General features: G+C 40.8%; 3 protein-coding genes and 1 long non-coding RNA gene across 9 annotated transcripts in view; 2 read left to right on the top strand and 2 right to left on the bottom strand.

Annotated features, from left to right (window-relative positions):
- Window positions 1-11,384: 11,384 nt before the first annotated feature.
- On the top strand, window positions 11,385-94,816 carry pak5 (p21 protein (Cdc42/Rac)-activated kinase 5). 5 transcript variants are annotated; one of them, XM_074615526.1, is made up of 12 exons: window positions 11,385-11,768; window positions 50,874-51,097; window positions 53,208-53,252; window positions 77,936-78,775; window positions 84,582-84,791; window positions 85,382-85,523; window positions 85,635-85,789; window positions 86,895-87,028; window positions 91,657-91,783; window positions 92,286-92,411; window positions 92,543-92,677; window positions 92,921-94,816. In XM_074615526.1, exons 2-12 carry the CDS (start codon window positions 50,894-50,896, stop codon window positions 93,074-93,076), a joined length of 2,274 nt encoding a protein of 757 aa, XP_074471627.1. In that variant the 5' UTR covers window positions 11,385-11,768; window positions 50,874-50,893; the 3' UTR covers window positions 93,077-94,816. The 5 variants fall into 5 exon arrangements, with proteins under 5 accessions (XP_074471627.1, XP_074471628.1, XP_074471625.1 ...); XM_074615524.1 differs by lacking the exon at window positions 11,385-11,768 and adding an exon at window positions 40,832-41,472; XM_074615527.1 differs by lacking the exon at window positions 53,208-53,252 and having other exon boundaries at window positions 11,387-11,768.
- A 2,007-nt stretch (window positions 94,817-96,823) lies between these two features.
- On the top strand, window positions 96,824-124,853 carry LOC141756172 (uncharacterized). Its single transcript, XR_012591412.1, has 3 exons — window positions 96,824-96,928; window positions 124,547-124,599; window positions 124,716-124,853. It is a non-coding gene; the product is annotated as an uncharacterized LOC141756172 (long non-coding RNA).
- On the bottom strand, window positions 99,952-106,633 carry lamp5 (lysosomal associated membrane protein family member 5). Its single transcript, XM_074616027.1, has 6 exons — window positions 106,057-106,633; window positions 105,154-105,332; window positions 104,302-104,433; window positions 103,782-103,878; window positions 102,828-103,016; window positions 99,952-101,120 (listed from the first exon to the last, which is right to left on the bottom strand). The coding sequence occupies exons 1-6, from the start codon at window positions 106,106-106,108 to the stop codon at window positions 100,945-100,947; spliced, it is 825 nt and encodes a 274-aa protein (XP_074472128.1). The 5' UTR covers window positions 106,109-106,633; the 3' UTR covers window positions 99,952-100,944.
- plcb4b (phospholipase C, beta 4b) overlaps window positions 115,824-126,219 on the bottom strand; it is an 89,311-nt gene continuing 78,915 nt past the window's right edge. For both annotated transcript variants that reach the window (XM_074615712.1, XM_074615713.1), the window contains 13 exons: window positions 124,708-124,912; window positions 123,757-123,845; window positions 123,387-123,543; window positions 123,244-123,293; window positions 122,308-122,373; window positions 121,689-121,804; window positions 120,761-120,836; window positions 120,460-120,635; window positions 120,135-120,236; window positions 119,954-120,011; window positions 119,379-119,465; window positions 118,664-118,700; window positions 115,824-117,919 (listed from right to left, as the gene is read on the bottom strand). In XM_074615712.1, the coding sequence (XP_074471813.1) occupies window positions 117,843-117,919; window positions 118,664-118,700; window positions 119,379-119,465; window positions 119,954-120,011; window positions 120,135-120,236; window positions 120,460-120,635; window positions 120,761-120,836; window positions 121,689-121,804; window positions 122,308-122,373; window positions 123,244-123,293; window positions 123,387-123,543; window positions 123,757-123,845; window positions 124,708-124,912 (1,296 nt within the window). In that variant the 3' untranslated portion in view covers window positions 115,824-117,842. The remainder of the gene's footprint in view (window positions 117,920-118,663; window positions 118,701-119,378; window positions 119,466-119,953; window positions 120,012-120,134; window positions 120,237-120,459; window positions 120,636-120,760; window positions 120,837-121,688; window positions 121,805-122,307; window positions 122,374-123,243; window positions 123,294-123,386; window positions 123,544-123,756; window positions 123,846-124,707; window positions 124,913-126,219) is intronic.

Below are 126,219 nucleotides of genomic sequence, written 5' to 3'. Positions count from 1 at the left end.
AGCTGTAAGTGTCTCACCTCTTCTAATGTTAAATTAAGGTTCAAGATTCAAGGTTCTTTATTTATCATTTGTCAATTCCAGCAAAGAAGTCATTGGCCATGAAAATCGTTTGTCTCAGGTTCCTTTAACAATGCTTATAAAATATGTATATCATTTATATATATATATATATATATATATATATATATATTAAGGGGAAATCACACAAGCAAAATGATTATTTAAGGCATAAAATAGTGCAGTTAAAATAAATACAAACATAAGTAAGTATAAAATATTAATGTAAAATGAAATTTGTAATTTTGTTGACAGTATTTCAGATGGGAAAACTGAATTTAAATAGGATTAAGTATGTATATGCATGATGAGAAGTAATACTGTATATGTACATAGAGGTGTAAACAGGGATGTAGTATAGAGAAGTAATAAATATATATGTATATACACAGAGGTGTGACAGTTTGTAAAACAGTAAAGTGACAATGGTAAAGTAAAAAGTAATTGATTCTGGCACATTTTTGATAATGTTTAACAGGAGAGTTGTCAGGTTCAAACTCAGCCAAAAAGATCTTCACACAATCATCCAATAAATCTCCGGGGCAACCGCTTCAACAATGACAAAATATGAGGGACTCACACAGTTGCGCCGGTTGTCCTCACACCATCATTAGATTAGCAATCATCTGGGCTGAGAAATGTCAGAAATTGCAGAATTTCTTAGAATGCTAATACGTAATCCCCCGAGAATTCAGCGCCTGACGTTTATCCTACCGGGTCTTTAATTTTAAACTCCGTCTGGAGACAGAAAAGGAAAAGTATCTTTTATATAGTAAATAGTGTATGCAATTCATTTTAACTCTTGCTGACGAGTTTGACCCTTTCATTTCACTTAAGTGGCCACTTGTGGTTAAAACATTTCATCTACAAGTACTACTTATTGTTGTGAAATAGGCAGATCACCAGATCAGTCTTTGCTGTACTCAGGCAAAACTTTCATGCAAATGAGTGCAGCCAACAATACGGCTGTGTATGGCAAGAATCTGGTGATAAGATACATATCACGATACAGGGGTTATGATTCGGTATATTGCGATATATTGCAATACTGTAAGCAAGGCGATAAATAACGATTTATTAAATCTAATTTTAGGAAAACTGTCTATAACTACTGTATATATAATAAAGAACAGACCACCATATGCATGAAATCTGAGTAAAACAGTTTGCTTTTTTTATGCAATCAGAACAGTAGAATCTGCATTTATCACAGTTCCTGTAACATCTAACATCATGACACTATTTTGAGAGGACACACACACTGCGAGGGCGCATTGCTTTGCAAATAAAATAAAGTATTGACTGAGTTAATCTTTGTAAACTACTAATTAAAAATCAGTACCGTGTTTTTGTGAATAATATAACATAATATCACAATACTCTACACCCCTACCCATCAATGTGTTCTATTTAGTCCAGCTACAGACAATTTTATTTGTCACTAAGTGCATTTCTCAGAGCCAGTAGTTAGACAGCTTCCTGTTAGCAGGTTATTGCATCATAAACTGCTACCGCATACTGCTTCCAAGAGTACAAGTAAAAAAAAAATCATATTTGTCATTTGTATTCACCTCCACACTTTAGCAAACAGTGTTTTTAAATCTCTAAAATGTATGGGGAGACTGACACGACATAATCAGCTATTAAAAACAGTGGAATATTAGTCTACGTGTCTGCTTCCAGTAGGTATACGCAACACACTACCTGGCTAAAACTGTGTTATACTTTCATGTACAATACAGTACACATGTGCGCACACACACACACACACACACACACACACACACACACACACACACACACACACACACACACACACACACACACACACACTCAAAGTCATTAATTCTTCATGAGTGTATGAGAGCACCCTGCAGCCTGACCTCAGGAGGCCAGCTGTGGCTCACAGTGCCACATTAGGCAAGTGAAGGGTGCGGCCACGGTGCACAATTTGGGAAGTTGGAGCCTCTGGCTGTGTGTGTGTGTGGGTGTGCGCTCATGTTTGTGTGGCTGCACTCGAAATCTGTTGAACTGAGCATCTGTGCTGATTAGATCCTAATGTCTCATCATCTCCTATAAGCCGTTACGAGGCAAATTGTGTCGTTCTTTTATTGTTGTTTTTTTCAATTGATTTTCAAGTGTTTTCAGAATTAAATGATAAACAGACAACTGTTTGTCATTTGCTTATGCACAACAGAGACCGGTGTCTCTTACAGTAAACAATGAGATGTATAGGAAATGTTGCGGCAGTAATTGTATAGTTGTCAATATATTGAATCAATTATATATTTACCATTATATAAAGTAAGGCTGACATTTCACTCTTGACAATTAAAACAGCATTGAGTACAATTTAAAGCTGCACTAACTAATATTTTTATATGATATAGTATGTAAAAGAGGACCACGTAGTGACAAACCCAACTAAAAGCAGCCGTTTTCAGCAAAGATGGTCTGATAAATCTTACTATGCGCTGTCGGCCCAATGCTAAATGGCAAAAGTTAGCAACTAGCTGGTGAACATAATGGAACATTTAGCAGCTTGAGAGCCAGATATTTTCCTCAGTAGTAGGTGTAGACCAGCAGGCAACTCTGGGTCTGAAAAGTGAAGCCAATGTGAAAGTCCCTTAAAGTTGCATTCTTTCTAACGGCCAGCAGGGGGCGACTCCTCTGGTTGCAAAAAGAAGTCTGATTGTATAGAAGTCTATGAGAAAATGACTCTATTTCTCACTTGATTTATTACCTCAGTAAACATTGCTAGCATGAGTTTAAGATTTCAATCGCTAGTTTCAAGTCTTCTTCAATATAGCATGATGTTCATTTAGTAAATTATGGTCCCATTTAGAGTCAAATAGACCATAAAGCAGGGGATGCTTTAGGGCGTGGCTACCTTGTGATAGACAGGTTGCTACCACGGTTTCTACTGGCTCCTGTCTGGGAGTTGTCCGTGTTTTCGTCTTACAACTTTAACCCTTTCACAGTGTGTCTTCAGTTCATGAAAGTCAATTATAATCTTTTTGGTCGCCTAAAAATTTCTTATTAAGCGTTACGTTGTACTTACTGTAGCTCCACCCTCCCGTGTCACTTCTGGTTGCACATACAACGACCAAAAACTCTGATGGCGATTGCAAAAATGCCGAACTCAAGGTTTCAAAACGGCAGTCCACAAACCTAATGGTTGACGTCACAGTGACTGTGACCACTTCTTATATACAGTCTATGGTGGAGACCAAAACAGAGCTAGAAAAGAGTGAATATTTTAATTCTTCAGGTGACCAGAAACAACTCCAAGTGAATGCTAATGTTGCTCCGTATCTGCTGGATGCATAAGTAGGCAATTAATATTGTTTAAATAGTAGACCTCACATTGCAGTAATGCCTTTCATAGATCTAAAGGTAACACTTTACTGGAGAAATGTGTGTTTCTGCTTGCAAGGCATCAGATAAGCTACAACAACCTTGGATATGGTAATGAAACAGTGTCTCAAGGACACTTTAGTAGTGGTTGTTAAAAGTGAAGCTGAAACTCAGGCCTTGTGGTTGAAGGGTACGTCTCTTATACTTATTCACTACCTTTGTTGCACTAATGCAATACATTCCACATTGGAGAATCAAGGCCTCACCTCCCACGAGACTGGCATATTTGCTATTTAAAGAAATGTGAAGACATTTTCAAAATCGGTCAAACCATACCACCGTCTTATCATACCATATCTAGTCTTTGGGCACATGGGACTGGAAAAAACAGTAGTCCCATGTGCCCAAAGACTAGATATAGTAGGATAAGAAAATGGCTGTATCTAACACTGAACTCATAACAAGTTGAATATCAAAGATATGCACACATATGCAGTGCAAAAATATATTTCATATTGAAAAAATCGAATAAACACAATATTAGCATTTTTCCTCCTCATTTTTCAAAAATCCCGATTTTGACTATGAATAAAAGTGTGACATTTCATGTGTTCTAAATTTTTGGAAGTTGTACTGTTAGATACCTGCCCAAAGTATGTCCGTACCAAATTTCAAGACTTTTGACTAATCAGAACAAATGTTGTGGCATTTTTCCTTATCATACTAAATATACGTTTTGGGCACAAATGGGTTAATCAACTTACTATATTGACAAAAGTACTCATTCATGGAGAGACTGTTGGAGAAAATCAGCCTGCATTGTCATATTCTCCAGCACAGTAACCAGGCTTTAGGCAACCACAAAATGAAGCTTCATGTGAGGATGGTAGGGAATTGTTTTGCTTGGGATGCATTATTGTCAGAAGAGATTTCTTGCCAAGAAACAATCCAGAACATTTGGTCCATGGTTAGTCTCCTGGTTTGCCTGTCTGAACTGGAAACACTTGTTTCCACAACTCTTCTATGAACTCAACCCAATCTGTGCCTATTGAATGATGAGATAAATAAAAAAAAACTGCAATAAAAATGCCATGCATAACAAATATAGCTCAAGTAGTTATTTGAATTGGGGAACAAATTACAGTGCTTCATTTGAGTGGATGGTTGCCATGTGGTCATGACATATGCTGTCTGATGGGAGAGGGAGTAATGATGTCACTTGTAGGAGATCTCCTTTTGGAGTTTCAACCAATGGGGAAGCTTAGCAAAAAGGAGGCGACCGTGAGGCGTGCTGCTGTTAGGCAGAAGAGAGCGTTCTGGCAGGAGCAGGGTTTTCCAAAGCGACGGCGGTGGCATTAGCCTCTGATAAGCTCTGGGCCTCATTCCAACACTTCCAACCTGCATCCTCCTTACATCCCTTTTTCCCCTCCTCTTGACCACTTCTTTCCTATTAAAGGTGCAATAAAAGAGACAGTTCTACAAGTTAAACCCCACAATAGGTTAGAGGTCAAATTTGTGTTTTTCTATCCTGTGTGTCTAAAGATGCTTTGGTGCCTTCAATGAACGAGTGAACAAGAGAGATAAAATCAAAGAGTGTGTGAGAGCGAGTACGAGTGAGGGAGATGGTTTCAAAGAAAACTATATTGCTACAGTTGCCATGGGGACAGCAGCACGTTCTTGCAGGGACCTGAGTTTATGTTTACGTGTGTATCTTTGTTTGTGTGTAAAAAAATCATCATCCCGTCTGGACCACTATGAGATCAATTTAATATCACAAAGGATTACTCTGAGATGTCGTGGCTTATGTTTCAGACACAACCAGCAGCCACTGATACAAGTTACAGTTGGATGCACTATAGGAAACCATGTGCTCCCACAATCCACCACTAGATGGTGGTGTCAAATACTCACAGGGGGGGTGTAGCAGTCCTGTGGTGAGCACTAGTTGCTCCACGAAAGGCAATATGATTGTATGAGTCTGTAATCTATGGACTTATCTGGTCAGCTGACTCTTTCACAGCCAAATCATAGTGCATGACATGACCAGGCTAAAATGATCGGATGAAGCACTGTTAAGTGATATTCCACCCAAAATCGATCTTTTGAGCATAAAAAGCCAAAAACAAATGCAGTATAATCTACCTCAACCATCATCTTTATCATCCAAATATGGCTATTTCCACTGCTTCCATGTCGTGTTATGAACCTCCTCAAAGCTTTTAAAGGAACTATTTAATGACACCTTTCAGGAGGGTGACTCTTTTGTTTCTCAAAGATATATTTTTGGAGAAGTCAGTGAGCAACTCTGGGGTCTGAAAAGTGAAGCCAAGGCAGAAGTGCCTTAAACTAGAAGATATCCAAGAAGGTGACTATGGATGGGAGTGAGGGCTGGGTATCATTTTCAGTTTTAGGAGGGACAAAGGCATCGAACTCTGATCAATGAAACACACCGCCATATTACTGAGTGGTCTAAATGTAACTTTAGCTTTTTCCCTTAGACCACCAGGCAGCAATGTCTGGGTCTGAGAAGTGAAGCCAATGCAGAAGTGCCTTAAACTTGCATTCTTTCTAACAGCCAGCAGGGGGCGACTCCTCTGGTTGCAAAAAGAAGTCTGATTGTATAGAAGTCGTGTTACTTCTGGTTACAAAAAACTAACATGGTGACGGCCAAAAACCATGATGGGGACGGCCAAAATGCCGAACTTCAGGCTTCAAAATGAAACGATGTCCCAGTGACTAAGTCCACATCTTATATAGGCCTACAGTCTATGGGTGAAGTTCACAGCTCTTCACAATCCCAATATTTGCAGTATATTGAGCCCACTTACTAAAATGCATCACTAGGCTCCCCCATCTCCCCCCCAATGTGGCTAGTATAGATGTGGCTGTCCATAAAGCCCATAATAAGTGTAGCACAGCCTGGAATAGTCCTGAGCTGAAAGGGTGTTCCCACTGCACTGCACAGTCTTGGCTCTCATTTCCCAAAGGGATTTATGGGTGGTGGGTAGGGAGGCCGCATGGGAGACAGAGCAGGTGGGGACCGTATCATCACAAGAGGACAAATCACTGGAGCGAGGAAAAGATCTAGTCGTAAGGAAGAGTGTGTCAGTTTGCAAAGCGCATGCCTATTTTTGTGAGCATCCATCTACAGTGGTTACACATGTGTAGCACATGTGTGCAAGTGAGAGCAGGAATGCATTTCTGAGTCATTCAAAGTCTCCACCTGTATGACCAGCTGGTGAAAGAGAGAAGGGGAGATGTATCCTTGCGAGCAAGTCGACTGGTGAGATTTATCGGGCTGATGAGCGGAGAAAGGGAAGGACATGTGGTAACAGCTCCCTCATTGATCTCCATGTTTAACAACAACACAAAGAGCTAGACCTTGGCATGATAATGGATACTCAGCTCTCTGCCTCCTCTCTCATTCTCTCTCCCTCAGTTAACCAGACAGTCAGACATAAGGACTTTCCTGTCACAGCGGGAGAAATTGACTCGTGCCCTCGCACATTCACTTACTGTAGTCTGGGGAAGAGCCCTGCGCTACAAACGGCACGTCGGGAACAGAGATGGGAGATCAATGAGGGCTGCGACACTGTCAGAGCTGGCAGAGACTGTCACACTGCGTGGATCCCCAGTGCTCTGGGGCTACAGCATGTGTCTGGCTTCACTTGAGAAACACTTACATTTACACTCATGCTGAACATACTCTTTAGAAGCAGAACAATGATACAGCTTGATACAGTAATGCACTTAAAAGGATGTGTGGCAACAGATCAGTTAAGTATCAAGCCATAGTAAAATACCCAAATATCATTATGCTTTATCACCTAATCTTGAGACCCTGAGTCTCTGTGTCAACATGTTGTTGTAAAATATCTGTCCTTATATGTTGCAAATTCTTAAAATGTGTTTAATTAAATTCCCACAAAGCAGATATAGGTAGGCTACTATTCCAGCATAAAAAACTGTACACATTGCAAAGACACTGGAAGGAAAGAGGAGTTAATCGGCCTGCACACTGCAGATTTTATTTATGCCCCAGGGCCGCATATAGCAGCTCAATTCGACCATGTACAGTATAAATGAATAGCCGACATGATGAAATCATGACACAATCCTGTAGGCTATCATCTATCAGCCTTACCACCAAAGTCTAACTTTAAGATTAAAACAATAAAAATATATATGAATTGTTCCCGGTCTTTGCTGTCCCTCCTCCTGGACTTCCTTGAATGATCTCTGGGGATCCACAGGCCCCAGGTTAGTAAACAGGCCTATGAAGCAGTTTCCCTGATTTCCTATAAAGATAGTTTTTCCTGTTTAGTTAGGATTAACTGTCCACGAGCTTCTATGTCAGTGTTTCCTTTCTGATGATCTCAAGTAACCCTCATCAACACTTTTTAAACTGGAGGTTATATAACACTATTAAAGGTGCTCTATAGCCTCCAATATCCAAAGCATTAATATAGCAGCAAACAACTATTTGATATGTAAAGATATACAGTGTGTTCCAATTCACGTACTTCCGGAAGTACACTTCAATGTAGTGCACTGTGTGCACTCTGTACTTACTTGAGTAGTGCATGAATTTCAACGGGGTAGGGTCGTCTCAAATCGAATACTCTGCGGTGCACTAACCGGAAATGACGATCGCAACATTTCACCGCGGCTCGCTACCCGCCAAAATATCTTCTTCTTCTTCGGGGTTTTACGGCAGCTGGTATCCTTTGTGTTGCACTGCTGCCTCCTTCAGGTTTTACCCGTCCACTACCCGCCAAAAAATTTCTGCCTGCTTTGTTGATCAAGAATACACAAAAAATGAAAGCAAAGTGGAAATTACGTTTCCAACATCGTCGACTACGCTGACGATGTGTCCTCCTGTTGGCTTAAAATGCACCGGTATGTTTACGTATTGTATTGTTTTATTCTGTTATCTACGTAGCCCATAGACATCCATGAGGTACGTTGTTCAGCACCGCAAAAGCTCCTGCATCATCTGCCGCCATTTTCACATGTTTGAATAGTGGTCATGGTCCCGCCCCTTCCGCTACGTAGCCAAGATGGCGACAATTGAGTGTGAAAAGTGTCACACTCAACAATTTGACCGTTTTGAGTACAACATCCGGGTACTTCGCACTGCATTTTGCCGTACTTCAAAGTGTGAACGCACTTATGCACTCAAATTTGTAAGTGTAAGTATGGAAGTACGCAGATTGGAACTCACTGATAGTTCTATACTTCTTTCTTTGTTCACATTGTCCTGCCGGCCATGCTTGAGTGCATATTCGTGCATGTGAGCGTGCCCCGCTGGCTAGCTCACAGCCGCCACTCTGCATTGCTCTCATACGGCGGTTACAGCTGATAACACCGTCCCGACCAACGGCGTCATCGCGGAAGCGTAGCAGCCACCCTCCGGTTCACCCCAGGTAAACACTGTTGAGAGACAATAGAAATGTTCCCAATCCCATGTTTAGCACCTTTAATTATATAAAAGTGGATGTTGTTACAATATTTTTTTCATATAATTGAACTGTCAATGTTTGGGGCCAGTTTAGTTGAGTTTGCGGTCATACAACTAGGCTACTACCTGATGTGGGCTATGTGGAAGCTGGAAATGTATTTATTTACTACTTTTACCTATTTCAACTGTTTATCTTTAACTTTTAGCTAACTATAAATTTAAACCATTTATTTACTACTTAGCTAATCATATAAACTGTTTATCCATTAGGATACTAACAAGCAAATTTCCACCATTTACTCATCACTTTGAGCTAGGCTAACAGTAAGCTTACAGCAACTCTTTCAACTCTATCAACTCTATCAATTAAATAGGCTATAGGGCTACTTTTTGCAATCTATTTTATTGAAACATCCATTATTATAGCTAAAATGATAATTTTTAACCATTTTTCATTAAGCCTACATTTAGCTAGCTATCAATTTAAACCATTTATCCATTAGGCTACTTTAAGCTATTTCAACCATTTAGCTAACGTTACTCATCACTTTTATCTAGCCTAACAGTAAGCTAACGGCAACCTTATCTCTTTTAACTACTAGCTATATCCATCAATTAACTATGCTGTAGGGCTACTTTTAACTATCTTTCTATGGAACATCTGTAATTTTTAGCTAAAATTATCATCTCCAAACATTTTTCATAAGGCCTACATTTAGCTAGCTATCAATTTAAAACATTTATTCATTACTTTTAGCTATTTCAACCGTTTAACTAACGTTACTCATCACTTTGAGCTAGGCTAACAGTAAGCTAACGGCAACATTATCTCTTTCAACCCTATCAATTAACTAGGCTATAAGCCTACTTTTTGCTATTTATTTTATTTAAACATCCATTATTATAGCTAATATGATAATTTTTAACCATTTATTCATTACTTTTAGCTAAGCTAACAGTAGGCTACCTTATCACTTTTAACTACGAGCTATATCCATCAATTAACTACACTATAGGGATACTTTTTGCTATCTTTCTATGGAACATCCGTAATTTTTTGCTAAAATTATAATTTTAACCATTTTTTATTAGACCTACATTTAGCTAGCTATCAATTTAAACCATTTATTCACTGCTTGTAGCTAATCATTTCAAACGTTTATCCATTAGGCTACTTTAAGCTATTTCAACCATTTAGCTAACGTTACTCATCACTTTGAGCTAGGCTATCAGTAGGCAACCTTATCTCTTTTAACTACTAGCTATATCCATCAGTTAACTACACTATAGGGCTACTTTTAGCTATCTTTCTATGAAACATCCGTAATTTTTAGCTAAAATGATAATTTCCAAACATTTTTCATAAGGCCTACATTTAGCTAGCTATCAATTTAAAACATTTATTCATTACTTTTAGCTATTTCAACCGTTTAGCTAACGTTACTCATCACTTTTAGCCTAACAGTAGGCTACTTTATCTCTTTTAACTACTATCTATCAATTAACTACGCTATAGGCCTACTTTTTGCTATCTATTTTATTGAAACATCCATTATTATAGCTAAAATTATCATTTTTAATCATTTATTCATTACTTTTAGCTATTTCAACCGTTTAGCTAACGTTACTCATCACTTTGAGCTAGGCTAACAGTAAGCTAACGGCAACATTATCTCTTTCAACCCTATCAATTAACTAGACTATAAGCCTACTTTTTGCTATTTATTTTATTTAAACATCCATTATTATAGCTAATATGATCATTTTTAACCATTTATTCATTACTTTTAGCTAAGCTAACAGTAGGCTACCTTATCACTTTTAACTACTAGCTATATCCATCAATTAACTACACTATAGGGCTACTTTTAGCTATCTTTCTATGAAACATCCGTAATTTTTAGCTAAAATGATAATTTCCAAACATTTTTCATAAGGCCTACATTTAGCTAGCTATCAATTTAAACCATTTATTCATTGCTTTTAGCTATTTCAACCGTTTAGCTAACGTTACTCACACTTTGAGCTAGGCTAATAGTAAGCTAATAGCAACTATTTCAACCCTATCAATTAACTAGGTTATAGGCCTACTTTTAGCTATCTATTTTATTTAAACATCCATTATTATAGCTAAAATGATCATTTTTAACCATTTATTCATTACTTTTAGCTATTTCAACCATTTAACCAACGTTACTCTTTGAGCTAGCCTAACAGTAGGCTACCTTATCTCTTTTAACTACTAGCTATATCCATCAATTAACTACACAATAGGGCTACTTTTTGCTATCTATTTTATTGAAACATCCATTATTATAGCTAAAATGATAATTTTTAACCATTTATTCATTATTTTTTAGCTATTTACTTACTAACCACTTTACTTTTAACCTAGCTTAGCTAAGTGCTTGCTTACTAGATAGTTTTCACACACTCCCCATGGCAACACTATATTGGTCTCAGGTGTGTGTCAGGTGTTTAATATGACAGTTCTTGGACAGTGAACAGAAGACCTCCTCAGCTGGGAGCTCCACAGTAAAAGGTCTTTATAGTGAATGTAGGTGAGGGTCTAACTGAGGTAACGTCGACGTGAGACAGAGAGAGAGAGTCGTCCCTCTGCTCAGTACAGGTGCTCCTCTCTCTACATCTACATCTCCAGAGCTCTCTCCTCTCCTTCCTCTCCACCGCCTCAAACTGCGCTCATTCGCTCTCCTCCTCAACGAGCCCGGATGTAGCGCACAGTCAGGACCGCACAGTCCTCTCAGTGATAATAACATGGCGCTGGCAGACACATAACGGTGTCACACACACTGTAATAATAATAATATCCACTATAACAGACCAAAATAAGCGACGGGACATGTGAGCTCTTCAACCCCCCCGAGACAAGCAGGTAAGAGCATTTGTATTATTCGACAGACGCGCTTTGGACGATGGTTAAAAATGTGGCTGCTGCTTCTTCTTCTTGCAGGGGTGCAAAAGAAGCCGCTCTGCAAAGACGAAATGCATATCTAAGGGTTTAGTTTTTGTGTCTGCGGGTTTAATGCATCACACAGAAACAGCAGTGTCATTCAGGAGCAGGTTTGTGTCGCTGCTTGTGGTGCATCCGTGCAGAAATGAATCAGTCATTTTGTAGTGTGCATGTGTTGTCATGGCTGTCAGGCTCTCCGTGCGTCGACCGCTGTCCTTGGTATTGAACTGGGGTGGGCATCACACCTATAAGCATGTTGCTAAATAGATTGTGAAGGCCTGGTTTCTCTTGAATGCTGTCATTGTTTCTCAAATGAGGAGGAATTGTGGTCGATGGCTGGAAAATAATGCACCTATATCCTTATAATGTAGCTCACAGTAGGCTATGGTGAGTTTACAGCCTTAATGGACTCTCATGTTGTTATATCTCTTTGTTTTATTGCAGCACTACTCCTCATTTATGACAGTGATGATGTCAGTGCACATGTATTTTGCACTGCCCATGTTTTTTTTTTTTTTTTTTTGCTTGCAGCCCAGCCAGCCAGAGTGTGGAGTGTGTGTGCTGCTCAGGCTAATGTAGGCCAGGTATAAGGGCAGGAACAGATGGCTTGTTTTCAAGTTCAATGTGGCTTTCGGATTAGAATGTGTAGACGAAAATTAAAAGTGGTGGCTAGGCCCTCTGAGCTGGGGTTCCCCCCTCATAAGCTCATAATCGCCCTAACAGCAACACTCCTATTAATAGGGGCAATAATAACATGTAGCACAACACCTCTAAAGCTGTCAGGAGGCCTATATTTTGCCCTAGAAGATGGATCATATACCAATGTTGCTTACTCTCATGTCCTATAGGAGATACAGTGGATGCAGTATTTATCTATCTGGGAGGAATGTAAGTATAAAGGGAGCTAACTATGACCTACAGTCTACCATCCTAATGCAAAGTAATGGGGCTGAAACAGTCTATTAGTCAATCCGCAGAAAAGGAATCAACTATCTTTCATAGTTGATCAGTCTTTTTTTTGTAATTTTTCAAGCAAAAATATAAAACACTACCTAGATCTAGATCAAATGACCATTAATGGGGAGGGTATTGAAGTGATAGATGACTACAAATATTAAGGAACAATAATAGATGCCAAACTGTCATGGAATTTGAACACAGATGCTATCTATTAGAAAGGTCTGCAGCATCTATAATTAATGTTTAAACTGACATATATTGGTCCTCTTCTATCGCTCCTTTGTGGAGAGCATTTTAACCTTCTGTTCTATTGGCTGATACTTTTGATTGTCGGTGAATAATAAAAACAAACTGCTTAAGATAGTCAATTGCTGGACAACAGCATCATTTCATGACGATGACCTGTGAGTCCCAAGTGATGAGGAAAGGGCAGGCGATTATTAGAGAGGCATCACATACCCTATTTAGTTACCATCAGGTAGACGATATAGGGTGCCATCACTCCGAACCGATCGGGCTCGTAGATCATTTGTGACTACCAGTATTGCACTGTTGAACAAACTCTGAAACAAAAGAATGACTGAACCTCTGTGTGTGAGGATGCTGCACCTTATGACCTTATATGAAGAGCACTTTAATGATGTTGATATATTGTAATGATGATAATGATATGGTGAACAGGCCTATAGTAGGCTAATGTTGAGGTGTTCTGTTGTTGATGTCTGTTGTTGTAGTTATATAGTTTTATATACAGTATATAGTCTTGCTTCTCTAATGTGAGGAGGAGGATTTGCTGCTTTTCTCTCCCTTATGTGATAGTAGCTTTGGATTTGGGTTCAAACAATACCTTTGAGGATGTCACCTTGTGGTTGAGGAAATTGTGAGGGTTATTTGGCAATGATTAATCAGAATATGGCTGGATAATCATCATCTAGGGTCGTATTTCAGCAGTTTGCATTTATTCATCATTGGATTAATTAAGGCAGCAGTTGGCCATCTCGGTCTTCAGGGCTGTCACTGCTGAAAAATATGTGACATTTTACCTGCCGATGAATTACTCTATAGTCATACTATACCTTATAATATCAGTTTATATACAATAAATCTATCATATTCTTAGAACTGTACCGCAAGATTGCAATACCACACTATTGACAAGCCAACCGCAGGGGATGCCAATTAACCGCCACAGCTGCTATGTTCACATTTTTTCTTTTTAAATTCTTTGCAATGGGAGCGCCGCATATTTCGCATATATCCAGAGCAAGTACTCTACCTTGTGCGGACATTTTTACTTCTGCGGATATTCCATATCATGGCAACCAGATGCAATCAAAGCGTCTCAGCTGAAAAAACCCCCCACTGCCCCTCATTGCCCTTCTGTGTTCTGCATTTAACAACAAACAAGTATTTCATTAGTTTTAAAACTGTCATTTTTGTCATTTAAAAAGCAACAATATACCTAATAATGGCCTTACAATAAAGCTTATTTATACAGCACTAAAATCAGGATAAATGAGGTAATTTGCAAAAGAACATTTAATAATACCGCATATCGCACTGTTGAGCCAACCATTGTCACCGCAGGGGAAATTCCTTGACTACCACAGCCCTACATATTATTATATTCAGCAGAAAATTATGGTGGCTGAACTGACCTTAACAGGTCCTTTCACTAAACTGCTGCACTTTGACCTCTATTCTTATGCCACAAGTTTTTTTTTTGCAGTCTTTCTGTAATAAATTTGTCACCAAACCAAAGCAGAGATAACCTTGATGATATCATTATTCTCCCAGACTTAACAAAAAACTCCTCCAGAACCAAAATAGACATTATACAACTGTTCTCGCAGGCCGTGTGGTACTTCTTGTGACTAGTACACTGATCCTCACGTGTAAAATTGGTGGAGTGACCCTTTAAATATCATTGATGGTGGTGTACGATCTCTCAGACCATCTGCAGCTCCAGATCACACGTCATGGTGAAATCAGATAAACGGTTCTCTTTGTTTGTCCTTTACAGACGATGGGATGCGTGTTATTTTAAAATTGGAAGAAACTTAGCTGAGTCAATGTGTCGGTCCGTGTTCGTACTCCCTGGTTATCCACTCTGTAATGTATTCGGTGGCAGCACCGAGCACAACAGCTTTACATAATGATCAAAGCTTGAGGGATGCCAGAGCATGGCTTCAGCCTGCAGTAATAATAATAATAACCTTTGAAGTTATCACAATCCCACAACCTCACTGCCTTCTCTCTCTTTCTGGTTGTCATTCTCTCTCAACCTTGCACGCAGACACATGCACAGACCCACTCGAAGGTCCTCTCCTTTTTAATGTTTCTGGATACGGGGTGAGTACTTAAAAAAGAGGATAGCGATAATGACCACATGACTAACTATTTTAGTCCCTATGGCTCTGCACTAGACTGCTCTTGCTGTCTATGAGGAGGCAGTCGTCCTCGCTCGCACACATTCACAATTACATAAGAGTCAGGGGGAGTCGTACAATGAATAATTTGACCAGAAGAAGGAAATCTAGCACCCTTTTTGCTATGCACACTGTATTACGTCTCCTCTATTGGTCCTTCAAGACTGACCTCATGTGGCCAACATCTCTATCGCTCTCTCTGTGGTTAAATAGTGTTTGAAATGCAAAGGTGGGAATGTGTTATCTGTAATTGAAGCGTCTGATTCAGCCCTTTATTTATATATAGGAGCCCCCCTCGAAAAGACTCATTGGCCATTTTTAACCAAGTGTCTGGCGGACTTGCGCTGGTCGATCTCGCTAATCAAGGAGCGGAGTGAGGGAGCATGCAAACAAGGTTTCGGATAGAGGAGTGGAAGAGAAGAGAGAAGTACAGAGAGGGAGGAAGACGGCGGAATAGATAGAGACGTGAGAAGAAAGGTTATTATGAGAGGAGGGCAGAGAAGAGGAAGAGCAGGACAGGTGACCATAGGAGAGGGGGGGGGGATGAGGATAGAGAGATGAGCTGCATCCCAGAAGGAATATCCAGATGGGTAAAGTATTGGGATAAAATGGGGGAGTGAAGAATAAAGATGAGGGGAAAAAGAAGGGGGAGAATAAGAGGATCAGAAGGCCGGAGACGAGTACAAAGAGTCTATAAAAGGAGTGCCTGTCTGTCTGTCTGTGTAGGGGGTCTTGCCTCCTCTCAGTCTGTCGCTTCTGCTCATTTCAGCTGCAGCCGAGCAGCCCGTCTGAACGCCACGCTCATCTTCAGATGTCAGCACTTTTGTCCCAGGTTATTGCATTTTGCTGTTTTTTGTCCCGGGATTAAAAAAAAAAAGAAGCTTCCCTTGTGTTTTCTGATTGAGCGTATTAAAGAGACATTGTGACAGAGGAGGAGACATGAACAGGAAGCAATTTAGAGTGATATAGGAAGATATCATGTGTGTGCATATAGTAGGCTTCATGTTAGTGTCGTTACAGGCTGTAGAATGGATGTCACATATAGTAGTAAATGGTACAGGTTATGGGTGTAAGAAAATATCCATACACAATATTATATTGTACAATACTGTATTGATTCTCCAAAACACTGTATCAATTTTTAATTAACCTCTTAAAAACCCGACAGCCCGCCGTCGGGCCTGGTCGCTATTCGATCTTTGGGAGGTTGTAGCGGGCTCAGTTTTAAAGCCAGAGTGAAGATACTGGCATCATATGAAACGAGAAAACCTAAGGAATCCATTGGCGCCAACCATGTCGCGAAGGATGCTAAATAACACTCCACACTAATGCGAAATTCTGTGGAGGAAAAACTGGCATGACAATTTTCAAAGGTGTCCCTTGACCTCTGACCTCAAGATATATGAATGCAAATGGGTTCTATGACTACCCACGAGTCTCCCCTTAACAGACATGCTCACTTTATGATAATCACATGGACTTTGTGGCAAAACCCATATAGTTTACACACAGTATAAATGTGTTATTTTTGCCTATTCTAAAATTGTGCATTTCTGTCCTTTATGCTAAGATAGTTTTCCTAAAATTAAATAAAAAAAAATCACAATATATCTCCTTGCTTACAGTATGGCAATATATCGCTATATATTGAATTGTTACCCCTGTATCATGATGTGTATCGTATCGCCACATTCTTGCCAATACACAGCCCTAGTACAGGTGTTGCATCATGTCTTTATAATGTAAACTGGTGGTGAACTTACAATTAAGCTTTACAAATCAAAGTAGATCTTGCACAGCATCTGGTGTTATCTGACATTCAGCAGCCCACATAAAATGTCGTGGATCTAAAATGTTGTACTGCCTGTCTTTGAGCTGTGTCATGTCTGTGTCCTTTCTCAGACAGAGAACACACACGCACACACACACACACACACGCGCGCGCGCGCACGCGCACACGCACACACACACACACACACACACACACACACACACACTCACACTCACACTCACACACACACACTTAAAGAGTTAACCTAGATACTCCAATAGCATAGCAGAGGAGACACAGTCCACCATAACCTACATCCTCTACCGTTTTCTCAGTCTAACTTGTGTGTGTCTGCTCTCAATGAGGCTGTTCTACTTCTTTCCCGATTCCCCTCTTGTACGAAAGGCTGGAAAGGCCCGACTGGCTCTGTGCTGGCTCTGTGTGTGTGTGTGCCGTTGGTCATGGAGCTAAGGCATCAGAGGGCACCGATGAAGAGGCCCAGTGAAGCTTGAATACCCAGCGATGCCCTCAGGCCACCGAGCGCTGCATCTGCCTCTGTTGCTGCCCAGCACAGTGCTGGCCCTTCCAGCTCTGTCACCCGCCCTCCGGGCTGAGGGAGTTACGCTATTTCTGTGCGAGCGTGGTGGTGAACGTGTGTGTTTGTGAAGTGTTAACATGCCTGAATGTTGGCAAAAAGGGAGGGTGATTCTGCATGGTTGTACATGTGCAATAGAGGCCTTACATTTCCTGTTTCTGTGTGTGTTTGTGTGCACGAATTGTACTGGTAAACTGCTGTAGTAACCAGTTGGAGCCTAATTCCAGTTTAATCACTATTAAAGCGATACCTGTTTAGAATGGGAAGCCTTAGAAAGCCAATTGCTGTGTCTGCGCCTTTCCCCCAGAGTGCTTTTTGAGACTGCGGTTTTAGGACTATGAATGTGCAACGTTTTCTTCATCTGTATCGATGCAAAAGAAAACCAGCGTCGCTCTCATTTGTTTCATTTCCACCATATTACACAGGTCAGTTCTGCCCTTTCAGGACAGCCCATTAAGAATTAAAGAGGCAGACTGGGAGTACATTTAGTTTCTAAAACATATTAACTCTCAAATAAATGTATGTCAGTGATAAAGAATATGTTCTTAATATGAGAATTAATCTAAAATGTAGTTTGAATAAAAGCAGACACAAAAGCTGGTGCCTACCTTGTTATATTCATTGTTCTCAACTTGATTTTGACTTAATCGACTCTTCCTATGTTGGGACGGCTGTGGCTCAGGAGTTAAAGCAGGTCATCCACAAATTGGAAGATCGGTGGTTCGTTCCACGGCTGCTCCAGTCCACATGTTGAAGTGTCCTTGGGCAAGATGCTGAACTCCAAGTTGCTCCTGCAGGCTGTGCCATCGGTGTGTGAATGAGCTTTTATGTGTGAATTGTGACATGTAGTGTAAAGCGCATTCAGTGGTCGGAAGACTAGAAAGGCGCTATATAAATGCAAGTTCATTTACTATTTACCAGTTTGGTTGAACTCTTAATACCTCAATTCCACTGCGTGCTACAGCTTGATTTGACTTTAATCGAATCACTTTTGGTACCAGGTACATTTCTAGATTTTGTTGTCCATTGCACATAGTACCACGTCAATGTAGGTGTGATTCTTAGCTGATCGTCATAGCAACGCCACGTGAAACTGCCGTGACATCATCTTCAACGCGACAGCTGCACTTCATCCATTAACCACGTCATGGTAATGCGGTCTGCCATTTTTTAAAATCTCGATCAATCGATTGACGGTAGCTTGTAGGGGTGTCACGTTACCAGAAATGTAGTAGTCGATACCAATACCAGTGAAATTCCACGATTCTCGATACCAATTCGATACCGCGGAAAAAAAACTAAGTAAAACAATAAATCCCCTGTACTTCAACATACACTCCTTTATTACCGTTTGCATAAAACAGGTCATAATTCCCTCTCTATTATCTGTTTTATATTGCTGTGAAAATGTGTCCTTCAAACATGTATTTATTCAAGTTTCTTGCCAAAAACTACATTTACAAGATTACATTTGAACACATGATGTAGAATTTACCTTCGCCCAATACTGAATAGAGCCTGAACGCATCATAATGTAAATCAATGGCGTTACTGTAGACAAAAATTGGTTTTCGTGACAGCCTTGGTAATGTAGCATGGCTATTTAAAAAAGTGACGATTCTGGTGACGATTCTCTGACCAGGTCAATCAGTGGTCTGCGGTGTTTTGACTCCACCTTCTAGTATCGGTTCAGCTCGCTTGGAACCTCAACGGAGATGATACCAAAATAAGTAGCAGGTACTATCCACAACTTTTGTCAATAGAAAACCAAAAAAGAGTGAGTCGAGTTGAGTCGAGCCAGGGGAAAAGAGGCATACTGTAAGTGTAAACCTCACACAGACCTGGTTTTCACTGTTGTTTAAAATGCAATCTTTACTGCAGTATTACTTAAACACTAAAAGTTGCAAAGCGAACCGTCATAAACACAACTCATAACCTGGAGCAGCAGCAGCAGTTTCTGCTATGCGTGCACAGCTAAATGCCGTTGGCAGTCTATTGCTTTGTCTATGAGATCCCTCTATATAATTACTTACTTCTTTTGTTACTCCTGGCAGTCTCTTCTACCTATCGTGAATACCGCAGGCCTCCAGATGGGCCCCAGACTTCCACAAAGCATGTCGACAGTGCCGCCGCACCTCATCTCATACGAAGTGTGAAAAAAGCCATTTTGCTCATTTCTATGGCCTAATGCGGCACACTGACAGTGATTTTGCAATGAATTGTGAGACGAGTGAGATTGCAGCTCGTAATGTATTCATTATGTCAACTTTGTTAACAGGGTTATTGTTCTAGAGTGAAGATCAGTTCAGTGTATTTTATGACGTCTTAATGTGTTTGATGTATTTACACAATGGACAAGGCTCACACTGGGTAAATCACTCTATGGAGCTCATAAATCTTTATTGCTGCACATGTGCATATTTGTAACACCAGGTCCCAGTTCAGGATTACAACCATAAATTATGTCTCATTTGTTTCAATTCTCCTCTGGGTGTATTCTCTTCTTATAGAGATGCATTGTAGAGGTATGACGACCGTAAACATTAGTGCAAATGTAGACACTCATCAGATTTCATCCTACTCAGTGACTGATCACGGAGGAAGTAGGAAGGAAGTTAAGAAGCGGAGTAAAGTATCCTGAAGGGATCCTTGAAGTCGATCAACGCTCTCCCATCATATTGCCAGCCAGTATAGCTTTCATAACAGTTGTCAGCAAGCTCTCGCTGTTTTGTTCTGTGATTTGAGATCAGTCAGGTGGAATTTCATCAAAGCAGACTTGAATAAGGACATTCATTATGGCTCAGCTTGATTCATTACCAACCCCCAGCTCCCCGCACCCCCATGGGGAGACTTCAAAGGGAACTGAGAGGTTGGAGATGCGGGCTGCTATCGCACTGAGGCTTACATCATAGCATCCTATCCGCCATCCGCACGATGTATCCCCCATCTGAGGGGTAATTATGAGACGGCGTGCAACATTGGCCCAAACCTGACCGTTGTGTACTTTCACCAGTCTGACCTTTAGGACATTGTTTCATTTGAGTATGATTGACTGTTTGCCCTCCTTTAGTTACTTTTTGATACTTCTAGTTTCTTGCCCGCAACCGTTGATTTTGTTGGCTGAAATGACGACTGCCGCTGTCAGATTTGATCAGCTGTAATCCAGCTAGCTAGCTAGCAAATTAAGCTAACGTTAGCTCCTTTAGTAGGTTGAAAACGCTGTCTCTCGTGGAGAATGTTTCCTGCTGACTAATTTTAGAAGGAGAATCTTATAAGGGGTCTTGAACGCGAACTTGATGGTTATACATAGCTACATAATATTGACTTCCCATGTTGTAAACACGAGCTCACGAGTTTCATTTGAAGGCACCATAAGGACAAATGTAATATAACATAACCCTGTGTAGTTGCTTAGCTTAAATACTTGTTCATATTTTACTGTTAAAAGAGAAAATTAAGGGTTTTAGGATAAGACGTAACTATATGTTTGGCAAATGTAACGTTATCTCAGGTAATAAGTTTGGCTGGGGTTGCTTGAGTGTAAACTAATACAATAAGGAGCAGGACTGAACTGCTAACATTCGCCTAAACAGTGGGCAAATACCTCACAGTGGATGTGTGACCTGTAACCCCACAAACTAAAGTAGACCATTAACAATTTACTGTAAGGCTTGGATACTAGATTTTAAGCTTTTTAGCCGAACATGCAATATTTGCAGCTTTGGTTGGTTCCTTAAATTCTTTCTTTTATGTTTTTGGTGATTGTGTCTATGTACTAAGGTTAAGGCTAAGGTAACCGCCAAATTGCGAAAACTTACAAAAACTCTTGCGAAAACTTGCTGCCCGACAACCTAACCTTAACCATTCAAGGTCAATGCCTAACCTTGACCATCTCGCGAGAGTTTGCAATTTGTGCTTCACCTTTTAGACATGACCGTTTTTGGTTTTGGAAAGGCTAAAGAAGACACCACCCTCAAAACTCTTTGAATGCAATGTATCGCTCTTACTACAGCCCCGAGCACGCGACTTGAACATGTAGAGAAATCAATAGTTTGGTAAGCCTGTTGTGCCTAGTTATGGTTGCTGAGCAATGATTGGATAATCACTGTTCAGGGGAGAGATTTAGCAAATAGTCAACAGGACTAAATCCCTCTAATGTTAAGGTCTGATTTAACTAAACATCAATCCATAATTTGTCAAAGCGACTGAGCTTAAACTGGACAACTGCGTCCTCCTATTGACCAGCGAGTGCTTGGATCCCCATTCGTTCTGACCAAATGAGTGAAATTCATTCAATCAGCATTTCAGAAGACAAATAGCATCCTGTTTCTAAGCTAATTATACAGAATAGATGACTTTCTGATTGGACGCAGTCAGTTGACAATGATTTATATGAGCCAAGACAATCTAATCTATCCTAACATTTGGTTTGTGGCTCTATAAAAATCGACTCCGTTCAGTTCCCAGAGTCAATTTCGCAATCGAGATTCCTGCCATGCTTTTCGGTCAACGCGGTGGATGTGCTCATGTGTCAGCTGATGTGGCGTTGTAAACACAGACGTGTTTTTCTGGACAACAGTGTCGAAACTGTATTAGTACTCTGGGATGAGGATGAGGATGATGGCTTGTGGGGATCTCCTGTCGAGCTGCGCTTCTTCTCTCACCATCCCTCCTCTTTTCTGCGACTACGTAGAATTTCTCATCCCTTGTCAGTCAAAAAGCAGCGATCCGACCTAAATTTAGCACCGCTTGGAAACTTGACCATCACATAGATTAGCGTTCTGCGATGTGATGTCTTAATATGGCCAACGGCCCGGGAACCCAACACAACTTCGGGCATAAAAAAGTCCCTCATTATCCTCTCATGTCATCATCTGTGTGTGTGTTTGTCACTGTGTATATTTACTCTGATTCCCGCATGAGAGCACACACGGACATATGCAGCCGGACTCATGCATACTGTATGTGTGCATGACCGAATGCATATGCCCCTCACATGAATACTCACATAACCCTAACCAGCCACACACACACACACACACACACACAAATACACATTATGGCGGGCGGCTAATGACGTAGCGTAACACAGAGCACACAGATGCGCCGGCTGAATAGATTAAAGCGTTCATCCAGTGACACAGCTGTGCTCTCTTTGATGCCTGGGCATGAAACTGCAGGAAATTACAACAAAAGAGGGATGCAGAGACTTAGCTGATATAAAAAAAAGAGATCTGACGTGTATGGCATGTTAACGCTGTGTAACTTGTCAGAGCGGCAGCTGCAGGCAATGCTCTTGTAGTGCACCCATTAGATTGATTGATATACTTCTATATTTGTGGAGTGTAATGCTATAAGACCCATATCAAATCCTGAACTATTTGTTAGTATGTACCGGCCGACTATTCACAATTTACAACTACATCATGCACCTATTGTTTGCAGTCTTAATAGCATTTAAAAGCAGCATTGTGCAGATGAACCGGTGTCTATATGTACAGGAAGCAGCATGCGTTTGGACTGACTTGCTAATTCGTAGCTGGGTTAAATGTAGCTTTCTATTAGTGTAAGGGGAGGCTAAATGTGCAGCATATAGGCTTGTTAGCTGTATGTACTCCATGGGGGTTTGTTGTGCGCCTGCTTGCCGGGCTGTTTTTTTTTCTTCGGAGGAGCTCCAGCAGCCTCGCAGGGTTCTGGGTGTGCGGCGTTCACAGCGCTAGCTCTAATTAAGCCAGGCACGAGTTTCTTTTAAACCCCCCGTGTGTTTAGGAAAAAAGAAAAGACAACTCCCTAAGTCAGCCGTGAGATGCTGGAAGAAGAAGAGGAGGAGGAGGAGGAGGAGGAGGGGGAGGAGGAAGAGGAAGAGGAGGAGGAGGAAGCCGCATGCTGCTGAAATATAAATGGGCTGCACATCTTTGTTTGTTGTGAGTTTTACTGCAACAGAGCAAACAAAATGGTAGACCCCTCTAATGGCAACAGTTAATCCCAGATTTCTAATTGGTTAACAAAGGGATCATGTAATTCTAAAGTGATTATCCCTGAATCCATGTGGGTAGATTAGGTAATTGTCTTGTCACTCATGCGTTCCTCATGTAGCATCATATTCAGTCGCTTCCGTTTACAGTGTCTGGTTTAAAAATAGCATGACCTCCTTCACCTAAAAAGCCAGCAGCAGAAACTAGGTCCTTCACCTCTTTCAGCCCCGTAAGCATGCTGTCTCGTCTCTTTTGTAATGCTCCGGGAAAAAAAGGCAGTTCTCCTGATTGTGCAGTTATGCAGCATGCAACAATGCATTATGAATTATTTGGCTTTTGTTTTTCCCCCCGCCGTTCTATTATCCTTCCAGCTAAGCCTCTTCATTTCCTCTGCCTCGTACGGCGGTGCCACTGTGCATTTCCCTCCCTGTAATTTATCCATCTGCAGAAATGGACCATGAGTGAGCCTGTGTGTGTGTGTGTGTGTGTGTGTGTGCGTGTATTTGTGTGCGTGTGTGCGTGCGCGCTGAGTAATAGGAAACGTTGTGTTTAAAGGGTGATGATTGCTCTAGCCCTCGTGGTTTACAAGCAGACAAGGTAATGATGGCTGCTACTTTCTCAGCTAGCTCCAGTCAATCCCCCTGAAGTGAGTGTGTGTGTGTGCGTGTGTGTGTGTGTGTGAGTGTGTGTATTTGTGTGCTAGTAGTAGGAAATGGATCTAAGAGCTGTCATGGTTTACACACAGTAGCTCGGGGTATTGCTGGATATCTTCATGAGCAACACAGTTTCTGAATGTGTTTTTTTTCTGCTGACTGAAATGACAAAAGCCTCGAGCTGATTTTATCAGCTGAAGCAAGCTAAGCTAACGTTAGCTCCAGGAATCGGTTGAATATGCTGTCTCCAGCTGTTTGATATTTCTTAAGTACGTTAACGCCACTTGTATCCTGTAACCCCACAAACTATTGTAGCTGTTTATAATGTCTTCTTTGGTCTTGGAAGTAACGGTTACTACTGTAGGTTGTAAGCTATCCAGCCAGACATGCTAAGGATTGCAGCTTATGTTAGAGCAGATAAACACACTGTTTAATATAGCCTATTCCTTACATTTATGAGGAGTGGGAATCACCGATTCGATACGATATTATCAAGGTACTCAAAGCACGATACGATCTTGTTGCGATTTTAAACATTTTGCAATAAGCTATATTGTGATTTACTACCGTTTTCCAACTGCAAATTATGCAGTTTGTCAACATTTGTTTTATCTAATAAGATACCATTTTCACTCTGTTCATCTCATAGTTTTATACCTTGAGGCCAGAGGTCAAGGGACCCCTTTAAAAATGGCCATGCCAGTTTTTCCTCACCATAATTTAGTGTAACTTTGGAGCGTTATTTAGCATTTTTTCGCCGACAAGCTAACATGACGCGGTTTGTACCAATTATACTATCTATGATATCAGTATCTTCATGCTAGCTTTAAGACTGAGCCCGCTACATCCTCTGAAAGACGGAATAGTGGCCGGGCCAGCTGGCGGGCCACCGGATTGTTAAGAGATTAATAGTTTGATACTTGACTTGACTCGATACTTGACGTCCGTGTATCGATACACTATATTGCCACGCAAAATATCCCGATACTATGCTGTATACATTTTTTTCCCGACCCCTATCCTCTCGTATTTTATAGTTTTGGAAAGGCCAAACGAAATTCCCCACCCTCTAAAAACGGCCTCATGCACACTTCCTCAGTATGTGGAGAAATCAAAGCTTGACACCCCTGCCGTGCCAACTTGTCTCTCAGATCTCTCACATTATCAAGGATTTTAAGGATTTTTTTTTAAATAAGTGGCATTAGTTAAGCATATAATTCGACATCTCACAGGAAAATTAGATTCCAGTGATTTGTGATGCATTTTGATGACATTGACATGAAAAATCAGTACATTACTGCTGTTAGCTATCTTAGACTGTCCTTGAAAAAATAGACACGCATTATGCCTGCTACTTCACATCTTGCTCATGCCAATCATTGTCTTTGTCAGTACATCTGTGTGAAGTGTTTGTGTGGATGTGCTACAATGTATTTATAGCATTTATGTTGAAATATGTGATGGGCATATTCATTTGTGATCCTGTTTATGTAAAACATTACGTTGTAGTCAGAGATTATTGAGACTTTAGAGCAGAACGGTTTCATCAAATTATACTTTAAATGCTAAGATGAACTGATAAGATAGGACAGAGTGAAACAATGAGAGGAAAAGAAAAGACGAGTGAAGAGAAAGAGATGGGGGAAAAAATAAGCTTACTAGTTAAGCTGTGTGATATCTGAGACTAAGAACACGCCCAGTCTCACTTTGTATGAGTTGCACATCTGATTTTAGCTCTGACAGTATTATCTGCTCCTACTTCTTATTCTTCATGGGATACAATGAGTAAGGCAGGAGTAGTCAGAGAAAAATAGAGCCAAAGCAACCAGGGAAATACAGAAAAGGCTTTTGCTCCTTTTTACACTTCAATACCATTAAAGGGACTCTCTGTAAGAATCAGAAATTGCTTGTTAAAAGCGACACCTGTGGCTGATAAGTCAACAACAGCCAGCGTCCTGTTGCTAGCGCTCGTGAGCATAGGTCAAAACAGTGAGGCGACGCACATGTGATTGACAGCTAAAACCACAATATCACTATATATTTCACATGCTCGGCAGTAATGTTAGCTGACCAAAGGAAGGTCTCTCCATGAATCGAAGGCCAGGCCGATGTTGATTGTAGTGTTAGCTTTTCCTGCTTCAGCGTCCCGATCGTGGCCAGAAGGCAGAGGGGGGACACCGTAGTTTTGGTCGGAGACGATAATGTTACTCGCTCCGGAGCCCCCTCACTTCACTCAGCAGCAGGACACAAGACACGAGAAACCTCTTTTGGTTTTGAGAAGCTGCAGCATTTATTTCTGCACAAACGTCCACTGTACATTCACTTGATATTCTCAGAGCTAAACTAACTCTTGTGCTCCGCTGCTCGCTTGTTTCGCTGATGCTCGTGCACACACACTCCCACAACACTAGTTTTCCTCCGACGTCGGTCACATTCCTGTTTTGCAAGACGAGCTTCACTAGACATAACTTTGCTATAAATTATAAAATTGTGCTGTATCATTAAAAAGTGCAAATCTACAGATGGGAACTATTTGCACCAATAAAACAAACATATTGTGTCCATTACTCCCACCCATGTTAGTTTTGGGCCAATAGAAACTCTGATATGATTGTGTCACAGCAAGTTCATTATTTCTAAGGTGAAACACTTACTGAAAGTCAGCTTTAGACTCTGGATTTATTTGGACTATGCTAGTCTTGTTAATGTTCATTTTCTGAAAACTTTCAAGATCAATTACTTGAAATCTAGGCTAAAAATGGTGTCATGTTGAGTCCAATTGCAATTTGAATTCAATCACCCTCTGTTTAAAGGTATATAAGTGGTATTAACGTTCAATAACATCACTGTGGGACTAATAAAGTCATCTCATCTTATCTTACATGATTTCAATTTAAATATGTTTCTGTTTATCACTATGAAACAATTCTGAAGTATTTCGATTGAAAAGTTTTAGAATATAGTTCCAATGGCATCTAAGAGTACAAATAGTAGTAAGCATATGCTTAATTGGTGTTACGATTAAGAGGGGGTCGTTGGAAAATGTTCTCCCCTGTAAGGGGTCCCTGACCCCAAAAAGTTTGAGAACCCTACTTTAAAGTATTTCAAATGTTTATTTCTTGCCTACACAATTTTGTATTGTTAGCACTGATCAGTGACCTAGATATATATTTCATTTACCTGTTCATTTTTAGTTACTTTCCTCAGCGATTTAAAGCTTTTGGCCATTCTATTATCTCCAGCAAAAGTTGAATAGTCAAGCTTTTCAGTAGTCCATCCTTACTCTCTCCTATCCATAGTCCAGTGGTTTCTAAACACTTGGACTTGTGACCCTTAATACAAAAAAATGTCTACTTTTTGATTTGTTCTTGACAAAGAAAGGACTTTTTTCTTTTTTGGTCCATGGTAAACATCTTGTGACCCCTTAGATTCATGTTGCAACCCCCTAGGCATGTCCTGACCCCTAGATAGAGAACTAGGGCTTCAGACACTCACTGTTGTATTGCTGGTGGTTGCTGGCAGGAATCAGTGGCTATATGGGGTGTGCATATCTGTGGCTTTTCCACGGAGATTTGGCCTCACACTCACACACACACACACACACACACACACATTCATGTACTCGCTCACATATCGACACACGGTGGCCCTAATCCCGGCCCGTTATCAGCGAGCATCAGCGTGTGAAGTCATGTGGACTGGTATGAGTCAGGGGGCTGAGCCTCAAACTCTGTGCAGCTGAGATCCGCTGATGAGAGCATCTCCGCTGGACGCATGTCATCGTTTCACACCCCGAACCACCGCCGCCTAGCAGCCCACATTAGCTCCAAAGCTGTTTGGTGGAGAAAAGAGACCGGCTATATTTAGCCTTTCATGTAGACAAGGGACTCTGTAGTCAGGAGACCAGTCAAAAGTCATATGTAGTCACAATTCTCAGTGTTTATAGTTCTGACAGCTGCTGCACTACTACTAGATGTTTCATGGAACAAAAATTACGTCTGCCATTTGTTTTATCTTCCAGAAGACAAAGAGATGCTTTGTTTCTTGCCCCTGGAGACTCTGGATAGAGAACAGATTTTGTTAATCCACAAATGTTTGTTTCAGCTTTTACTATTGAACATTGTAGTATGTGTTGGCACAAACCAGAAAATGAGCCGGTCTCTGTATCAATTGATCATTTTGCCATCAATGGAGGAGGTCCGGGATCTGTTCCATGCTGATATTGACATTCAGGTGCATCAGCTCAGTTTATACTAAGTGAATTAGAGAGTGTTTAGTCGCTCAATAGATCAATCTGAACTCATTACATATCTGTATTTGTTTGTTTTTCTGGAACATGACTCACTTTGTGCGCTCCACAAACTCGAGCAATATAGTACTGTCACCCTGTAGGTCAGTTCATGATGATGATTTTTAACCTTTGACCTCTGTGTTGATTATCTCATGCAGATTTACCTTTTAAAAGTATTGATTAGTGACATCATACAAATACATTTTAGATTTGCAATTCTATAATGCTGCTTTATATAACATAATAATAATGTGTCAACACAAACTGAAAAATTCCAGAGACAAAGGGCTGAAGCAAGGCTGCTGAAATGAAAGGGAATATTTCAAAGACAACAGTAAAGTGAACATCAGCGTTACCTTTCCGAGATGAAAGGGGGCCGAGGGGGGAGTGATGCAGATGTGTCTTATTGAGCGTTGCTGAATCTGTTGCTGCTTTTCTGGAACTGGTTGAGTTTGCTACTTCGTTGTTAGTCTGCACTGAGTGACTGTATTATTATTTTGGACCGGTGCCTGAATTGAATTACGGCTTGTTAGATCAATAGAGCTGATACTTTTAGCCACTGACTGTCTTTTCTCTGTGGCTATGTTTTTCCGTGGCTTTTTCAGTATTTGCTTTCACAGAATCCACTGAACTATATTACACATTATGTTTGATACACAGTATCTATGTAATGTAGATATTACAGTCTCCGTAGACGTAGTTTTATACTATTTCCAGACCTGCATTCTGAATCTTTACACTGTATTTGCACTGTGCCAGCAATGAGGAATTGTCTCGCAGAACCCAATATCATTCTGATGTAGTTATGTTGGACAACAGAGCCTGTTGGGGACATGGTTTATAACAAACTGAAACCATTGAGCATTGACTTTCTGTCCATAATCTTGTTTTCACATAGTTCCAGGACATAGCTTCTCCCCTTATGAAAGTCAGTGATATATAGGTCAATATTTTTATGCTGCTGATCAATGTTTGTTGCCCTAACAACATGAATACGTGGCTAACTGGTCTGACTGTCTATTACCTTTCAATCAGGTCAAGTATAAACATAACAAAATCATATGAATCTATAATAGCTACTCCAGATGCTGTTGGCTGAATCTTTGACTCTTGTTGATGAAAACCATCTGGCCATTGATTTGGTTATCCTGCTTGGCTCTCACTCTATCAGGGCTGTACCGAATAGTTCGAAGCTTCAAACAAAGTGACAAAGCAGTGTCCAAATCAGTTATTAATAACTTACAGAAACATTGTGTGCAATAGTCCACCTTCTCTTCTCCTCTCTCTGTCACTCTCTCAAACACATACAGCGAGCGCTACAGCGTTCAGTCCTCAGTCCGCACCTACATGTATCTATGTTGACGAAACTGACGAGTTACATTTATTAAAGAAAGTTGACTTAAAAAAAAAAAAAAGACTAACTCGTTTAATCCGATGAATCACCTTATTCAAATTGAGGATTTAGTTTTTTTTTTCCCAGGGTGATGACGTCATAAAATATGACAACAGACATTTAAAGCTTCATTCGAAAACCTCAATAGAAGCTTTAAATGTAAAAAAAATGACATTCGGTACATACCTGCACTCTAGATTCATTCATCTCCTGCAATCCCTATTTTACCTTCGAGGACAAAGGTAACAGTTTAATAACAGCCTTTTCTCTTTGCTTAGTCATATTATTTGCTGGGGGGGCACGTAATAGTGGTGCATTCATAGCTAACTGTACAGTCTTGATAATCAGTCAGCAAGCATGCAAAAAATGTAATTACATTTTGGGTTTTATTTTTTTGAAAAAGTGACTTAATATCATAAAAAGTAACCCACAAAATGAACCCAGCAGGCCTGAGTAAATGTTTTTGGCAAAGTTTTCCATCATGTGCATCAACTTGTTAGCTTGAGTGTGTGCGGTTTAATGTTTCAGACGATGATTGGCTTTAAAAATGGCAACAGAAAGGAGAGCAGAAGGAACTAGAACGCATAAGCGACCAATAGGAAGCTTGTATCCCAATGGTCTTTATGAGCAGCACCTGGAATTCTGTTAAAGTTGCTTCTTGCCTCTAAGAACAAAAGCACAACTATCATACAGGATGTGTTTGAGTGAACCCAAGTAGTCCAGTCAAAGGCCTGTCTCCTATATATTACTGTGCTCTCAATAGAATAGAAGAAGCTCACTCCGTTCAAGCCTGGCAAGACAGCGATAATGTAGGTCAACAGGTATAAATCCTCCATTTACCATTTGCAGCTAAAGACAAGTGGGGTGGAAGAGGAGGCAGTGGGACGTAAGCATCATACAGAGAGAATGGATAGTGGAGGGGGAAGAGATAGAGAGGGCAGGAAGGCGCATGATTGGTCCACAGACTATAGTGGCGGCCTGATTAATGTTTTATAAGTATCACTACTCCGTTTGTAGGTTAGACTTATCTTTCCTCTCCCATGTGTGGGCTAATGGTGGAGATGTGAGTCATACTGGGCTGTGTCGTTAAGATAACTCCCTGTATTGTGTGTGTGTGTGTGTGTGTGTGTGTGTGTGTGTGTGTGTGTCCAATACAATTAACCAGCAATACAATTAAGCAACATTACATTTAATTTAGAGAGAATGAAAACATTTAATTTATAAAATTTGAGGTTGAACAGCAATCTTGTCAGATTTGTTTACGTTGCTATGGTTGCAGTTGTGCTGTGATGTAGAGCAGATACAGATGTGTTTACAGATGCCTTCCTGCTGAATTTTTTTTTTTTATTGTTTTAGCATTAGGTTGCAAATTACTTAAGCTTATATTTAAATCATATTATAGTGAAATTTCACCTCAAATGGTAGATAAGTAGAAGTATAATAAGTCAAATACTGCACATGGAGCTGTTCATTGTTCTAAAATCCAGATCAAGATGTCCTGAGTCACCCGCATGCTGAACATCTATCTCCTCATTATTCCCCCTGTTTGCTCATGTTCTTTATCTTTTCCTTTCTGTCCACAAATACGTGGTCATATGACCTTTTGCTCTTTGAAACGAGGTCACGCTGGTGCCTCTCCGCTGCATGTGTGTGTGGCTTTCTGAGGATTAATAGTCATACTAGAAGTGGCTCGAAGCGGTGGTGTTAACTGGATAGTCCTCCGCTGTTATGGTGAAAATCCCGGGCTGCATCATCTGTCAAAGCTGACGTTTTTCTTGGTGTCCTTGGCTGAAATGTGAGGGATTGATACCCTGTCGGAGCCATGTTATCCAGCTCATAAACAGCTTGCCACAGCTTTTACGGAGGCGTGACCCCTAATATACCAGCCCCACACATACTGTTGAACCTGTCCTGCGTTTTCACGTCTCAGTTAGAAAGAAAAGCTGTCGTTGAATGAAGAGATTTCTTGCTTATCAGTTGACCATTTGAAAAACCCTTTCCCCAAATTTTCAGATCATAGCTTTAGCAACTGTAACTATACACAGCAGGCCTGTCAAGTTTTGGACTTCCTCACATGCTGGAGTGATGCATGTGGCCGTTTGTAAGAGCGAGTTTGGAGTGAGGCTTGCTACATACAGTGGTAACCTAGCCTTACTTCCAAGGTCAGCAGCATTTCATTAGCTTAGTACATTTTATTAAGTTATGTTAAAAAACATAAATCTAACCTCTGTCTTGCTTGTCCTACTGAGCTAAGCAGCTAACAGGGATACCAGACTAATTAGCTCTACACTGCAGTACAAGAATGTGTTTTTTATTTATTTCCATGTCTTCTACATGGATCATGGTGAGGACGCTGACTTTTTGTCTGGGACATGCAGCTAGCCTCAGTCTGTTTGCACAGTATCATGCATGTAGCCAACAAGTGTATATTTACGATCCCTTTAAAGGTGCAGTGTGTAGGATTTGGCAATATCTAGCAGGGACGGGTCATGATTTTAGATTTTAAATTATAAAAAATCAAATAGTGTATGTGACTAGGGCGAGGCTGCCACGCCGCACTTGGTTTAAGGTTCCGAATGGCAGGCGGGGCCCGTTGGCACCGGACCACCCTCCCCGGGCCTCCCTGTGTCCGTGTGCAAGCGGCGCCGCGCCCTTCGTAGTTTCAGCAAGTAGAACAGCTGTTCCAGCAGCGGAGCATATCGTTTCAAAACCGACAGAAACAATTACGGCGATTATTCGAATAATAATCAACTATTTCCCTGTGATTTTCGAATAGTATTTTTGCTTGAAATGCACATCCCTAGTATCTAGTAGTGTGGTTGCAGATTGCAACCTACTGAATACCCCTCTGCTCACCCCTCCCTTTTCAAGTGTGTCGGAGAACTACGCTGGCCTTCAGGTAACGTAAAAACGTGAAAGGCTCTCTCTAGAGCCACAGTTTGTTTTTTTCGTTCTGGGTTACTGTAGAAACATGGCGGAACAACATGGCGGACTCCGTGAAGAGGACGCACTCCCTATGTAGATATGAAGGGCTCATTCTAAGCTAAAACACGATTCTCAGTTCCAGGTGATTATACACTAAAGAAAACATAGTTATGAATATTATATTTTATTTCTGCTAATAAATCTTACACACCGTTCCTTTAAAGGGTTCTTGTTTTAAGACGAGTCAGCTTGAAACATTAACAAGTCAGCCTGAGAAGGCGTTTTCATGCAAAGCATGAAGGTAACGTTGGCTTACTTAGCTAGCTACCTACAGCTGTCATTTCAGCTGAAATTAGAAGCCTGAGAGCCTGTCTGAAATCAAGGATGAAGTATTTCCAGTGGTAAATGTGCCACCATGATCACTGTAAACTGCATTATGTGCCGTGGGAGAATGGAAAGCTTGACAAGCGTAGCAACATTAACTAAGGGTGGGGGGGCTTAGCGAATGGTCAGATATAAAAGATAATTTTGTTCATATAGCAAAGGCTCATTCTTTTGCTCTCATGATAGATGTCTTACTCCTGCTCTGTAAGCACGTTGGCCATTGCCACTGTAAAACACACATATATGCACTTCCTTATCCACACACTCACATACATGCAGGAAACCTGCTGGGTGGTTGACTTTAATGCAAACCTTTCATCACCTTTTTAGCTGGAGAACATTCATAAACAACAATACACGTAAACACGGCTCACACAGCTCTTCCCAGTGAAACGCTGCCATGCCGTGCAGTGGCTGGCTCCACAAAGCCTTAACCTACATCTTTTACATCTCAGCTTTAACCATTTTCACATAACACCAGGAGGGAAGGCTTCTTGCCGAGCCATCAATAATAAACGATTAAGTTGAGGGTTTAACATGCTTGTGTAGATAATGGGGTGGAAAGGAGGAGGCTTTCAAAGAACAGAGGGCTTTCAGCCCAGAAAACCAGCAGCAGGAAAAGCAAGAGTTTTTAATGGTCAGGACCTGAAGGCTGTGGGTTACTTTTCAAGCATCATCCGTCACAGATGGTTAATGACTTATTGAAAATTGTAATCCTCAATGCTAATGTACAGAATGTTATATATACAGTATATATTCTATAAAACGAAAAATGTATTATCATTTTGTGTCATTTAAAAAATGGTGATCTATTTATTGATTACAAGTTAGGACAATGGTACACATTAAGGAATGCATTCACAAAGAGGTTAGTCAATCAATAATCTGCCCCAAAACGGGACAGTTTTTTTTCAGATCTTCATGATGATGACAGGAATAGCTCCTTTTCTTCTTTTGGTAGTTCAGGTTTCCCTCAGTAGAGGGTGGGAATCACCAGAGGCCCCACAATACCATATTATCGCGATACGATATTATTGCGATTTTAAACATTTTGCATTATGCCGAGTATTGCGATAAGATATATTGCGATATATTGCAATTCATTATCTTTTTTCAACTGCAAATTATGCAGTTTTTTCAACATCTGTTTTATTTCACTCTGTTCATCTCAGAGTTTTCATTCAGATATCTTGAGGTCAGAGGTCAAGGAACCCCTGTGAAAATGGCAATGACAGTTTTTCCTCGCCAAAATAACATTTGAGTGTTGTTTACATGGCAAAGACAGAAAATATTTGGTTTGGTACCAGAGGTTGCATCAACCAAATATTTTCCGTCAAAATGATGGACAACGAGAAAGCCTAACGCAACTACTGGTTGGTACCAATGGATTCCTTAGGTTTCCAGTAGGTTTCGAGTATCTTCACTCTAGATTAATAGTTTACATGATAAAAGATGGATACTTGACGTCAGCGCATCAATACAGTTTTGCCACGCAAAATATTGCGATACTATGTAGGGATGGGTCATGATTTTAGATTTTTCGAAGTCATTAAATTATAAAAAATCAACTAGTTTATGCAACTACAGTCCTGTCTTAAAAAATGCGGGGATTTTTGAAAACGAATCAAGTATTTCCCAGTGATTATCGAATAGTATTTTTGCTTGGAATGCACATCCCTAATACTATTACTATATTATACTATACTATACTATTTTTTTACCCCCACCCCGACTATGGATGCAATTTATGAAGCAAACCCGGGGAGGATTTTGTAATTACCAGATAAAAAGTGTCTTGGTAGATTGAAACTAGACTTAATTTGGTTTGAAATTAAAGTATTTTATACATCTAGGTGGTATATAACCGTTGTTTTAATGACTTCATTTCAATGTGTCACCTGCTACATGTTAAAATATAGTCATTATAGCCCAACTATTGAACTCAGGAGTATAGCTAGATGTAGTTTATTGCTCTCAACACCATTTAAATACTTGATAACAACACTGGAGCAAATCAGCAATAGCAGTAAAACGTAACGAAGGGCTCTGGATACTTTTGCACTGTGAGTAAATATGTACAGTGCAGGTAGGTAATAACGGCGTAATGTGTGTCGCACATATTAATATATTTAATAGACACTATAGACATTTATCCACTATGGCTGTGGCTCACTGGGCATCAATAGCTGACCATCACAAAAATCCACATAGACACATGCACACACACACTCACCCAGATGCTACATAAACAAATAGTCACAGAGCGCCCTGCAGCGTTGCCAGTCATTCTCTTTATGTCTGACTGCTTCTCATTGAAACGGCAAGTCTATGAAAAGACTGCTCTCAGTTTTGAAAAAAAGCAACATTTGTCTGTGCAGTCTGGATGTGGATGGTGTCTGAATACAGATGTTAGCCCTGGGGCTCTGAAACTAACACCATATGGCAGGACCCTCTTTTCACGTGCTTGATCGTGTTGATAGCAGGACTGAATAATGGTTATTCCTTCTTTCTTTATCAGTGTAAAGGTACTGTTGTGCAGATGGAAACATGGCTTTATCTACGTTTGCCTGTTGGCTAAGGCATACAGCATGGTGGTGGACTTCCACTGTATTATTTTACATGCTGTGTTTGAACAACTAACAGCCACAAGAAACAGCAGGTCTCACAACAGGTGCCAAGGCAAGATAAGAATTGCTTGTACTGACTTTTATAAAAGTCTTTCTTGCTGTTTTATTTATTCATTGTTTCTCATTTTGGTTCCACTGTGAAGGTTATTATTTCTGTTGTGTTATTATGCCACATTTCAAACCCTGCAAATTCTTTCTGAATGGATGTTTGAATGGGAAAGCTGCATTTTTCAAAGTCTGGGCAGGAGGTGGACTGCAGGGAAACAATGCATCATGGAAGAGTTGAACAACTTAATCTGTCACTAATAGATGCCTTTGGCTGTGTTGGCAGCAGAAAACATTGGCAATAGGTAAATTAGCCTACTACTTGTTTTGAAATATTGAAATGTTCCCCAAGACTCTTTGGATTTATGGAGTGTATGTAAAAATCATGCCGGATTGAACCTTCAGGGTCTGTGTGAGTCATTGAAACATATACAGACGTATTTATCTTTCCAAGGGTTATGGCTACTAAAGATTGTATTTCATTTCATTTTTATTTCCAAAGCACAATAGATATATCCAGAGGTTTTCAAACTGGGAGGTGGCTTCCCCCGGAGGGTTGCAGGATAGTCGGTGTGGAGGGAGAGACATGAGGCAAAGATACTATGTCAGCTGCACCAGTTCAATATTGGAGATTCAATATTTTTTACCATGTCAATGAAACATTGATTGGAATTTGTCTTGGTGTGTACCAGTGTATGTGGAGAACAGCTCATGGAGGCAATTAAGGTACTTTAAAACCATTAGCGCCCGATAGCCACAATTTACGTCTAAAATCATGCTCCTTCTTGGAGTCACAACTCAATCAAATCTGAACACATAGACATGATGCACATATTTTTAAGTTATATATATACATTTCCATAAATCCACTTGATAATCATAGAATAATTACACTCCTTATGAATCCAGGACTTGCCTGAGAATCATCAAGTTTTTAGGTTTTCTTCTGTATCAAAGTATTGTAGTGATAGTTGTCTGTACATGCATGGGTGCATTGTAAAGGAACTGCTGATAGCTAATTCAGCATACTTTTAATGTTGCCAATTTGCCAAAAATGTAATCAATTATTTACTAAAGATATACAATTATACTTTGTCTGATGGGGGGCCCACACTGTCGCACTTTGAAAACCTCTATTCTAAACTGATCCGAACTTTCCACTGAAGTAATTTTGAATGCATTCAACTGTGCAGTTAAACTTCTAGTAGAAAATTAAACGGACATTAATAATTTGAAGGACTGACATTGAAGCAGGGATTAATAACTTTTTGTTTATATAGGCTACTTGTTCAGGCGTAAGATGAAGTGTGAGATCAACAGGTGGATTTGGTATGTGGGTGTCATGGTGAAGTGGGCCAACATCCAAAGGCGAGGATTCTTCACTTGACAATCTATATTCCAACCTTTACCTACAGTATGGTTATGAACTTCATGTAGTAGCCAAAGAGAGATTGTCCATACAAGCAGCCGGAATGCTTTGCTTAACCTCAGTGAAAGGGTTAGGAGATTGGATATCTGAGAATGAACGTGTTGCTCCTTGGCGTTGAAAGGAGACAGGGAGGCCCGTGATGGTATTTCAGGCACTATTAACTGGAAGCAGACCCAGAACAAGCTGGAGGGATAACATATTCCATCTAGCCTGGGAACGCCTCAGGAGGAGCTGGAGGATGTGGCTGGGGAAAAGGATGTCTGGGCTAATCTAGTAAGTGTCCAGCAGAAGACCAGGACCAGGATAAGTGGCGTAAAAGCATTGGTCACAGCCATTCCCAATTTAACAAAATCCCGGTCTCTCAAATGATATGTGAAAGCACCAGCATCTCGGCTTTTGTGCCTTGCATGGTTCCTTGTAAGGCAGAAATAGTAGACACCAGAGACACTATCAGAGACGTAGTTTCAGTGCGCTTTAGTTTGACATTAATGTGCTTTTAAAGTCGGGACGCACAGCTGCACACATGGTCACACGTGCACACACTCTTCGTCAGACAGTGACACACACTCTCCTGTCCTCAGGACGGCACAGATCTCATTTAGATAACTCTCCTGATCTCTCAGTACCTCCCAGAGTCGCCCTCTCCTGCTATATTCATCCATTATGTCGCCACATGAGGAGATAGCAACAACTTTAGCTGATCCTTTCACCCGATAGTGAAAGATCAACGGGAGACTTAAAGACGGTGTCTGAACTAGATACCTCAAATTCTCTTTACTTGTCTTTTGCAGTGATTTTGATGTTGCTAAACATTACGCCGCCAAAGAATCACAGCCTGTACTTTGCACTAAAACGCTTTGCAGGAATTACCATTTATCTCCCTAACAAGCATTCGTCTTGTGACAGTTATGATGTAGCCGCCCATTAGCCATGTGGAGGCTGCTATAGTGATGCTGTTAAAGAGTGGGGTACTTAGTATAGCCAAATCAGCCTCAACTGCCATAATTCTAGTTGTCTCTTTCTCTATTTAGTCTGCAGCTGCCCCTGCAGCTCCCCACCTCCAGAGCACTTACTGCATGTGTGTTTGTGCCGGGATAAGACCCTTGAAGGTGGCATGTGTATTTATATCCAGCAGTACTCGTGGAGGGGTGTGTCTGCTGCTCAAGTCTTTTAACCATCAAAAACATTCTCTCTTCCCATAATGCTAAAGCAGCTTTGCGGGCAAGTGGGCTGATATCAAAACCTCACGAGATACAGTTGTCAGCCACAGGCGACCTCCAGATTCGGATAATAAAAATAATTGCAAGTTGCACGCCCAACCATCTGACTCGTGTGTGAAAGGATGTCCCACGTCTTGGATTGGAGAATGTAATCCACACTGTAAAAGATGAACAAAGGTCTGTCCCTGCTAGGTGTTAATGGCCAACTGGGGTACTTCAGATATCCTGAAATATTCATGTGATGTCTTCACTTAACTATGCCGTAGGAATGTCATGAATAACAATGTGTTTTGCTAGTAAGTCATTCATGAACATTATGAAAGTACTGAAACTGTCTACTTGTTTTTTTTTTTTTAAAAGAGACTTTCCTCTTCCCTGTAATGCCAGATCCAGAGTGTTTAGGTGTTTTGATTTCACAGAGGAAGTCGTTTTCTGCCTTGAATTTCTCATACAAATGTTTCACAGCCCATTTGTGCTGCTATTTGTGGTGGAAAGACAATCTCTCGTTTGAACCTTCAAAGTGGTTCATTTTGAAACATATAACAGCCCAAACCTGTTGAAAAATGGAAATTCTGTGGACTGGAAGTTCATAATTCATACGATATGAGCTGTACGATAAATGATTCAATGTAAGAGCTGCATAAACTCTATGAAGCTATGGAACCTGGTTTCTGTACACTGCATTTAAGGGAATACTTCACCCACAAAATAACCATTTGTACAGCAATTAGTCCCCCCATGTTACCTTGAATTCATGAAGAAAACATAGTTTTTCTTGCACGCCTCCATGACAAACAAAGAAAACAAAGAAAAGTCTTGATAAATTGGAAGTAAGTGGGGGCAAAACTATATAAAAAAACATCTGTTTACAAACTCTCACACAATTCATGCAGAATAATCTAGTCATATTACTTCCCAAACACATGCATCTTTGCTAAAACCTTACTATTTAAAACACTTCTGCATAATCATTCTCACGCTAGCGCAGGGGCGCTAAGTCCAAAGTGATTTAAATAGTAAGATTGTTAAACGCAGCCCCCATTTACTTCAATTCATCAAGACTTTTCTCTGTTTTTTGAATCTCCGTTCACAGTGGAGACTATAGGGCTGCCCCCTCGTAGTCGATTAGTTGACTAATTGGTCATTTTGGTCTTAGTTGACTAAGATTTCTTTAGTTGATTAGTTGTTTTTTATGCTTTTTCATGGTGAATGACTTATTTTCAAGAAACTTATGAGCACATGTGATTCTTGGTGGAGAAACTCAGTTTTACAGATCTGTCGATTAAACTAACTAATTGATTAGTCTCTGGTCGAGGATTGCCCTAATACAAATGGTCATTTTGTATTTTTAAGACAAAAAAAACATTGTGCTTCTCTGTCAGGTTTCATTCAGAAAAACAGATGAACAGCAATGTCAGCTCTTTGCTTTTATCAGTGCCTCTTCCACTAAAAGTTTTAAAGGTGCAGTGTGTAGGATTGAGTGGCGTCTAGTGGCGAGGTAGCAGATTTCAACCAACTGAAACTTCTCCCATGTGCCAAGCGTGTAGAAGAACTATGGTGGCTAACATGAAAGTGGCCCTATCTAGAGCCAGTGTTTGGTCTGTCCGTTCTGGGCTACTATAGAAAGATGGCAGGTGGTTTCGTGAAGAGGACCCGCTCCCTATGTAGATATAAATGACTTATTCTAAGGTAGTGAAAACACATTGATTCTTATTTTCAGGTGATTATACACTAAAGAAAGCATAGTTATGAATATTGTATTCCATTTCTGCCAGTAAATCCCCCTAAATGCTACACACTGGTCCTTTAAACCATGAAAATACTGACACTGATTGGCTGTAATGAAGGTCAGATGTTCTTTCTTTTAGTCTCTCGAAATGAATGTTTTATTAAATTGCCTTACAGAGGTGCACCGTGTAATTACCCATGCACCCTCTACTCACTAACACACACCTCTCTCTCCCTCTGTGACAGCCTCGCACTGCCTGTGTGATAGTGTGTGTTTGCCCTCAGCACAGCGCCCGTCCCTGGCTGCCACAGCTAAACGTCCCCTCGGCGTCGGCAAATGGCCAGACTCTGTCACAGCCGCTGACTGGACCAGCTGTTTCTTTCTCTTTCTTCCATCTTATCTCCTCCGTCACACGATCTGTCTTCCTTTCTGTGAAAGAGGCAGTGATAGGGCGCCTGGTGGTGCAGCACTTGACACTAAAAGTTGATATCCACACATGCTGGCATCAGTGGGAGACAGTTTTGAGCGTGTTTGTGTGTATGTGTGTGTGTGTGTGTGTTTGACAGGGCAGCCGGGACACAAACACCATCCTGTGGATTGTGGGAACACAGAGGACACTTACACTCTCTGTTGTTTTTGCGGTGCTGGTGACAGACCGACAAGCGGGAGGAGGACAGTGAAGGTCAGATGGGTGCTCGGTTTGGGACGTGGCTGGTCAAACCCAGTTAGACAAACAATGAAAGTGAAATGGGATGGGTCCGGGCTTAAGCTGTCTGGCCGTGCCTTGGCCCAGGCTGCTGGCGTAGGCACTTTTTGGTGCCCTGTGCATCTCACATGGGGAGTTATCAGAGCGTGCAGGCAGAGAGAGTCATACTGTAGCGGCAGCTAGCAGTAGTAGTAGTAGTAGCAGCTCGCTAGGGGCTGCACAGGGTCCTGGATCTGACCTGATTTGTCTATTCGATAACTTCACTGAAGTGTCGCTCCTCCGGGGAATCATTTGCTTCTAATTCAGCAATTATTGCCCAGGCTGGGGACTCGCTGTTTCATGTTTTGTTGAGAGAAAATTGAGGTGCATGATGGATTTATCAGGAGGGCAATTTGACATCAAAGTGTAACATCAGAGGATTGTCCTGGACTGTCTCACCATGGCTTACCCAGAGCACTTTGATTGGCTGAAAGAAACCGTCAGTTTTTGGCCAGGTAAGAGCAGTGATTTAATGAGTTTACATATGGGTTGAAATAAAAAATTTAAGATGAGATCATCAGAGCCATAATTTAACACGCCGCAGCTTCCTGATCAGTCTTTAAACGTGATGTGAATGAGGGATGTTACACACTCCTCAGCGTGTTGTAAACACTGTGCGAATGATATAAAGCGTCTTCTTCTTCAGCTGAAGTTGTTTACTGCTCTACAGATACATCTACGGGGAACGAGGGGGGGTGAAAACGCATGTCTGTGTAAACAGTTTTTGAGCCAATTAAATCATCTGAAGGAACAAGGTCTGGAGAGAACAAGTGAATGCAAATGGGACAGAACTGAACAGCGCACAACAAAGCGGGGCAGGACAAAAGAGGCGAGGGATAACAGAACCTAGACACCGCTGATGAGGAACACATTTTGCCTCACTTCTGTCACTCAAAACCAAGTAAAGCTGCATTTAAGAACACTGGGAAACACCTTGAACAAAAATGTAGCATCAGGTTTTGGTTTTCCTGAAACATTTGACCTTTTAATTAAATCAGGCATTCCACCTCTTCCCTTTAGCGGCAAATGAAGCAGAGAACTTTGCCCCTCCCTCAACTTGTTTATCAGAAGGAACTTGTGTCCTTTTTCATGTTGCATTTTAAATTATGTATGAAATGTATTTGCATACTTGTGCATGAGTGAATGCTCTGCATCTCAATACCAAATGATGCTTCTAAATTACAATCTAAAGGACACAGAATTAATGTGGTGTTTTGGAAAACACATGAATACGTCACGCTGCCGCAGAGCGCTTAGGAACCAAAAATAGACACGGTATATTTACACACAACACCAACACACACACATGCATGAAGCCATGTTTTGCTGTAGCGTGAGGCAGGTCCCAGTGAAAGTGTGTGTGTGTGTGTGTTGAGGTGTTGTACAAAAGGGGAAATGCCTGTGGCGGCTCAGATGGTGACAGATGGTTTGAAGACAAATCAGCCTGGGAGTCAGGATCTCTGATCTGGGACTAGTCGCCCCTTTAAGTATGTTTGTGTCAATGTGTCAGTGTGTGTGTGGAGCGTGTGAGCTCTTATAAATGCTCTGCGTGGCTGAGCGTCTCTGTGTTTTGTGTGTACAGTTTTTTAAATTCACAGTTTGTGTAACGACACCCTGAATGTGACATTAGCAATAAAGTAGATTTCTTCTAGGGCTGTCAAAGTTAACACGACAATAATGGAAATTTGTTCTAACACCACTAATTTCTTTTACGCATAACTTGAGATTTTTAGGTTGTAATGGGCTCAGTTTAAAGCTAGATTGAAGATACTAGTATCATATGAAACTAGAAAACCTAAGAAATCCGTGTCATACTAGCTTGTCGCCAAGGAGGTTAAATAACACTCCAAATGTACGCTAGATTTTGGCAAAGAAAAACTGTCATGGCCACATTCAAAGGGGTCCCTTGACCTCTGACCTCAAGATATGTGAATGAAAATGGTTCTATGGGTACCCACGAGTCTCCCCTTTACAGACATGCCCACTTTATGATAATCACATGCAGTTTTAGGCAACACTGACACACTGACAGCTGTTGTTGCCTGTTGGGCTTGAGTTTGTCATGTTATGATTTGAGCATATTTTTTATGCTAAATGCAGTACCTGTGAGGGTTTCTGGACAATATTTGTCATTGTTTTATTAATTGATTTCCAATAATAAATATATAAATATATTTACATAAATCATCATATTTGTCCACTCCCATGTTATTAAGAGCATTAAATACATGACAAATCTCCCTTTAAGGTACACTTTGAAGAGATAAAAAATGTGCGATTAATTTGCGATTAATCGCGATTAACTATGGACAATCATGCGATTAATCGTGATTAAATATTTTAATTGATTGACAGCCCTAATTGTTTCATATTGATATTGATTCATGGCAGAAGAATATGCATTTTCAGTTATAGCTTCACTCAGCTCTAGAGCCCTCAGAGCTGTGGTTCATGAGTGAACACATACAACACAGCTCACTCCAGTCACGCCTAGAATAATGGAGTTTCATAATCTCTGCCATATATTACCAGGCGCAATACCTCATCGGAGTGACATTGTTACTCTTTGGCAGAATAACCTTGCAGGCATTAGTCGGAAACTTCACAAAGTGCTTTACAATCCGCCCGTAAATTACAGCTCAAGAGGTGCTTATGTTGCAGCCAAGAGGAGTTGTATAGCAAGTCGTTCCTCGGGCCTATGCACGGAGGCAATTCCCAGAGGCCTCTACACTTAAAGTAGTCCAAACCTGCTTCAACTGTTGTGAGCTGCTAAAAGCTCTGTAACAGTAAGTTTGTGCCCGAACATGCACCTCCATCTGCTGTCTTACATGCACTCGACGGTGTGTATGTGTGCACGCATGTGTTGTTGTGTCTCCTGGCAGTTGAGCCTGGCCTAGACGACTTTAAGCCCCGCTAGCCTTTAATAATCTCATTCTCAAGACGTACCATCTAGGTCAGGGGTTTCCATCGTCACTGTGGCTTCTTACAGACCACAGAGACGGTGAGGGATGGTGTCCCAAAAACATTTTTGTCTGTCTTAAAATGAAAGTTTAATAAACCTCTTGTCAAGCCAGCTGATTAGACTGTTGTCAGGCTATTAGGCATTATCGGTCACTATAAGCACCATAGATGTGGGTCAATAGGGGCCTACTACACCCACTAGTAGGTTTTATCATCTATTCACAAAGAAGGTTAAAAGAACACGATAGTGACCTCTAGCGACTGTAGTAATTATGACAGGAGCAGATGCAGAAGTGAGGTGCTGTATAGACCGTGTGAAACCAACAATGTGTAGTTGTCTTTGTGTTCACAAGCGTTAAGTTTCATTTTTGAAATGTAGAAATCTTAAGCCAAAACACAATGTTTTTCCTAAACTTAACCAAGTGATTTTGTTGCCTAAACCTAAACAAGTTGTAGTTTTATTGCTTAAACCTAAAGAAGCCTTTTTGTTTGTGTTCATATCATGACGTTTCATTCAGTTTTACGTGTTAAAACGTGTTGCTTTTAAGTTTCGCTTTCACTTTTACAACATAGTAGGCCCCGGATGCACCGATCCGACTTTTTCTGTCCCGATACCGATAGCAATACCTGGGCTTTGGGTATCGGCCGATACCGAGTACCAATCCGATACCAGTGTTTAATTAATAAGCTGTAATGCTCACTGTGTGGAAGTGACTGGGATCATTCTTTTATGTATAAGGCAACATCAGGCTTGACTTAATCATTGCTTTCCTAACTTTGGAAAACAAAATGTGACCAATAAATATATAGATATATATTTATGTAATTGTTTTTTATTATTAAAATAATAACTCATACACCAGCAACTTGGTAAAAAATTGTCAAAATTAACAATTCAAGTGTAAACCTTTTTAATGCAACAACAAATTGCACAACCCATTTGACAGGAAACCATACCTCCCTTAGTTACTGTTGCCATTATAACACGGCACAAAGTGATAACAGTGGCAGATTTACCACACAAAGTTTTTAGACCCAGTCTAATTATCGCTTCATCTACACTTCAAATCTGATTCGTAGTTGGATGTGACATTATGGGATGTGTTTTTGTTCGCACATTGCTCCAAGGTAAAAAGGGCTTCAGCTACCGCATGTGTCAGCTGATGATTCAGCGCAAGGCTGCGATCAGGCCCAGTTTTAGTCACTGTGTGTTTCAGAGCGGCGACTGCAGACGGCAACTTTGTAGTCGATATTTACTAAATATTTGAGTGTTGCCTTCTGTCAGACTGATCCTCTCCCAGGAGCTGTTGTTCAGCCTCATCCTTGACGTTGTCTTTATCGACTTTGTTTTTGGGAATGTCATTTCCAATCAGCACAATGTCTACATGTCCCAGTATTTTCATCTCGCAGGAGCCACTTTGTGTACATGCTCTAAAAATAGCAACAAGGTCAGAAACCTTGGGTCGATTTGTGGAGGTTTAGCTGGACATCGGCCAGAAAGTGGAAAGGGTTGCTGACACGTCCGCATTGCATAAGAGATTTGTAGCTCAGCACAAAAAGGAAACGATTAGAGCTAAGGATTGTTAGGCTTTTGTTTTTTGCTGGTTATCTAAGGGGGATACCTATGGAGAGTATTTGAGTCATGTGTTTTTCAGATTATGTGATGAACCAGGAGAAAGAGCAATCATGTGTTTCTTTAATGACCTACCTCTCCCTTAGATGTTTATACTAGTTTGTTTTTGTTAAAGGACCAAACCAGTAGTTTTGCATGTTTAAGTCAAATATGTATTATCTGCTTTACACCTTTCATTAGTGGCAGCTATTTACTTTGTGTTTACGAACTACTCTGAGGGTCGTCACCATCATCCAATGGTATCACTAACCTGAGTTCGACTTAGAGTAATGCTGCGTTTTTGTGTTGTTGTGTAGCTAAAACTGTCTTCTACTCTGAAGTCGACACAATAATATTCGTAGACCATTCAATGCAAATAACTGTCAAACTGAGTTTACCAAACATTGTAGTTTATGAATGCAATGCTAAGTGGCAGCTGAATGATGGAGCTCGGTTGTCAGACCTTCACTTGAATGCACCACCAGGAAGGATTGACTTGACAATTGGGAAATGGTTATCAGTTGTAAGTTGTAAGTTGTTCTCATAGGATTCACTGGGCTGATGGTGCAAAACCACTGGTGTGGTCCTTTAAATACGCAATTCAGTGGATGGTGTCATATGATATATAATAGTTGCATAAAAAGTTCTCTATAAGCTATATATATATAAATATATATATATTAGTGCTGTCAATTGATTAAATATTTAATTGCTATTAATAACAAATTAATCAGACATTTTTTAGATTTATCAAGTTATTATTACTCTTATCAACATGGGAGTGGACAAATATGCTGCTTTATGCAAATATATGTATATAGTTATTATTGGAAATCAATTAACAACACAGAACAATGACAAATATTGTCCAGAAACCCTCACAGGTACTGCATTTAGCATAAGAAAATATGCTCAAATCATAACATGGCAAACTGCAGCCCAACAGGCAACAACAGCTGTCAGTGTGTCAGTGTGCTGACTTGACTATGACTTGCCCCAAACATGTGATTATCATAAAGTGGGCATGTCTGTAAAGGGGAGACCTGTGGGTACCCATAGAACCCATTTTCATTCACATATCTTGAGGTCAGAGGTCAAGGGACTTTCTCGCCAAAATTTAGCTTACTTTTGAAGCATTTACATAGCCTCCTTCAGGACATGCTAGTATGACCAATGGATTCCTCAGGTTTTCTAATTTCATATGATGCCAGTATCTTCACTCTAGCTTTAAAACTGAACCCGCTACAACCTTCGAAATATTGATGCGTTATAGAAATTAGCGGCGTTTAAACAAATTTGCGTTAACGCTTTATAATCACGTTAACTTTGACAGCCCTAATATATACCGTATATATATATATATATATATATTAATATTATAGCCAATAATATATAATACTATAGTTAATATTTTGCACATTTAAATTTAAATGATTTGATTTATACATAACCTTGTCTATCTTTCCCTTTTTTCTAAAAACTATATTTTTACTCACATTGGTGCAATACGTCCTTGAGTCTTCACAGTGTAAACCGAGGCTGACAGTGAATGCAGCATAGAAAGCAGAATTGTGTAAACATGCCTGTGGCATACGGTTTCTATCTATGACTTAACACCTTTTTGATCCAGTATTGAGCTTTCTAAGGGCAGCAGTGTGCTGCATAATAATCTCTTGTGCTGTGATTGTGCTGCTGTACGCATCACAAAAGCCTTAAGCCTTCTCAGCTTCCATCCTCTCACCATGACTCTTTACATGTTTGTCTCTCCTCTTCCTGTTGTTCCCTCCATCCGTTCATTTCTCTATCTCTCTCTAACTTCCCCACTGTTCCCTGCTTCTGTTCTCATCTTCTGCCTCCACCACCCCCCCCCCTCCTTCCTCTCGCTCTCCCATCAATCTATCTCTCCATCTTTCCTGTTTGAGGCCACTAATTTGGTCTGTCTGGCTCTCCTGCAGGGCACCAAAGGAAATGATTGAGAGAGATTTCCATGATTACATTTTTTGCTTTGTCTGTTTGAAGTTGCATTTAGAAATAGACTCTTTGGTGATTTCTGTCATTGCATCTACTCAGGAGGTACTGCCAAGTCAAAAGAGTTAATCATTTTTCACAACTCAAACTGATTGAGCACACTGACTTCATTAGCACTTTTTAATAACTTACCAGCATGTTTTTTAATATCTTATTCAACAATTGACCAGTCACTAAATCTCCTGCTAATTCTCACATACACATATTGAAGCAGTGTGCATGGGGCTCTAATAAACTCTGAATCCTAGAATATTTGAGAGGGGTGACTTTTTTTAGGCTTTTCCAAAATCAAAAAAATACAAGAAAAACGTGTAAGAATTAAGGAATGAATTAAACGGTGTGTATATCTACTCTAGCATAAATGTTAGCACGCCCGGATACTAGATAGAGTTATTAGCTTACTACTCACAGTAGTAACCTGTTACTTCCAAAGACAAGGAGCATATTGTTGGCTAATATTATTTTGTGAGGTTACAGTTACATTACAAAAATACCTGTTCAGGACTGGAACATCCGCTGTGTGGGAGTCAAGATGCTCCAGTAGTACAATGACAGCCAGTGCAAATATAAAATGTATATATATTTTCATATTAACAGGGGAACCATGTGCTTTTTATTCCTTAAGACAATCTAGACAGTAAATCCCCAAGTGGCTTCGCTGAAACCTTATGTGTTTGCTTAAAGTGAAGGTTTGTTGCTTATTTTGTGCACAATGCACATGTACTACACACATAAATAAATAAATGAATGAATGTTTGGTATGGACTGGCACAGCAGACGTTATCTGTGCAAAAGCCATAACAGCGGAGGGGGGAGAGAGAAAATAAGAAAGGGGAGGGAAGAAGAAGGATGACTTTGTTTTTCTCTGAGGACAATGCCTCCTAGAAGGGACTGACACAATAGACTCCATTCACAGCTACAACGACAACATCATGACATTTTGTTCCTATGACTGGACATCGTGCATCCGCCCATACCACCACTACCACAATGGGATTTCCAAACAGTTCCTCTTGGTGGTGGAGTAAAAGCACAGTGGCTACGTATCTAAATCACTATCAAAACCTTACATAACCCCCCCACCCCCCCCCACAATCCTAACTTGGCATCATTTTTCTTCTTTTTGTCTTCGCTTCAGTGCATCCGTTTTTTTTCTTTTGATGTTTATGTTACGTAACCAAAGTGGACACTTGTTTTTTTTTGCATGTTTGGACATTTTTGCTTGTTCTTTCCTTGTTTGTATCCTGCAGCATTAGAAGGCTGTGAACTTAGCATGCTACAGAGCAGAAGAGCAGCACAATACGTATAAAACATCAGTTTAAACCTGGCACTTACAGCCAATCAGTGTGTCACTATGTGGGATACTTCAACTGTGCCGCTGGCAGGCATGGCAAGTAAAACGTAGACTTTATAATAACCAGGGTGATTATCAGTTCAGTTGTCTTTCTTATTCTTATTGCCTGCTTTTAAATGCGATGTTCTCTATCATATAGTGCACCAGTGAGCCATCTGTAAGGCTCAGTATTGGATTGAAAGGCTGGTGAGGGATAGTTGGTAAGATGTTGAGAGATCCTCAGGCATATTTAGACAACTTCAAGTGTTGCTGCGCACCAAATCTCTACTAATTATTCTTTACTTTTACACAAGACAAACAAGTTTTATGGAGCTTTTTCAGGTTTGCTCGTTAACTCAAGCAGGAGGGTACAGCTGCATTCACCATATAAAACTCATGGAAGGAGCTCCTTGAACAGTACCTGCTAATTAATTGTCAGAACTTACTATTTACTTGTATTTACTTATATTTAATGTATTTACTCGTGCTCTGGTGTTTGCAACCAAACATATAATGCATGCCTTATGTTGTGTTGTATTTTCAGAGGAAAAGTGAACATTTGATAATGCTGTGATGCAAACGAGATTAAAAACACACTCGTCTGCATCGGGATGTTCCCAGGGTCCTATGTTCCCCAGCTCAATATCCTCTTAATATGGTACATTAAGGAGACCCTTCAAAGATTTTGTGTTCTCAGGGCTGTCAATCGATTCAAATATTTAATCATGATTAATCGCATGAATGTCCATAGTTAATCGCGATTCATCACCAGTTAATCACACATTTTTTATCTGTTCAACACGTACCTTAAAGGGAGATTTGTCAAGTATTTAATACTCATATCAACATGGGAGTGGGCAAATATGCCTGCTTTATGCAAATGTATATATTTATTATTGGAAATCCATTAACAACACAAAACAATGACAAATATTGTCCATAAACCCTCACAGGTACTGCATTTAGCATAAAAATATGCTCAAATCATAACATGCAAACTGCAGCCCAACAGGCAACAACAGCTGTCAGTGTGTCAGTGTGCTGACTTGACTATGACTTGTCCTAAACTGCATGTGATTATCATAAAGTGGGCATGTCTGTAAAGGGGAGACTCGTGGGTACCCATAGAACCCATTTTCATTCACATATCTAGAGGTCAGAGGTCAAAGGACCCCTTTGAAAATGGCCATGCCAGTTTTCCTCACCAAAATTTAGCATAAGTTTGGAGCATTATTTAGCCTCCTTTGCAACAAGCTAGTATGACATGGTTGGTACCAATGGATTCCTTATGTTTTCTAGGTTCATATGATACCAGCATTAGCTTTAAAACTGAGTGGTGATTAATGGCATTAAAACACATTTTGAATGTGTTATTATTGCGTTAACTTTGACAGCCCTGGTTCTCAGCAATGTTTTTTCTCTCCGGGTAAAATGTTCAATGTATGTTTCCCTGGGTCAATATAGCCTACTCTTATACAGTACTCCTTAATACACCCTCAAATTTTTCAGGAAAGACAGTTTCTTGACTTTTGATATTTATATCTCCACAGTAGCTGAACAGATTTTTACCATTCAAACTGCATTTGAAACGTCTGTGTTCCTTTGTTCTTTGCAATTTGAACTCCTTAGATGGCCCTCACCAATCCTTTCATGTTAGTTTATATCAAGAGACACACAACCGGATGTAGTGTCACACCTCCCATATACAGTTAGATATAAATAAATGCATTCAAGGCCATAGTGCTGAAAGCTCTGAAAAGGCAAGAACCTGCACTGACCTTCAAAATACTGTAGTAGAGTATTCAGCCTATAGTCCATATTACAGACAGTATGCAGTCATGGGTTTCCTCTCTGTATTTATTTCATTAAAGTCAACCAATCAGTGTACTAATCTAAAGCTATCTTCTTCTTTGTTTCGTCAGGTTTGCCAGGGTTTTCCAGCATGTTTGGGAAGAAGAAGAAACGGCTGGAGATCTCCGCTCCGTCTAACTTTGAGCACCGGGTCCACACGGGCTTCGACCAGCGGGAGCAGAAGTTCACCGGGCTGCCGCAGCAATGGCAGAGCCTCCTGGCGGACACTGCCAACCGGCCCAAGCCCATGGTGGACCCCTCCTACATCACCCCCATCCAGCTGGCACCAATGAAGGTAGAGTGTGTATGGACAGAGGGCGTCAAGCCTGAGCACTGGGGACAAATCATTATCATTTTCTGTCTTGCTCACCTCTCTTGCTCTTCATCCTTCTGTTTCTCACCCAGGCCCCTGCCCTCTCTGTCTATATGAATTTTCCTTTTCCCCCACCATTTTTACTTTTACTTTTCTATCTTTGCCTTCTCACTCTGTATAGCTATGTTTCACTTCAATATCGCTGTGTCTCACCACTCCATCCTCCACTTGTTATACTCTGTTTTTCTTCTGAGGCAAAATAGATCATTCTGCAGTGCCATCTGGCCACTTTACACTATTCAAATTGCCCTAGTATATGAAGTTATAGTCCTATTGTTGTACATTATGTTGCTTTAAACCTGCATTAAGCAATTTTGTGATATTAAAGTAGCATTGAATGACTCCCTCATAGTGAAAAACTCTCTGAGAATTAACACCAGACCATTTAACTTTGAATTCATAAGCAATCAAATTAACTCATGCTCCAGTTTCACTTGGTCTGATGCTGTATGACCAGTAGCTTTTGGTGGCTATTGTTGGCTTCAGTGGTTTTATCACAAAAGTAAAGTAGCAAAGGTTATACCGTAGATATCCACATTTTAACCAACAACTCAGTCAGTTTTCTGTTGCTTCTAGCAAGAGTTCAGTCATGTGGTTCTACTGTAATTCCCCTACACCACTATACTAACTATTCTTACTACTCTTACTTTATTTAACTCCAACTAGTACATCACAATTGTACAGGATGCATATATTTACCTTTTTCAGCTGAGATGTAACAACATTTTTCCAGCTGTCTAACTCTGTCTTGTGTGAAAGTTTAGTTTGTGAACATGCCCAAGGGTGTTAAATATCAGTAATCTATATTCGTATCCTGGTACAGGGATATTTGCAACCAGAGGCTGCTACAAAAACACAGAACATCGCTATGAATAAAACAAAACAAAAACAACATATGTCGATTATAATGTAGTCACCAGGTATATGTACACAGATAGTGTCGAGGCAAAAAGCCCTCCCAAAATGATACAAAAATAAAAACCTGCATAATTTTTTGAGCAGTTAAGCTCAAACCATAGGCCAGAGAATATGACCTAGATATGTTTTTAACAGACCTATGACACACTCCATTCTCCAGGAGGACAGCAACATGACTTCAGTGGGATGCTCATGTTGTGTATGTAAGTAGACAAATGTTTGCTAACAGTTAATAAACCCATAGACTTTCTGCCCCCTGCTGGTCAACAATTGCTTAATGCAGCTTTAAAGACAACACCTCGTTTGACTCTTCCATTAGGTAATGTCACAATCTCAGGAACCCTAATGCAAACTGATGTTTCTCTTTCATTCGGCTGTGTGATCTCTCTTTCTTACCTCCCCTGTGACTGTCTCCCCTTGTCTCTGAACCTTCTGAGTGTCTCCTCTGATGTGTTGTTGTTCATTGGTTCTTCTTAACGTATCACATCGACACATTTGATCTACTGAAAAATAGCTAATTATAGTCACTTACACACCAGACTGTTTGATAAAAATGCTCCTTAGTATTTCTGTGCACCTTTCTCTGGGTTGTAGCAGAACATATGAGAGCTTGGAGGCTTTTCTCTTGCAAACTGGAGGTATTGGAGGTTGTTTTAGGCCTCACAGGGGCACTGCTTAAAATGTGGTGTTGTATATCTTCAATTGTGCCGTCTGTGGTCCCATCATACTGCATGTGTGACCCACTGCCCTTCAGCTTTGAAATCTAGGAGCCTTTCCTGTGTGTGTTACAACACCTGCTTACACCATTTTGTTGACCTTGATAATACACTTGCCTCATAAACATGTCGATTTTAAACTCATGTTTTGATGTTGACATAAAGCACTGCAGCACTTTAACACATCTAAAACAATAAGACTAAAAGCACCATTGTGAGCATTAATCATCAAGCGAACTTGTGCATTAGTCTCTGAGGAACCACTTACAGGTCCTGCTGACAGGAAAATACATGATCAGACATCCACATAAGTCCTGTAAGAGAGAACAGCAATATGCCACAGGAGATATCTCTGAAGAGGGGGAAACAAGAAAATAATTCTCTTGCTCTCTTCACAGATATCTCCCAAGAAAGTCCGGTCATCCGAAACGCCGTTGCCCAAAGTATGACTTCCTCTTCCCTTCTGTTTTTAACCCCCCTCTCTTCTTCTTTTTTTTTTTTTTGTTGGTCGCTCTCACACAGTCACAACTTTTGTTTCCACATCTCTCCTCCGCTGCCTGCTGCCATGCATTCAGGTGGAGGTGGTGTGTCAGCAGGAGCAGGGAGAAACACTGAGAATGACTCCACACATGACATAACTACATTGCTCTGCCAAGTCTTTTCTTAGGCCTCATCTCCACTCTCCCTTTGTTTCATTCGCATGAGCCTCCCCAGAAATGAGGAGATTAACTGTAGCGGCATGCTCCCTTGTTTCTCCCCCCCCTTGCTGCTATGGAGCGCCATTGATAATGATGATGATAATCATAATGATGATAATGATGATGGTGATGATGATGGGTGCTGAGATGTGAAGTGCATGTTGCCATGACAGCTGATTCTGCTCTGCCGTAGGCCACCACTCTGTAGAAAATAGGTCAGAAAGGGTTTGCATGTGTTAGAAGAACCCTTTCTATGATCCACCTCTTGATCCGACCCAAACCAGCCTAGTCGGGCTCTCCTCTCCTCTCCTCTCCTCTCCTCTCCTCTCCTCTCCTCTCCGCTCCTCTCCTCTCCTCTCCTCTCCTCTCCTCTCCTCTCCTCTCCTCTCCTCTCCTCTCCTCTCCTCTCCTCTCCTCTCCTCTCCTCTCTTCTCCTCTCCTCTCCTTCTCTCTTCTCCTTCTATCTCCTCTCCTCTCCGCTGCTCTCCTCTCCTCTCCTTCTATCTCCTCTCCTCTCCTCCTCCTCTCCTCTCCTCTCCTCTCCTCTCCTCTCCTCTCCTCTCCTCTCCTCTCCTCTCCTCTCCTCTCCTCTCGAGAACACACATGATTTGGTGTGGATGGTTTGCAAGCTCTACATTTCTTTTCAGATAAAAAAGAGCATTTATAAATGTACGTACATCTGGAATCTTTATAATGAAAAAAAATACATTTAAAAAATATTAAATAAAAACTATTGACTGAGCAATGCACAAAACAGGTCACTCAAGGCAATTGCAAAACAAGTTTTGAGAGTAAAATTCATTTTTTTCCTCCAGCTGTTTTGGCAGTTACTGAGCACTTGAGAAGGTGCCTGCCAACAGTTTTTAATCAAAAGGCTTAAACAGGGCATGCCCACACCTGTCAATATGTTTTTATAGCTCAATATAAAAAGAACTAATAGTGGAGGAGGTGGAATTGTAAAATATGTGTCATGCTCCTCAATAACCAAAGTCACTGCCCCAGACAACTTTTGAACCAATGCCAAATTTCAGGAGGTAATTCATAATAGACGAGAAAATTTCAAAGGGACAAAAGAAGTGATGAAACCCAATAAGAGGAAACAAAAGTCTTTATGTGTAAAAATTAGGGCTGTCAAAGTTAACACGATAAAAACGGCACTAATTTATTTAACGCATGAACGCAACTTGCAATTTTTAAGGTTGTAGCAGGTTCAGTTTTAAGGCTAAAGTAAAGATACTGGCATCATATGAAACTATAAAACCTGAGGAATCCATTGGTACCAACCATGTCATACTAGCTTGTCACAAAGGAGGGACATTTCCAAAGGGGTCCGTTGACCTCTGACCTCAAGATATATGACTGAAAATGGGTTCTATGGGTACCCACGAGTCTCCCCTTTACAGACATGCCCACTTTATGATAATCACATGCAGTTTGGGGCAAGTCATAGTCAAGTCAGCACACTGACACACTGACAGCTGTTGTTGCCTGTTGGGCTGCAGTTTGCCATGTTATGATTTGAGCATATTTTTTATGCTAAATGCAGTACCTGTGAGGGTTTCTGGACAATATTTGTCATTGTGTGTTGTTAATTGATTTCCAATAATAAATATATACATACATGTGCATTAAGCAAGCATATTTGCCCACTCCCATGTTGATAAGAGTATTAAATACTTAATTAATCTTCCTTTAAGGTACAATTTCAACAGATAAAAAATGTGTGATTAATTTGGAATTAATAGCGGTTAACTATGGACAATCATGTGATTAATCATGATTAGTTATTTGAATCAATTGACAGCTCTAGTAAAAACGTAGAGATCATTTTTAAAACACAAGGAGGACCAGCAGTTTTGCTGAAAAACAGTAGTTATTTGGGACTGTAGTTACTACTTGGGTAGGATGTGGGAATCACAAACATACTGTATGATCTGATTAAAATCACTGATCAGCACATGTGAATTTAAAATCACCCAGCCTCCCCTCGAGGAAAAAAATCCCATGTGAACGGGGCTCTAGTTGAAGTCTGATCACAGAAACGCTGTGGAAAGTAGTTTGATGTTAACTTAGAAGTCGGGGTCACTTCACTCCCACGTCAAATCCAAAGGATTTTGCATCGCTCTCACTCGCAGTGTGCATGCAAAGAATACAAACGAACACATTTGTGTGTAAGCCGTGTGTGAGCGCGCTAGTTTGAGGAAGCAAATGAAGGAAGTCTCGTTGCTCTGCTCAAAGTTAGTGACACTGATGAAACTATTCAGACCTGTTCTGTGCTTGCAAATCTGTCTCTTGACACTACAATAAATTTGACTTTCAGATTGTTTTCGTTGATTTTCTTGGTATTTAATTGCTTCTCTGTCACGCATTTGTGTATATGCTAGTCTGTGTGTGTGTGTGTGTGTGTGTGTGTGTGTGTGTGTGTGTGTGTGTGTGTGTGACCCTGACTCCCAAGGTAGGCCGGGTTATTTATAGTGTCTCACCCATGGCCTGATATCTTTCTCCCCTGGTTGCCCTGACACTTGATTGACATAAGGCTTCCTCTGCTTGGCAGACTCCCCCAGCTCTGTCTACTAAGTGTGTGTGTGTGTATGTATCTGTGCATACACCAGGTGGGCATGGATGAAGCGGTCTCCAGGCTGGCAGACCTCCAGTGCTGTCCTCACCAAACAGTACAGAGGGACAGAGTACAGTAAAAGGTCAACATGGCGTGTGTGTGTGCATGCGTGAACATATATTCTTCTGTGTGTGTGTGTGTGTGTGTGTGTGCACGTAGAGCAGTTAGAGAGGTCATGATGCTGAAATAACTACTACCTCTGCCCTCTGGCGTGTGCACTCATCGTTTATTCACAAGGCTTGCAGCCTTGTTGTCAGACTGCTCATCTCGGCTGAGCATTAGTATTGCTTAAAGCCTTGGCTCTCATCTCTTTTCTCCCCCCGTCCTCCCCCACCAGCCTTCAGCACACATGCTAATCCAGAAGTATAGGCTAACACCATGCCCTAACAGCATTTCCATGTTTTAAACATTGTGCTCTTAAAGCTTCTGCAGTCTGACAATTTGAAGTGTGTGGTGGTGCATGAGTAAGTGCGCTATAACTACGTCTGTGCAAAAAAAAGTCTACATTTTTGTGTGCTCTTGTTTTGATGTTGACGTAGATGGTTTGTGTGTGTATTTGGGTGGCTTGTTGTGTGACACACGAGGTCACGTGTGTGTTAATGTGTTGCATTCATTAGCGCCAGCAGGGGCAGCGCGGTGGCTATTATTAATGGCGGTCTCATGTTGCACCTTGACTTTGACACCCTCAAATTGCCGACTCCGGGTGGAGCTGAGGAGGTAATTTACCATGATGGCGTGTGTGTGTGTTTGTAGATCGGTGTGTGTGAGTACGGTGTGTGTTGGCATGCACGTATGTGGTTTGTGCTCGTGAGTGCCTGGGCCTGCTAATGCTATCTCCTTGTTCCTATTTTCTCATGTTTCCTCAACTGTGGGCCAGCATTAGCTGTTCTTGTAAGTGAGAAAGGGAACGACCTGTGTAGGAAAGGTGACACACGTAAAAGTAAAGAAGTTTAGTGCGAGCCGATTCTTCTGTTAGTGGTTTCTACTCTATTTCCTGCTACCTCTGTTTACAGGATACCGCTTTCCTCTGCTTGTGTCATTTGCATTATTTTGCATTCGGGGCTTTTGGAAGGTGCAGAGAAACTAAAATAGAATAAGATTTCCTACATAGTCAATACTGCAATCGATTAGTAGTATTTTTAGTAGGGAGGCCCCACGATACGATATTATCACGATACTTAAGTCATGATATGATCTTATTGTGATTTTAAACATTTTGTGATACGCTGAGCATTGCCATAAGATGTATTGCGATTTGTTGCCTTTTTTCCAACTGCAAATTGTGCAGTTTGTCAACATGTTTTGTTATCTAATAAGATACAGTTTTCCCTCTGTTCATGTCAGAGTTTTCATTCACATATTTTGAGGTCAGAGGTCAAGGGTCCCCTTTGAAAAAATGGCCATGCCAGTTTTTCTGGTTTCATATGACACCAGTATCTTCACTCTAGCTTCAAGACTGAGCCTGCTATGACGTTTTGAAAGACAGAATAGCAGCCGTAGGATTGTTAAAAGGTTAATAATATGATAAAAGATCAATACTTGACGAATATTGACACGCAAAATATGGCAATACTATGCTATGTCGTGGTTCCCCCCACCCCTAGTGCCAAAATAGAGTTCTACAGGAATGCATCCTAAAACCTGGAAATGAGTTAGCATTTTAGCACTTCCTGTTCCCTCGTCTGGAAGTCAATGGGTTTTTTGAATGGGTTTTTAGTTAGATGCTTGAAATAAGATCTGTGATTAACACAAGCATGTTTTTTTCTATGATATAAGATACATCAATGAATAAATAAAATCTCATGAATTTTTAAGCCTTTATGTGTCTTAAAAAAGGCAGTTGCTAACAAGTGGCTAAATGAGACTACTAAACATCATCACGCCGACACGTCCGCCTTTACAGCCTCTTTGTTTATACTCGTGCTCATGCGACCTAGGTGTAGTTCCTTTATAGCCTAACGTTAGCTTTTTACTTCTGCTGATTGCATTTAAGCCTCAAAAATCATAAAAGTAGTGTTCATTTGTGAAGATTATCCTGCTGAACAAAACCTGTAAGTATCATAAATGTTCATTATAGCTTATTTTCTGCACTAATACAAAAACCCAGTGGAAAAATCCCATTGGCTTTTTGTCGAGGGGAACCAGGGCGATGCTAACTTCCTGGTTGGCCTACAAGAATATGTAATTTCTGGAGCAGTCTATAACTTGACAATATAACTGTGACAAGATAAAGTGCTTAAAAGAGAAGCAGGAAGATGTGCCTGCAGTGAATTAATAACATCATTGTTATAATGGGATTCTATTAAACAACAGCAGTAAAGTTTATATCCCTTACACAAGGTCAGGGCAATGGCAGACAGTGCCAACTCACACAGAGAATAATATACTGAGTAGTAGTGGCCGATGAAGATAAAGCCAAATTCCACCTTTTTATCAGTGTGCTGAAGAAAGAGTAAGGCTAAATGAGGAATGCTCATTTCCACTTTTACCCCATAGCGTGTTTTATTCGAAAGCAATTTAAATTCTTTGTCTTGATCCCAGGGTTATCAAACAGCCCTCAAGGCATGGACATCAGCATCAGTAAGCCCGTTAGAGAGAAAAGAGAAAAAAAAGAACTTTGGTTTTTAAGACAAACCCATCATGATTCCTGAGACCAACTTAAAAAAGCTTATTCCTCGTAATTCTAGCCGTAGAAGAGTGTTCACAGATAATAAGTGAGCCTGGAGAGCTCACAAGGATAATATATGCGCATCACGTTTTAAAGGTGGATATTTCACCTCTTCTTCAAATCACACGCTCCTCTCCTTGATGAAGATCAAATCCGTTGTATCCTAATATCTGAATTCCTCTTATTATTCCTCCTGTCTGTGACAGCGAATACAGCAGAGCACTGACTGCTTATTTTCTAAAAATAAAATGAACATTAGAGCGCTTTTGTATTACCACCTAAGGTAGTTCGTTTTCAGATTGAATTATGTGTCGTTTGACACTTACAGCAGGGCTTCGTAATAATATCAATTTCAGTCTGGCGGGCGTGTGGGAGGGAAGTTAATGTGATAGCGGTTTAATGGCTTGAGTTGATCCACAGGTTTTCCTCACATGAATCAGATAAGGAGCAGTGAGGAACGGAGACATTTGAAGAAAATCAGACGTGAGAGATTAATATTATAGACCGAATGGATACAGGCAAATTAAAGCTGCATTTAGATAATTACATCTTCAAAGTAACAGACTGGTTTCGGATTCTTAGTGTAGATGACATTAAAGGGGAACAACGGGCATTTTTAAAACATTGATATTATTCTGGAGGCTATATAACATGATGGAAAAAAGACTGCAACTTGCTCATGTCCGTATGCGCATATTGCGAGGCAACTAAACAGCAACTAGCTGTCAGTGGCGATTTGAATGGAGTATAGAATTACAACAACATTTGCAATATAAATAAATATGATGTCACTTTCTAAATCTATTTTATGTTAACAATACACACTACATAAGACATGGAAACTGTGTCAGAATTTACTGACTTCTTTCATTTTCCAGTATTTATGGTTTATGCAAGTGCTGTCCATTGGAACAGAGAAATCCACTGGAGCGTAGAGAACCATGACAGGATTTGGGGCAGCAGCTAGCTTGTAGCAGCTAGCTTGTAGCAGTCATGGATGTATTAAGAGAACTGGATACAGCGTTGGAGGCGGGGCTCCCGTTCATTCCTATGAAAGGTGCTCAGTGGCGCATGATGCCAAAATGGCTCGACTTCCGACTGGAAAAGAACCCGGATCTTCTGGCAATCTTCCGCATCCATTATGCCCGTGGAGCAGGCGCAGTAGCGTCCGCTCAGTCACATGGCTCGGTCACGGGGGTCACAACGTCACGCTATCGTCACGGCTTGCCAACTCCCCCTCCCAGCCCTCTCTCTAGCCTCGGTCTGGGGCTCATTCACATGAACGGAGGAAGAGATATAACTCTGGATGAGTTACAGACGTCTCTTTCCCAATGTAAGTCTATGGGGAAAAGTATTTTTTGGCCCAATGGCATCACGTGACGACACGGAAGTTGCAGTAGACTATTCCCACCCACGCTCTACTTGGTCAACAAAAGTCTAGTACTGTATTAATGGAATTAGCTATAGCTAACGATATTTAACTATCTAACTAGCTAGCTACCGATGTGCCGTGCCTGTCGCTAGCGTGGTCGCTAGCCGCGGGATGACCGTCACAACGTGCGCTGAGATCCTGTCATGGATTTCTCTGTTTCAGTGGATTTCCCCATTCCAGTGGACAACACTTGCCCTCGCAATATGTGCGTGCATGAGCAAGTTGCAGGATTTTTTCCATCATGTTATAAAGCCTCCAGAAAAATATCAATGTTTTAAAAATGTCCGTTGTTCCCCTTTAAAGACGATGTTGGTGCTAAATCTGTATTCGAGTCAGGATGGTGTTGTTTGTTGTTGCTGCTGCAGGGCCTGCAGGGAGGGAACCATGTGGCAGGTGACAGTACGACATGTACATTACACATGTTGAAAGCCAGTGGAGGTCCATGCACATGAATCAGATATGTGCATAATAAAGACTTAGAGGTAAAATCCACCCTAGGATAGACACACATATATATATATAAATCCTTGAGGAGTTATTATGCAATGAAGATGTACTTCTTCCCTCCAGCCTGGCTTGTCTTTCTCTTCTCCTGTTTGTGATTTCACTTCATTGCATTTCCAAAAAAAATGACTGCTGACAACCTCCAGAGTACATGCCTAAACTTCTTGCATTGAGCTGTGGGTTACATGTACTGTAGGTAGCGTAGGTGGAGAGAGCTCGCTGGTATTTTTGGGTAGCTGAACATCTCGGTGCTGTCAAACCCATTATAGCTGCACTGAAAATATCTCATCCTTACATCACATTGGGAGGAGAAATAATGCAACACTATGTGCCCAGAACTGTGAGGTACGCTGCCAGTAGCTGCTATTTAAGAATGTGTAGTGTTGATTTAGGGTTTAGGCTTGATTTGTTCATTTTGGTTTTGTTTGAGGAACAGTAAAGCATTGCAGACTTTTTAGTGTTGCAGCTTTGGTGAAAATCAAACTGTGACAGTTTGTCTGTCAGATAACATGAAATGCAGCCTTCTTTACAGCAATTCATCCACAAGAGTCTTCCACTCCTTGAGGGCGCGGGCGCCCTCGGCTGACTTTACTTTCTTTCAAAGGTTGTAGCAGGCTCAGTTTTAGAGCTAGAGTGAAGGCACTGGTATCACATGAAACTAGAAAACTTAAGGAATCCATTGGTACATGTCGTGAAGAAGGCTAAATAACATTTGGCTAAATTTTAGTGAGGAAAAACGGGCATTGGCAATTTTCAAAGGGGTCCCTTGACCTCTGACCTCAAGATATCCAAATGCAATGACCATGCAGTTTTTTGCATGCAGTATAAATGTGTTATTTTTGCCTTTTCTAAAAAAGGTTTCTGCATACAGGGGTCCCTACATAGTCTTGGAATTACATAACATGGGTATGACTGTAAAGCTGAGACTCTTGTGGATCCAATGAGCCCAACTGTATTCATATGTGATGATGTTAGTTCCCATAGTAGCCATTTTTATTGTATTGAGATCATTTTTTAAAACTTGGCCTCACTGTATAAAGTACCTGTGGTGACCTCTAGGATAATCGCAGCCTCATGAAACTTTACAGCCACAAACTACAGACCTAGGGCATTCAGAGGATGGATGGCTTTCCTAGGTATATTGACAAAAAGGGGGTTTCTGAGAAGTTTCCAGAACTGAAGTGCTCCCCATCAAATCACCGCGAAATGCAATTCTTGCAGAAATCTCCAAATGTGAAAAGTTTTTGATACCAAATCACAGCATGGCTTTTTCTATGGTGTTCCTCAAAGTCTTGGTGTCTTCATTTTGTATTTTGGAGGGATTATCAATCATTTTTATCAATTCTCAAGTGGTAAAAAATGGTTAAATGTAGCACCAAATCTGTGTAGCAAATGGTATCGACCCAAAAATTGCTGCAACAACTTATAAGACAAAATAGAGCATGGGAATGACCATCATATACTTCTATCATAATGTTCTAAACCCTATACACTTTCACAATTTATGTTGATTAATGAATTCATGTTTATTTCTTCTTTATGACTGTAAAAACTTGACATACAAATTAATCTTGAGGTTCCCAGCTTTCAGATGATGTATACCACTTCTATGTGACATCTACTGTTGACCTGCTATCTCCCCTTAAAACCCCCCCTGTACCACTCTAAAAAAGACCAAAATGGCTCGGCAGTAAAAAGAGGAGAGGAGTAGAAAAGGTTAAATGACACTGAATTTTCACATTTTTTGACATTGGACATTTAGTCCAGGTCAGACAGTCCAGGTCGCGGTGTGTGTGACAGTGAGACTGGCACAGCGAGGGTAAAGTATAAGGCACGTGACAATGGGCATGACTCGCAGGGTGATAACTGGTACAGCGTTACTGTAAATGTCAGTGGGTCAGTGATGGCAGAACACAGCCGCCCACCTTCCCCCCACCAGCTCTCTGGCAGGTGACGGAGGAGGAAACTCGATCATCGGGTCTCTCAGAGGGTAGCTGCTGCGGGCGCAGAGGGCCAGACTTCCAGACTTCCAGTCAAGCCGCGTCTGGATGCAGCTGCTGCCGGGCAGAGCGACTTATCATGGCGGGGGGGAGAGGAGCGGTGGTGGAGATCGGGGCCGGAGCGAGCAGGAGAGAGACGAGGAGGCCGAGGCAGCTGAGGCAGCCGGTGGGAGCGATGAAGGCTGAGGAGGCGGTGGTGTTTAAAACCCAGGCACAGACGATTCATAAACAGTCACAGGTGGGGTTGTTCGACTGTTTCTGTTTTGTGGTGTGCCAAGACTGCATGCTGGTATGCTGGCTATGCAGATTTGTCTGTGCAACAGGTCTCAGCTCTCACTGCCAGCAGTTCTCAGCACTTAGTGTAAACATATTAGACCAAACAGTGATGATGCAGGTAAGGCAGTAGTTGTTCCATTCAGCATTTATTCTGCCGTTTTGTGCTGACTTTGCAGAGATCTGGAGTTTAAAGGGTCACATGTTTCTATTTCTGTTGCATTCTTTACCCTGAAGTGTGACACACCGTGAATTATAGCTGTGCAGGTTGTTTTACTCATGTTTCTGGAGAGGGCAGGTTTGTGCTCCGAGCACTGTGCATGGCAGGAGTTATTTTTGTAGCTTTGCTGGGTTTGCTGTACGTATACATATGGAAACGGAGCTTAGAGAGATAGTGTTTCTGATTGAACAGGGTCACCCAGTCCTTGCTTCAGGGGGCAGAAATGCAATCCTGCGTCTTTATTGAATAGGGAGAAGTGGGCTATTATGGATCTTACATGTGCAGGCAGGGAGACGCTAATTCGAGGAGGATTTTTTATTGCAGTGTGTATTAATGATATTGGGCGAGCTCCAAGGCAAGTGGAGTGTCCAGACTGAGAATGAATGAGGTCTAGACAAGTGTTCGGATGTGGAGCAGCTCCAGAATCTCTAACACGGCCACTCATTACGAGTTGTCGTAACCCAAAAGCCTTTCACAGTTTATTTTCTGGATGGCCGTTTTTGAAATGCGACAGTTGAATGCCTCCTCCATCACCATATAGATACAGACACACACATGAATACAGTATTTCTTTGCTCCAAATATGCCAAACTGCGCTTGCTGCTCATGCACAACGACCGTGGCATTCATTCAACTTCTTAATGGACAGAAAAGAAAGTGGGACGCTGTGATCGATATACGCGTTTAATTTCAAGTTTGATTTTGGCTCAGTATCTATGTATTGCACTCCATCTTGCATTGATTTAGGATTAAATTGGTCAAAGCAGAAATAGACTTGAGGGAAAATAACTCCTGATTGATGCGTGTCTGCGCAGGCCTGCACCCTCATGCACACACAAACAGATAGAGAGAGCATCTGTCTTTCTTGGCACCGAGCTGAAGTGGATGGCATTGATTTAGACCCCTCTCATTCCTTCCTCCGCTCCGCTCCTCCTCCCTTGCTTTCTCACTTTGTCTTCTCTCGCGGCTGCCATTCACAGTCACACTCCGCAAATCACCTCTCACGGAGGCTTCGGAGCCACAGTCAGCGGGGGAATTTTGGCTTTTCTGCGACGTGGGTTTGCCAGGGCAGCTCAAAAATGTCCTGGCTAACAACCATCCTTCAGTGTCTGAATGTGGGTTGTTTTGGAAGGACATTTAGGCTGTGAATTTTAAATAGGGAAGGATTGTTGCAGGAAAAACTGATTTGAGATGCTGCAAGTTTGTAATGGATTTTAAGTGCTTTCCAACTTTAGGGTGATTTTTCAAAATCCAGATCTTCTTGAACTTCGTGTCTTGTCAAGTTAGAATAAATGTGCTTATTCCTTTTATCCACAACTCTAACGTGGATATTTTAAGTGAACCACATTATTTGAAAACCAGCATCATCACTGTTTACGAGCAAGTGTGTCTCAAAATGAAATAACAAAGGCTCTATAAACATTATTTGCTTTCTTTGTTTCTCACTCGGTGGTGTGAGGTGATTTCATGACTGGACCTGCAGTATCCTCGTGTGGACAGATAGAAAACTACAGCCACACAATTCAGTTTTTTTTTCAAATCATACACTTCCTTTATCCCCGTGGAAGGATATTGAATGAAAATTGTTATCCATCCATCAGCATTTCAGGGGCAGATTAGAGAGAGCATCATTTTTATTGTTTCATAAGCCTCATCTGTGCTATTATTAGATCTATTTTAATGCCAGAAAATTCCTGACAAAATGAGTTTCATACACTTATACATGTACAAAAAATACAATTTAACAGTTTTCTTTTAAGGTAAATTATATATATTACCCCTGTATTGAATGCTATATTGTTTTCTATACTCTGTTAAATGCCAGAAGACAAGGATATCCATGCTGTAGAAATAGAAATATTACTGTAGCTTACTCTCAGCTAACATCTAGTTATTGATTTTGATGCTTACCGCAGGACCTTTACTGTTTTCACTTTTATTTTTCCAAAATATCAAGCTGTGAGTCAGTGACAGACTAAGCTGTGTCTCAATTCAGATACTTCCGTTAGTACACTTCCATGTAGTACACACTGTGCACACTATGTACTTACTTGCGTGGTGTGTGAATTTCAACAGGGTAGTGTTATCTCAAATCTCACTTGGCTGTTGTGCACTCACCGGAAGCTCGGTAGATCAGCTGGTGATGCCACGGACATCACGCCGTATCGCCATTAATTCAATTCAGACGGGTAAATTAACCCAATAATGGCTTCTATCCGACTACAGTACAGTGGTAATATAAAAAAAAAAACACATGTATAAATTAAATTTGTATAGTTCGTTGTTCGCCGTTTCAATCACAACGGCTACAGCTTCCTCGCCCGCCATTTTCACAAGTTTGAAATAGGGTGGTGGCCCATCCCCTTCCGCTGCGTAGCAAAGATGGCAACCATTGAGGGTGAGAAGTGTCCATTTGGCCATACCTCTCAGTGTGAACGCCCTTATGCACTCAGAATAGCAAGTGTAAGTACGGAAGTATCCAAATTGAGACTCATATGCATAAGAATGCTACAGCCATGCTGGCAGCTCTGTGAGGCTGTACGTGCATGGTACTCAGCCAACTGGGGTGCTTCGAGCTGAATGCTTACGCCAGCATGCTAACATGCTGATGTTTAACAGGTATGATGTTTACCATGTTCACCATTTTAGTTTAGTGTGTTTGCATCATACTATAAAAAGGCTTCAATCTATCTTTTGATAGTAACCTTGACAATTGCAAATGTAACATAGGAAGAAAGCGTGTGTGTGTGTGTGTGTGTGTGTGTGTGCGACAGCAGTGGAATAGAAAACGAGAGCAGAGACGACAACAGGAGAGCGGTCTAATGAGTGGAAAAAGGAGTAGAAAGTGAGCGCTGAATGAGGATAGAAGGGGGTGGAGATGTGATGTAGAGGCTGACGGGGCTCAGATTAATGAGCGCCGGTGTGTAATTAATCTATAGCGGGCAGCTGTCTGTTTATCTGTCTCAGAGTTGACAAGAAGATAACTGAGGGACATCTAATTGATCCCCCCCTCTTCTTCTTCTTCTTCTCCATGCTCTCCGTCTCCGTCTCCTCTCTCCTCCTTTAGATCAGAAAGTTTCCTTGACAGTGACAGACTCACTTGGAAACTCCTTCGAAAAAGAGATCATGTAATTGATCACACTGGCAAAGGCACAGCAGTTTCTTTTATTCCACTTATTCTTGTTATATTTTCTAGCAATTTTTTCCGGCTACGTTTCTGAATCAACCTAAATCTGCCAGTGCTTAGAGGGATGGAAAAAAAGAATGGTGTCCAGGCTTTACTGCGCTAATATGCTTAAGGTCGGGGATTTGGTCTGATTGTATGTTTGTATTTCATTATGCTTCCGCCACTAATCCATTTTGCTGGAAATCATCCCTCATTCCATGCGTTGAACCCTGTGTGACTCATGGATCCCGGAGCTTGTAGCTGAGGCTCTACCCAGCTGAGGTCAAAGGTGACTGGGTCACACTGGTTTGAGCTGCCGGCTCGGGAGCTGTGGGGGTCGGAGGCATCTCGCCAAGAGGAGGAAAACATAGTCTCAAATACTCAGCAGCTCGTGTAAGAGGCTCCGCAGACTGCCTTCAGCAGCATGATACGCATAAACACGCATAGACACGATACATTAATCCTACTGAGCACCACCAGAGGCTTCCTCTAGTTCTGTGTGGGCAAAAATGTACACAAATGCACATGTGACAAAAAGGGAAACCCCTTACCCTGTAGAAATATACTACTGAGATTTAAGCAGTTATTTAAGTAGTTCCCAACCTTTTTTGCTTTTGAGCCCTTAAAATAATGCAATGTCTACTTGTCATCCCTCATTGCGGAAGCCCTGAACAAACATGATTCAAACATTCAACAGTTTTCTTGTTTTAAAACAAAAAGTTTTTTTTTTTTATTACTCATAATATTTGGGTCAGCTGACGGTAAATGCATTCAAACGGCCCAGATTGAGCTGACAGCATGGACGTATACATCCATGGCTTACAGTGATGGACTTGGTGAAGTTAGCGGAAGGATACGCATCTGATTATGTCTGGTTTTCAAAATAAGGGTACATACAAAATACATATATGTAAATAAGATTAAATGGATTTTATTCACGAGCAGTATAAAACATGTCACCTATGTCCCTTATGTATTAAAAATAAAATACCACTAAATTGTGAGGGAAATGTTTTATTCTTTGATTTTTGTTTGCTGAAAAACAATTAAATGATGTTTCTTGACAATGACTGATACATTTGAGTTGAAGACATATCTGACGACATACAGACACAAAATCCTTCCGCCAACTTCACAAAGTCCATCACTGTCAGCCATGGATGTATAGACCTCCATCACTGTCAGTTCACGCTGGGCCGTTGGAATGCATTTACCATTGGCTGCAATAAAAGTAATAAAAGAAAACAACTGGCTTCCGTACCTCACATCTATGAGTTCTATGAGCAGGTCAGTTACAGACAGATTTTCTGTTTTCAGACTGTTTCATTTGAATAGTTTTTAGTGGCATGAAGAGGTCAAACTAAATAGTATTTCAAAAGAAAGAAAGATGAGATTAAAGAAAATTAACTTAATTTTTAAGCAGAATTTTGTTTTTTTCTTTTGTTTCCTACCCTGATAATTATCTCATAACATCTTTTCTTATGTTCATCTTGTGACCAGGGCCTGTATGTATAAAGCTGCTCAGAGTAATTTTAAATGTGTCAAAATTATGTAATTTTGTCGTTATTGTCACAATTAAGAATAGGTGTCATGCATTAAAGCTAACAAGCATTCAGCTTCCAAATTATTTAAGAGGTCTATTAAGTCAGTTTGGAGTGACTAGCAAAGGTGATTAAATGATGTATTGAGCAATTATTAATTATGCAATTATAATATTCCGTTATTTATTATTAGTTAAATAAATACAAGAATTTTGATGAGTTTTAAAGCCGATGAATATCAAAACATAGAAACTACAGATTAAACAGGTTAACTTGCTGATAAACCTTTTACGGTAATGTTTAATGTTTAGGTTGACCCTTATGTTCTCTCTTTTGCAAAACAGAAACTATTAAAAATGGATTTGTATTACATTCAAATATTTTATAAGCCCTTCATAGATGAATATCACTTAAAATGGTTCATACAGCTTTCTTTCGGGATCGTCTTAGTTAGAACAAGGTGTGCATAAAGCTGTGATGATGGATGTGACATGTCAGCGACTGTATGGAAGCCTGCTATTGGCTGTGCTGGAAGGTGGGCATTTTGGATAGTCATAATTGTAGTCCTTATTTTATTAAGGTTAGGAGTCACTGCAGTCAGCACAGGGATGTTACAACAATTTAGTTTTAGCTTCTTTATATAAAGCTTCTCAGTCACTTTATACTAAGGTTTTTTTTTTATACACACCAGCTGTGTTGTTGCCGTCCCCCAGGTATAGAATCATTGCATCACTTAACAGTAACAGTAAACCCTCTTGATCTCTCTTTATATTCCTTGTTTTAAATGTTTTGTTAGAAGCAAAGGCTTCTATGCTTCCTTTCTCCTTATACAAAAACACAGAAGCATTTGCTGTAAGACAGAATCATTTTCAAGTCAACTTTCATTATTATGTATCGTACTGTATGATGGTATCCACCTATTCAATGAGCAGCCTCTCCTCCTCCTCCGTGTTGAGATGATAGTTATTAACTAACAGGCAGCAGGATGGCCTGAGGAAACAGGTCAGCTCACAGCCTATTAATCATGGAAATGCTCCAAAATCCGCTCCTTGAATAATCCTGTTCATGTTTGCTGAGACCTCATCTGTAGTTTCACTAATAACATGTCAAGAAATCAGTGAAACTGCTCCGTGAAATCCTCCACTAAGTAATACAGGTGGGTCAACCTGTCAGCTTGCGTACTGATCTGAGGTCACATTCGGCTGGGTTTTGAGGTCAGGATTAGTCGTTCTAATTAATAACTGAGATGGGAGATATGTGCCCCCGGGGGAATCTTATTACCAGAAGCCTCGCTGTACTTTGTCCCTTAATCAGTGAAATTAACATCCACATCATTTTAATTCACGGTTATTTAATTCACAATGAGTGTGTGGTGGTTCAGATGTGAACTACTGAGTCAGTCCAGTAGAGAGCAGCAGAGCACTTCATGCTTCTCCCACGTTTCTACATACAAAACATTGCTTTCAAGGGAAAAACTGACTGACTGCTCATTTTGACATTGCTTGACACTAAAATTAAAGTTATTACTTTAGATACAATTAAATTTATGCCTGGCTTTATGATGATCTTTTCTTACAAGGCGTGACTACTGTTCTGATCAAATAATATTGACTTTCTAGAGATTAGTATGAGAATACTGAACTCACCTCAGGAACTGTGTCTTGACTTCAGTCCCTCTCCCATTAAATCAATTAACACTTAATATTTAAAGGACAAGGTTGGTAATATTCAATATTGTTTTTACTGTCAACAAACCCCATGTTAAGACCAAACAATACATTGGTACTATTAAGTATTATCTGTGTAGCCAAAGCCTGATATATCTTATTAGCTTATTAGCTAATTAAATAATAAACTTAACAAGTTTATTAGCTCATTCCTCTGTGCCATAGAGATCCATTGTTGTCCAAAAACACATTATTGAGCTGCACCTTTGCACTGACCAACATTCATTATCATAAACGTGGGCACTGTAGTTTATTTTTGAGTCAATCATACACCGTTCTGCTGCCGTAGATACTAGTACACCAAATGTGTATTAAGCCACAGCTGAAAATAGTCCCAAACAAATGAATCATTTGCTCATGTTTGAGTAATGATTGCTAAAAACTACAGTGCCCGGCTGTTTTAGGAAAATAATGAGCCCTTTAAAAAAAAAAAAAAAAATAGAACTATACATTTCTGAGCCATATTTAAAGATCTATCTTAAGTAGGAACTAATGGACTTGGAGAAAAACAGGCATGGCAGAGAAGTCAGACAATATTGAAACTAACGCATCGTTGGTTTTGGTCTTTTTGACTGATTTATTGACAATAGGAAAAATATAGAATAAAACTAGCATTATCATTTAATGTTTATTTCTTGTTTCCCACCACTATGTTACTTGGTATGTGGTTAGAGTCTCCGCTGAGGTATTTTATGTGTGTTTGTGCAGAAACATTCTTGAAAACTCAAGAATAACAAACATTTCCACCATGGTTGTTTTATACAGAACCATCTCCTTCTAAAACCTGATTAGGGCTGCCTCCAAAATCACCACGGTATCCCATGCCAACCTCATGTGACCAAAACGACAATTTGTGAGAATCAAAGTCTGAATTATTTTTTAAAATATATTACACCTAGCAAAGTGAAATCTTATACTTACACTTAAATTGAAGCGTTATTGATAATGACGAGTTTACAGAGCTCTCCGTCAACGTCTGTTATGAACGCCGTCATCACTACCGCATTGCATTGTGGGATATTTATGCCTCCGTAGTGTTCAGCGTTGTCTACTGTAATATTTCACTGGAAATAAATTAGTATGCAATTCACGTACTATTGGTCTCATACTAAGGTTTCGGACATACTAAACAATCTCACATACTGTTTTAGGTACTAAATAGCATGTTAGTATGGAATTTTGGACGCAACCTAGATTTAGGAGCACCTTGCTGTTATTTACATATTAACAAACAATTTCATTCAAATTGTTGCATATAATATATCCTAATTAGAAGTATGAGTAATATGTTGAAAAAAGTAATAATAACTTTATTTATATAGCACCTATCAAAACAAGGTTACAAAGTGCTTTACAATAAAAGCATGATAAAAGTAATTAATACAATAATAAAATAATAATAAATAAAATAAAATCATAAAATAGTGCACCATCAGTCAAGAAAAAGCCATAATATAAAAGTGAGTCTTAAAAAGAGATTTAAAGGAATATACTGAGTTTGCCTGTCTGAGATGAATGAATATATAAATTAATTTGATCAATTGCTTTACTTAAAAATAATATTTTGAATGTATTCTGCTATTCAGTGATGACATTAGGCTTCCTCTTTTTAGTATTGTACACTTACCCTGAAATATTTTATTAAATAAACAATAGAAGTGGACAGTGGAGCATTTCATCTAAAGCAGTTTGTTGCTTTTACCACTAATATCCACCAGAGAGAGCTAGAGGATAAGAACACTTTAATTCTGCTGCTCACCTGAATCGTGTGAGATTATCTATTTAAATGCTTGCTGTGAATTCGTGCATTGTTCTTAAAGATATGAGCCCTTGTCTTGTACAGTATCACCTACATCAAAGTAGAGGATGGTACACCTCGCTGTTTTTTATCACTCTGTGAATGATGGATGTTTACAAACAATATCTTCCCTCTTTGTTTATGCATCGGCTGTGGTAGCTGCTTATTAATCAGCACTGCAGGTCATGTTCGGCCCTCAGCCAGACACTCAAAGGAGAGTCGTGAGTAGTCTCTTTGTCTGCCGTCTCAAGGGCTCTCTGATATTATCTTCCTCAGACGGCCGTGAATACGCTACTGTTCACAAATTGGTCACTGATGCAAAGGGATACTGCACTTCAGGAGCAGCGGTGGGCTTTTTGATATAGAACGAGGGAGATAGAGAGAGAGAGAGAGAACGGTGCGATGTGGACGGAGGAAGAGAAGTATTTCTGTTGTAAGACATGCACAATAGTGTATTACAGCATGTCAGCAAACAGACAAAAAAACATAATTTCTATGTGGTCGTGTTCTGGCAGGAGTTGAGAGTGGGTGTGTGGCGTAGGCGATGTTCTGCAGTGTGTGTGTGTGTGAGAGAGAGAGAGAGAGAGAGAGAGAGAGAGAGACAGAGAGTGGGGGTGTGGTAGGTGATGAGCTTTCATGTGTGACTAAAGACTCACGACTGGGAGGAGTTACACATCTGCCTCTGTTGTCGCGCATGTGTGTATTTCTCTAAATCTGCCAGGCTGTGTACTGTATGTATCTCTGTGTGTGTGTGTGGATACAGAAAGGTAGTTCCCATCCTATGTTTAGTCAGGCTGTTCTCATACACCGTTCGTAGCTATACCTACAAAAAAGTAATGCACTGTAATCTGTATATACCCCACAAAATCAATTTGTATGTAATCCGAGTAATCGCGGAGCAGGAAGTATGAAGAGTGAGTCTCTGCATAGTTGTCGAGGGAGGAAGTAGGGGTGGGTGGCTAGGTCAAAAAACATCGGACTTTCGCCTAGGAGACCGTTGCAAAGGAACGTATAATTGACTTTCACTTCTTAGCAATACAAGTTCTTTGCATAAACCTAATTAAGTAGTTTTATTTTGAATAGGCTGGAGTGGAAATTGACACGTGCATCACGTCTTTCTGGACATTTGTAGGAAAACGTGCAAAAAATGAGGAATAATTTTTCTTAAGAAATCACAAGAACTGTTGTATGAGACCATCCATGTACAGGTTAGCAAATTCAGTGAAGGAAAAGGTAGAAAATATTCAGATACCAAACATTAACTGGACTGAAATAGGCAACGTTTCAACAAGGGCTGAAACGATTGGCTGATTAATCAATTAGTGGATAAGCAGAAAGACATTTGATGCCGTGATTGGTCAGCTGTGCAGAGGAGAGACTGTCTGAAAACGCGTTATCTCCCGTATTTAAACAATACCGCATCTCCTTCCTTTATGACAGCAAGCTTTTTTCACTTTGCCTTCCAGTGTGGTCGTTCGGATCACCTATAAACAACACAAACTAGTTCTGAAAGAGGATATACAAACTTTTTCAACCCATAATGGAGGGTTTCAGTTAAAACAGTTAAAAGGGTGGAGAAGTTGTTTAATTTGTGTCAGATTCATGACCAAAATCAAATGAAACAGCAGTGCAGAGGAGCGATGCAGAGTCGCAGAGTCGCCGCTCCTCCTCCTCCCCCTCCTCTTCCTCCGGCCCCTCAGCGGTCCCGGGACCCTGCTGGCCAGTGAAGCGCAGCCTCCAAACCAGGGTTCTAGCTAGGAGTCACAGGAAGGGCAAGCTCATTAATTATCTCTCCCTCTCTTCCTCCCTCCATCCTCCCATCACACCCTCCCTTCATTACCAGCAAGGTTAATCCCCCCTTATCTCCCAATGAGCCTCATTTTTCATGGCTCCCTTTCTACGACACTTCCTCCCTCCCCTCCCTCGTCACCCTTTCTCCATCCCTTTCCATCTGTGGTTCCTCTTTCTCTTCCTTCTCAGCTGCTTTTCAGAGTTTCTTCTTCTGCTTCTCTATTGCTAGTTTTGCATCATCCCACTTAGTTTGTTTTTTGTCACTCCTCCCACACATACTTTGTATTTCATCTGCTCTTCTCCCACCCATTTCCCTCTTTCCTCCTCTTTCCTCCTCTTTCCTCCTCTCCTCTTTCCTCCTCTCTCCTCTCCTCTCCTCTCCTCTCCTCTCCTCTCCTCTCCTCTCCTCTCCTCTCCTCTCCTCTCCTCTCCTCTCCTCTCCTCTCCTCTCCTCTCCTCTCCTCTCCTCTCCTCTCCTCTCCTCAGCATCTCCTCTCCTCTCCTCTCCTCTCCTCTCCTCTCCTCTCCTCTCCTCTCCTCTCCTCTCCTCTCCTCTCCTCTCCTCTCCTCATCCCCCCTTCTCCTCTCCTCTCCTCTCGCCACTGTGCTTACCTTGAACAGGCCGTAGTGAGTGGAGAGAGTAGATCTATTACAGCTTATCACTAAAGGACAGGCCAACGCCGCACGCCGGTGAAATATGGCTGCTGTCACAGCCGCCGCCGAACACGACCCGTGCACAGAGCTCGCAGAGCTGTAAGGACAGGGGGGAAGAGGGGAGAGGAGAAGGGGGGAAGGAGAGGGGGTGTACGGGAGCCAGTATCAGCCCCCTAATTCAAATTAATGGAAAGATTTTCAGTCTTGATGCCGACCGTTTGACAGTGATTTGGCACACAATTAACCTTGTCTCCCTCTCCCCTCTGCACTCTCATCACCTCCTCGCTTTCCTCCGCCGCCGTGTTTTCTCCGACTCTCTCTATCCGCTGTACCTGTCACGCTCCCTGACACAGTCTTATTGATTATGAACCAAATGGAGATGACGATGTTTTATTAGATAACTGACACTCCCTACTGTTGTACGCCAATTGAATTAGCTCTCGACATCCGCGCAGCGTAACACGATGTGACTCTTCCTCATTTTAGGTTTCACACAAAGCACGCCATTCACAAATTCGTAGCACAGTTCAGAGGATGTGTGAGGATAATTTTCATGACAATACCAGCAGCAATGATCATTTGTAGCAGTTTTATTTGCATCGGTTAACAACATTGAGCATTATTTATAAGGAAAATGCAGCTTAACATGAAGAGCAGAGTGTACGACCAAGCCTGCTCTATGCACCGCAAAACATCTGTCCAAGGCGTGATAGATTTCCACTCACCGACCTGTTTAAAAGACCATCCGTCCTGCAGCCTCCGCCTCTCAGCTAGTCTTTACTCGCTGCTTTTATAGGCCATTTCACCTTGGGTTCCAGGTCACGGCACCAAACAGCCTATAGCTCTCAAACAGAGGAGAACAACTGGAGTGTTAAAGAAGGAGACGGGGGGGGAGGTGGACCAAGTAACAAAATAGAAGGAAGAGATGATGTGTGAAAGAAACAGCCTTAGTAATGAGTAAAGTCAGAAATAACCCCAACGAAAAGTTGTGTCAGATTGGTTTAGGTTCAAGAACCTAAACCAAGTCCAGTTGCTGCTGATTTAACCCTTCCTCGGTCAGATTGTAAGCTAAAACAGGAAGAGAAAGGTTAGTTACTATAGCAACCCCCATAAATTGCTATCGTGAGCTTGTTCTGTAGGACTTATTGTATGGCTAGTTTTCCGTATTCTTTTCACAGAGTGATAAGTCACGTTCATGTTGTATTGTGGGAACCGTAATAACAAGGAGCTGAGTTATAGGCGTTACCGTTTATACTGCTTGTATCTGTTTCACTCATAGACTATATATAAAGACGGACGACGCGTCTCCACTTCCTCCCACTGTACAGAAGTGAAGCCAAGATATTCCGGATAGGGGAGCTGCCATCATATTTTGACGTCATTTGGAGCCAGAGTCTGCGCAGTAGTGATCGGGGGGCTGGAGCAGTAGTATCGAGGTCACCCGAATCAACTGAGAGCCGAGCACGGCCGCAGCTTGCTAGCGAGAGAGAATCACAGCTGTCAATCATGACGTCACACCCACCTTTTTATAGCATCAAATAACTCATTAAAATCAAACTTGGAAACATCTTTGGGAAAAAACTATTTGACGTGTACTTTGACTTTTTATTTTATGTCCCATCCGCTAACATGGAGGGGACGGGATTTATGACCTATACTGCAGCCAGCCACCGGGGATCCAGATGTTTTGGCTTCACTTTTGGGGAGCTGTCATGTCGTCCATCTTTATATACAGTCTATGGTTTCACTTGGTAACAAACTACTAGTGTGACTTCAAGGTTAGCACTATAGGGCTAACAACCTTGGAATAATCCACCCAGTATTTGTTGAGATGTTTCAGTCTTGACTAAAAAGGTGGACAAACAGACAAACATTTCCATCCCCAGAGCCACGCAGCTAGCTTGGCTGAAAATGTGAAACAATGTGGAACCAATCGGCATCAAGGGAGATTGATTGATTTAACTAAAGAGCTCAGTCAACAGCTCTGTCAGACATTCTTGTATATGTGAAAGGGAAAGAGAGTCCTTAACACTAAGCAATAATACTACTTTTAATAACTGTGGTAGCCCGTTGAGCCACAATCTCAGAGATAGATGAGATGAGAGGAAGGGAGTGTGTTTGCAGTGACAGTTTGCAGGTAGCTAAGTGAAGGCGTCTAGATGCATCCTTGTGTCAGCACAATGTTGCTGAGAGTCGATGATTATCCCCGCTTTTCTGAGTCTCTGCCTCAGCACATGTGACATGGACAAAGTACAGCGGAGACGTGTATGACAGTTATGTGACAGACAGCGAGGCGTGAGCGCTGTCAAAGGGTGTCAAAGGACTTGCTGATGTGACATTTGTTGGGTATAAGAGCGAGGTTCAGCAAACACCTTCAGACACCTCAGACTAACAAGAATACATGCGAGTAATACAGCGGCTATATCGTAAGCCAAAATTAATAATATGAGAGTTTTATCTCTAAAGTGTAATAGAAAATACTCATGAATTGTGGTTATTTTAAGTCATCACATACCATATACCTTCTGTATCCAAAGTGCCTCACATTATGATGAGTGTGTGTGGTACATTTCTAGCAGTGGGAATTAAAAAGGTTACAGCTAGCTAATTTAGCTACTTGAATTCAGTTCAGTTTTATTGTACTGCATGGTATTTGCAGCTTTGACAAACCCATTAATTTTATGATATTCTGGGAAATATATATAGTTTTAGTTTTGAGGGATTTCTGCAGGCTTGTGAAAGCCATACGAGTTAGCATTGACAGGTGGGCGGGTAATTTGTGTGGATAGGGAGCTGAAAACTGACTGAGACCATAAAAACATCAAGGTGCAAATACACTAAATGCCTAAAGTATGATGGGCACTTTCATGACCAAGAATGTTAATCCTGAATGGAAAGTAGTGATGTAAAAGCAACACAAGGATTTGTAAAACAACCGAGATTGTGCAAAATATAACAAATCACAAGATAGATTTGATACTTGAGGTACTTTAGAGGCTCCGAAACACAGTCAGATATACAAAAATACAATTTTGCAGTTTTTTTTTTTATCATCACAAAAAGCTCTCGGATAGATTATGTAAGAAATTCAAACAATAATCCCCACAGCTCAGCCTCCTCTCAGCACTCAGCAGTCACGCAACATGTTTCCATTGTTCTAATGCAGCGTTTCCTGCAATGTCCAAATAGAGACACAGGTACATACAAGCTGTGTGTGTCTCTCATGATGTTCACTGTCTGGAGGTGGTGATCCTCACAGTCCACACCACAAAAACAGTATACGCGCACGCACATCATGCGTGAGTTTAGTTCAGAGAGTCCCGCTGTAGCACCAGTTCCCCATGACTCACGACACATCCGTGTAAAGGGCTTAACACAAGGTAGGAGGGGATAAGCAGCACCCCTGATGTTTAAGCTGCCTTTGCTTTGAAGCAGATGTGAGCATGTGTGTTCGGTCTCTCTCTCCTCCTCACTCTCTTTTTCGTTTGTGTGTGCGAGCGCATGCTGGTGTGTTCATGCACCTCACGAGCGCTAAACCACGCGTCACGACTATTAATGTATCCCGATCAGCCCACTGAAAAATGAAGCTAATCTGTTGCGAGGGAAATGGGGCAGGAATTAGCTCCTCCAATCCGACACCGGTTTTCCTTTTAGCATCTGAGGTACCCCGCCATTTATCTCCATGCATTTTCTAGCTGCATCCCAACTCACAACAACTAGTGGTTGTGTAGACTGATGCCTGCCGTTCTTTCAGATGACAAATACCGGCGTTCATTTATTTGCAAGTGATGATTAATTTCATACTTGTCACGAAGCCCTGATACACATGAATTGAAATTCCAGCCTGAAAATTGTTTTTTAGTTGACTGAAGTTGATTAAATGGGAATTTCAATTCATCTCATTCAGTTTTCAGCCAGGAATGATTTAACTGAAATTGAATGTACTGCAACCCAAAGTATCAGGGCTACCTCCATCAGACTCTCAGGCAGCAGACTCTCTTGTATGTTAAGTGTAAATGTGTTTGCTCTTCTCGTAGACCATTGTTCGAGGGAACCGGCCACCCAAAGATGCTTCCATCAACGGCCTGCTGGAGGATTTTGACAACATCTCAGTAACGCGCTCCAACTCCCTGCGTAAAGAGAGCCCGCCAGGCCCCCACCAGGCTGGGAGCAGCTCCAAACCTTCCGGGAGTGGTCACCCCAACGCCCCAGAGGAGAATGGATTCAACCATTACTATTCCCGCTACTCCTGTGACCTAGACACCTCCAGCAGGGACTTCTCTCTTGATCCCAACAAGCCAAGCTTCTCTATAGATGGAGACTGGGCAGTTGGGAGGCACTATCGATTCACTAAGCAGAATGGTCACTCGTACCCCATACGCAGCCCCTTCTACCCGGACGCCATGCCCCAAAAATCAGACTATGGCAAGCTTCCCCCGGACTACCACACCTACTTGGAGAGCAAAGGTCGCTCAGCCGATGAGGTGGCCTCCACGGTGGGGAGTGGTGTGGGCTCCAGCGGCTACTACCGGGCGTCTGTGGGTGGCTCGTCCAGCCAGGACTACCGGGACACTTCAGTAGGCACGCCTTCTCGTGCCTCGCTACACAGCGAGCAGATCAACTACCCGGACAGTGAGTGGAGCTACGGCGGCCTGCGGGACGAATACGAAAAGCGACCCAAGAGCTCCTATGTGACGCAGACTAGCCCCACGCCGGCTATAAGGCAGCGGTCTCGGTCAGGCTCTGGGCTGCAGGAGCCGAATGTCCCCTATGCGGCCAGCGGGGCTTTCAAGAACCCTCCACAGGCCCACCCATACAGCTCCTACACCTACCCTCGCCTCTCGGAGAGTCTCGGTAACTCACAGACCCTAACCAAGGTAACTACACCATCACAAAGACTAAGCATTCTAGTAATTTCTTATATATGAAAATTAGGGGTGTCAATCGATTAGAATATTTATAATTTGATTAATCGCGTGATTGTCCATAGTTAATAGCGATTAATCGCAAATTAATCGCACATTTTTTATGCTCAAAATGTACCTTAAAGGGAGATTTGTCAAATATTTAATACTCTTATCAACATGGGAGTGGACAAATATACTGGCTTTATGTAAATGTATGTATATATTTATTATTGGAAATCAATTAACACAAAACAATGACAAATTTTGTCCAGAAACCCTCATAGGTACTGCATTTAGCATAAAAAAGTATGCTCAAATCATAACATGGCAAACTGCAGCCCAACAGGCAACAACAGCTGTCAGTGTGTCAGTGTGCTGACTTGACTATGACTTGCCCCAAACTGCATGTGATTATCATAAAGTGGGCATGTCTGTAAAGGGGAGCCTCGTGGGTACCCATAGAACCCATTTTCATTCACATATCTTGAGGTCAGAGGTCAACGGACCCCTGTGAAAATGACTATAACAGTTTTTCCTCGACAAAATTTAGCGTAAGTGAGATGTAGAGCGTTATTTAGCCTCCTTCGCGACAAGCCAGTATGACATGGATGGTACCAATGGATTCTTTAGGTTTTCTAGTTTCATATGATGCCAGTATCTGCACTCTAGCTTTAAAACTGAGCCCGCTGAGCTCGCTATTGCAAGTTGCGTTGATGCATTAAAGAAATTAGTGGCGTTAAAACAAATTTTCGTCAACGCGTTATTATCGCATTAACTTTGTCAGCTCTAATGAAAATAGTTGTGACAGAAACTTTGACAGTGTTTACTTTCAACTGCTGAGCATATTGTATAAGCAACCAAATGGCTACAGTGGCTGTCCAGGAAGCATGTTTCAACACAGCACTCCACACATCCCTGACAAGCCTGTAGAAACATTTCAGAGAAAATTACACAGATGTGTCCCCACATTTAGTCCCACCTCCCGTCCACCTGCAGTCTCTTTCAAATATTCAGTCTTTTTTTTCTTTCTCTGTATCTCTCTCTCTCCCTATGTTTCTAGTTCTCTCTCATTCTCACTCTATACATTTTTTCTGGCCTTCCTGCCAGATAGATGGTGTCAGCTGTTAATCTACTCTTCCCCGAAGGAGGCAGGCGCCGCCACATACAGAATTACCCCTCTTCTAGTCACTGTCTCTGCACACAGATCAATTAATGCTCATGCTGACCATCGACCAGAAGGCTCTGAATCACAGAAAGAGTTACAGAGACTAGACAAAGAGAGGCACAAAGGGATGTAGAGAACAAAAGAAAGAAGTGAAAGGCAGCGACATGGCAGGAAAATGAGAATACCAGAACAAGAGAAAGTAAAAGTAGACAAAAACTGTGTAATAATCTGCCACGTTTTGATAGTAATTGTGTGGTTTTACTATGATAAAAAGATACGAAACTTAAAAGTATTAAAACAAAGAAAGAGTCCAGACAATCAATAGAACATTATACAAAAATATGGACACAAATGTACACTTTTAGTAGTAATTTGCAAGAGAATATGGATTTAGCTATCTTAAGCCTCTGGGACACAATGTTCCTAAGGTGTCATGAGAAGCTTAAATTGGAGTAACGTGTCTTGCTCTTCAGATATCTGCAGATTTCTGTTTTTTCTTTTTTTTTTACATTTTCATCAAATAAAGGCAAACATTTAAGAATAAAAGAGGATATATTGTGATGATAATTACAACCACAACAGATAACAGGCAAACTTAAGGTCGGATCAAATTTGTTAGAAAGGTTACATTTACACAGCTGCGCGTCATCTGCAAAGAAGGGTTTTCTTATGCAAATTCAAATTATGCCGAGAGGCCACTTATAGTGTTCTGTGTGTGGAGAACAAAACTACACACAGATATGAATCTTAAACAGTTCCATACATCATCGTATTGTCAGTACTCTTAACCAAAGATGTCACCAAAAACGAACCAACAGATATCACAGATTAACACCTCAAAATGATGAATGTGCAAATTTTGAGGTTAGATTATATTATTAGATTATTAGAGTGCTGCAGGAATGAGTCCCAAAATCCGGAAATGAGTTAGAATTTCATCACTTCTGGTTCCCTCGTCTCGAAGTCAGTGTTTTTTTTAATGGGTTTTTAGTTAGATAATAGATAGATAATAATAATGTCTGTGGATAACACAAGCGTAAGAGATTTTAACGTTTTGTCCAATTACATAAAATATATGAATAAATAACCCACTTAATTTTGAAGCCTTTACATATCTTAAAAAAGGTGGTTGCTAACAAGCGGCTAAATGAGACTATAAAACAACATCATGAAGACACGTCCTCCTCTACAGCTTTGTTGTGTATACTCACGCTCATGCGACCGTGGTGCAGTTCGTTTATAGCCTAACGTTAGCTTTTTACTTCTGGCGATTGCATTCATACATCAAAAATCATAAAAATGGTGTTCATTTGTGAAGATTATGTTGCTGAACAAAACATGTAAGTATCCTAAACATTTGTTTGCTACAGAGCTTTTTTCTGCAATAATCTAAAATCCAATGAAAAAAATCTCATTGACTTTTTGTCGAGGGAACCCGTGCGATTCTAACTTCTGGGCTGGCCAACAAAAATACGTCATCCCTGCACCACTCTATACTCAGCAGATAGCCAGTAAAATATTACTCACATGACAAAAAATGCATAGTCAATATAAAATTTGATTGTTGGTAAAATTGCCCAGCAACATGACTTGCTATTAATGGCATGTTTCATAGCTTATAGCTTCCCATTGTGTATGAAACACCTGCACTGTAAGTATGTTGGCACTGGGAGAGCGTGGTGCAGCCTGTGATGTGCTCCAGTGGAGCAGTGGGAGAGACTGACATACCCAAGAGATTCTTCCACACAGAGACTCCACAGACAAGAACAAACAAACCCTCCATGCATTAGTGGCGGTGTAATGTAACCATGTGTTTCCAATATAATATATTATTATACAGAACGTTATACAGTAGTAGGGGGCAAAAGATGCTGCTAGTCATTGTAACAGCAGGGGTAAAACAGTGGTCATTATATGAGGTGCTCTTCATATCATTTCTTTATATATTCTTTAAATCATTCTCCAAAGCTTTCAGTGCCCCATTAGGCCCGTTACAGAGGTGTGTGTACCGCTATCACAGCTCGCCACCATACCGCCGTCACACGCAGCGAGACCAGTAGCTGAGAGGAAAACTGGGTTTGCTGATGTAGATCCCAGGGTGCCTTGATGAAAAACCATTTAACCTGCATGCTTCAGTAAATAGCTACTCACAGAAAAAAAACAGCCACGGAGAATGCAAGAGTAGCAGGATTGGAAGTGATGCAGGGGGAAGGTCATTTTTCTTACATATTGTTTATTATTACCACTCGGAGTCGTCGTGCTTGAGGAGGCACATTTGCTTCCCTGAAAACGTACAGCGTGTGTCGGGAATGTAAAGATTTGACAAGATGCAGTCTCACGCAGAGCTTGTATATTGATCCAAAAAGATGTCAGACTATATTAGGTGTGTTTTTAATATTTGATTTGATGTTCTATGTAGTGTTTAAATCAAATTAAATATAGGCCATAGTAAAGAGTGGGCTGAGGAATCAATGCGCCCTAATTTGGCTTGTGATGTTTGGAGATTTTGCAGCAGTGGTATGAAAAAAACAAAACAAGGAGTCATCTGGCAGCTTAAGAATCACTATTCTTCTCGGCTCATGGACCTTGTAACAAACCCACCCCGCTCTCTCCGCTCTCATTCTCCTCCTTTTCTTCTCTTTCCCTCATTCAGCCCACTCACACCACTGAAGTAAATCCTTCTTTTTCCCTGCTGTTGTTGGGAGCCGGTGGGGATGTAACACTAGACAGCACGGAGACTTGGCCACACACAGACACACACTCCCTCTCGATCGTCCTCCCTCTCTCTTTCCTCTCTCTCTCTCTCTCTCTCTCTCTCTCTCTCTGTGTTTTGTGGCAAGTGCGAGCTCAGTGCCGCAGCTCTCGGTGACAAATTGATGTTGCGGCACTTTCCCTTTCTGCAGCCTTAGCATAAAACTGGCCGAACGATGTTCCACCGCGGAATTCAATTTCACAGTTGAGTTAGGTTGTTGATTACCCTGCCAAACTCAGATTAATGCGCGTTTAACCAACATGGATCAGGAGACCCCTGGCTGACAGCCAGCCAGCGGTGCCGGCCAACGATAGGGGGGCGCGAGACTGGGCCGTCCCAGCAGCACCTCCCCCCCCCCTACACCTGCCTGAGAGTGATTGATTAAAAGAGTTCACACCATGTAATTATACACCATCCCAACACATCAGGGCTCCTCCTCCCGCCCTGTCTAGGCGTGTGTGTGTGTGTGTGTGTGTGTGTGTGTGTGTGTCTCTTTGTGTAATAGTAAAGAGAAAGAGTGATAGGCACAGAGAGATAGAAATAAAAGGAAAGAGAAAGAGGGAGTTTCTTTTATTATCCCCTCAGTCCTGCTGGTTGAAGAACAGTTTTTGGAGGAGTGGAAAAGGTAATTTAATTTAATCTCCGCAGGGCGGATGGAGTTTGATCTACTACTGTCTGTCTGTGTATTTTGTATTGTCCACCCACACTATACTTTTTTGTATTAGTAGATAAAGTTACACAAAGTAGCATACTTTCTACACCCTTTCATTCCTCTGCTAGTGTAAGAGGAACAGTGTGTAACATTTCAGGGGATCTATTAGTAGAAATAGAATATAATATTTATAACTATCTTTTCATTAGTGTACTATCACCTGAAACTAAGAATCGTGTGTTTTCTTTGGCTTAGAATGAGCGCTTCATATCTACATAGGGAGCGGATCCTCAAAATAAACCTTTGAGCAGCAGCTCTCACTTGTTTTCCTGAGGTAGACCATTAAATTAGCAAAATTAAAATGACAAAAATCGCTCAGAAATATCGCCTGAGGAAAAAAAAACTGACGATATACTATATAAAATTGCCGAAAGCCGATACATTTGTCCAATCGCCCAACCCTAGTACATAGATGGTGACTATAAAGCACTGAGTCACCACTACTCATTTGTAGTCAGAGATACTCCTCAAGGTTTTTGTGTATGTGTGTGCGTGCATTCGTTTGTGTGTACATCAGGCCCTTTTATGAGTCAGACCAGTTTAGCTGAGTCATACAACTGAGCTTTTAATAGTTCTCTCTACATTCTCACTGTGTGCGTGCGTGTGTGTGTGTGTGTGTGTGTGTGTGTGTGCGTGTGTGTGTGTGTGTGTGTGTGTGTGTGTGTGTGTGTGTGTGTGTGTGCGTGCGTGCGTGCGTGCGTGCGTGCGTGCGTGCGTGCGTGCGTGCGTGCGTGTGTGTACCTGTATTCATTCTCCAGTACTGCTTTAAAGGAGACTCAGGTGTTTCCAGGATCTTAAGGACGAGGTGTGTCCCAGATCCAGATGCTCCCTGGGCTCCTGGTTGATGAATGGAGTAGTTGAGGAGCATTGTGGGGTGCTGATGATAATGTATGGTCCCTGTCCTGTGGACTAAATGTCCTCTGTTAGGTCTGTCGGGGGCTAATGTACCTGCAGACATGCGTGGAAGTAGAGCTTGTGTGGTCATGCATTTACATCGATGCATCCAATACATCTTTCAGTAATTTACGCTATGCCAAATGCATACATTATACACAAGTCTCAGAGCAAAAGTCTAACTGCACAGGGCTGTTTCTTTACATTTTGATCCATCAATCAAATAACCTCAACCTTGTGCTCTCTTCTCCAGGGTGACTACGAGCGTCCTGCACGTGACGGCAGTCCCCAGGTTACGGGTGGTGAAACCTACCCCCGAGGCCCCCTCAAGCAGCCTCAGAGCCACATCAAGCCGCCTGGCTACCCGCCAGTACACCTGCCCTACCCTCCTGTCTTTCACCATTACAAACCTTCACCCTACCATCACCCGCCCTCCCAGCCCAGCCCACCGTACACCCCTCAGGTACAGTATGTTCACCATGTTCACCCATACAAGTGATGACAAACATTTGAGAGATGCTCCCGTCAGGGTTTTTGGGGACGATACAGATACAATTATAATTCATTTAAATAAGTTAAGATAAGTTCATGTTAAACTGCTTTTCTCCTGTTTGTAAAGATGTGACCAGAGAGATCTTGCGTAAGACATTCAAAGTATTGTCAATGTCCATGTATCTCCAAATTTGTGTGTGTTTATTTTGAAAATATTCTGCTTCTGAAGCCAAATAAATCATTTAAAAAACATTTAATTGTCTGAAAACTGCATTGTAGCAAAGCTGAAAACAAGCCTGAAAAGCTGACATTTTGGAGATGCATGATTTTCACACTGACGATTGCGCTATAGATCAGGGTAGAATAATGCATTTTATGTTGTTTTGGTCACTGTAGTTTAGTTAAATGGATGTTTCAGGATTAATTCCAGTTTTTGGACTGTCGACAGCTCAAAAGTCCCTTTTTTAAAACAGAGGGAATTTCACCAAATACAATTCATGAATGAAAATATCAATACTATTTTATAGCCTTTCTCTGTTTCTCTTTCACTCTTAAACACAGGGGGCCTACTCACAGCCTTCATCACCTTACATCCCCCCGGGGGCCTACCCGCCTCCTTCCTGGGGGTCCAGCTCCGACACTCAACCCTCCAGAGTCTCTCATGAGCAATTCAGAGCTGCACTTCAACTGGTGGTCAACCCAGGTGAGAAATGGAAAATGAATAAGACACTTACATATGTTTACATAAACATTTCTGTTTTATTTTTCGGTCGTTGCATTTTAAAGCTGAGCTAATGTTTGTGTTTGACGACAGGCGACCCTCGGGAATACCTGGACAGCTTTATCAAAATCGGCGAGGGCTCCACGGGTATCGTGTGCATCGCCAGCGAGAAACACAGCGGCAAGCAGGTGGCTGTGAAGAAGATGGACCTCAGGAAACAGCAGAGGAGAGAGCTGCTCTTTAATGAGGTGTGAAACACTGACAGAGACGGGGCGTAACTGCACCACACTTATCACCAGCATGCTCACACCTAAAGCGACACATTTTAACACTGATCCCTGGGTGTTATTAGTTTATACAACAACACATGTACTGTAGGTAAAGTATAGAGTTTTTATTGTTGACGTTGGATGTTATACTGCAACTGTAGGTCAGCTTGACCCACACAAATAAAGAGCGTGACGCCCACTCCTCACATGTGAGATCAGAGCTAACGTTTGTCTGATTGCTGACTGCTCAAACAGGCAGCAGCAGAGATGAAACTGCTGTAAATAGCATCATTAAATATGGCTCATTTTGTGCCAAATAGATACAAATAAATCTCATATTCCCACAGCAAAACAGTAGCTTGCTTACTAATGAAAAAATATTTCCCTTTGCCTCCTATTTCCCTGACATATATCCACGGCAATCAAACCACTGGCACATTTTTTTTCATCTGTAATTGCATTCATCTGCTAAAAATTAAGTAGTGTTCATCTGAAAACCCTAGGCAAGGGAATTATTCATAGCTGTCTCTGTTCACGTTATGCTAACTATTGAAAAATGAGCTCCATATCGTTTGCACTTGAAATGAATTATATTTGCAGACAAACTTCATGATTGCTTGTTTAGCAGAAAAATATGAATTGATTGAAGGGCGGACCTTGGATTTATTTCATCAAGCAATATTGCACTGTGTGTGTGTGTGTGTGTGTGTGTGTGTGTGTGTGTGTGGGAGGGAGCATGCATGTATGGTAGCATGTATGTACAGTGAACACAGATGTGAAGCAGTTGGGAACTAATTTGCTTTGTGTAATCCTATTAATTTCTGAATGTAATCCTTTTATAGTTAAGCCCCCAGAACGTGTTCACATTAAACAAAGGAAAGTTAAATTAATAAATAATTGAAATTACATGACTAAATTTAATAAATGATTGAAATAGTTTGATTTCTTCGTAACACATTTAATATATGTACACAGGAATGTTTTTCAAATCAAAATATATAATTTATAGGCCAAGGTTTGTGATAGCTCTGTATCATGTGCCATTCCAATAACAACATAACATCCTCTTCTCTGTGTGTTTTAGGTGGTGATCATGAGGGACTACCATCACGAGAACGTGGTCGACATGTACAACAGCTATCTGGTGGGAGACGAGCTGTGGGTTGTCATGGAGTTTCTCGAGGGCGGGGCACTCACTGACATTGTGACTCACACCAGGTAACCTCTCTTGAATATAGAAATACAGTTGTGTGTTCAACTTGTGATTGACAGGTCGCTACCACGGCGTTGTCCGGTCTGGGTGTTGTCCATGTCGTCGTCGTCTTACAACTTTAACCCTTTCACAGTGTGTTTTCAGTTCATGAAAGTTAATAATAACCTTTTTGGTCGACTAAAAATGTCTTATTCAGGGTTTGGTTGTACTTAGCTCCACCCTCTCGTGTCACTTCTGGTTGCAAAAAAAACAAGATGTTGAACTTGAGGCTCCAAAACAGCAGTCCACAAACCAATGGGTGACGTCACAGTGACTACGTCCTCTTCTTATATAGAGTCTATGGACGAGACTGAGCGGGTGGGTGGGTGACAGCTCTGTGCAGAGCACCGGAACAAAAACACAGACACTTCACTGACAGTATGGAGGATAATAATGCACTTCCCGTGCCTAGTCTGATAGTCTGTAGATAGGTAGCCTCTCTCTCTGCCCGCTGAGCAGCGTCTGAGCGGCTCTCGTTCTTCAGAGGCAGAGCAATTAATTAGCAAAATAAAATGACAAACATCGCCCAAAAAAAACAACCGGCGATGTACTCAGCCAATCGCTGATATCTGATATATTCGTTCAATTGCACAACCCTAATCAGTACCACTCTCATATCTATCTGTTAAATATGAAGCTACAGCCAAGAGACAGTTATTTTAGCTTGGCATAAAGACTTGAAACAACGAAAAACAGCTAGTCTGGCTCTGTCTAAACGTAACCAGCACCTCTAGAACTCAAAAACAAGAGTGTAAAAATGTTTTTTTTCATGAGGTTGCCAGACTACACTACGGATTAAACAAACATGATGTAACTGATGTTAATTATTGAGCTTGAGAGGTGCTGGTAGGTGGTTTTTGTTTCCCCTGTTTCCAGTCTTTGTGCCAAGCTAAGCCAACCGGCTGCTGGCTATTTATCAGACAGACATGAGAGCGGTATTAGGTCTTCTCATCTAACTCTTGGCAACAAAGAGCATAAGCACATTTCCCAAAATGACGAAGTATTCCTTTAAAACCCCTAACCTGTTTCGGACAGACTGTATTCAGGAGGATTGAAAAGGGAGATAAGAGCTCAAATAAATGAAATAAAATAAAAATAAACTGATAAGATATATTTCTGCTGCCAAGATATAAGGCCACGGCTTTCATGTGTGTCGTTTGTGTGTGTGTGTGTTATTGTCAGTTGGGTTGAACGACTTGGCCTTGAGTGTGTATTTAAATGCCGAGACAGGAAGGCTCACGTCATTATGACTGACCGGATGCATGTGATGTTCTGGGGATGGTGGTGACATCAAAAGGGTTTACCTGGTAACCAGCAAGCAAAGCTGTGTTGTTAAGGATCACGAGGTCATTTTAATTTACCCCACTCATCAGAACTTCATAATGCTGGATGATTTCACAAGACAACGCAGAGAAACAAGCAGATGGGGGCTGTAATCCAGCCGTGCGTTTGATAGTGTTTAGGATTATTGTTCTCCAACTTTTCCCTAATTGCTTCTCTGTTGTTGAGTCGTGTATCTGAGCCGCCGCCTCATTGTTTTAAGCTTACTTCGTGCTTGGTGTTTAATTACAGTCATTTGCGTTGGAGTGTCAGCATTAGCGCTGTGCGGTGTCGGATGCTAATAACACGCTTTGGTGAGGCTGAGCACCGCTGCTGCCGTGAAGTATCTCGAGCAGTCTCCCACACAGATGTTTGTGTGTTCAGTGTGTGTGTGTGTGTGTGAGAGCTTCAGTATACACACGAGTGCTTTTATAAGTACTAATGGAAATCTCAGTAAAGAGGATATTATTGGGCACACATGCTCTCTCTTTAACTCTCCCTTTTCTGTTTTTCAGTTTGTGGAATTTCAAGTGGAAGTAAATGTATGTTTTTGTGTATTATTTCAATATTCAAAGAAAAGAAAAACAGGTTTGTGAAATTGAACTTAGTAGCTAGATGTTTAGAAATCTCACTAAATTTAGTTTGGTCAGTAACCATAGAAACTGACCCTTTGATTTGATTATAATGATAATATAATGATAATATAAGGAATATGGCAGTGTGTTTTTTTTTTCCTTGGTAATTGCAGCCATATTTGTCCAGGTGAAAGCTTTGTGCTATTTCTGTTAAGCCTTTTGTTGTGGAAATAACTGCTGCCTGCCTCGCGTCGTGCAAGCCTCATCAGCTCGCTGGGTTGTTGGCAGCAAACACACACACGCCTGACAGACACACAGGCGAGTCAGCAGTGGCAGAACGAGCGTCCGTCTTCCTGAACTATTTCAATCACGTTCAGATTTCAATTATACTTTAGAGTTTGTTAATGAGCTGCACTTCACAGGGATTTTAACCAGTATAAGTGCAAAAGCATACAGTATGTGTGTGTGTGTGTGTGTGTGTGGACGGATGCCTGTACGTTTGTGTGTGCGACGGTGCGTGTGTACGTCTCCTCCCCATGACAACCTCTTCAGGCTCATTAAAACTGTTTTTCACTTTGTGTTTGAAACAATTTTCTATTTCAGCGATCCTGTTTTCCGTTTAATTTCTGTGTGTGTGTGTGTGTGTGTGTGTGTGAGGGATGTAGGGGGGGTAGCAGTATGAGGTGAATTGTTTTTGCGTACACGTCTCCATCCCATTCACTTTGAGTTAGCCAGTTGTTTTTCCATTAGCAGAAGGCCCATTTATATCTTGTGATTGTAAATGCATACATGTGTGACAATAAAATCTGCTGCAATCTGCAGTATGACGTGTGCATATCTATATATATGTGTGTGTGTGTGTGTGTGTGTGTGGCCTGGGGGTTGTTTATTCATATTGCAAGTTTATAAGTGACTACTCCAACAGTGGGATCTGTTAGACTGAGAGATGAGATGAAGAGAGAGGTGTGTGTGTGAGTGTTGAGTGAGTTAACAATGTATGGCCGTGTGTGTGTGTGTGTGTGTGTGTACTCTATATGCATGTACTATATATTTGTATGTTTCCTCGGTCTATGCATGCAAATGAGCGTGTCTCTATTTCCGTACATGTATGTGAAGGCAGCTCAGAGCACACACTCACTCATAAACACACGGCATGGCCTGGCCAGCTGGGTCTAGATGTTAATGTTCAGTGGAGCTGTGAGTTTCTGTGTGAGCTCAGTCAGACGCACTGCATCGCCCTGTCTCTCCATATGGGACCCTCCTGCCTGCTCTGCCCATCACAGCTCCAGTCGCTGCAGGCTACAGGGGGGGGGGGTGTTTTCAGAACTGATTTCTGCTCCATCTTAGTTGTGTTGAACTGTAATCTCTTTAGAATGACACCAAAAAAAAGTGTGTTATTACTTTAAATATTAAATTAGCTTCTTTAGGTATTGGCTATATGGTCTTCATGTTGTAGTTTCTTTGGAAATTAGCGAAAAGTTTGAAATACAAATTGATTTAATACAATTAATTTAAGACATTCATTTTTTTTTTTTACTTTTTGAAAAGATAATGTGGTCCTCCTCCCTCATAACCACTTATCTTACTTTCCCCCTTACCCCAATGCACCACAGAGAAAGAAAGATAGACACATAGATTAAAAGAAAAGATTAATACAATAGACTTGATTCTATAACCAGCAATGAAAACAAATGTAATTTGATAAATACATGTGAAAAAAAGTTTGTAGTGTCTTTAATTAGGATGACATGGGCTGATAAAGTTACCATGAACGTAAAGTTACTATTAACTACATCACAAGAGAGGGAAATAATAAAATCCAGGGTAAGAAAGAAATGTAATAAAAAATATAATAGTGAATAAATAGATAATAAACTAAAAGTCCCTCCACTGCTCATCTATCTATCCTCACATCAGCCAAAAGAAAAATTACAATACCCTGGCTCTGTCATGACTCCCCCTCCCACTGACTGTATAGAAAGATGGACCACGCGTCTCCACTTCCTCCCACTGTACAAAAGTGAAGCCAAAATATCCCAGATACGGGAGATGCCATCTTGAGATTTTAATGTCATTTGGAGCCAGAGTCTGCACAGTAGTGATCGGGGGGGCTGAAGCCGCGGTATCGTGGTCCCGCCGAGCCAATCACAAGCCGAGCACGGCCACAGCTTGTTAGCGAGAGCCACCTAGCTGCTACGTTAGCACCACGGTAGCTGTTTGGCTAGAAAGACACAACAACTAACCATAATATCTCTATAACTACATTTATGATCAAATTGACGAAATTGGCGATCCAGATGTTTTGGCTTCACTTTTGGGGAGCTGTCGTGTCGTCCATCTTTATATACAGTCTATGGTGCCACCCTTTCATTTCCGTACAGTCCCTACAGTAAATGCTTCTCACATTTTCAGTTTGTAGGTTTTAGAGCGCCTGAAAAACATTGAAAGTTATAAATCATCCAATCTGATTAATCCATTTAATGTCCTCTACCGGTTATTTTGTGTATTTGTATGTATTTCTAGTGTGAACTAAATGACAAGTCAAACATTAAAACAAAGAGTGCAATTTTATTAATGTTTTTTTAAGTGAGTTTTTTGTTTTTATTACATTTCAACATGTCAAATATGCTCCTACATGCTCATCTATTTTTATAGCCATTGGTGACACGTACTGTATTTACGTGTGTGTCTCCTCACAGGATGAATGAGGAGCAGATTGCTACGGTGTGTTTGTCGGTGCTGAGGGCTCTGTCCTACCTGCACACGCAGGGCGTCATCCACCGCGACATAAAGAGCGACTCCATTCTCCTGACCAGTGATGGCAGGGTAAGTGCATATGATGAGTGTGTGTGTTTTTATATATGCGTTTAGATATATTATTCATTCATACTGCTCCCTTTGGGATGTTATTAAACAGGGATCTTACAGATACCCTAGGTATTAATAACCAATGCTGCTACCCTTGTTCCTGTCACTGGTGATATCAGTATAACACGCACACGCACTCTCACACACTCACTGACCTTCTCCATGGGTGCCACTCCTGCCACTTGTCAACAGCCAGTGCCAGAAACTCATCATCATCAATTACCACTCGTGCCCCAGTAATTAAATCCTGCCTAATGCCTCCTAACGAGCTGATAAGACGTGATTAATTGAAGGCTAATTAACCACTAATACGGGAGATTAGTGTCTTCTATATGAAAGCTCTTCATCACAATGGGTCAGTGCACTTCTTGACATCAAACACAGCGGTTCTGACACACACCTACACGACGGAGAGTGGAACCTGAAGGCAACACGGTGTTTGTGTGTGTATGTTTTGCAGATCAAGCTATCAGACTTCGGCTTTTGTGCCCAAGTTTCCAAAGAGGTGCCCAAGAGGAAGTCCCTCGTGGGCACGCCCTACTGGATGGCACCAGAGGTCATCTCCAGACTACCTTATGGGACTGAGGTGAGGACGACACACACACAGATGGATTAACACCGAGCCAGAGAGACTTTCCAGTATACTGTATGATTGTATGTTTTAATGTGCTGACTTCAGCTCCAGCACACAGATTGAATGCTTTCTTGTGTATCCAGGTGGATATCTGGTCTTTGGGCATCATGGTGATCGAGATGGTGGACGGAGAGCCCCCCTACTTCAACGAACCCCCTCTGCAGGCCATGAGGAGGATACGAGACAACCTGCCCCCTCGGCTAAAAGAGTCGCACAAGGTACGAAAGACTTCAATGCAGTTTTTTTTTACAATAAGCACAGAGGAAGGAAATTCAGAAGTCAAAGATGCATGATTTAATGAATGAATAAAAACTTGTTTTCAAATTACAATGCATTAGATATAGCTTTGAACAATATATGAGAAAAGCCTGATTTTGTTAGTAGTTACAATCAAGTATTTACAATCAACAATCATAGACCAAATAAAGGACTAGCATTAAAGCATTTCTGTATGTCTCCAGGTGTCCTCGGTGCTGCGGTCCTTCCTGGACCTGATGCTGGTGAGGGAGCCCTCGCAGAGAGCAACGGCCCAGGAGCTCCTCCAGCACCCCTTCCTCAAGCTGTCTGGACCCCCTTCCTGCATCGTGCCCCTCATGAGACACTATCGCCACCGCTGACCTGCTGGCCCCAAAAAACCTGCCCTCCTCTACACTATAAAACACACACATACACACACTACCAGGGTGGCACTGCCCTCACCCAGCCAAAACACCCCCACCGCTTGGTGGAGCGCCACTAACACTCACACCTGTAACCGTGAAGTAGATTAGCTAAGAGGCATATCTAAGAAATTACATTTTAAAATAAAAAAACACGACAGACAAAAGAAGAAAAAAAAATCGTCTACCATTTTGAAACTATGAAACTGGAGTAGAAGAGCGCACCGTGCCAGAGGAGCTCGCTTAGACGTCCAGTAGAAAACGTGAGGGCTGGCTCGCCCTGCTGCTGCAGTCTTCTCTCTTCCCAGACTGTGAGTCCTCAGCTCCATGTAGAGTTGTAGTAGCCATCAAAACAAGAGCTCCAGAGGGGTGTGGCGAGCTGCTGACGCGGCGGAGGGACCGAGGGGCCCGGTGCTCTGCTCCAGACCAGAGCAGCAGAGGGCAGAGCAATCAGCGGCGTGCAGAGAGGCGTCTTTGACTGGTAATGACTGTTGTGTCGTCAGTCCATCTGAAGGACAGGCTGCTGCTCAGCTGCTCAAACAGAGACGAGCTCTCTTGTATCTCTCTCCTCACACACTAACAGTGAAAATGTATTTTAGAGAAACTTGTAAGTTTTTCTGTACAGTTTTGATAATTTGCAGTATTTTATCGTGTCGTAACCATTGTGATATGAGCAGTATTAAATAGAGTTTCTGCAGAGATCTTTCCTACTGTTTATAATCCAGTTTTTGCTTAAAGATATGAGATATCCCAAATAAACCCATCTAAACCTAACTGTTACTAAAAATACTAAATATATTTATTATCTTAACATTTGTAGACAGAACTTCCATTAAATGTTGGAAAAAAAGGGTAATGTCAGAATTTTGTATGACGTTTTAAAGTATTTATTTATTTATTGGAATTGAGGGTTTATTTTTTTGGTAGTGTGGCCTTTTTTTTGTTTATTTTGTTTTTGTTTTGGTTTTGATTTTACATTTCTAAAACATCACAGACAGTGCTATCAGTTGTTATATCATCCAAGCAATATCCAAAACCTATTTATGAAGCCCTGTATTGATGATACTGTAATTACACCATGCATTTAAATGTAGCACAGATGGAGTGGATTTGACGACAAAAAAAAAGAGGATTTACTCTACGCAGACCTGTTTTCTTTTATATTAGGAGTCTCATCCTGTTTCTCTAAATGCCAAGAGGCGCCCATCCAAGACGCCCGCCTCCCGCACAGATTTTAGGATGCTGATAAAAGGTCTCGTTTTCTACTCACATCCTCACTGTCATCATCTCACTCCTTATCCCACCTCAGTCAGACGCACTACTCGCTATCACTGGAAATGCGCTGCCATTCTCATCTCTGGTCGGACCGGGAGAACAGTGTAATCCTCCCTCCCCGCATTGTTTTTACCCATCATTCACTGTGATATGTAAATATGACTGTGCATACGTGGATGTGAGTGTGTTCGTTTGTGTGTGTATGTCAAAGAGCAAAAGAGGTAGAGCGTGTTTATCTCTGTACAACATCTGAAAGTGTGTGTGTGTGTGTGTGTGTGTGTGCGTGCGCTGCTGGCTAATCCTTGACAATGTGTCAAGACTTGAATGAGTAACACTTATCTGTGGTGTTGGCTTGTACAGTGATATTGCATGTTTGTTATCAGTGAAGCTGGTTTCAATTAAAAAAACGCCCATAAAAACATTGAGATGTGTTGCATGGATTTTTCCTTCATCACCCTCTGCAGTCTCCTCTTCTTCTTCTTCTTCTTCTTCGCTCTCTGTGTCTCATATCAAGCAGAGATTTTTTTTTTAAACAGCACACTGTCAGATTATTCAAGGGAGTTCCTTTCAGTCATCAACAGTTTTATTTTCTCTTTGTTGTTTGGGTCTTCCATATTCTCTAAATTCAACATTTCCAACTATTTCACCCTAACTTCACCTCCGAACAGAGAAGCAGAAAGACACATCCATGGATCGGCGATGCCGTAATATACGAGGTTATTTCTCTTTCTTTCCTCTAAGCCATTTCCCTCTGAAACACCATAATGGGATATTGATTTCGCTCAGACAGAGAATGGAGCTTCTTTCTCAGAGAAAGATACCCCTGCCGATGGCCCAGTAAATAAAAGCAAAAAGTACTGGGGGCCAGTGGGTCTGCAGGGCATCAATGAAGATCAAACTCAAGACTGTAGAGCCACTGAGTTACTATTAAGGTGAATAATGTAATACATCCACATCATCTGCTCCAAACACAGGACGTCAGCATCACATTAAAGGTACTATGATGACTCAAGATTGTGAAATGGTTCCTAAATAGGAGTGTTAATGGTCTTGTTGCACAAGCTTCAAATAGCATCAATTACTATAAATTGCTCCCATGTTGTTTTTTTCATTAGATTGCATCATTTTCACAGCAGACCTTTTGGTACATCACTAAAGGAAAAGCACAGGTGTAATTAATATAAATTAATTAATAACTTAAACCTGCAGTAGGCAGAATGTTTTTGGCATCATTTGGCAAAAATCCCATAATAACCTTTCAGCATATTGTAATTCAGGTGTTCCGAGAGAAAATAAACTTCTGCACCTCCTCATGGCTCTGTGTTCAGGCTTTAAAGTATCTGACGGGAGACTTTGGCCAATCACAGGTCATTTCAGAGAGAGAGCGTTCCTATTGGCTGTTCATTCAACAGAGGCAGCTGTCAATCACTCGTGAACTCCGCTGATCAGACATGAATCAATATTCTGTTACTGTAATGCTTATTTCTCTCTTCATATGTTTTCAGAAACATCTTGTATTGTACTGTTAAACTGTAAAATTAGAAAGTGTGCTCCGGCTGGTGGGCGGTGCTTGGTATTTCGTCAACTGATCTCAACATGGCAGTCGGGTCACAAACTTTCTCATTTTACATCTAAACAGTACACTACAAGATGTTTCTGAAAACATTTTATGCGAGAAATAGGCATTACAGGAACAGAATATTGATTCATATTTGACCAGCGCTGCTCAGACACGGCAAGACTCCAGCTCGGCTCTGATTGGTTGTTTTCCTCCGGTCTGTGAAATCTCGCAGATGCCATTAGGAGCACCGGAGGACACAGAGGCACATGATTTTTTTTCAGATTACCTGTCTCATGCACTACTGTCAGGTGACCGTTTTATAAAAATAACTTTTTTAATCATATTTGCTCCATTTCTACCCACTGCTGCTTTAATTCAGAGCCATAGCCATGTCTATGGTCATAGCTACCATTGAGGACAATGAGGTCAAGTTCTTTGATTTTAACAACCTGAGGAGGTGTTTGTGGGAGTCAAGATCTTTAAATGTGACTGTTTTGAGGCAAAACAATAAGTTGAATAAAAATTAAATATTTCTTTCTCAATATTATAGGCTAATTCTAGCAGTGTGGACAAGTCTAAATAGATAAAATAGGTGTTATGTAACAAAAAAAATATTGCATTGAGTTTAGATGTATCCGGTCTATAGGTCCCCTGTGTGGTGCATGCTGCTCACCGTCGGTGTTTCTTACCGGATACACTTGAATGTAACATCTGACATCATTATTGACATTTGTTGCAGCTGCTTGTCAAAGTAGCGGAATGTTTGCTGCGGAAAAAAGGTCGCAGACGATGGACTTTAAACACTTTCGACGACAAGAGTCATGATAGAGAGTGAAATGTGAAAATATAGCTAGATTATTCTTTTTGTATTCTGTGTAATGTTCAAGGACTATTGCAGGAGAAAAGTTCAAAGAACTTGTTTCCAAATGAGGATGTCGGCTCCACAGTTGGAAATGAATGAAGCTCAGCAACAGGTGAGTTGTTAAAAAATAATTATGTGCTTGGCAGTGTGTTTTTTTTTATTTGGGTTGTGTCTCAAAGGTAACCCGCAAATTGTGTGAAATCTGATCTGCAAGAACTCTCACGAGACTCGCCGCCTATCCTAACCTCAACTATTCGAGATCAATGCCTAATCATCTCGCGAGAGTTTCCCCAATTCGCGGGTTCCCTTCTAGACACTACCCTTTATTTGTTGTAGCTTTGGGTGAACATGTATGCTAACTTATTGGTGGTCAGCATCCCTCTCTGTGCTGAGGTTGTTGCATGAGGTCATGAGGTTGATTGTGAGCTGTTTATTTATTTATTTTTTTTCATTTTGTTTTTCCTTTATTTGGTTTTACTCAGACATTTACATAAACATACTTAATTAGATACAAATATGAAGTGAACCAACTTTTCCACTTTTTACACTGAAATTATGGAACACACAAATAGAACATGGGGTGCTTTTCATGTGAAATAAGACAAAATAAATCATAATAATAATAAAAAATTACATTTAGAAAAAAAAGAAAAATTAAACAAAAGAAGGGTGTTTTGGGGAAATATACTTTTTCTCACTCCTTCCAAATTTCCTCAAATTTATTTTCTTGAAGCCTCATTGAGAAAGTAATTATTTCCATTACAAATATTTCATAAATTACATCATACCAGTTCTCCAATGATGGGGTGATTGAGAGCTCTTTCATCTCCAACATTTGGTTACATGGGGTTGAGTGGTTCAAGTTGTTAAAGAAGAAACATACTGTAAGATACTGTTGTCTGATACTTTGTGTGCATCATTGTTCATGTATTGTCGTTGCAACCTCGGCCAGGTGAATGTGTTGTTGTGTTCATGTCTGCTGCATTTCTAATTTCTCTGATCTTCCTGCATGTTTAATTGACCTCTAATAATTTGGTGATTTTTGACTGATGTTGATGTGCTTTTTTGTGTATCATTAGATGTTATGTGTTTATAAAGCTATCTATCTATTTATCTATCTATCTATCCTGTTCCTGTAGTTTTGGTAATGTGGCCTATTTGTTACACCACTGTCTTCTGACCCTCCACTGTTTTCTGACATTACTGATTTTTATTGGTGACTAATGTGTAAGAGTCAATCAAATCATAGCCTATACCATCCAAAATCAGTGAAACTGGGGATGGTTGTATTGTATTTTTTGCTGTAGAAACTACTCCTATCACTCTAAATACACGTGGCAATATAAATCAGATTAGAGTGAGTTGTTTTTTAGTTAGTTGCTTTCGTTCATTGTCATTACACACAGTCTATAGTGAGCTCACAACACAAATGTACATGATGGGATGAACACACCAACGCATAGACCATCTCCCTTGTGGTTTGTACAGATGTAGTGGGATTGATCTGGGCCTGGTCTGGTTTTAAAGGTGCTAAATGTGAGATTGGGAGCAATTCTATTGCCTTGATTTAAATGATTTTTTTCCTTTACATGTTAACCTACATGAGTGTTAGAACATAGTTTGATTAACCAGAATGACCAACCAATCAGGAGACAGGGGCCGTCCCCACCCCACCTAAAAACACAGATGTTTTCTTCAAAATAAACATATCAGTACGTGTTCCTGACCATCAGAAAGCTAACAAACAAGGTTATGCATAATTTCAATACTTTTGGTCCAAAATAAATACATTTGAAAAATTAGGTGATTTTTTTTTTTTTTTTGTCCTTAAATCTTAATTTGCAAAAAAATAAAATGCATAAACTCAGATGTTATAAGGTAGACACTTCTTTACATCTCCTGAAGTTTCTTGTTGCCTGAGATCGGTTGAGCAACACACATATCAGCAGGGTTTCTTGCAAACTAAAGAGGACCCATTATGCTTATTTTCAGGTGCATACTTGTATTTTGGGGTTTCTACTGCAGCATGTTTAGATGCTTTAATGTTTAAAAAACACTTTTTTTTCTCATACCAGCCTCTTTTCACCGCCTGTCTGAAATGCTCTGTTTGAACTCCTGTCTCCTCCTCCTCCTCTGCTCTGATTGGTCAGCTGGCCCACTCTCTTGTGAGTGGTCAACCGAACCAAACTCTTCGGACTCTGCTCCAGCTCTGCTCTAACTAGCTTTATTTGAGGGCGTGCCAAACTAGAAGAAAAGTACTTCAAGCTAGGTGTTTCAGGCAGTTCAGGAGCAGTGTTTCTGTGGGGGAGAGTAACTCCCTTTGGCGTGGACTTAAGGCTTTGTAACTTTATAGACCTTTTACATGCACGAAAAAACTATAACACCCTGAAGGAAAGCGAAAAAGCACAAATGCATAACAGGTCCTCTTTAAGATTTAAGGACAAATAAAATCACCTAATTTACTATATCTTATTTATTTTGTACCAAAGTATTGAAATTGTAGATAACCTTGTTTGTTAGCTTTCTGGTGGTCAGAAAACCATACCGATATAGTTATTTTTAAAGAAGATATCCGTGTCTTTAGGAGGGGTGGTCATCCAATATGGTTGGTCATTCTGGTTAATCAAACTATGTTCTAACACTCGCTCATACAGGTCAACATGTAGGGACATTTTTCGTTCAAATCGAATGGGGTGAGTTGAGAAAGTGATTGATCTCTGACGGGATGCTGTTTTTTCATAAAGACAATTGATTCAAGATCATTTCCAAGAGTGACGTGGCCCATCTGAGTGAAAAACTGGATTAGGGGCTTTGACTTAGATGACTTGTGACTGAAGATGATGCATGATGCCCACGCTGCTGAAACAAATAGGTGTAGCTGACACAAATGCTTTATTTATTTTCAATTAGACTTGTTCATATTGCGTTTCCTTTTGAAGGCCCAGAGTCAGACGACAAAATCAATACCTCATCCCTGCTTCGTCTCCTCTGACAGGAATATCCGTCACCTTTTTTCAAGTTGCGCTATTTCATTTGATCACTGTAGTCTTTTTTTTATTTTTAATAAGGTTTGAATGATTGAAGAGTGTGCACTGCAGTAATGTGATAGATAATAGGAATAACTTGACAGGTGTGTAGAGATGATTCCAGCAATTTATTTCAATGAACAGAAGAATACTGCACAAGATTGCATCAGCAGAGGTTTATGCATAGACTTTGATTCTGAAAATATTATACACATATTATTTTTTTTCAATTTAATAACCTCTCTTTTCATAAACACTCTCATATGGCATTCTGATAAATTCCTCACTATTTAGTACAGAATTTTCGTCAGATGTTTTTCTTCCTTTTTTTTGATATGTTCCATACATCGGCGTGGAGAAAAGATTTGTCGAAGTCAAAGCAAAAACATCGCGACTCTGAATGCCACTGCACTGCACACACTACAAGACTTGTCCACTGTGAAACACTATGGCTGCATTCAAAAATGAAATAAAAGGGCTTCTTGAACAAAAAAAATATCAAGATTAGCAAATACAGAACCAACAAATAAGTATTGAAATAATTTAGCAGCAGTTTTAAGAGAGAGAAAGAGGAGAAGACAGCAAACAGTTGGCAAAATGACAGCAGAAGCTCTGGCAAATTTCTTTCAAAGTTGGATAAAAATAGCTGACATGATAAACTAGGTCCCAGTGATGGAAACAAACAGGTAAACTGTAACCTCAAGTTGGTGTTTTTCAGATGACAACCACCAATCTGAACAAAAGTCAATCATATTTTCATAAAAGCATAAATTTCTGTTTTTATTTTCATTAAAATTCTAATAACAGTAATACAGACTATGAATTTATGGCGTTAAGATTCAATTCAGCAGTCGGGTGAATTAGGTTTTGGTGGGTTTACCCTGCAACTACATCCATGCTAGGCCCCGAGCTGTCCCATTAACTTGTGTTCTAGCTGTTCAAAAGTTCCAGTAGGCCTCCAGTACTTTTCTCTGTCGGGGATTCAGTCCATCGCACAGTACTTTTCCTCTGTGGTTTTAGGCCTGGGACTTTGAAGGAGACAAGTCTTTTATCAGGTTAGCTTTGGAGAGAGCTGAGGGAGACGCCGCCGCCGTGCTGCTGCCTACATGTTCTTGTACATGGAGCGATCTCTGGGCAGCTGGGGCTGGGCCGCCGTCAGCTTCAGGTGGAAGTGGTAGACGGTGACTGTGATGACGATTATGAGGAACAAAATGAAGCCCAGAATGAGGGGGAGGGTCTCCTCCAGACGCTCCCGCTGGTCAGTGATGCACTTGTAGGCTGCAGAAAGGGGAATAATGAACACAGTCAGCACACTGAGGTGACTGAACATGACGGACAAGGGTCTCCGAATTCATGGGTATCTTCTTTTTTGGGCTGGTTGATGATTCAATATTCTTTTCTAATGCCTTTCAATGGAATCGGATTGTGATGATATGATTAGAGCAGCAACCATAAATTGTCAACTATTAAATTAATCGACAACTATTTTGATAATTGATTAATCAGTTTGAGTCATTTTTTTAAGGAAAAATAGTGAAAATTCTCTGATTCCAGCTTCTTAAATGTGAATATGTTCTGGTTTCTTTGCACCTCTATTACAATAAACTGAAAATCTTTGAATTGTGGACAAAACAAGACATTTGATGACATCATCTTGGGCTTTGGGAAACACTGATCGACGTTTTCTGATATTTTATAGACCAAACAACTAATCGATTAATCAAAAAAATAATCGATAGATTAATTGACGATGAAAATAATCATTAGTTGCAGCGCTAGATATGATCATATCATGTTATTTTACAAAATTGTCCTGACGTTTCATTGTTAATCTGTTGATTGTTTTCTTGATTAATTGTTTAGTCTATAAAATGGTGAAAAAAGCAACTCACAATTTCCTGAAGCCAAAGGTGAGGTCTTCAGATTAGTTTTGTCCGACCAGGGGTCCAAAATATTTTGACAGATTAAAGAAACCAGTAAATATTCACATGACTTTGGGCCATTTTTGCTTAAAAAAATACTTAAATATGAATTGATTATCAAAACAGTTGCGGATTAATTTGGCAGTTGACTAATAGATTAATCAAAAAATTGTTTCACTTCTAGTTTAACTGAATGATTTTAAAATAAATGACTACTTGGTTATCATCAGTAGCTGTAGACTGTAGTATGAACCACACTTTAATCTCATTGCCTCTTACAGGTTTAGTCAGTCAGGCATCAGTATTGGCTGATAACGGCATGTGTACATTATGTGCAGCGTGCTAGTTGTGTGCATGCATCTGTGAGTAGTATTTGAAAAATGGAGGTAGCATCTGTGTGTGTTTGCACTGAAGCAGCTGTCATTGAGGTTTTTATTCGCTAAATGACACAAATTTCACACAGATGCTTCTTCTCTCTTTCAGTTATACAATTTGTTTTGTTTTCCTATTTTGTGCTACGTTAAAAGACATGTTGGCGTTCACACATCTTTTCATGCTATAAGGTGGGAAGGAGGACACCTAAACAGTCTGTGTATGTGGTTTAAAGTTGAAGGTGTTTCTCCCTGTGGATGGCAGTAATGCACACTAGAAGGGAGGCAGTGAAGCATAGCACAGCCTAGTTTACAGCAGCTCAGAGCATATGATTCTTCCAAGGTGATTGGCTTCAGAGGACGGCCAGGTACATTGAGAATGTCTATAAAAGCTGCATTGAGGGCAAGGATATTACTGCACTCATAAAGCCCTAACCCCCACCCTTTCTCTCTTTACATCTCTTTTGTCCCTCTTGCATCCCCAACTCCTCATCCTGCAGCAATAACCCCCCAGAGAGGAGTGTGTGAGTCAGAGAGAGAGAGAGAGAGAGAGAGATAGATGTGTAGTTGTAACTACCTCACCCCCCAGGATTTCCCAGCATTATCATCATCACAGTGGCAGTGTGTGCGTGGCAAAGGTCGACTTGCATTTCGTGGCAGTGTGGCAATTTGTAGGTATAGGTTGTTCTTACGTTCACTGAAGATGAAGTCAGAGGAGATGTCGAAGGGCTGGATCTGGATGTCATACATGGAGACGGTGACGCCCTTCTGGTGGTCGCTTGAGATTAGGGTGAGAGTCTGCTGCGCTGCACACACATAGGATTGCCCGGCGGGGGTCACCAGGGCTGACAGGCGGTGGGTGTTGGCTGTGTGCTTCCCAGCTGGAGAGACAGGAGGAGTCATGAATGAATATGAAGTAAGCATGAAGGCATTGTAGTGTTTAGTGTGTGTGTGTGTGTGTTAAGTGTGTGTTAAGTGTGTGTGTGTGTTGTCTGTGTGAGTAATAGGCCTCCATGTAGGCCTATGTGAAAACGATATTCATGCAAATTCCATAATTTGAGACGATTTTCAGTATATAATTTGGTGGATCCACTGTGACCAAAAGCAATAGAAAGGGCAAAATAATAGGAAATAATTGTCCCAAAATAGAATAAAGTAAACATGCAAAAATATTTTTTAAATATTTAAAGTTGATAATAAAATAATTAAAACTTCATACATTTTTTTTTTAAAATTTTGATTTATGAAAGATGTTTTGTGGCGAGTTTATTGGTAGAGATTAATGCAGAATGGATTAATGTCCCCCTTTTATTTTTCACATATCACAATAATAATATAATAAATAAAACTACTACTAATAATAATAATTATATAAAAATCAAGTAAAACAATTGAATGTATTTTTATATACTGGTATTTTTCATTTTAAAGGCATTCTGCAATGCACCGTGCATCTAAAATCTGTAGTAATTCCAGTGAAATTTTCGATATACGTGGGTCGTAAATCCACGCATGAATCAACCAACCCTCTAATTCCCTCTGAATGCAAATGTGAAACATGAATGACAGCAAGTTGCGATCAAAGCAGGCGGGATGGAAATGTGCTGAGTTGCTTCTGTGCTGTACAGGCTCGGTGGAAGACTCACGGTTGTACGGGTTGTTGAAATGCGAGGTCTCCGAGGTGTCATAGACGAACTGGACCTTGCTAACCTTCCACACCTCAGTGCCCTTCTCACGGAAGTCCTGCAACACGCACATACACACACACACACACACACACACACACACACACACACACACACACACACAAGCGTCAAACTAGTTTTTTCCACTGTGCTTAGGAAAAATGTCCATCTTGACGAGTCTTTTTAGGCTTCTGTCCTCTGATCTATTCTGATGATGAATAAAGTAATTGCCTTTAACTAGAATATTCCCCTTAATTCATGACATCAGTACAAAGGACATGATTCCACTATCGGTAATAGCATTTCATTCAAGGAAAAAAAAAAAAAAATGACATAACTATAAAGTAAATTTGTGAAAACTGATGAATGAGAACGTGTTGGCGTCTTGATATTCCCAGGAGATGATTCAGACTTTATAAATTGCATGTGATGATCCAGTATATGTATTATTGCCGTTTCCTCTGACGCTGTCTCAACCCACCTTAGAGAAGTAGATGCGGAGTGTGTAGGCGTTGTTCTTCCAGGAGATGTGGATCTCTGACTCCGTGCTCCCACATTTCCCCTCGATTTCTGCTCCAGTGGGCAGAGTGAACGATGCCACCTCGGTGATCAGCTGCAAAAACACACAACAGGCACAAGAATAAAAAAATTGACACATATGGACGTATTGCTGATTGGAATGTGGCTGGAAGGAGTTCTAGCATTCCATTTTAGCATTTCATTTAGCATTCCATTTTTTACGCATTCCATTTTTACGCACTCCATTTTACGCACGAATTTGTTCTTACACGCAAAAACAAAGAAAAAGTCGATTTAATTAATGATAAAGAAGTTTGATATCTGGAAAACGTGTTATTTTTTTCTTGATGATGCGTCTAAGACGTCAGCATTTTACGCACGAATTTACAGTGTAACCAAATATCCAGAAAGCAGAGCAAGATTATTCAAATGAGTTCTTCTTACACGCAAAAAACAAAAGAAAAGTCGATTTAATTAATGATAAAGAAGTTTGATATCGGAAAACGTGTTATTTTTTCTTGATGATGCGTCTAAGACGTCAGCAATTACGCACGACTACACCCCCCCAAAAAAACAGTTTCCAAATACAATTCTAATGTACTCGACATCTTAATTATTCTTATTAATAACAGCAAAAACAGTCAATTTTAATAAATGGCAAAAATATTTTGCATGTAAAACAAAAATGTTTTCTAGTGCTGCAACCAGCCTTTACGCACGACGAATAAACCTATAAAGTCTTCAACACAAAGCAATGTTTTATGCAGCTTTTGAAGCATCCACATGTATTAAAATGCACGAGGGGATTCCTTACGTCTATCCCATTGAGCGCGAGCACGTCATATGGCACGAGGAATCTGACGGCGAACTCCACCATCAAGCATGTCGTGCCGTTCTCCCGGACCGCGAAGATGGCTTTGTCTGGGTTGGTGGAGAGACCGGACAGGTTCTCTCCTTCATTCTCCGCCAGCACCACGGACAGCGACAGCACTCCTGATGACACAACACAATAGAGGAGTTGGAGGTGGAGGGGCACTTATGTCACACATACCAAAACATGCACAATCAGCAGAAAAACAGCTGGGCTACTCTTAGTTTGGCTCACATCTTTTGGATCACCTCTGTTTCCACACAGCAAAGTCAAAATCAGGTGAAAAAGCCCTGAAGACTGAAATCTGCAGTATCAGGGGAGCAACAGCGCTCTACTGGCTGCAGACTAAACAACGTCAGAAAGAAGTGACGAACTGCAACATGTTTCAACCACTTTAGGAGGAAATAAGTCAATTTAAAACAACATGAGCTGACCAAAGTGCTTTACAGACATAGTGCAGAATACAAAACAGGTCAACAGAGCAGACAACAAAATCTCACACATCCACAGACAGAGACCAAGATATAAAATCCATGAGTAAAAAGACTGTTATAATGAGCATTTATAAAAAAGGCCAATTAGTAATCAATTCACACAATTCAAGTACATTCACAAGCCAAAGAAAAGAGGTGTGCTTTGAAAAGACTCTGTATAGAGGGAGCAGATCTGATGTGTTCACCTGTGAAATATGGCAGAAAACACTCAGACTCTGTCATGCCTGAACACGCACAGAAGGTGCACAGGCATGCACGTACACACACACACATAGACTCACTGCAGTGAGGAGTCACGACAGCTGCACACACACACACACACACACACTCTCTTTCTCTTTCTCTCTCTTACCGAGCAGCAGAAGCCGGGCGCTCTCCGTGGTGCTGAAACCAAGTAGTCCCATCGCTATCAGCTTCCACTGCGCTGTACAAAGAGGGCTAAATGACTGGGCAGCCTGTGCGACAAGAAAGGGGAGAAAGGAAGAGAGAGGGGAGAGGAAGAGAAAGAGAGAGAGAGAGAGAGGAGGAATGCCTCTACTCAGCGCCCAGTATATAGTCACGCTCTCAGATCATCATGAATGCAGCAAAAAAAAAATGTCTCCAGGTTTGGACGTGAGATCCGGTTTTCTGCTTCTGCAGGAGCAGCCGGCTCCGAGGAGTTGTGACCGTGCAAAACAGAACCGCCCTCTCTCCAAGGTTGACGGGGTTTTTAACCCAGTGACAGCTGCAGGACTGAGCTCCCTCCTCTACACATCATTACACATCAGGAATAATGGTCCTTCTTGAAAAGGAAAAAAGTCCAGTCACCTGAATGTCTCTTGGAAGAGAAAAAGGAACACGGCGTGCAGTCTCGGTTTATTCCCGCAATGCTGTAGTCTCCATCTCTGTGGTAGCAGCTGTATAGGTTGGGCTGAAATGATGTATGTCTGGAGGGAAACGCCGACAAACACCCCCTCCCTCACCTCCCTCTCTCTCTCTCCTCTCTCTCAAACTCTTCTGCAAGGTTGCAGCTGAGTTCGTGCTGCAAAAATCTCAAAATCTTCTTTTCAATATTATTCCATGGAGCTAGATTTGAGAGCATAAACGTGTCTAGTTGGGTATTGTAGAGAGTGTCAAGGCTATTAAGGAAGCATTTCAGAAATGATGACACAAGTGAAACTGGCACTGAACCACTAGGGTATAATTTGTGGCTTGTTTTACGAATCATAATTCTGATACTAATTAGCCACACATAATGGCATGCCTTCATCTGACCCTTTTTTTTTTTTTTATATAAAGTACTGTAAATACTGTTCACAATAAGTCTTCACACTATGTTCATTTCACATGTGAGATTTTATTCAGATTATTATTATTTATCAGTAATTGGAAGAAGGCAGACCATCTAGAAATCAACACTGAGAGATAAAGAAACACATTAAAAATTGTAGCACAACAAAAGTAAATGCTGTATTAAATAATTCACAATTTATTATCACCCCTCCACCTCTGATGCGACCCCCCACCCACTCCTCCAAAAGGAGGGGCAATATGCTGCTGAACGCATGCAGGGCAAGTTGCACATTGCGCTTCACTCCATCTGCAGTATCACACTGGCAGGTTGCTGCATGTATACGCACATATAGTTTACGCAAAGTACTTTGAATTGGTGCTGATTTTTCCAATTATTCAGTCGTAGTTAAAAAGCTTTAGGTTCGTTTGTACTCTCTTGATAGCGTCCGGATGTTAAATGGCAACTTTTTGCAGGGATATATTGTCACCACTCTGTTGTTGTACAGTAACGAGAACATTAGAGCCAGACGCTGCTGGATGCTCTGATCACTTTGCAAGCAAGACATTTGATTTTTGAAGGTCACCGAAGATCACAAGACACATTTTGGAGGTGATTTTTTTTAGAAAAGCAACGTAACTGAGTGATCATCTTGGCGGACAAACACTTTTTAAGCATGGCGCACTTTGGGTTTTCATTTGAGAATGCCAAACTCGCACATTGACGGAGCTGATGCTGTGGATGCTGGGTTCACTTACTGCTCACCTGGGGATGTTTTATCACCTGAGGAAAAGTTTCTGATCTTGGAATCCGCCCTGAAGTCAACATCGGATTCTCCGCCAGCTTCTTTGACGTCCTTTTTTTAAACTCCGGGGAAGTAAATCGGCGCGAGAGTTTGTTGCTCAACACTGAGAAAAGTGGTGTTGGAAGTAGCTGCAGTTGGTGCAGTGAACACGAGAGAGGTTCAGCCTTGCACCTCCTCGTGGTTCTGGATTTACGCACGGGCACCACACTGTAAACAATTGTTGTTAATTTACAGCAGGATTTCAACAGTATTAACCTGTTATTGCTAAAAACAGTGCTTTACTGTTAATACAAAAGAAAACCTGTTAAATTACGCTCATAGGCCGTTTTTTAACTGAACTATAATGCTTTCTTAAAAAACAGCACTTTACTGCTGATCAACTGTCTAAAGTATCATCAGTAACAGTTTCATGCAGTATTTGTTTAATTCTGGGACCTGATCTGTACATGTGAGGCTTGTACATTGTACATGATTGTAAAATCAGTGAATTAGCTTTATTGTTCTTCACTCACATGTTGTTCTGGTTTGCATTCTGTGCTTGTAGCCAGATATAGACAGACATTTTGGGAAAAGTGTCAACAAGTCTATTATAGCCTTTTTCCTAACGAGTGCCTTTAATTGTATTTAGTGTGACTATTATGTCTGTAACCTGCTAAGTCTATTCATCTAGGCAAAAAAATAATGTTTATTAAAATGTATGTAAAAAATACAACCTAAATAGTGCATTAAAACAAATCAGTAAGATAATGTAAAAGAAAGGTGAAAAACATCTATATAATGTATCTTTAAACAGTAAATTAACTGTAAAATACTGTGAAATTAATAAAAAACAACCAGTTCAAATTGTATTTTTCATTAACAGTACAAAGCTGTAAATTTCAGCGACAGTATAATAATGTTAATTTTACAGTAACATAAAGGCAACCCTGCTGCCAGTTCTTTACTGTTATTTTACTGGGAAATTCTGAACAGTGTAGTGTTTGGTCTGAAGGTGTGGGGCTGAGGATATTGGTTGGCAGACTAAATCTTTTCTGATAGTAGCTGTGGTGAAATCTGCCCACTTTGACTTCTGACATTTTTGATGTTTCTGACCCTGGTTCAGAAACCAATATTTATGGTAAAATAAGTTGTTGCTTGTTCTGTTTTTGTATTTGGACATAATATGCTATATGGTCCAACCACTAATGAATCATATTTACATCTATACTCTGTGAATAGTATTAACTTGAACCTATAGGTCCTGTGTTGTGTGTGTTGGGTTGTGTCTTGAATATTGTTGTGTTTTGTTGCTGTCGCTTTTGATGTTGTAGTCATTGTTGGTAAAGATTGTAATGTGATTATGTACTGAAATGTAGCCTAACAGTTCAAAGTGATTTAAGTGGACTCCAGGAAGAATAGCTGGGCTTCAGCCACAGCTAATGGAGATCCGAATAAAAGATAAAGATAAAGTTTCACTTTTATTGGCAAGAATTGGAGACAGTAAGATGCCCAGGGAGAGGAAAATTGATTTTTGAGCCTCACAGCTCTGTTTAAGAGGAGGGAGGTGATCATCCCCGGCTTTAGGATACTTAGAGTTGGAAGAATGGTCGGAAATCCTTGGAGGGGGTTCAGGGGTCAGGACTTCAGAGAAGACCAGCTCCTGTGGAGGAGAAGAGGAGCCGTCATTCTCTCTTTCAAACTCCTCTATAGAGTCCATCGAAGGCAACTGACTCTGCTTCACCCGAGGCCGTTGCCAAGTACAATTTTGTACCAATAGACAATCTGCATGATTACACGTTTGGAGGTCCTCAAGTTTAATCACTAAATGTACAACTCTTCTCTCAAACTTGTCATTTGTGTCACCACAACATCCCAAACTAAGTCGCGGCTGCACATTTCCCTGAGCGCCTCCATCTCCATCAGCCTCACGGCCCTTCTTGGAGTTAGTGAGCGCAAAAAAGCACTCCGTGTGGCCGAGAAACTTTGCCACTTCAACAGCAGAGTTGCCAACTTTATTCTGCCTGTCTATCTGAAGACCTTTGCTGCGTTCCAAATCGCATACTTTTTCGTTTTACTTCAGTACGAACTGCAGCTGCCCTTATAAAGTAGGTACTGTTGCATGCAGTATGCATACAATTGGGACATACAACTTTATACTTCATCATAACATTGCACAAACTTTGACCCTCTTGCTCATATATTCACTGCTCAGAGGAATGCGACCGGCTGTGCGCTCCAATACTCATACTACCACACTATTTAGTATGCCAGAAAAGATTTGGTATATCATAGTATGTCAAATGCAGTATTTTCTCTGGCTATTCTGACCCACAATCCTCTGCACAGCAGATATATATATGAGCAAGAGGGTCAAAGTTCAAGGTGCAATGTTATGACAAAGTAGGTTGTCCCAATTGTGTGCATACTGCATGCAACAGTAGTATGTACTTTGTATGGGCAGCTGCAGTACGTACTAAAAGTAAAAAGAAAAAGTATGCAATTTGGAACGCAGCCCTAGCCTCTTGAAAGCTCTCACCAAAAACTCCACCACAGGGAAGTGACCTGTCACTGCGGCGTACATGAGCGCGGTGTTGCCCCAGACGTCCACAATCTCCGGTGTCTGAATTGTTTTGGATCAGGATCTTCACAGCATCCAGGTAGCCTCTCTCACAGGCGTGACTGAGCGTGGTGCACCCGTTGCCGTCCCGACAGTCACATTGGCCCCTCTCTGCAGCAGAAGCTCCACAAACCTCCACCGAGTCTGGCTGTCAGGCAGCAGGATGGAAGAGATGAGCGGAGTCTGTGCGTCCTCTGATCTGGAGTCCACAATCTCCCCATCCAGCGCATCCAGCACGAACCTGGCCAGGTGGACTTTATCCTAGGACATCGCCTCCAGGAGGATCTTAGTGCCTGTTTGCCCATCGCACTTCCCCTGAGCCTTGAGCATGGTTCTGAAACGGGGCCAAAGACCTATCGGAGATATGTCATCCTTCTATAATATGGAGCAGGTTTGGAAACCTCTCGTCCCAAACGAGTGATGACAAAACAAACCCATCACCTCTGTTATACAGTGAAGGGGGAAACCACGGAGTTGCCAGGCAACACAAACATAATGACAGTGCTTTGTTCCTCTTTGTCATGGAAATACATTGCTTGTAATGACAATTAAGAGCTTCTGCGCTGGAGCCGGCTCCGTAATCGAGAATGGATCTGCGATATGAGTTTATCCTGCACTTGAGTATGATCAGACTGCACCAATGCGCACTCCCCCTGTTGTGTGTATGATTCTAGCCTCCAGACACAGGACGACCCCACTCGAGACATTTTCAAATCAAGTACACATAGCCCTTAAGGCACCCCACTTTATCTTCTGTATTCAATTAAAAATGTTTATCTCATGGTCAAGTCAAACAGGAGGATTATGTTCTGAAAGAAAAAACAACAACTACAATGACTCACAATTCTACTTTGAAGAAATACAAATGAGCCATGTGGTTATGTCCCATTTTACACCTGGATTTATTGGTACTATAAAACAGTATTGAAGGATCTGGATAACAACAGTATTTTCATTGCTTTAAGTTCAACGATACAATATAAATCCAAAAACACGCACAGAATGGTTTGTTGATAAGCTACAGTTCAAGCTACAATAGAAAACAAAGAGGAGATACAGTATCAAACATAATAATCTTACACTACACATTATATCTAATATATATAAATGTATTTATATATAGCTTTATATAAATAACCCTTTAATTTGGAATTTTATTATTCATAAAATAATTTTACCATCCTAGCAGACATTGAGTGGCACATTTGAAAGCGATTTATTACAGTCCAGCAACAGCCAGATTTTTTTCTTTTTTTTTTGTCAGAGCATTTGATTTATTGATTGCTGTTGGGATGTAATGAGAATTTAAACAAATATAACAAAAATGTTTCTAAAGTCTTTACTAACCCTACCTTTTAAACTACATACATTCCAGTATACAATAATATCCCATCTACCCTTTACATCAAAATAATACAGAAAAAAAAAATCTTTACCAAGGTCAGGAGTATAAAATGAGTTTTGCAGGTGTAAACTTGTGATTAATGAACATTATTTTCAAGGAAAAGTTTAGCACAGCAGATACACAATCTCATGGGTATTTCCTAGTAATTAAGACAAAATATATGACTGGGAAATCTGGCATAATCAAATTGAACATCTATTTATCTTGATTCCTTTATATTCTTGTGTGCTTGTGTCTCGGTCTCAGTCGCTCACACCACCGTGGCAGGTCTGCGGTCCATCTCCTCCTCCAACTTCACCATCTGCTGCATGTCCTTGGCCTTCGAGGAAACAGAAAACACAGTTAGACAAACACACAGAAACTACACCTGTAGCACTTGCAGAAGAGCCTCATTTTGTCTTTAGTCTCCAGTTTTGACGTGTAAGTTTGACCTTCAGGTATAAGTTCTGAATGTTATCAGTTTATCAGTAAGAGATTATTTCCTATTTATATTAGGAATATCCTTGCATAGTTTTGCAGGCAGTGACGTGTAATGGTTGCCACTAAATGTCTGCAGTGGGACACTGTCACATACTATGAAAGCAGATGATTATGAGCTGGAGTGAAAGCACAGTGGGACAGGTTGGGAGCTGGCTGTTTTTGCTTAGTAATAGCTGGTGAGTCATGGTGATAAATGACTCAAGCTGCTCGTTGGCACTGCTGACACCCTGCGAGCTGCAGACTACAAATATGGGAATGGGATTTCACAATACAAAGAAAAATGACTCACTCTCTTTCTTTCTTTAAATCTTGCAATCTTTTCAAAGGCAGACCTGTCGTGTACTATTTCCCTGCTTTAGTCAGTGGTGATTCACTTCAAGAATGCTCATTATAGTACACATTTAAATAGTAGGAGAATGCAGATTTTAACAGGCCTAGGAGAAAACTGAGGCGATGAAAAAAGGAGTAACATAACTGAGAGGTACAGTAGAAGGGAAAGAGATGGAAGGAGACGTGATCACTGACAGAGACGTGGTATCAGAGGGAGAGTTGAGTGAGATGGAGATGCCTACCTTGAACCTGTTTGTTTGCATGGTGTGATTTCAACTTCATACTTTTTAGAGTTTCTACTATTTGTAGTGTACACTTAATAAATGATGATAATACAAACTGGCGTACTCGGTGAAGAAGACCCACTCCCTATGTAGATATGAAGGGCTCAATCTAAGCTAAAAACATAGTTATGAATATTATATTGCATATCTGCCAATACTTGCCCCTAAATTCTAAACCCTGGTCCTTAAATCACAAAGAGTATACCTTTTTTGTACCGTAAAATGCCTGGTTTCTTTCTAGACCAGTGACATCTTTTTCTTTGGAGTGGGAATGTTTACTTTAAAAATAAATTAAACTGCTGCAGGAAGAATAGACATCCCAAAAGTTGTATGATATTAATCCATTATGCATTTAAATAGGAGAATCCCCAGTATCATTTTAGCTAAACATTTTTAAAAGTAAATTGTACACAACTTACCCTCCTCCTATTATGCTGTTTTTCATGACTTTTTTTGGAATACTATACTATGAGTTTTTAAAAAATCTTTCCAGCCCAGGCCAGCCATACAAACGCAAAAGTCTGTCACTGAGTGAGTAGGCCTTTCCCATTTTCCAGTTTGCACCAGCTCGATTCCTTTCCTCGACTCCTCTTCTCGCGTCATAGTCCCGCGAGGAAGAGATGATAGGAGAGAGGAAACAAGGAAATATGTTTTTAGAGACATGAGATGTCTTTTCCTTTGAAGCGTCACGTGAAGCGACGTCTGTTTTTGATGACCGCAGCACCTAATCACAGCTGGATCAGCTGCCCAATCAATAACTGATATCCAATAAGGAGGCGAGTCGGTCAGTAAAAGGCTTCCGCAAAGGATACATCGGTGTATCCTCGCTCATGGCTGCTCCGGTAAGCCTCTTCGCTCCTCGAGATGCATTTTAAGAATTGGGAGGTCCTTCAAGATGGAGCGTTGAGATTGGTTTCCGGGCCTGGTGGAGCGAGGAGACGAGGAGGCTCAAAATCGCGAAATGAGATGCAGGAAGTGAGTGACTGAATGATGAAGTTACACGATTGGTCGGCCGAGTATTGGAGTGTCCTCATTGGCCGTTGCTCTTTCAAAATAAAAATGCGGTGAACAGTCCTTTGTTTATGTTTTCAGGGGGGCGTGTCAACAGTTCAATGTAACATTACATAGTGCTGTTGTTGTGCATGTGCTATTGTTTATGTTCGTTATAGTTACTGACTTACTACGCTGCTTCGTATTGTGTTACCGTGCATTCAAACGAAGCGCGAAGCGAATTTTCGCCTCGCTTTAGGCCATTTCCGCCATCCTCCTCTGTAATTAATCATCTCTACCCTGTAGTTCACCGACCTTATCGACGACCACTACACCACTGTCTACTGCAATACATTAAGAAAGACTTACTGGATTTAACATTATAGACATGACCACTGACTATTTGTGTAACAATTTAGCCACAAATTCCCAAACTGTCATATACTCAGTTTTGACGGAGTCTTGTTTCAACATACTATACTATGCCTTTTTTGACACACTATTCTAAAACCTTTTGGATTTTTTTTTGACATACTATACTATGGCCTTTTAAACATTTTTTTTACGTTCTATACTGTGACTTTTTTCGACATACTATACTATGACTTTTTTTGCATTTTTTTCAACATACTATAATGTGACTTTTATATTTTCGATACACTATGACTTTTTAAATTTTGTGGACATACTATGCTGTGTAAAGTTTTTTTTGACATATACTATGACATCTTTTCGAAATACTATACTATGACTATTTTTTTTCGACATACTATAATATGGCTTTTTAAAAATAATGATAACATACTATAGTATGACCTTTTGGAATTTTTTTCGACATACTATGACATCTTTCCGAAATACTATTCTATGATTATTTTTTTCCGACATACTATACTATGCCTTTTTTTTAACATACTAGAATATGACTTTTTTGTATTTTTTGGACATACTACACTTTGACTTCTTTTCAGATTTTTTTTCCACATACTTTACTATTAAATTTTTTCGATTCAAATTATGTATCTCTTGGTTCCCCCCTAAAATAAATACATGGACCAGTCAAACAGGAGGATCGTGTTCTGAAAAAAACAAAAGCACCCACAATTGCACTTTTAAGAAACGCAAATGAGCCATGTCGTTATGTCCCATTTTACACCTGGATTTATTGGTACACATACTATAAAACAGTATTAAAGGAGCTGGATAACAACAGTATTTTCATTGCTTTAAGTTCAACAATACAATATAAATACAAAAACACGCACAGAATGGTTTGTTGACAAGCTACAGTTCAAATAGAAAACAAAGAGGAGATACAGTAGAAACTGAGGAAATCAAATCGGTGACTTGCTCTGCAAAAATAATCGGCTTTTTTGACAAACTAGAGAGCCAAAGGTTACATGTAATCACACAACAGAAACATTCAACTAGTGCAAAAAAGCCTCTAACAAACATAATAATCTTAAACTACACATATCTAATATATATAATATATATATATATATTCATTTATTTATATATATCTTCATATAAATAACCCCTTATTTTGGCATTTTATCATTCATAAAATAATTTTACCATCCTAACAGACATTGAGTGGCACATTTGAAAGCGATGGAATTAAAAGCACTTTTTACTCGTTTATCTCTGCACTAGATATGTGGTGAGAGCTTTATACTGTGTTGTGTGGTGCAGTAAGGGTAGACTGGGAAAACGGAGATAAAAAGAACAAACAAGAAAACCCAGTGGTTGATAAATGTCTTTCCCCAACATCCAACAGATCCACTCTATCCCCTGAGCCCTTGTATGACAGAACACAATTGGTCAAAAAGTAAATTAAACTACATACATTCCAGTATATACAAGAAAATCCCGTCTACCCTTTACGTGTGTTACAGCAGAATAATACAGAAAAAAATTAACAAGGCCAAAATTCCTCGGGGTGCTTTTATCCCCATGTTTTGTTTTTTTATCATCATTATGACTTTTGGTTGATTTTTGTTAGTGGTATGCCATGCAATGTGAACGCCTGGCATGATCATATGTGCACAAATACTACAGTACCCACAGGATTACTTCATACAGTAATAGTACTTCACGTCACATTTCTTTCTCTACAGTGGCATTTTGTCCCTATAGGGCTGTGGATAATAATGCTTCCTCAAGAGGGAACCTGTTTGGGACACAGAGGGGTCCAGGCCTTGTCTGAAATCCCTGGTGTGGAAATGTGTGCGGCAACCATGTCACAGGCTTTGTTACAAATTAGTCATAATTATTCAGTCTGATATCCCCCTGACCGAAGGCGAGCAGGGAAACGATGAGGATTACAAGCTGAGGTTGCTAACGTGTAGTCAAGAAGCTATTAAGGGAGCACTTCACTTCAACAACGCCTTTTAATGAGTGGGATACTGACTAGACGAGCTGGCTTTGACTTCTGTCTGCCAAAGTTCTTTTTCCGATGGTGATGGTCTGGTCAATTAACACAATGTATTAATGTGCTGCCAAGAATGGATTCACTGTGTCACCAGTGTATTACAGATTTGGCACAATTTCACTAGAATTTCAACTGCAAAACTCCTTAATGCAAAGTCCCATTTAATCCATCTTAACCTTTCACTTACTGGTAGATGTCCCCTTTTATTATATCATCGTATTTTCAGTTAGGTGTTGTAACGACTCATATTGCTGCCTTGGTTTGTAGCGATCAACAATTTTATCACCACATTAAAGGCTAAAAAGGCAACCACATTTACTTATTTTGGTCACCGTCCTGATTTATTTTCTGTATTTTGTACACCTTAAGCTTTGAGGGAATCATGTGTTTGTTTGTTTTTTGCATAGTATACATGATTTTGAACCCCAAATGAGGAGTATAAAATGAGTTTTGCAGGTGTAAACTTGTAACGATTGAGCACAATTGTAAAAAAATGACTATCACGTTGTTTTCAAGTAAAGGTTTAGCACAGCAGTTACGCAATCTCTTGGGTATATCCTAGAAATTCAAACAAAATTTGACCGGGAAATCGTACATCATCAAAGTGAACATCTATTCATTGTGATCCCTTTATAGTCTTCTGACTCAGCAAGATAATAAGCCTTTTTACAGTCGGCTGTAACATTGTTGAACACAAAAAAAGTCAAGTTATACATCTTTGTGAAGTCACACAACTTGCATTGTTGGTATAGGTGACACAGGGGGTTTGCCACTCCTTCATACAGTGTTTTCTTTCTTTTTTTTTTAAATACATTCTTACTGAAATTACAGAACCTACAGTAGTGCACTGCTACATTTCCATATTGTTATGATGGCCTATCACATACAAAGTGCTCAGGACAGGACTGGTGTGTAGCATACAGTGTATTTCACAAAGTTTATTCGTTTGTGCTGAAATGACATTAAATCTTATACATATTCTTCTCCCCCTCTTCCACGCTGTTTCTGGAGCGGTTTAATCGGGTACCCATTTTTTTAAAGAGAGAAATTAACAAAAAGTCAAAAAGGGAACGGATATCCACCTCCCGTGAGTGAATGTGTTTGTGCGTGTGTTGTGTGTGTGTGTCCACCAATAGCTGCAGCTTGTGTTGCCCGTAGGATGCAGAGAACATTGAAGGTGATAGAAAATTTCGATCTACGTACAGTGGAGAAGGGGATACGTCTGATTCTGTGTTGCTTTGTCTCCGAGGTAACATTTCCTCTCTCGAAAAGTGGTTAAACCCCCTGTCAAACAGTGATAAGCACCAGTGGCTCAGTGGTATAAAGTTAGTGGGTGGGGTTACGGGTGCAGAAACTGAGTGGTGGGGGGGTGGGGGGGGGCTACTGTGTGTTTGTGTGTGAACATGGCAGAAAAAAGTACAGAGACGGTGATGTAGGCAGGGTTAATGTCTCTGGGTTGTGGAGGGCTGTCGCGGTGGAGTGTTTCTGCACCTGCATGTGTGTGTGTGTATGAGTGTACTTGTGTGTGTGCTTGTGTCTCGGTCTCAGTCGCTCACACCACCGTGGCAGGTCTGCGGTCCATCTCCTCCTCCAACTTCACCATCTGCTGCATGTCCTTGGCCTTCGAGGAAACAGAAAACACAGTTAGACAAATACACAGGAACTAAATACATGGGTGTAGCACCTGCAGAAGAGCCTCATTTAGTCTTTTAGTCTCCAGTTTTGACGTGTAAGTTTGACCTTCAGGTATAAGTTCTGAATGTTATCAGTTTATCAGTAAGAGATTATTTCCTATTTATATTGGGAATTTCCTTGCATAGTTTTGCAGGCAGTGACGTGTAATGGTTGCCACTAAATGTCTGCAGTGGGACACTGTCACATACTATGAAAGCAGATGATTATGAGCTGGAGTGAAAGCACAGTGGGACAGGTTGGGAGCTGGCTGTTTTTGCTTAGTAATAGCTGGTGAGTCATGGTGATAAATGACTCAAGCTGCTCGTTGGCACTGCTGACACCCTGCGAGCTGCAGACTACAAATATGGGAATGGGATTTCACAATACAAAGAAAAATGACTCACTCTCTTTCTTTCTTTCTTTAAATCTTGCAATCTTTTCAAAGGCAGACCTGTCGTGTACTATTTCCCTGCTTTAGTCAGTGGTGATTCACTTCAAGAATGCTCATTATAGTACACATTTAAATAGTAGGAAAATGCAGATTTTAACAGGCCTAGGAGAAAACTGAGGCGATGAAAAAAGGAGTAAGATAACTGAGAGGTACAGTAGAAGGGAAAGAGATGGAAGGAGACATGATCACTGACAGAGACGTGGTATCAGAGGGAGAGTTGAGTGAGATGGAGATGCCTACCTTGAACCTGTTTGTTTGCATGGTGTGATTTCAAAAGCTGTGCCGGAAGAAGCAAATAATATTTAAAAACAAATGGATATGAGCATACATGTAAGACATGTACAGGTAATGGAGTATGGCAGATGGCAAAATAAAATGGAAGAGATGGAACTATACTTTTTATGGAGTTTCTACTATTTGTAGTGAACACTTAACACATGTAGGGCCGAGAGATTCAGTCCCCGAATAAATACTTCAATCCAAAGCTAAGTTACTGTATGAAGAAACATTGTGCGCTGAGACTCTGATTCTTTAATATGGACTTTGTGTTTATTCTTTGGGACCGACATTGTTGTTTGTCTGTAGAGTCTCCTGAGGCAACTCTGATGTCAGCTATGTGGAACACTTCCTGCAAAAATAATTAAGGTTTACATCCCATGTGACAGAAACTGCAGCCATTATCTAAAGAAGAAATCAGCCAGAGAACTGCACTCGTCCCCAGTTTGGAGTTTCATTTACACTTAAAAAGCCAGTGGAGCAGAAAGGACCATAAACTGAGAGATGTTCTGGTTTATGCAGGAAGTGGGTCGAATAAATGTGCTGTACTTGGACATTTTTAGCAGCTGAGATGGAGAACGTCAGTAGTACATGGCAGTTGTCTTTAGCAATTCCTTCTAAAATCTACAATTTAATAGCAGGTCAATTTTGCCTGTAAGGTTCCTTTATTTGATCATACCTGCTCATTGAACTTCTCCAGTTTGTCCAACTGTTCTCTCTGGTTTTTCTGTAGCTGCTCCATCTCCTTCTGATGCTTCATGGCCAGCTGCAGACACACAAGGGACCAAATATTATGACCATTCACTTACTGTTTAGTACTATAAATAAGTAATAACTTTTATCAAGCCCCGACTAATAGTCAAAGATCTGCCTTGATGTAAGCCTGGGTGTTTCTACATGAGCTAAATAGCAATCATAGTGTTAATTAATTGTGCAACATCAAAATCAAAAAGGTTTGGGAATTTTTGTCACCGTGATAAATAATGCTTTGATTATTGTCTAGACTGCATTTTTATGTGCTTAATATCTAGGAGCAGAAGAGATTATACCTTTTCTCTAACAGTGAAATGCCTGATTTTGCTTCTAGACCAGTGACATATTTTTCTTTAGAAAGTGGGAATTTTTCCTTATATTTATACTGTCAAATTAAAATGAACTGAATTTGTATGGTATTAATCCATTATGCATTTAAAAAGGAGAATCCTTGGTATATTTGAGCTAAATATTTAAAAAAGTAAATTGTACACAACTTACCCTTTTCCTCTCATCTAGGAACTTCTTGGTGTTGCTGCTGTTTAACTCTCGCACTCTCCTAAATAGCACAAAGAGCAAGACCATGGTGTTAAAAGTGGCGCAACACAATCACAACCGCCAAGTCAGCTTACTGCTGAATGATTACATGATACTAGATGGATACAGTATATGTGTGACCCACCTCTCTCTCTCTGCCTTGTTTTTGATGGACTTGTCCTGGCTGATGGCTTTACTGTTTTCCATAGACATCTTGGCCTGGTTGGCACGCATCTCTTTGCTCGACCTGAAATTGTGAAAGAGGCCACATGTACTGTAAGAAACAACCTGCATTTACAGCAACCGTATTACTCGTAGCTTGATGCGACAGTTAGGCGATTGGGGGCTTCGGTTTAACAATTCACAAGGTTGCTGCCCCTTCTGGATCTGGTCACCTACAGTAAATGGGTGTATACTGTACACATGCATCTGAATATGTGTGTATGGATGTGTGTGTTTGAGCCTCTCACCGTTCATGGATGAGTTTGAGCTGCATGGTCTGCTGCTCCTGGACAGTGGTCTGGAGTTTCTTGAGGTGTTCGCACTGCTGTGTGACGTGGCTGTCCTTCATCTCCTGCTCCTCGCTGCTATGACTACTGATCAACTCTGACCACTCTTTAGTGTGCTGTGCCGTGATGTCCTTTACCTGCAAATGCACACAGACGTTACATGTACACACCTCAGTCAATTATCCACAGCTGAGGCACTGGTCATGCTCAGCTAAAAACTTGTAAGGGATGCTGATTTTTGTGGTAAGAAGTTTTGTGTTACCTTAACTTTGTGATCAGCGATTTGTGTTTGGATCTTATCCTCTGTCTCCTTCTTCAGCTCTTGGCAGTTGTTTTCCCTGTGAGGAAACCACAAAAATATAACAGTTGAAGACCATGCAAGTCAAATTCAATGGTATGTAAGTCATAGCATAGTACATCGAAAAAAAGTCATAGTATACTATGTCAAAAACAGAGTCAGACAAAAGTCATAGTGTGCTATGTCGATAAAAATCTTAAAAAAAGGTCATAGTATAGTATGTCGAAAAAAAACAAAGTCACAGCTTAGTATGTAATAAAGTTGTATTATAATTACATAATAATAATAATACATTTTTGACCATAAACAAGGAGGTTACTCCATGTTACCAAAGTTACTACTTTAAACGCAGTTAACACTGGCTCTGTCACTGAAGATGGAAACTGACTCGTATCCCTGGACCTGAATTAGCATATACAGCAAACCTGGGCAATGCAGTGATGTTAATACATGCTTGATACATCTTTTGTTGTTTTGTTTAACATGTTTGTTTCTATGGGCTGCACGGTGGTGCAGTGGTTAACACTGGCGCCTCACAGCAAGAGGGTCACGGGTTCGAATCAAGCTTCTGTGTGGAGTTTGCATGTTCTCCCTGTGTTAGCGTGGGTTTTCTCCGGGTACTTCGGCTTCCTCCCACAGTCCAAAGACATGCAGATTAGGTTAATTGTTGACACTAAATTGCCCATAGGTGTGAATGTGAGTGTGAAGTCTGAGTCTGTGAATCTGTCTCTATGTGTCAGCCCTGCGATAGGCTGGCAACCTGTCTAGGGTGTACCCCGCCTTCGCCCAATGTCAGCTGGGATTGGCGCCAGCCCCTCCGCGACCCCTAACGGGATAAGCGGTTGCAGATGATGGATGGATGGATGTTTGTTTCTCTTTTTTTTTCAATTACCCTCTTTTCTTGATGGCTTTCTCTAGTAGTTTCTCCAGGGTCATCTTCTCCTTATCATGCTGAGACACCAGCTTGTCCACCTGGGTGCAGTGGGCTTTCTGCATTGTATTTTGATCCTATTGAAAAAATACAACATGCATCATACATTTATTAATACTGGGGAATTCAGTTGTGAGCTATGTTCTATGAGCAGATATGAGAATTAAGTCTAAAACAGATATCATAGCAAAAACAGGCAGCTGCAATACAAAACTGATTATTATTTTAAAAACACTGATATGTTGTTGTTGTCTACATCGAGTAATGAGCCTGCAGCTCTCTTTATTCAGTCAACACGTCTCAATGGTAAGCTCTAGACAAAGGAAAAGCAACTTTAACAAGTCTAATTTCTTACAAATAACTATTATATGGCCACATTTACGTGTTTGTAATGGACAGATTGTGTGTTTCTCTCTGTGTGTGTGTGTGTGTGTGGTGAATACAGAGATGAAGCAGTGGTCAGTGGAAGATGAAAGGTGGAGCGGCCCCCCTCGCTGTCTGTCTGTCCCTCTGAGCATCAACGACTGTCCACAATAAGCAGCAGACCAACAGACAGGTCGGCACTAAAACAATCACTCACCTTCGACTGTTTCTTCTTTAAAGTGTTGAGCTCCTTCTGTTGCTTTTTAAGCAATTTAAGGTACGTCTGCAGGGGGAGAAAAAGTTTATTATTCATTGATCTTGTGCAGGTCATGTTGATTATAGCCTTTAAACATAATAGCTGGGCATCAGCATTTTCTAGTAGCATGTATGTAGTACAGTATGCACAGTTATTTTATGAGGTAATTATGAGATCATTAGTGGTACAAAAGGGTGATTAGTCGTTCAGTTTTACCAAGAGAAAAACAAAGTATTTACAAAATAATTGCATATACCAGTAAGTTGTACAAAAAGTAGAAGTGCAGTATTACGTTCTTGTTAATACTTCTATTTAGCTGTATGTATGTAATAATGCCTAATTTTAGTATTCAGTAATTATAACACTATCATGGTATATCCGTCACATTACACTTCCGTGCTTCGAATATTCACACCGTTTACTTTTTACCTCTATTGACCCCTGTGCGACAAGTATGTGATTTCAGTTTAGGTTTCGGAGTTGATATTTATTACCTGCATCAGAAATGTGGCATCACGTAATTTTTCAGGGCTGAGTGCGGGGAAATTTTGTTAAATGGAAACATAATGTGACCATACCTTTCGTTGTACAATTTCATAAGTACCTTACACCAATACCATCGTTTAGTAATAACTAATAAATACTAAATCACCTCACCTACTTTGTAAATATTTATAGTTTACTTGGTAACTTTGCAGTGTGTATGTGATGGAAACCTGATAAAAGCATACCTTCTTAGTACTTAATTAAATATCAATAATAAAAAACAATGACCTCTTGAACTAACAATTACTGCATTATGACGTATTCTGTAACTCTTCCACATTTATGATGTCTTCCAGACTGAGCTGTAGGAGCGCTGTAAGGGTGTTAAGAGTAAGGAGATGAGTTACCAACCTTCATTAGTTTTAAGTCTTCAATGCTGACATTAGGCAAGAGTACAGTATCTGAAGCAGCAGAGAAAAGTGAAGTTTAACTCTGTGTCCACATAGTGTACGAACAGTATGTATATGTTTAAAAATGTATATGTTAATATATACCCTTCTTGGTTTCTGCGCTGTTATTTTGGGCGGAGTTGGAGGTCTGGGCCATGTCTGAGCTGGCCTGCGGTGTCACATTGGCCTTCACAGTGTCTCCTTTACCCTTTCCCTTTTTGTCATTCTTTGAGCTTCCACTGGGAACGTCGGCTATGTCGTTCTGCAAAAGGGAAATGATTCATTTAGATGGTAAAGGACTGTGTTTTTTTATTGTATGGATGTAGGTATATCGGAGTACGGAGTTAAAGCTTATCTATGGGAGACTTAACACTGGTTGTACCCAGTCAATCAGGTGCAAAACCAGTATGGAGCTCAGCATTTTCTATTAACTCAAACCGAAGCTTTAGATGTGTGTGTTTGTTGTCGTGTGTACCGTGTCAATCCCCAATGCCTTCATCTGGTCCGCTCGTTTTTCTGCTATGGTCAAGAACTTCTTTGGGTCCGATAGGGCATCCACAATTGCTGAAAGACACAAAATGATTTGTTAGTGTAGTCTAGGGAAAAGAAAAGATTGATCAATTGGTGGGTTGAAGAATTGGTCTTTGCCATGTGGATAAATAGCCCTTATGATGCACTCCAAACTACATGTATTTAAAGCTTACTGAAATTAAGATTAATAATTAAGAAAGAAATTTCTTTTGAGTATGGTAACCAAAATATTATTTTGCAATAAGAAAGGCAGTGTTAGATTTAAAAAGTGGGTTAGATGTAATGTCACTCCGTTAGCACAGATCCACAGAACTATCACTAAAGCTCTTGCATGATGAACTACAGTATACTAGTCAAGACTGGGCCTGGGGTAGGATCTAATGTGTTTAAATAACACTGATTCTTAAGGAAAGGATTTCTATTTTTGAGCTCAGTACAGTGCTGTGTGCACGGCAGGGAAGTGATTCTGGCAGCAGATCTTATAGAAGAAAGCTAATGGTTACAGTAATGGTTCCTCAGCGCAAGCCCCTTGGCTTTATTTAATGACATCTCCAATTGTCCTGCTCATTTGTATGCTTCTGCCTGTTTTAAACTGTCTATTACTGCAGATTCACTGTCATCATCATTTGCGCCATGCCATTACTCTGAATGTTCAAACCAACCCAAGGCACAGAGTAAGTGAGCGGGAGAGAAAGAGTTGCCTTGCTTTCCTTTTTTTTCTCTCCTCCCTACAGGCTACGGAAGCAACTTCATTATCAGCCATGAATAAACAGAGCAGTAAAACAAAGTAAGTCGGTATGAAACAAACTTGTAATTCTGCTTTTACACAAGCAATATATATAAAGCTGTGTAATTATTGTGTGTGTGTGTGTGTGTGTGTTCCTGTTCTCCTCACCTCCAAAGCCGTCGGGCACGTAGGTCTTGAGGATGATTTGGCAGAAGATGGTGGGCAACGACAGGGGCTTGTTGCCCTCGTTCCTCAGCGAGATGTGACGGTAGCCAGCCTGCAGGCCGTCCAGAGGCAGGATGCGCTGGCCAATCAGCTTGTTGTTGTCGTCGTAGACGGCGATGCGCAGTACTGCCAGATCCGGTAAGATCACCTAGGAGGTAGGGATGGAGGGTGGGAGGGAGAAGGAGCCAGAATAAAGGGGGGGGGAAAAGATGGGTTGAGGAACAGGGGAGGTAAAGGGGTGTGAGGACAGAAAGTGAGACAGAAAATAAAAGTCACAGTTAGGAGTCGGTCATCAGCCCTATGGAACTGTGGGGAGTCTACTTAACTCATTCTGGTGTGAAAATAGGTAAATAAACTACAGTATTTCACAGCCTTTGCAGTAAAATGGTCTCTTTTTTAAGCTAAAGCAGAAACTGCATCATTAAAGGGTGAAGGTCAAGGATGAAACTGTAGGGGACACTATCAGGGGACGGTCACAGTGTGATAAAGGAAAAAGGCATGATAGTGCAGCGACACACAGCATATCTGACTACTGACAAGGCCATCTCCACAGCTAGTACACATACAGGGAGTGGAGTAAATCTTGTATATATATGTATGCGTGTGTGTAACTTGTGTCTCTGGATGAGCTTGTGTGCACACCCTTGAAAAAAAAAAAAAAAAAAGAGAGCGAGAGTCTGAACTGGCCTTGTGTGTGGAGATAAGTGAACGGAGAGAAGAGGATGATTAATACCTAGACGAAGAGGAAGGTAAGAGATAAGACCGAAGAATACTCACTAGAGATGAATGGGTGGAAGCGCCCGCTTGTGTGTATGCTTACGCGAACGTAGCCTTGCTGATGTACTGCAGGTGTGTATTGTTCGCTCCGAGTCATCTTGACAGTGCTGTGTATGCATGCATGCATGCATGCAAAAGGCGTGGCGGTATTTGAGGGCATTTGTGTCTGTATGTGTGGATGTGAGAAACGAGTCTTGCCAGTAGCTCTGCGTGTGATGCCCCTCTGATAGCATTGTGTAAGTTTATGTGTGTGTGTGTGTGTGTGTGTGAGCAGAGCAGCACTGCGGCAGGCTGTGATTGATGGTGTGTGTTAGGAAGCTGGAGTCACAGTCATGGCTGAGAGACTCCTCATTCTGCTGAGAGCAGCACTATTACACACACACACACACACACGTTTCTCTCTTTCTCTCTCTATATCTCCAATCTCTCTCTCCTTCATTCTCCCTTTTTTCTCTTCCTCCATCACTAATTGTTTGTTTCTGTGTTTGTTAATGCTGTCCCTTTCTTCATGCTGTCCTTTGATTTTTTTTTCTCCCTTTCTTCCTCTGCAAACCAAAACACCGGCAAACTAGATGCCGTGTTCTTCCTCCTCTTGTCCCCCTCTCCGTTTTGGTTTGTGATACTTTTGCAAATGACCACATTTTCAAGAGTATCCCAAATCACTCCCTCAGGTTATCT

The sequence above is a fragment of the Sebastes fasciatus genome, chromosome 18 (genome assembly GCF_043250625.1).
Source record: "Sebastes fasciatus isolate fSebFas1 chromosome 18, fSebFas1.pri, whole genome shotgun sequence".
Taxonomy (NCBI): Eukaryota; Metazoa; Chordata; class Actinopteri; order Perciformes; family Sebastidae; genus Sebastes; species Sebastes fasciatus.
Note: the sequence above shows the minus strand (reverse complement) of the source record. Positions and strands in the feature narration are given on the sequence as shown.

What these genes read in the sequence shown, in the direction of transcription:
- pak5 (XM_074615524.1), top strand. Translation starts at nt 41,418, where the DNA reads ATGGCTTACCCAGAGCACTTTGATTGGCTGAAAGAAACCGTCAGTTTT. An exon ending in AACCGTCAGTTTTTGGCCAG is followed by an intron (nt 41,473 to 50,873) that starts GTAAGAGCAGTG and finishes TTGTTTCGTCAG; the next exon opens with GTTTGCCAGGGTTTTCCAGC. An exon ending in TCAACTGGTGGTCAACCCAG is followed by an intron (nt 85,524 to 85,634) that starts GTGAGAAATGGA and finishes GTTTGACGACAG; the next exon opens with GCGACCCTCGGGAATACCTG.
- lamp5 (XM_074616027.1), bottom strand. Translation starts at nt 106,108, where the DNA reads ATGGGACTACTTGGTTTCAGCACCACGGAGAGCGCCCGGCTTCTGCTG. An exon ending in TCGCGCTCAATGGGATAGAC is followed by an intron (nt 104,434 to 105,153) that starts GTAAGGAATCCC and finishes GTGTTTTTGCAG; the next exon opens with CTGATCACCGAGGTGGCATC. An exon ending in TTTCAACAACCCGTACAACC is followed by an intron (nt 103,017 to 103,781) that starts GTGAGTCTTCCA and finishes CTGTCTCTCCAG; the next exon opens with CTGGGAAGCACACAGCCAAC.